A 101,429-nucleotide genomic window follows, 5' to 3' on the forward strand; every position below is an offset into this window, starting at 1 on the left:
TTCAATGATTCAAGCGTCCCAAGGTCCACTCTCCTTTATGCAATAATGGTTTTTTAATCTGTTGCTCTTATGGTGGTTCTTGAAGCTTGGCTGGATGGGATTTTTTCATGCAGGCTCAGGAGAGCAAGAGATTGCCCATTTTCCCCAAGTCACGCCCCAGGAAGTGTAGTTCATCCTGTGCCCGCTCAGCTTGCAGAAGATCGGGAGGGAGCAGCTGGATGCATATGGTGGTTTGACCCCGGCTGAATGCCAAGCACCCACTAAAGCCGCTCTATCACTCCCCCTGCAAACGGACAGAGGAGAAGAATTATAACCAAATGTTCACGAGTTGAAAGAAGGACAGGAAGAGATCACTCACCGATTACCCCCAGGAGCAATGTGAAATGGGGGAAGATGAGAAATGTGCCAGGCAACGCTGTGCGCTTTGCCACGGAATAGGGAACGACGAGGAATTTGCACCTCAGCGTTGTGCGCTTTGCCACGGGCGGGCTCCCCGCTCGGCCACGCGGGGCGGGCTCGCTCCGTCCCCGCCCACGGCCGTGACTGGCCGCGGGACGGGCGGGGGCTGCCCGAGCCGTGGGTGCCCGCGGCGGTAGCGGCGCAGAGCTGGACTGCGCTCCGCTCGGCGGGATGGGCCGGGCGCGGCGGGGCGGCTGCGGGATGCTCCCGGTCCTGCTGCTGCTGCCGCTGCTCGGCGGGGCGGCGGGACAGGGCTGCGCTGGCTCCCCCCGCCTGCTGCGCTTCTCCGGGCAGGTGCCCGAGAACAGCCCGGCGGGGACGCGGGTGCGGGGCTTGCGGGTGCCGCTGCGGAGGCTGCTGGGCCCCGGGGAGCCGGCCGGGGAGTGGGCGCTGGAGGGCGACGGCGCATCCCGCTTCTCCCTCCAGCGGCGGCCGGGTGGCGGCCGGGGGCTGCTGCTGCTCCGCACGGCCGAACGCCTGGACCGGGAGGCGCAGCCCGAGTACGGGCTCCGGCTGCGGCGGCGGGCGGGACGCTCTCCCCGGGAGGCGCTGCTGCGGGTCCGGGTCCTGGACCGCAACGACCACCGGCCGCGGCTGCCGCCGGCGCGGCCGCTGGAGGTGGACGAGCTGGTCCCGCTGGGCACGGAGGTGGCTCGGCTCCGCGCCTCGGACGGCGACGAGGGCGCTAACGCGCGCCTCACCTACCGCCCGTGGCCGCCGAGCGCCGGCAGCCGCCTGCTCTTCGTGGTGCCCCGCAGCGGGCAGGTGCTGACCGTGGGCTCGCTGCTGGGGCTGCGCCGGCTCCGCCTCTGCGTGGCGGCTCTGGACCACGGGCGGCCGCGGCCGCTGCGCAGCCCCGCGCGGTGCCTGCGCCTGGCCGTGCGCGGACGGGGGGCGGCGGGCGGCCCGGGGCGGCGGCGGGGGCCGCGATCGCTGCAGCCGCCGCCCGAGCGGCCGCCGGGGCCCAGCGCCCGGCGCTACACGGCCCGCCTGCCCCCCGGGGCGCGGGTGGGCGACACCGTCTTCACCGTCCCGAGGAGCCGAGACCGGGCGGCGGGCCACTGGTTCGAGCTGGCCTCTCCCGGCGCCGCCCCCGTGGGGGTCGACAGGACGTCGGGGCGGCTCTACCTGCGGCGGGAGCTGCGAGCGGGCGGCCGGGCGGAGGTGCTGGTCAAGGTGCACCGCGGCGGTGGAGGAGGTAGCGGTCCGGGACTTGACGGGACGGGGAGGGTGGCGGGGATGGGATCGGTTCTCCCCCCGGCGCTGCCCCGGGTGGATCGGGATGGGCGCAGAAAGGACGGGTGGGCATGGAGAGTGTCCCCGAGGGAGGGAGATGCTAAGCATGCACGGCCGTGCCGAGGAGATGCGGCTCTCCGTGAGGTGCGGAGAGCAGGCGGCTGTGGGAGCTGGGTGGCTGGCGTGGGAATGTGCCGGCTCTTCCCCGGTACCTCCCGCAGAGCTTCTGCCTCGTCTTTGAAGGAGCAGCTGGAAACGCAGGGAATAATATTTTGGTTATGTTGTCTTGTAAGGAATTCTTGTCACAGTGGATTCACTTTTGTTAAACTAGAGGTGTCTGCTCAGAGGTTAACAAGCAGGTAGGGCTCGTTAAAGAAGGGGCCACACCACAATAGACAGCTTCTCTCATAGTGGGGGCAGTTAGCGGGAAGTCTCTTCTGTCGCTTAGGTGCTGCTGGAAGGGCTCGGGAAGGAAGACGTGGCGCTGGCCGGGCTGTGGGCGCTTACAGAGCTGCAGCTGCAGCCCGCTGCGCCCGGAGAGCCCACTGAGCCCTGTCCCTGAACAGCTCCCAATGATGCTGGGAGTCAGCTACACACCCGGCAGAGCAGCACACGGGAAGGGGAAGGAGTCATCGCAAAATAGATGTCAACGAACTTAGGACATGCAAAAAAAAAAAAAAAAAATCTGAATCAGGTGTCCCAGGAGTTGCTGTAGAGAACTAAACGGAGGTATTGTAGTTATACCACTGTGCAAGTCCTCTGTACATCAAGAGCTCGTATAATGTTGTGTATGGTTTTGCTAGTAACACAGCAAAGAGAATGGCTAGGCTTGATAAGCTTCCTAAACTGCATTAAGCTGGAGATGTGTTATGGCTGCGTGAGCCATCCTTTCCATGTGTTGCTTTCATCTTAGTCAGAGAAAGTTTTAGAGTGTGTTTGTAAGTGTAGCTCCAGTCTCTGATAACATAACTGGTTATCGTTTGCCTGGGTTTATTTTGTATTGTTTGCTTGTCTTTTTTTCTTAGATGTTTGCAACTTCACTATAGAAGGAATATTTGCCAATTTCTATAAATGAATTTTACAGCCTAGTGCTCAGGAAATGTGAAACATAGAGCTGGGAGGAAAACAAACATGTTGAAGCATGCTTGGGGTCATGATCTTCACAATGTGTGCAGTCTGAGAATCCAGAGCTGCCTGCCTGAGAAACTTATTCGTGCAGGAATGGGATGTGTTGCTCAAGTGACAAACATTTAGCTTTAGAAAAACTCTGCACAGTATTTCTAGGTGCTAACTTTAAACAAATCGCCTGATGTTTAAAGTAGAGCTTCTCATTAAAGCTAAAGATGGAGTTGTAAAGGGGACACACAGCTTGACCGTCTTGCTTGTTTATAGCGAAAGCAAATAACCTTGTGAACAGCATTCACCATATGATTAATTGTGTTGTCCTCTCCAGTCTGGTGGTGTACAGCATATTTTTACCACTGTCTGTGCACTGATAATGTATTGATGAGAGATGAGCCTCAGGGAGAAAGGAATTCAATGATCAAATGGGACAAGGTCATTTAGACACTCCTTTAAGCTACTTTGAATATAAAAATTCTCTCCTAACTTTGTACAGCAACAAACTTTGGATCTTTTTCTGGCTGCTTATTTTATAAAAATATAGTGAAATCGTGAGAGGATTTGAGCATCCATTTTTTCATCTGAAGAAACCTGGTGAACAGTCAAAAGTCAAACAGAATTAACTTTGGTCTGCTCCTCATTTCTCCTCACATCTCATACTAAATGTAATTAACAGTGACTCACAAAGTAATCAATATTATGGAATATGTGCCAAACTTTTAATCACATCTTTAATTGAAAAACAAAGCTATTGGACCCTTATTAATTGCCATCTCTTATGTAAAAGTCATGAATGGACTTAGGCATTTCACAGGTGCTGTTTCTCCACGGAAGCATGTGTCTTGGGGTTTTGGATGCATTTGCCTTTTTTTTTTCCCAAGAAAAGCAAAGCTTTTTAAAAAAATAACCTTTAAAAAAATAAAACAGGAGGTCAGATAGTAACTTAGAGTACTCTTTCTTGCAACAGTAGTCCTAGGAAGACAAGGTATTCATGTGTGCAGTTGAAATACTGAAATAAACGGAGCGCAGAGTACAATAACATTCTTAACCTTCCCAGTTGCTCAGTAGCACATGTTGCTGTGATAGGGAGGGGGCTGCCATCTGTTTTGTGGGATGCTGTAGCAGGCACTGTGAAAACACAGCTCTTCTCCCATTGCATACACACTTGGTACATGGACTGTGCATCGTAAAGATGTTTGCACAGCTTCTGTGCTTTGTCTTATTTACCTACACAGAGCAGTTTGCATCTTCTTTAGGAATCTGGCAACCTCTGCCTTTCCATCAAAGCCTTGCTGTTCTGGGCTCTGTGCATGGATAGTTATAGATTGGACCTGGAGTTTAGACAAGACTCTTATACAAAGGTATGGGCTGCAGACCCAACTTTTCTCATCCAGATTTTCTTTTGGGACATTTCACATCCTGAAAACATTGACTGCACCATCAGAACAGTCTGTAGCCTGAGCATGGAAAGGCTGGGGCTGGTGAGGAAGGGTTGCAAGAGTTGAAACTCCCTTTTCTTCCAAGCCTGCCTCTGTTCATGCACATTTGTGAGTACCCACACAGGTTCTCATATTTGTTACCAACATACACAGGGTCAGAGTTGCTGTTTCCTCTTCTGGCCCTGCAGCTGTCCTCTCTGATGCTGGCAATGGGTACTGGTGCACACTGCATAGAAATTTGACATTTAGCACTTTGTCTGTCATGCTTCAAAAAGCAATTTCTCACCCCTGTTCTTTGACTCTAGAAGACTTTTAGCTCTCTTGGGGGTTTTTGTTTAATTTGTTTTCTTTTTTTGTTTCTTTTTAACTGAAGAGGCTGCCACAAAAGGCTTATAGATTACACAGTGCCTTGGCTTCGACGAGTGAGACTCAGTGGGTTATGTCCATGTTCTTTTGCACACTCACACTGCAGATACACTCCACATACTCTCTAACTGAAACCAACTGTGTGAGAAGTCACTCCATAATCTACAAAGGTTAATTTTGTTTGACAACAGTAGGGACGCAAAAAAAGACTGGCAAGACAAATCTCTTCCCCTCCCATTCTTCAGTGCTCTGATTCTGTAGTGCTCTGCAGAATCTTCTTCCCCTCACAGTCTGCAGTGCTCTGACGGGTTAAAGGGTTGAGGCTAGCAACCCTTTAACTCTGGGATGCCTCAAGACATCAAAGGGGAGTAAACACCAGCAGGTAGTTTAAGACTGAAGTGAATAAAACAGTTGTAAGGCTGTTCAGTATTTTCTTGGTGTTGGAAGTAGATGTATATCTCATTTCCTGTTCACTTTCAGGTGGGATAACAAGTATTTACTACTGTAAGTGAATTCCAAGGAGATCTTAAATCTGACTGAGAAGGCTGTAGTCTAATGCAGTTCCTTCAGTGCAGTGTCCTATGGTAGAATATGATCAGTATTGAACCCTTATGACTCACTGGAAGCAAAAACTGTCTTTTAAAAAAAATATCAGATTCCTGAAAACCTAGGCAACCTAGACTGCACGTGGAAAGAAAATGTAGTTTGAGTCCCTTGCACTTTCTTAACAAACCTCCATCAGGATGCCTGTTGGGAAGGGAAACCTCTCAATCCACATAATACAGCTTCTATAAAAACTAACAAGTAATTCATGTATGTTGCTGGCTGTGATTTCAAATCAAGATATCGCTTAGGTTTTGGGGGGTTTTCCTTTTTTTTTTTTTTACCAGAGCCAGAAATGGCCCACTTCTTCCTGGCACCCCCTGACATTTTTAGAAAATAAATCTGACTCCAGAAACAGAAATTTGACCTGATCAGGTATAGAGATCATATTATATGCTTCTTTTTTTTATTTCTGGGTATGTGTGTGGGGGGGGGGTGTTTCCTCTTGGTGTCAGACTGATTAAAACCATCTGTGGATGCCATTAGTGTGCCTCCAAAATCGGTTACCAGCAGAAAAACCTTGCATCACTTTACCCGTGAAACTACTGTAATGGCCAGGAATCACTGGATGAAAGTGCAGGCTCCAGGATGAAGGTTATTACATTACTCTGCTGTACCTACCTTTGGAAAAACCTTGCTTAAAAAAAATTAATATAAACATATATAATGATCCAGAGGCAATAAATAAGTTGTAAGAATGTCTAATAAACTCAGACATTTTGAGAAGACAACAAAAAGCTTAAAACTGAAGAGGAAAATGTAAAGCTTATGCTACAGGTATTCTTAGTAAGGTACACAAGCTATTTAAACTATGAAAAAACCTCTATTGTAATAAATTTGAGAGAAAAGCAATGGGAGACCTTAAAAGTAGAACATTTGGCCCTTTATTCTTAAGATTAGCATCTTGAATCCTTTTATACAGACTATGATTTAGTATTTCTGAATTTTCATTACATTTCAACAGCAGGAACGCATTTAAAAATCTGGGTTTAGACCCAGATCAAAGCTGCACCATGCCAGAAGCACCCCTGCATGCTCCTGGTGTTGTCTCCCACTCCAGGGGCAATGTGCAGTGCGCAGCAGTGTTTGATTTTCGTGTGCTGGCAGGAGCCAGCTGCCCTGGGGCTGTCTTTACACACCTGCATTACACATGGGAGGCCCAAAATTCACACACACCATGTTTGCACAGGCAGTCTGCTCATAGGAGCTCCCCATGGCAGGTGTGCATGTAGCCTCCTCCTTTGGGACTGTGTCTGAATTGGAATTGAGCTCCTGATTGTGCATCTCCCATGGACTTGGACAGCTGTGTTCCCCCCAGAGAGCAGTGGCTTCACAGCCAGGGGTTTTGGGCAGGCATTCGTGTTTCCTTTCTAAAGCAGTCAGACCTTGGCTAGTGCAATACTCAGCAGTACTGGAGTTTGAGCAGTGAGGTTGGCTGCTAGTGGAAACTGCCCAAAATTTAAGAAAAAATAAAGCAGGAAGTTTAAGAAAAGGCTTTAAAAATCTGAAAACCCACAAAAATAGCTGCACTTCCTACCTTCTCTGAGGTGCTGTGTTTCTAATTCTGCTGGTTGTGTGGTGACAAGCAGCTGTTGGCAGATACAATAGATTTAAGGGTTGAGGCAGAGATGCTACTTCTGTAATCACAGATCTGAGAGTGCTTCAGAGCTTTCCTGTGGAAACAGACAACAAAATTAAAACAGATTTTAAAGACTAGAGCAAGACAAGAGCAAACCACAGGCAAGATGGTGTGATGACAGTAAAAATTTTGAAGGATGGATTTTGAAGTCCTGTTGCTATAACTGCCTGAAGGTTTTCCTCTGGTGTACAGACATCTGCCTGTAGAGATGTCTTTGCTGCCTAACAGATGCCATGGTTGTGTCAGACACCCCGTGAGATGGAAGTACCCCCTGTAGCTGTGCATCCACACAAAAAGGGAAAAACTGGCTGAAGATTTTTCTTTGCTATCCATGTCTGCAGAGGCACCTACAATTGCATTTTAGCTCAATGGTCCCACTGGATGGGCCTACAGGTAGTGTTGAGAAAAGCGAGACCTTGCCTCCTAAATTGGACGAGGGTGTGTATACATAGAAAATGTGTCCACGTGCTGGTGTGTATTAAGAAATATGTAATGAAAATAATCCAGAGTGATCTCTGTAGGCTGCTCTTTCAAGCATGCTGGTTGTGGTTAACTGAGGAGGGAAAATTGAACTTGGCCTAGCTTTAGATGAGGCAGTTGGTACAGTCACAGTGCCTGGGGTTACTGTGGCTGTGGGCTCTTCATCCACAGGCTGGGCTAGTGGCTGTGGACTGCCAAGGGAATGAACAGCCTATTGCCATAGCTGTGATGGTAGGGGTATTACCTTGCCTTCTAGACACTGCACTCACTAATTGCTCCAACTGGAGCCCAGTCAGTGCCCTAGTGTGTTGTTCAGGAATATGGTACTCCTGGGCATTGTATCCAAGCCTTAGGAGTATTTGTGAGACACCAAATCTGTTAATTAATAAAAACATCATGATCAGGAATATCACATCAGTGTTTGAGGTGGAGCTGACCCATCACATTCATGACAGCAGACTAGCTGGACTAAAGGTGCTCCTATACAACTTTTCTTTTGGGAGTTGGAGGAAAAAAAATCCTAAAATTAAGCCTTCAGTTTTGAATGAGGAGATCTGTGTTGTGAAGGCTTTCCCTGTTCTAATAACTTCTTCATGGCCCTGCACTTCTCCCAGTGGGGGTGGCAGCACGTGCTGTAGCTGGGACAGAGGCATGAGCATCATAGGTGTTGCTGACTGGACTAGTCCTCAAGACCAGGTTAAAGCTGATTTTTCTTCTCCTTTCCCTCAGTGGACATCTTTATTTTGGATGCTCATCTTCTGGCCAGCTGCTGATATTCAAGCTTGTAGGAATAATTTACCACCAGATTCAAAAGCCACTTGGGCAGGAGACAGTGGCACAGTGGACAGCATGACTGTGTAAATATCACTAATAGTATCATTCAAATGCAAAAAAAGCATTTCTAAAAGTGATTACGAACTCTCATTAAAGATCAATTACTGCCACAAGAAATTTTGGTGTAAGTTTAGATATCCCTAAGTAGATTATGCCTGTCGTCCTGAAGATGACAAGGAGGTTTTAGCATGATAGTAACCATTTCTCAGGTGTAGATTTCCTGGCTGTGGTTCAACAACGAGCCAAAGCTCCTGATGTCTTGCCCTGCCACTGAGGAGTAGTGATGTGGCCTGACAGCACAATGAGGGGCTTTGTAGGCATTTCACCTTTGTAGGCATTTCACCTAGGTGTCCTGTTTCAAGCTGGGTACTTCAGAAACTTCTTCACATACCACACTGTCTCTTTTCAATTCAAATTATTATTTTTTCCTGAGGGGATAGAAGCAAAGCATAAACTACCATTTTTAATTCACATTTTTTACTTCGCAATTTTCCAGCATTAGTCTCCTCAAACCCACATCAGTCAGTGCAGCTCTAATCCTAATCACAGGGAGAGAGATTCTGTTCTCTCATGTTCCTTCTTCTGGTAAGGAAGGAAATGAAATGATTAAAGGAACATGCAATTGACACAGGCTTGCAAGAATAGCCACTTGCAGTTTCAAAACCCTTTCCAGTTTTTTCTTTGCTCTCATATTCTTGTCCAAGGATGGTGCAGGTGTATCTGCCCTGATCTGCTGAAGTGTGTTTAGCCCTTGAAGACACAAATTTAGCATCTCTTCATTTCCCCGCTTCATCATAACCTTTTTACTTAGGATGCTTTTAGCTGATGATTGACTGACATCCCTTTTGTTTACATGCCTTTCTTAGATGTAAGCAACAGGTAAAGCTGAAGCCTTGGGATACACCAGTATCTCCAGGAAAATCAGTACTCCTTAGTATTCTCCTCCAGACTGATCATACCAAGACTCTTTGCAATGTGTGATGCTGAGGCCAGACTATCCTGTTGGTAGTCTGGTTTCACAGGGTGTAGAGCCTTGTTTCCTGATTATTTCCTTCCTTGCAGTGGATGATTCATATTGACAGAGTGGGTGAACTGCAACATCACTGGGTGATGTTGCATTTTGATTTAATAGGATGCTGTGGTTGTGTCAGGAACAAAATAAAAGATTATTGATTTCAGAGGCTTGATCTGTTAATGCCTTGGCAGCTATGACAGTTGAAAACACAATGCATTTCTGGGGAAAAACTCTATCAAGACTGGCTTTGTTTCCCTGACTTGTTTCAAGTCAATGTGATAATTTTACACAGTATTTGACTGCCACGTGTCTGTAACACCTTAAAATCCTTGAGCTTCTCACACCTGGTGTGTATGTAAAAGGAAGTTACCAGAACAGACATGGCCATACCCATAGTGCTGCTGAAGTCCAGCTCTTCCTGCATGATAAGGGAAATTAGTGCTGTTTGACTCACCTCCTGTTAGTCTCCAGACTATGTTCAGAGCTACTTTTTTAGGGTTTTGATTGGACTTGATTGACTAAAACCTGCTCTTTGTAGCTATCTTTTCTTCTATTTATGCCCTGCTATAATTAGAGCTCTGATCTGTATATGTATAACCTGGACTGTTTTGTCAGCATGCTTGCAGGTTGCTTCAATTTAAATGTTGTTTACTTGCATGGAGAAAACAGCTTGAAGTCTGAAAATCTGAGAAAAATGCTGAGGGCCTAAAGGAGTACGCCAGGTCTCAGCTGCAGAAAGATTTTCCACCCTACAGATGAAGTTTATTACCCCCTGCTGCTGTACCACAGCCCTCCAGGTTTGGCCTCATCCCACGTTTTGCCTTTCATATGTGGTGCTGGATGTTTATAGAGTGCCATTCACTCCTTTTTTCCACTTCTTACCCTTAAGCAAACAGCAAAGATAAAACACAAAGTCTGAAAGAATGTTTATGCTAGAAGTTCCCCCAAGCTGCAGGGGAATGAGTGACATGTGGACATGTATGCCTTGAAAATCAATGAGATGCAAAAGCTGACAGGCAGGGAGATTAATGATGGAAAGGATTTAACAGTCTTGCTGGTTCCATGCCCCGCCTAGAGGCAGGTTTTGCCACAACAAAGTGATTGCCGGCAGATATTTGTCTAGTCAGGTCTTAAAGATCTCAGTGATGGATGCTCTCTAACCTCTCTAGCTACTATCAAGGGTTGCATTATCCTTATGATTAAAAACATGCTGAAGCATCCCTCCCCAAACATCTAATGCCAGTCTTTTCCTTGAGAATGAGACTTAGTTGCTGTTTGGGTTGCAGGTTAGGGAACAGCTGCCTGACTTCATACATTGGTCCTTCAGCCTCTTATATCACTGTTTGCATGTCTCTTGCAGTCTCCTGGAAATTTCCAGGTCTTTCCACCTCTCTTGAACGGCATGCTTTCTGGTTATGCTCTTGGCTTTTCTCTGGACGCTTGCCAGCTGGTCCACATCTTTCTTGAAATCCAGCCCCCAGAACTTTAGTTCACTGGATTGCCCAGGGAGATTTTGGAGTTTCCCTCCTTGGAGATATTCAAAAACCATGTGGACATGGTTCTGAGCAGCCAGCTCTAGGCAGCCTGGCTTGAGCAGAACGGTTGGACCAGGTGATGTCCAGAGGTCCTGCCAACCTCACCCATCCCATAAGTCTGTGGTCTCAGGCTTTGCTAAGTGTCACAATTCTACCAAGGTTCAGTGATGGCTGAACATGAGCCGGTGTGTGCCCAGGTGGCCAAGAAGGCCAATGGCATCCTGGCCTGGATCAGCAGCAGTGTGGTCAGCAGGACCAGGGCTGTGATTTTCACCCTGTACTCAGCACTGGTGAGGCTGCACCTCGAGTGTTGTGTTCACTTCTGGGCCCCTCAGTTCAGAAAGGCTTTGAGGTGCTGGAGTGAGTCCAGAGAAGGGCAGTGGAGCTGGTGAAGAGTCTGGAGCACAAGTCCTATGAGGAGCAGCTGAGGGAGCTGAGAGTGTTTTTCCTGGAGCAAAGGAGGCTCGGGAGTGACTTTATCGCTCTCTACAGCTCCCTGAAAGGAGGTTGTAGCCAGGAGGGGTCTCCTCTCCCAAGTAACAAGTGATAGGAAAAGAGGAAATGGCCCCAAGTTGTGCCAGGGGACGTTTAGATTAGATATTAGGGGGAAAATTCTTCACAGAAAAGGTTACCAAGCATTAGAACAGGCTGTCCAGGGAAGCAATTGAGTCACTGTCTCTGGAGGCATGTAAAAGATGTGTGGATGTGGCATTTAGGGACATGGTTGCATGGAATCACAGAATTGTAAAGGTTGGAAAAGATCTTTAAGATCATTAAGTCCAACCATCAGCCTAATACCAGCTTGATGTTCACCATTAAACCATGTCCTCCAGTGCCATATCCACATGCATTTTGAACACTTCTAGAGATGGTGAATCTCAGATTTAGTTGTGGAGTTGGCGGTACCAAGTTCATGGTTGGACTCTGAGCTCACAGAGTCTTTTTCAACATAAACTCTTCTATGTTTCTATTTAAATACACATTTCAGAGTGGGGGAAGGGAAATTTTTGTAAAATTCCAGAAAATTATGGTTAATTTGAGCAACACAAATATTTTTCCTGATGTGCTGTCTTGAACTCAGTGACATTTGTTCCCTTGTCTGTCTTTTTTAAAACATAAATCTCTGCTGTAGTGCTGACTTTTGGTGGGTTTTACAATACCTACAGGAGGGTTAGAACCTTGTCACTGATTCGTATTTTACATTTGGATCACTTAGATGGAGCAATATTAAGGAATAGTCTGTAGAATTATGATTTTTGAAATAATTCTCTAGGTTTCACTAAATGGGAAAAATACTTGACTAGATATTCAATGTCTGCCCAAATTAGAACTGCCTGAATTTGACCAATAAATGAACAAAAATATCTTGAAATGCTCATGCCTACAAGTTTTTATCCTGTTGCTTGACCCTAGCAAAATGACACTGTCTGTAGCTGGCTGAATTAAGACATGTGTTTCTCAGCCCTCCCTCTCGGCTATAGATAAAATACTAACTGCTCCAGCTGCTCTCATGAGCCACTAGCTCATGCTGTGGGATGTGCCTTATCCTACACAGCAATAGGGAGGAAAAAAGTTAACCAGTGTTCCTGTGTATGCAGTGTTGGTACATGAGCAAACCAGAAACCATCTAAGAATTTCCTCTGGCTAAAAAAACCATGTCTTAAATGATCTTAAATACTTTAAAAGCCCACAAAACCTCAGTTAAGTTTTTTTTCCCCTCCTGGGAATGATTATCTCTGGGAAATTTGCCCAGCATGTATTTTTACTGTGGGGCAAGGACGCTCATAAGTACAGGTCTTGCATGTCAGCAAATGTTTATCCATGGGTAGTCTTTTATTTTTATTACTATCACATCCCTGAGATATACACTTAAAATGGTTTGGAATTTCTGGCTTAATTCTTGCCTTTGGTGCTGGTTTTGTCCACGTGCTCCTGTCTTCTTCCATCCTGTGTGACATGTGGCTTTTCTGAAGGAAGAGATGAAAGGTTTCCTGTAGGAGACACATGTACACCTGAGTGGGTGTTTCATTTGGCAGTGGTGTAGCCCTGAACAGACCTGCAACCTCAGTGCTGTTTGTTCAATTATGTGATCATATTCTAACAGGCAGAAAACGTGCACTTCTCATATGTACCTTTCTACACCTCCCCTTTCTACATTTAGTTTCTCTTTTTATTCAAATTTATTTTCTATATTCAATAATATATTCATTTTGATTTGAAGTCAAATCGCAAGGCTATTTCTGGAACACAAATGTGCTTAGGAAAATTTCTTCAAGAAGCTCAGATTTACCTTTAGCATCTGTTAGTGACTTGCTGTGAGTTAAAAAGGCTTGAATATAAGTCTCCCTAGAGGTAAAAATACTGTGATTAAAACTCTACATGTCCTTTGCAGTGGAAGATTCCTTCTCAGTTTGTTTACAGATACTAATGGATAAGATCATAACATTCCTGACTAAAGTTTGTGACCAAGCTGTCTAGAAATCCACCTATCTTTTGCAGATGATGACTGGTACCTCTGCCACGTGACACTGGTTGCCCCAGAGGAGGAGCTCCTGTCCTGGGCCATGTACCCATACCCCTACCTGGCACGAGTCGATCCCGATGCTCGCAAAGGCACCCTCATCTACCAGCTGGTTGCACATTACAGCAGCCATGAAAATGCCACTGCTGGGATAACTTACACACTCATTGCAGGTAGGTCTAGTCTGAAATAAAGGTAAAATTCTGTGGAGTTGCAGATGTTTCTTAGCAAGTTCCCATTTTCTAATTTCATTGGTAGATTTTTCCCTTGGGAAATCCTTAAAGATACAAGTACAGCAAATAGAACCTGGAAGTGCTGCAAGTTATGTGGATGGGAAACTTTCTTGTTGCCATTTTCTTTGCTTTACTCCTATTCTGAGATTGATGGCAGCTTTACTGTTAGCTTAAGGCTCCATTTCTTACTTGTCTCTTTTACACTGCACTGGTCAATGAAACAGTGTGAGTGAAAGATAAGGTGAACAACTGGAGAGGTGAAAAGAAGTGCATACAAGGACACAGGTGGATGACTTGAGGATAGCTTACCTTGAAATGGTGAAGGTGCAGATGTTCTTGCTGTGGGGCATGTCTCAGACCAGCTTTGTGCACGTGTTGCTAGGTGGTGAGGAGCGGTTCCGAGTGGATAAGGACACTGGCATTATCGTGACAACCGGCTTGCCCCTGACGTGGAACAAGGAGTATGTGGTTACTGTGGCAGCCTCTGATGAGTACGGCAACAAAAGCCCCTATGCCTCCATTTCCATCCTGGCAGGCTCCCGACCTCCACAGTTCACTAACATGTCCTACAGTGTGTTTGTCCCTGAAAATACTCCAGCAGGAGAAAAGTAAGTCGCACTTTGTTAGATGACTCCTTCCCTGCAGTGTGAGAGGAGCTTCACAGAGCATAACAGAGTCAAAACTTTTGTGGATTTGCTTCTCAGGGCTATGCATATGCATTTGCCTATTGCACTTTTAAAATAATATGTTTTCTAAAAGAAATTATGCCTGTTCTGACATTTCAGAGTCTCCAGTGTGGCACATGAGATACAGTCTGGGACACTGGAATTATTTAATGCTTTTGGGGCCTTAGTGCATTGCATCATGAATTAGAACAGCCACACTACTGGCTGTGCATCTCCTGGAGATTTAAACAAATGCTTGAAAAATAATCTTTTAATTAACCAGATTTGGAGTTGTTGGTGTCCCATTTGACTTGTATTTAAATTTTTAGGAAGACAAGTCATTGCCATACTCTTGAGATAACAACACCAGTGTGAAGTGCAAACAGATAAAGCTCAGTCTCCAAGTGGCTCTGCTGTTGCATGAAGAGTAGCTAAGCCAAGCCTCAGTAGGGAGATGCTCCCGAGCTGGCTCTGGGTTTATTGTCACTGTTCAGCTGCTTGAGAGCAGAATGGACTTTAAGGCACCAAGTGGCAGGTGGAACAGTGCCATGAGGCCTCTAAGGAGCAGGAAACCTTGGAATAAACTGATGACCTGCAAAAAATTGCTGGAGATGTGCCACTAATCCTTATGAGAGACTGAATGAGAAGGAGGGAAATTTTTCTCTTTCCCTGGAGCTTCCAATGAGATAAGCTAAAAGTGTGTTGTCATGCTGGTCAAACACTGGTGTGAGAGGTGGAGCTTCAAAACATTAGTCACAGTAGGGAGGCAAACATTCCTTTGATGTCTTGCCAAGATGGACAGCAGGATTTGGAAAACCATGTGCTTCATGGGTTTCCCATCCATGTCTGAACCCGTTTCTTTTCTGAATATACAACTTCAGAGAAACTCAGAAGTATAGTAGGTCATTTACTTCTGAATAACTGAGAAGCTGAGGGTAAACCAGTAACTGCTGTCAAGTATTTAGAAGGGTACAATAGGAAAGAAAAAATGTTTTAGTGTTGGTGTTGGTTGAAATGGCTTGTTATTCTAGCCCTGCTATGTCAGTAGATAAGTTTGGTGAGAGAAGAGAGGGTAGATGGGCTCCCTGTAGCAGAGGGTTTCCAGTCTGAATACAAAGCTGAGCCAAGCATTGACAGAGTGAGCAACACACCTTTCCTCATCCTTATCTTCCTCCTCTAGGTGCTCAGGAGACAGCTTTTGTTGTTACCGTTTTGAAGCAAAGGGTTGTTCTCTCGTTCTTTGCAGAGTAGCAGTTGTTGAGGCTGTTTCTTTCCAGAGCCAGCCTCTTTCATACACCCTGCTGACAAACCCCTCTGGGCTCTTCCGCGTGAGGCAAGAGAGTGGAGAGCTCAGCCTGACCCACCCTGTGGACTACGAGAGTGAGCACCACCTCTATCATCTCCTGCTGAAAGCCATGGAAGTCGAGAGCACTCTCAGCAGCGTGACTGAGGTACATGAGTCACTTCATGTCCTACCCATGGTCTGCAATCTTGTGACCTTCCTAGTGGGACCAGTTACACAGATAGACAGCCCAAGGCACTTGTGAGGATGGTGGGCAAGGAGGAGGCTTTGTAGTACAGACAGAAAGCTGGAGTCTGACCTGGATTCAGATACAGGCTCTGAAAATATCTCTTGTTACTTTTTGGCTTTGTCTCCCATCTCCTTGGAAGTGGAGAGGAAGATACTCCTCTGTGTTACAGGAGTAGTGTGAGAAAAATAGCATCAGAGGTGTAAGTAAGGATGGGGCAGCAGCAGAAGCACTGACTGCCACGGCAGTGTCCAGAAAGAAGTGCTCTTTTTGCAGAGTGTAGAAGCTAAAATCCTCTCTCAGCGTGTCCTTTTGTCTCAGGTCATGGTCCATATCACCGATGAAAATGACTGTTCTCCTGAATTCCAGCACTCCATTTACAGCAGAGACAACGTTCCCGAAACCATTCCTGTTGGCACCTCTCTGCTGCAAGGTGAGGACCATCCCTTCACTTTTTTGTCCCAGTCTTGCCACAGACCTGCTGGTTTGTTACCTGTTCATGTTCTGGCCATGAAGTGCTCTCTTCCACAGGCCCTGCCTTTGTAAGATGTGGAAGGCAGCTTTTCTGGCAGTCTGTGGATGGCTTTTAGGTATCCTGGAAGTTGTGAGTGTCCTCAGGTGAGGATCACTGTGCCCAAGGAGACATCTTGTGGTACCCAAGGGCAGTTAAAGCAGCTGATAATAAGTGGCTTAGTGGATTGCCACAGCTTGTTTCCTTTAAATGTCATACCTGTCTTTTAACTCATCTTGGTAATCTTTCTATGTCCCAGAAGCAGCTGCAACTAGTTTTTCTTTTCTTAATGTGTTAAAAAAGAACAGAGCTTTTTTAAATGGGCAACTAGTTCTATCAAATAGGTATTAATGCTGTATAACTGATTTGCAAAGTGTTAAAGGAAAAAATTTGGAAAGCTGTGAACTTATATTTATCTTTGTGGCTTGCCAGTCATCATTCCATGTTTGCTGTGTTTAACATGGCCACGTATCACTTGCATACAAACCCTGAGTGCACAGATGACATTTTTAGAGGCTAGAATAGTATGCTGTTAAAAGACTTTAGGGGTAATGAACCCTGAGAAATGAGTATGTGCCAAGGCAATACTTAGCAAAAAGATAACAATGTGAATTTCTCAAAGTTGGAGCTGAACTCTGCAGGTTGCAGAGGTGATAAGAAGCTTAGCTTCCCTTGTGTAAGGGGGCTGCAGGGCCTGCTTTCCCTACACACTTACTAAGAGAGTTCAGAGCTTGTCATACTTCAGTTTTACATTTAATGGCTCTTGGGAAGAAATGAGTTGGTCAGAATAATCAACTCCTAAAATTCCTAAGCATGTGATTTTCCTTAAAGTGATGAATGTTCTTCTCTCCAGAAGACTTGTAAAGCTCATAAAAACTCCAGTTGTGGGGAAAAAAAATGTATGTCCCATGTCCAAAGCAAGCAGAATGTCAAAGCTGTGCAATTGCATCACATGTTATTGTCTTGCCACATGGAGTATATTTCAAGAGAAATAGCCATTTTAGAAAAGAAAATGTGAGGTTGAAGTGTCAATCAGTGGAAATGGGTGTGTGGACACTCTCTTGCTGCTGAAGGACTGAGAAGGTTGTAAGTGTCTGCAAGGAAGCTTTACCCTGTGCAGGATGAGACCTGTGCCACTAACTCTGACTGCCAAAGCAAATATCATCTCAGGACAAAAAAGGCAAACAGCTCTTACCCTGGCTGCAATTCCTTGAGGGATGGGGTATTGCAGCCTCGGAATGTCCCGCAAACAAAATAAATGCAAATATGAGACAGTCTTTGCCATTCTGGGCATGCCTCATAGTGGAAAAGGCAGCATAATATATGCCTTTTTTAAAACTGTGAATGGTGTGAAAGTGGGTTTTGGTTATCAACCACTTTTATTTTAGCCCACTCAGTCTGAAGCACAGAGGGTGCTCTCAGCAGGGCCCTCAGCCTTCAGAACATGTGCAGAGCCAACACAGACCTGCTTGTGGCTGCTGTATGATTCTTAAAATATTCTTTGCAATGCACACCAGTTTCCAGGATGGAATGGAATAGAATTCCCAGTTTCTCTTGGGAAGTAAGGCATGTTTCTGTCATGTGTGAGTAAGCACCACATTCCCTATTCGCCAGAAAACATCTGGGGGGGAAAAAGCATATCGTTAAGCACATAGAATGTATTTTTGTGGATGATTACAGGGGCCCACTAATGACTGTAGATTAAATCAGAATTTTTCAAATCAAATATGTTTTTCACTTTCTCCATGCCTTTCTAAAAACAATACTTAACCACTATATTTGACAAATTTAAATCACTGTCATTTTAGTCTTTCTTGAGTTTCTAATATATTTTGTCTCTCAGTATAGCAAGAGTGTGATTAATTCTAAAGCCCTTGATTTTGTAGACTTTAACACACACAAACATTTATTCGCAGCGGGATTTGGAGAGATTTTAAACAAAATATTACAACCAGTTCTTGTAAACAAAGATGAGTAACTTTCCACAGGCAGATGTAGTTGAAATTTTTTGCAGCTAAGTAGAACAGTTTCTCAGTGCACTTTTGAAATTGCTCTCTGCCACTTTCATATTTTGAGTTCATATTCTGATAGAGATGTGTTCTTTCTGTCACTCATATACGGATGATGCTGCAGCTGCTTGCCAGGGTGTCCATGCACTGCAATCACTGCTCCACTTCCAGAAGGCTGTGTGCTACCACAGTGGCTGCATCTGTATCCTATTGGTAGAATAAGGAGTTTGTTTAGTACCACTGTGTGTGTATGTGAAGCCTCATTGTTTGGCTAGAAAAATTGCAGGGTAATTGGAGAAGTGAGCTTCCGCTCTTAAAAATCACTTTTGATGCCACACTGTGAGCTCCAGGTCTTTGTTGTGCTGGTTTGCTACTCCTGAGCAGATGGGACACTCAACATACTGAATAAACATTTACTGGGGAGGAATGTTTAATCACTCTTTGTACCTTGAAGCACCAGGTAATTAAAAAGTATATAACTAGCTGGGAGCTAATTAAATTTGAACACGGCATTCCTGGAAAGAGTGAGGAATCAGTTTCTGACTGATAATGTTCATTCAACTTGCATACTGATTATGTGCTAATTACCAGTGTTGACTGCTATTTGTACAAAGCATTTTGTGCAGTATTGGGATCACAGTTCTCCAGCAAATTCTCCTGTCTGCTATCACTCAGGCTGGGTTGGAGCAGAGGGAAGAGTTGTTTTGATTTTTCACTCCCAGTCTCCTGCTGAGTTCCCAGACTCTAACCACAAAAAAAAACAGTTTCATGGATGAAAGAGATTTAGATGATGCCTGTTCTCAAAAACTAACAAAAAACCAGAGTTGGCTTGGTAGGAAACAACAGCACCAAACCTCCCTTGCAGTATGACTGTTCTGTTAAATGTGTTCTCTGATAGTGCTTGCAACAGACTGCGACTCTGGCTCCAACTCCGAGATCTCTTACTTCATCCAGAGCACTGATTTTTCCATCACACGTCACGGGGTCATCAATTCTAACCAGAGGCTGAACTTTGAGCGAGCAAACCATATGTACGAGTTTGTGGTGATAGCTGTCGATAAAGGACATCCCCCTCGGACAGGGACGGCGTCTGTGCGCATCCGAATGGCCAACGTGAATGACGAGGCTCCTGTCTTCTCCCAGCCCGTGTAAGGCACCTTCAACACCTGCTTCGGGTTTAAAAGATGTTGTTCATAGGTGTGACCTTAATAGCAGTTGGCTAAATGGTCACTTGTTGTTTTGTGCAACTCTAAGTACCAGGGAAATTGAAGGGTAACTTCTATATAGAAATGCTTTAGGAATTGGACTTTCATCTCTAGACTGAATATTTAAAAAAAACCAAAACATCAGTGATACCAGTATATTGACTTTATAGAGAGAGAATAGAATGGATCAGAGACCTGACTAGACAGGGAATTATTTTGACTGTGTTTACTCCTAGGTCTCAAAGTGATTATCCATGTATCAATAGATGACAGATAAACCTGGTTGTTAGCAAACACTAAAACTTAATTTTAGCATCAACAGATTGTATTGTAAGCTAATTTCATGAGCCCATAATTGTTTAAGATGTCTTTTTCTTTCCTGTCCCTAATCAATGCAATTTCTGGTTTTTGCACAACTTTGAAGTATGAACATGTTTTAAATACAAAACATACATATATTCATTTACAAAATTAAATATTTTTTTACATTCATGTCTGTAGTATCTGATGCTTCCCATAAATATATAGGGGCATAAGAAACACTGCATGGCACATACTAGTCCCTTTTCTTGACTTTAGGACATATGTGATCCTTGTTTGCAATACAATGTAGTATGGTGCATATTGTTATCCTCCAAAAGATCCTTCAAAATTATGTATACCAAAAGTACAGGATTACAATCCTAAAATAAGTACCCCACACTGAATGAAGAAGACCAAAGTCATATCTTAACCAAATAAAGATCCCATGGTTTTTGCATGCCCAAAGCTTAAAAAAAACCCCATTCACAATGAATTCATAATCTTGCCTGATATAGTGTATGCTGCCATTGCTCCCTTTTGTTCATCAGTTACAGGACTTTCCTTTCGGAAGATGCTGGTCCCAGCACCTTGGTGGCTACTGTTAGGGCAGAGGACCCTGATGGAGATGGGATACTTTATTTGATTACAGGAGGCAATGAGGAGGGCAACTTTGAACTGGATAGCCAGAAAGGTAAGGAAAGAGGTTTCAGAACACAGTTGTTTACTGTCTTATCTTTACTGACTCTGGTCCACCTGTATGTCAAGAACCATAACAAAATACCATATTTATATAACCTGCAAATGGGGATGCTTTGTATCAGTGAGGATTTGTTCTTTGATATGATGGTTGTTCTTCAACTACCAAGCAAAACTTGGGGCCCTGGTCCAGGGCTGTGTAGATTAAGGTGACAGGTTCCTATGCTTTGGAACCAAAATATAAACTGAGCCAGCAAAACAATGACAGATAAATGTGAGGCTCAATTGATTTTGTGTGTTTACACAATAAATTAAAATGACACTTTATGCTTCCAAATTCAGGTATCATTAAACTCCGCAGAAACCCACCGCCCAGCCTGAAAGGGCCACAGTACACCCTAAATGTCACTGCGATAGATGACAATGCCTCAGGGGGACCCACTCCTCTCAGCAGCTTTACTGAGGTTATTGTAGGAGTTAACGACATTAATAACAACAAGCCTGTCTTTAGAGAGGTAAGATGTCTTTCTACAGATATTCTTTCCCCATCTAAGCTCTAACTGGGGTTATAGACTCCTTAGCTACTGGTGATTGCTGGTGGGCTGAAGGGTTTGTGTGTGCAGAGCAGAATGAACTTGTAAGGGAACAGCAGTCAGCTTTCTTCACACATGAAGAAGTCTTCATTCTCCTTTTTCCCTTCCTCTCCCTTAGAGATTGATTACTTTGTGTGCATAAGTAACAGTAGTGATTTTCTTCCGAGTTTTTCTCAGACCTGCTGGAAAAAATATTGACACTGTGCATCAAATTCATGTGACTCTGTGTAATATTTAGGGTCGGATGTTTGGGTGTGTTTTTAGTGCGCTTACTACAGTGACAGCACCTGGGTTCTGGAGAATCAGCCTCCAGGCACGCATGTGCTACAGGTAGAAGCCTATGATGCAGACCTGGGCATCAATGGAGAGGTGAAGTATGGGCTCATGCACCGAGACGGAGCTTCGCTAGGCTTCAGCATTGACCCAGACACAGGTCAGTAGCTTCAGGTTACTGAGAAAAAATGAAAATGACATTGTATTGAAATTAAAATGCTGCTGTGTTAGCGTGTCCAGGTGGGCTCACACTTTAACATTGTAACTGCAGGGTTAGCTGTGACAGTTTATAGAATAAACACTGGAAAATGCTCAGGGTGTGTAGATAGCCATACACATAGATTAGATTAAATTCAGGTTGCAGTGATTCAAATTATAGAAGCATAGAATGGTTTGGATTGGAAGAGACCTGAAAGATCATCCAGTTCCAGCCCTCCTGCTGTGGGCAGGGACACCTTTCACTGGAACAGGTTGCTCAGTGCCCCATCAAACCTGGCATTGAACCCCTACAGGGATGGGGCATCCACATCTTCTCTGGACAACCCGTGTTGAGCAGTGTCCCCCCACCCTAACAGTAACGAATCTTTTCCTAATCTAAACCAGTTTTCCCTCAGTTTAAAGCTATTACCCCTCGTCCTATCATCACTACATGCCCACAGAGCCCCTCCAGCTCTTGTGTAGGACACCTTTAGGTACTGGAAGGTGCTGCAAGGTCTCTCTGGAACCTTCTCTTCTCCAGGATGAAAAATCCCAACTCAGTTGATCTTTGTAGGAGAGGTGTTCCAACCCTCTGATCATCATCATGTCCCTGCCCTGGATTCACTCCAACAGATCCACATTCTTCTTATGTTGGGGGCCCCAAATACAAATTAAGTTGGGAAACAAAACCCAGTTCAATAAGGAGATCAAAATGTGTTCTGTATCACTTACCTTCCTATTGGATCAAGGGTAGCAGAAACAATTTTAACATGTAAAGTTCTTCCCTACAATGTAGCCAAAGTTTATTTCCCATCTCATGCACAAAGAGGAGATCCAATGCATGGCAAGCAAAACCCTCATACCAGAACTGGACAATGATATCTTTATATATGATTTATTTCAAATGAAGATGTTATATAGTTGTTGATGTTTCTGTAGTCAAAACAGGAAAATGGGATATTGCTGTATCCAGGACTGCTCAGGAGACTGGAAGGGCCCACAACAGAGCTGAAGAACTCTGAGCATAGTAGAGAAATAGGTTCAGAAGGGGCCTCAAGAAGGCCAGTTTGAAATCTGCTAACCAAAAGAAAATAGCTGAGGCAGGGAGACTTGATTAATAGGGAGGAAAACCTGAAGATCTGGAGAAGTTTGTTTGATTTATCCACTATACGATTTTACCCAATTTTAATCTGCTCAATGAGGCAGCCTCCAGCTCCTGTAGTAGAGATTACTTTGGTCACATCACTTATGTCTTCTGTGGTGTGACTCTTCCTCAAAGTAATAATGAGCTGATTCAGTTACGTGGACTACCACTGGAGTAAACCGAGAGAGGTCCTTCACTGAGAAGTAGAGAGTCCTTCTGTGCCCCATGAGCCATCAGATAACAGGGTAGTCAGACTGAGCTTCTTATCAGGGCAGCAGGAGAAAAGCAGCATGTGACATGTGAGAGGGAGAGGAGAGGAGAGGAGAGGAGAGGAGAGGAGAGGAGAGGAGAGGAGAGGAGAGGAGAGGAGAGGAGAGGAGAGGAGAGGAGAGGAGAGGAGAGGAGGAGAGGAGAGTTGGTCTAGTCCAAGGCATGCGTTGCAGGGCCAGTGAGGATCAGGCTTGATAGTTGTGTTGCATGCGGTCAGAGCTTCCTTTTGCACAGGACACGTGCAAATCCCTCTCTGCAAATTCAGTCCTGAGGCTGTGACACGCAGTGTCTGTGTTTCCAGGAGTCATCACCACCACACAGAGTTTTGACCGGGAGAAGCAGAGGGAGTACACTCTGTCTGTGACGGCGACTGACCAAGCGCAGGAGCCGCTGATCGGCGTGTGCCAGGTCACCGTGCTCATCGCTGACCTCAACGACAACGATCCCAAGTTCGAGAACAGTCGCTATCAGTGTGAGTGTTACTTAGCTATTTGTCCCAGTACTGCCACATGAACCTGGTTAGAAGATTATTCTTTATTACAGTGGTCAGTTTTTTAGGTGACCAATATTCCTTTGTTGCACACCTAATTCAGGTACTGTTTAACCCATCATCAGTGCGAATGGACAGAATTAATGAGTCCTCTTTAGACATTGCAGTTCTCTTAAAAACATTGACATCTTTCACTCCTTCAAAGGAGGCACATCTGATCCCTTCTCTTTGTTGCTTTCCTCTGCCCAGCTTTTCTTCACACTGAATTTTTATTTGATGTCCCAAAACAAAACATGACATCCTAGCTGGGAATTCATCAACCCTGACTTAGAAGTACAATTGTCATCTGTGGCTCTGTTGCACAGCACCTCTATTTGAATAGACTGAATTGGCATTTATGTCTTGTCAAACAGCACAAAATCCTTGGTTTCTAGGCTACCTTTGGCTGGGAGCCAATGCCTGCTGTATCTGTCCTGCTGAGCTAGCTTTTCACATTTGCCCTGGTGACATTCCCTTTTTCATCCCCACATGGTGCGTTACATCAGTCTTTCGTTTAATTTTACTTGATGCTTCTCCAGTAGAATCTTGCATTGCATTACACTTGGACTCTATACATTTATTGTCATCCACAAGTCATGAGCATAATCTCTAGTTGTTGGACTGGAACAGGTCCTTCCTTGCATAATTGCCTGAAAATGGAAAAAAACATGTTGTTGATGCATCTGCCTACAACTTCATTTTGGAGTTTTTTTGCTATTTGTGTGGAAATGTCATGGAGGGCAAAGCAGGGACCAATATCTTATTAAAATGAAGATGGCTTATAAGTAAATTATCTTTACCATCATAGAGGCCAGCATTTTAGAAGAATTCAAAAACAGGTGGGATGTTTATATTTTAGGACTTTAAGATAAGAAGTAACCTCCTGGGAAATAAGCTAAATATACATCCATGCTTCAGAATTATGCACAAGGACAGAAAGAAAATTGTGTTGCACCTTTTAAAGTATCTCTTAGTGACTAACTCTGAGTGCCAAATTGGTTAAAATGTGTAGATTTGGAATAGCCATTTCTACATTCCTACCAGTGTCTTCTGCAAATCTGGCCAAAGCAGCACTGAGAAATTGAATAGGAATATTCTCTCTGGAGAGAAATATTTTTGAGCAGAGCAGACAAGTCCCTGAGGTAATGTTTGTGCAAAGATGAACCTTTTTATTCTACCATCACACATGTCATTCAGGTGAAACTGCCCAGGATTTTTCTTTTTCAAAAGTTGTGAAGCTGAGAGGTTGCATTTGATAATTATGGTGGCTTCGGCACTTCTGAGGAACGGGCAGATTTTTTTCCTTTTTCATGAAGACAGGGTACCAGCAAATGTTCTGACGCAAAGGCAGCCTTTTGAGGTGGCAAAACTGCAGATAACGAGGTCACTTTAGGCCTAGCACTTTCCCAGCATCTCTACATAAGTAATCAATGCTTGTACGTCACAGAATTAAAAATAGCTTCTTTCCTAACAAGATCAAATGCCATTAGTCATAGGTTTCTATTCATCCTGGAGACTGCTGGTTCTTTATTCTCTGCACTAGGATGTTGGTCAAATCCCTGATTTAGCCATGCATTTTATCATCTGCCTGCAAAACAGACATTTAAGAAATGCTTAACTCTCTGTAACAGGGATGGAACAGTACATGTTAGAGTTTTGTCAACAGCAAGCAAAGTACATGAAATGAGAGAGTACAGCCCTTTCAAGTAATTTTGTATTTTTTCTTACAATGCAATTTAACGGAATTTGATTGTTAAAGAGAGCATAAATACACAGACAGACACAAAGCATAAACACAAACAAGGGGTATTTTACAGTGTTTCTTAGCAATTAATTCAATTTTCATTAATCTATCTTAGTGCTGGTAAATCTCTTCAGAGATTAGCTTTGTTTGTAACTGACATACCAAAGACAAGAATTCCAGGACAATTAAATGACATAGGGATGAGTGAAGCCAATTAAATATCAAATTATTGTTCATGGAGCAAATGGTTGTGGTTTAGAGTTGTACTGCTTCACTGCTGCAGACTGTAGGCATTAAGGGAGAAGGCCAAAACAGAAAACATGACCACTCCATAATAGTGTGCTGTTCTGATTACACCACCTGAATAATGCTGAAAGAGACACATACAAGGGAGATCAAATATATGAAATAGTTTCTGAACAAGACATGAATTAATAGTCTGACTGGGTTGTCAAAAAACAACTGCAACAGCCTTCCCACTGTCAGGGCCATTTTAATACACTGAGCTGATGGAGTCTTAGTGCAAGGAAACAGCTCAACACCACAATCAGGCAAGCACACATAGATACTTGGAGGAGGAATTGAGACTGGATAGATGAGGATAGAGGGAAGAGCAGGACCAAAAATCAGTGCAATGTAAAGATGAATGTGGAAGAAAGACAGCTGGCAGGGATGTGATAGCTTCATATAAAATTGTGCCTTGCAGAGTGGAGGGGAGCAGGAAATGACTGTTCATGATTTCCCATAATTTGGTTGGTGTCCCTTCCAGAAATCAGGCTTTAGGAAGACAAAATTAATTACTCTTCTGTGCAGGGGGCTCTTCACTGTGTGACTCTGCCACCAGATTTTCAGATGACAATTGTCCGACAGGTTCAAAGGAGGATTGGTCTGTTCTAGAACTATGGGCAGAAAGACACAACCTCCGTCACAGGTGGGCTGCTGGGAACAGGGAGTGAAATCTAAGGAAAGGAACATACATAAAATGATCACTACCCTCGCCCTGGGCAGCTTCTCCATAACCCTGGAGTGTTGGAGGCATCTTCACTGCGACCTGAGTCTTTAATGCTTTGCAATAACCTGGTGCCTCCCACTGGCAGAGCTGCTGGCAGCACTCATAATCAAGATTAATTAAATTCACACAGAATTCCCTTTGATGCCAACCTGCTTTTACCATCAGCTAAGCCCAGCAGGCTGGGCTGTGATCTGAAGCAGCAGGCATGCGAGCAGCTGTGGGATTTGCCAGCACCACCGTGGAGAGGCACAAGTGCTGGCAGCAACAGTGTGAGTAAATCTGCATCACCAGCAGCTCACTGAACAGCCCAGCATGGCAGGGGAGAGGGAAGGGGAAGCTAAAAGAGGAATGTAGATGCTGTTGGTGGCAATACTTCATAACCTGCCTCATTACAGAAACATTTAATCTCCCATGAAGGGAACTGGGATGTTTTACAGGGGTGTTTCTTTACACATACAGCCTGATAAACCAGAGCAGACCTGCTGACAATACCTTTGTTTTTTCAAAGACTTCCTAAGTGAAGACACTCCAGTGGGGATGAGTTTTCTCCGAGTTGCAGCTCACGACAATGACCAGGGAGTGAATGCTGCTGTCACATACTCAATGTTAGAACATCAACTGGAGTACTTCCAGATCAACCCCAGCACAGGCTGGGTGTATGTGAATTGCCCGCTGCCTCAGGTAATGTGAGACTCTGCTTGGAAAAGAGCAACCTCCAACCCCTCAAATCCATTGCACAGGGTTTGTTGCAATCTCTTGGTTTCCACAAAATGGTTTTCAGGTATCCTCTATCTTTGTTTGGTAGACAATGCGCATTAGCCGCTATATTGTAGCGACAGACGGTGGGAACAGGAGCAGCACTGTGGAGCTGACGGTGACTGTCACCAGTGCACTGAGCCAGCCACCCCAGTGGGAGCAGAGCACATACTGGGTAACCATCCCTGAAAACACCATTCGTGACACCAAGATTGTGGTATGTTAACAGTGTGATTACTTCCCTCCCTCTTCATTTCCACTTTTTCCTCTGTTGTGCTGTGTCTCTATGTCAAAAGTACGCTGATGCCAGCTCTGCAGCAGTGTTCCCTTATGAGCTTTCACTGCTGTGTACCCCTTAGAGTTTGTCAGGAGTACCTGTTGCAGAATAGGCTGGCATTTCAGCTGGCAGCAGTTTTCCCAGTGACTTCTTACACAAGTGGCTGTCAAGGTGTGCTTTCACAGGAGCAAGACCTCTGCACTGCCAGAGTGGGAAATCCTTTGAGTGCTCCCACCAAGAGCTAGCTCCTCACTCCTCCATCCTCAGTGGGCTGTGCTACCTGCTTGTATCTTTCTTACAGCTTTTCTCAGTTTAGCACTAGAGCATGGAGTGACTATAGTTTGCTTTGGGCTCTTCTAACTCAAACCAATTCCTTTTAAACCCATACAGACTTACTCTTTAAGGACAGTGCCGTACATAAATTGCCAGATAATTCATGCCTTCATCCTCCTCTGTGTAATATTCAAGCACTTGTACACAATTTAGACTGGGTTTTTTCTTTAACTTTCTGGGTGAAATGCACAACTCAGTGGAGAAATGGTTTCCATACGGATGGCTTTTGCTTTGGAAGGAGGAAAGAGGAGGGATTTTCCTTTAACTGTGCTGCAGTTCTGGCTTGGCACATTTACAGGCAGGTAAATTTCCTGTTGGTTAAAGACCTGCATCAAACCTAGATATTGTAAAATACAACTCAGCTCTGTGAACTGTTTCTATTTTGTCTGTTACCCAAGTCATACAGGCATGTGTGTTCTAGGAGAACATACATGTATGTATGTTTTTGCCCTCAAACTCAACATGTAATAGTTGCAACCCCATGCTTCATGAATATATGTGGTGGCTCTTTTCTTCTTCAGACCATCAAAGCCACATCCCCTCTTGGTGATCCCAGGGTTACATATAATCTGGAGGAGGGTCAAGTTCCAGAGACTAACATGCCAGTTCGTTTCTATCTGAAGCCAAACAGAGCTGATGGATCTGCTTCTCTTCTAGTCGCTGAACCACTTGACTTTGAGACAACTAAGTTTTTCACCCTGACAGTCCGGGCACAAAATGTAGCAAAGACTCCTTTAGCTTCCTTTGCCACTGTTTGTGTGAATGTAACAGGTAAGCTTTGCTGCTGTTCAGAACAATATTCTTGTTATTTTTAGTGTCATGCCATGAATTAAGGTAACATCCATGAAATGCCAAGCCACCTCGGAATGCTTTGTACATTTCTATGCTGTAAAAAGTTGTGCAGTCATTAAAAAGGTCTGTCTGAGACAATTCCTAAGTACAACTGTCAAATGTGGAAATGTGATAGTGCAAAAATGGGCTGTCTGAAATTTAGGCAACACTAGTGCCTGGTTCTATATAGGTAATTATAAAAATTGTCTTTCAAAAGGAGGAGAAATCTAGTAATTTTTCCCAAGATATTGAAAGGAGATGAGTATTACTGGAAATAGTCTGTGCTATAGAAAGAGAAATAGCCCACATAGACTGGGTTTGTGTTGGGTATCTGTTTAGGTTTTTTTTTTTTAATATTCAGAATTTTCCATTTCATGCTGAGATTAAAACTATAGAAATGAAATTGCAAAGGTCCTTACGATAGATGCAATTTTCAAAAATTTGATGCAACTCTCCTTATAGTTGAATCTTTTCATAATGCTCTGTTCCTGTAGATCCACATAAAACTATAAATCTGATATTAATCCCTGATTTTTGCAGCATTAGTGGAGTTAAATTTGTTAGGCAGACATTCAGATGAAAATAGGAACAAGTGAAGTCTCTAGCAAAAACATTGGTCTTGCCCACCATCATGGAAATGAGAATGGAGTAGTAATTTTAATGGGAACCCAACTTTCCTGCTTCACTTCATCAAGGCATTTTCTTGTCTTCCACAATCCACCAATGCAAAACCCCTTCAGGCTGTAGAGCAGTGTCTGAGCCTCACTGTAGATTATGGACCCTGTCACAGAAGGTTTTTCCTATAGTGCACTTATTGGTACTAGAATTTGTCAGAAATTTCATTCTGCTCACACAAAAATATCTTTTTTCAGTAACTTAGCTGTGGATGAAAGCCCTCCTGGTCCTGGCAGTCATGGACTTAGTATATCTCTGGTCGTATCATTAGCCAGTATCTCAGCTGAGATTAGGCCACTCTCTCCCAGAAACTGCCCAATGTCTATAAAATGCCTCCTTACTTCTACCATGAGAATGGGAAGACCCAAAGCAGGATTGCTTATTACTATGAACAGTGTAAGTTCTTTCTCCAAGCCAAATGCAACTGTGGGGGGAAGAAAGAAAAACACAATAAAGTCTTCAAATATTTTCTTAACATGACCCTCATCCCTGCCTTTTGCAGATGTCAATGATAATGTTCCATTCTTCATGTCTACTAACTATGAAGTGTCTGTGCCAGAAGGAGCTGATGTTGGCACATCGGTGGTTCAGGTGTTAGCTATGGACTTGGATTCTGGCCTACATGGAGAGGTTTGACCATACATCCAATTCTTTTCCTCCCAATAAAATTCCTCAAATTTTAGTATTGTGATTAGTGAGAATGTGCAGTTGGCAGATGGCAGGATAATGAGCCACCAGCACTTCTTACAGCACTTGCCAAGCATTTGTCTATCCTATGCCTGATGTGCAAAACATGGGATGCAGGCAGAGAAGATGTTGTTCATGATCTCAGGATGCTGCATCAGGGCAGCTCATCCTGATCCAGCAACCATGACAAAGCACTGCTGCGTGATTCTCAGGCTTGCTCCCGTTACAAGAAAAGTGGGTGTGGCTGCAGAACATGGTTCCAAACTCTTGCCTCTTCAGCTCATTTTTTTAATTGAGCACCAGTGGTTATTGTCAGTTATTCACAGCCATTTAAACATTGTCAATTAAATACCATCATAGTAATTATGGCCCAATTCTAGGAAAAAGCAGACTTCTGAAGGAAATTGCTCATTTTTGTGCATTTTCCTGAGCCATTTCTGAAAATCCTACTAGTTCTTCTGTGAAGAAACTCTGGCTGGTGGAGATCTGCTGTTCTGGCTGTCATTTTGCAGCTTCTGAAGAGCAACTTGTGCAGTAGAACTGCCTGGTGGTGCTCTGGGCATGACTTGGGGGTGGGGATGGAAACTTTTTTTTTTAGGAGAACAATCTTTTTTAATGGGAAAAATGTGAATAGCTTTCATTAGTGGAGGTTTTCATTTATTAGCTTTTTTTTTTTTTCCTTTGAGATCAGAAGCACAGTGTATTGCTAGAAGCTGAGGAGACACCAGGGAAGATGCCACCCTATACATTCTCTGTCCTTCTGTTATTCATGACCTTTCTTAACTGCTCCTACTGCAACTGTTGGAAACTAGCTATTGGGCTTGATGGGCCTTGATATCACTGGTACAGATGTTCTTCTGTTTGAGAATTCTGCACTTTTTATATCAAAATGGACAAAAGATTTAGAAAAATCATGTTCAGATGATCTGTCTTTCCTCAGAGTGTTGCTACTTTGCAGACAGAACTGGGAAGGGGGAGGACATAGCACTTGGACATACAAATGAAAATTGAAAATATAACCTCTTTTAACTATTTCCTTTTTAGGTTCGCTACTTAATATTAAAAGATGTTAATGAGGATTACCAGTTCTTCACCATTGAACCTGAGACAGGAATTATTTCCACCCAGGCATCTTTTGACAGAGAGAAAAGAGCCTCTTACTTGATTGAAGTTCAGTCTCAGGACTCATCAGAATCTGCTAGACCTGGTGTTCAAGGGCAGCCCAACACAGGTAAAATGAAGAAGGAATTCTATATTGGGCTTTTGAACTGTTATAGGCTTGGTGGGTATGTGAGCTGTTTGGAATAATACAAGGTATTCCACCTCTGCCATTTCTGGTCTACATGTTCCTCTTGCTTCTCCTCCTTAGACACAGCCTATGTAAGGATTTTTGTCAGCGATGTGAATGACAATGCTCCAGCATTTCCTCGGTCAGTGTATGAGGTCAGCATAGATGAGGACAGGGATGTTGGAAGTCCTGTTGTGACAGCAACAGCAGATGATGAAGACGAGGGTAAGTGGACTCTGCATGTCTTTTTAAGTCCTTCAAGTGTTAATGTGTGTTGAGTGTAGGGCTACTTCCTTCACGGACAAACAAAACTCTGCACTCAGGAGACAATTAACACATTTCAAGCATTTATAAAAATGAAGAGAGAAGTTTTGTGCATGTGAGAATTTTCTTTAATTAGGTGCTCAGGTTTGCAGTGCAGTGGTTAAGCTAGCTGGCAATCTCCTTGGGGCAGAATAAAATCACCTGAAATCACAACACTGCTGTAACTTCACACTCACTCTTCCCTGAGCACATGCTTGCTTTCTGCTGACTGCTGTGCTTTGTAGATCTCCTTAGGATTCAGTTTAATTTACCACTATAGTAAGAAAACGAAACATGCTTTTTGGTGAGTTAGTGGGTTGAATATGCTTGTGAAAGACAAAGAGTGACAAAGAGTGGAAAATATGGGATGGCATGGCCATAAATGAAGTCAAGAAGAAAGGGAAACTCAGACTTTCCCTCTGGGCTCATACTGACACCAGCTCTGATGGTGAGAGGCTGCTCCTAGGGTGTGGTGAGACCAGATGGGCTAAGCCAGTCCAACAGCATGTACCACTGTCAGTCCCTGTCTTTGCTTTTTTTGTCACTTTTGTGAGTGGGTCCAGCTCAACTTGCTCAAGGGAAACAAACCTCTTGAATAAAAGAAGGCAAGCTGGTGACAGAGCCGAAATGAGAACCAGAGGGACATGTTGCTGGGAGCAGTTGAGAGCTGGCCATTCCTTTCAGTGGCAGTGCTGCAATGCCTGTGCCTCGTAGTGCCCATGAGGGAGGTGTAAAGAGGCCATTTGAACCCAGCTGCTGCACTTGCAAGAATGTGACAAAAGTTACTGGCAAGTGATGCTCAAACTCCTGCTGCAAAGCCAAGTTCTTCCAAGCAACAATGTTGAGCACAGCCTTTTCACTTTCTAGCCATCCATCTAGCTCTAATCTTCCCATCCACAGCTGACTCATAACTTAAAAAGCTGAATGTTCCTTTTGCTCCTAGAAGTTTACCTATTTAATTTGGGAAATGACTGTATGCTGAAATGCAATGCCGTGTATTTTTTACCTTTCCAAATAAGTAAAAAGGAAGCACTAAACTATTTGTTGTTGTTCCTGAAAGTTTTGCAGCAAACTACTGTTGTATAGGTGGAATGTTCTGAATTCTTGCTAAAAATAAGGGAGTTCTGTTGTATTTTAGCACCACCCAGTGGTTTAAAAAAAGTTAAGGATCATTGGCATTTGAAATGAGAGGCTTGGGAAACATAGAGTAAAAATAACTTCTAGTATTTTCATATTATATTACTTTTTTATTATTGACAAATGAATGCACAATAATTTAGAGGCACACGATTCCTCCGTTATCAGTCAACATGTGCTTGTCTGTGTCTGTAAATTATACTTGCAAGTATAAATGCAGACTTATTCTCCCGTCTACCATACACAAACCCTTCAAATTACATACCCAGATCATTCTGTGCATGTTTCTGTTCTTTCACATACACACACTGTAACAGTCTGGGCAAATAAGGTTTCTCTTGGATACATGTCCATTGTGCATAGCTGGATTAAACATTCAGAGAGTGAACAGGCAGCAATTGTTTCTTTCTCTTATAGGTGCAAATGCCAAGCTAAGGTATCAGATCACATCAGGAAATGTGAAAGGGGTTTTTGATGTGGAACCTGAGATTGGAACTGTCTTCATTGCTCAGCCTCTGGATTATGAACAAGAACAACATTATGAGCTCCGGCTTGTAGCTTCTGATGGAAAATGGGAAAACCACACTCTTATCATCATCAATATTGTCAATAAGAATGATGAAGCTCCAGTCTTCACTCAGAGTGAATACCAGGGCAGTGTCTTGGAGGAGCTCACAGATCTGCCTGTACTTGTGCTAAAGGTAAAGCAGTTTCCACAAAGCAGGGCAAAACCTGTCTTTTTGTTCAGATCAGTCCCATGAATTCACAAAAATCCAAAAAGATGATAGTTTATTTAGGGTGGATGAGGCCTGGTATTAGGACTTAGCTAGCAACTTTCTGTGAAGAATAGAATAGAACAAGCCTGGTGATTTTGCTTGGTGGACTTGCTCTCTTGACCAACATAAATAATGGTTGAATTTTATGATCTTAAGGATCTTTTCCAAACTGATTCTAAAATTATGTGATTCTAAATATTGAAAAATGTGATGACTTTCCTTTATAAAGAAGCTTTGGCATTTTTTGAGTAGCTGTGTAGATACAGAATGGTTGGCATGTGTACCTCATGCAGGTAGTGGTTAAATTTATACTACCAAATAAATATTACCAGGGATTGTTCTTTGACTCTAGATAAATCATCTTCATTGCTTTGTAGTTAGAGCAGTCCCTGGTAGGCCCAACTAGCAATCTCCCAAACAATCCCTGGATGCAAATGAAGAGCTGGGAGTTCTCTCTGGCCTGTGCTGACCATCAGCTTGGATGTATGGCCTGTTTTCACAGCATTCTGTTCACTCAGAGAGAATCAGCCTCTGGTTGCCTTTGTATTCCAGCTCCAAAGAATTTCAATTTCACAAGAAATATTTGCTCAGCAGAACCTTTATTATTTTCACTTGATTCTTCCTACAGTTTTTTCCTCTTTACAAAATATACTGGGAAGTAGAATGTATTAGTCTGTCAAAATGTCGAAATGTTTTGTTTCTCTGCTGTGCATGATGTTTGTTGAAAGAGTACTTGAATGATGGAAACCAATAGATGCTTGCTGTTAAAATGCCTGCTGTTCATTTAGGCTGCACCGTACCAGCTGCCATCAAAAAGAGAACAGTGATTTCCCCTTCTCTTTAGCATAAACGTTTGCCTGCTGTGTCTTGTTCCAGGTTTCTGCAACAGATCCTGACCAAGCGGCAGATCAAAATGCCATTAACTATTCCCTGCACGGCCAGGGGGCCAGCAGCGAGTTCAGCATCAATGAGAACACTGGTGAGATCAGCGCAAATAAAAGGTTGGACCGTGAGAAGCGATCAACGTGGCGCTTTCTCGTTCTCGCCACGGATGAGGGCGGAGAGGGACTGACTGGCTTTGCAGATGTGATCATAGAAGTGAGGGATGTGAATGACAATGCACCCCTTTTCCTCTGTGTGTTGGATGGCTGTTTCACGGGCCACATCCCCGAGGACTCTCCAGCTGACACTCCTATCATGGAAATGGCAGCAGTGGATCTCGATGACCCAAAGGCTGGTATAAATGCTGTGCTAACATACAGTATCATTCAGAACGTCAAAAATGAAATTAATTTGAACTTGTTCTCAATTGATTCAGCTAGTGGCACCATCTCTACAGTGCTTGGATCCCTGGACCGGGAGAAGGAAGACAAGTACCTAGTGGTGGTTGAGGCCAGAGATGGAGGGGGGCTCACTGGGACAGGCACTGCCACTATTTTGGTGACTGACGTGAATGATCATGCTCCAGTCTTCCTGCAGAGGATTTACACAGCATTTGTCTCTGAGAATGCAAGTATTAACACTGAGGTGGTGGTGGTGTCTGCTGTGGACAGAGATGAGGGAGAAAATGCCATGGTGACGTTCAGCATCCTTGATGGGGACAATGACCGCAAGTTCTCCATAGAGACGGATGAAGTCAACAACTGTGGGTTTATCCGGCTGCGCAAACGGATTGACTTTGAGAAGCCTCATGAGAGGGTATTCAATTTGACTGTGAAAGCAGAGGACATGGATTTCTTCAGCATTGCTCACTGTGTGATCTATGTGGAGGATTCGAATGATCATGCTCCTGTCTTCTACCCCCAGTTCTATGAAGTGGCTGCACTGGGGGAAGATGTACCAGTTGGCACTAAAATTATTCAGGTTTCTGCTGTTGACTTGGATTCTGGCCTGAATGGAAGGTTTTCTTTCCACCTGCTAAATAAGTCTGACCCAGATGGCCAGTTCTCTCTGGCTAGTGATGGGTGGTTGATGGTTGCAGGATTGCTGGATCATGAGAGAGTGACACAGTACCAGCTCATTGTCATTGCCACTGATATGGGGCAGCCCCCTCTGACTGGCAGTGCCACTGTGTTAGTGACTTTGCAGGATGTAAATGACAATGGGCCAGAGTTTGAGGCGCATTATAACCCAGTGGTCTGGGAAAACACAGCTTCTCCACAGGTTGTGCAAATGAACGAGACCTCCACTCTGCTGTATGCCAAGGACCGAGACAGCGCTGTGAACGGAGCCCCTTTCTCCTTTCACCTGCTCAGTGATTCTGATAACTTGGCCAGCTTCAGCTTGCAGGACTTGCACAACGGAAGTGCCATGCTCACTGCACTGCGTACCTTTGACAGGGAGGTGCACAAGGTGTTTTACCTGCCCATCCTGATCACAGACAGCGGGATCCCACCCATGAGCTCCACCAACACACTGACCGTGAACATCGGGGACCAAAATGACCACCCACATTCTGCTGGCTACATGGAATGTCTCATTTACAGCTATGATGGTAAATCACTCCCTGGCGTTTGCTTCCAAGTGTGACATGAGGTCAAAAGAGGCAGCTGTGAGTTCCACAGGAGGTCTCTGTCCTGTTTCACATAAGCTGTTAGTAGAGGTGCTACTGAAGTTTGCTTAAACCCCATCAGAGAGCAGTAGGTATATGGGGCACAGGACTCTGGGACACTTGATTTGTAGAAGAAAGTGAGCCAGCCTTGAAGAAAGAGCTGCTTTTCTTTGCACCTTTCTATCAAACTTGAGTAATGATCTCTTGGTTTCAGATACAGTTTTTCAGTAGCATTAACATTTTAGGGGGAAAAAAATTACCAAAGTTCATAATGTTGGTGAGAAGTCATGAGTCTGAATGATGAGAACCTTCTTTCTCCTCCTTAAACTTTTTTCATTCTCCAGAATGAATTGAGTTTTAGTGAATACATTTAAGCTAAACTCATGTATAAACTGCCGAAACATTTATCTAAGTCTTCAGCTGACAAATGCTGTTATGGGGAATTTTCTGTGAACGCTGGCTGCAGGCAGTGTGAGAGCAGCCATCTTTCCCTTCTTGCTTTGGCAATTAGGCAGCAATTTTCTTCTGATTTGATGTCCCCACATAATAAGGCCAACAGCAAAATAAACCACACAGGTAAAAACATTTTGGGATGCTTGCATTCCTGTTGGTTCAGGGCATTCCTTCCTCTTCTACTCTGCTGTGTGTCCTGTAGTTTGATAGTACATTAAATAGATTGTTGTGGGCACACTAGAAATTACTTCTGAGTAGGTGGTGCTCACATTTATTTGTACTGAAACGTTCTGCCTGTTGTGTGATTACTCTGGTTCAGCTTATTGTTAAGTTGAAGCAAAGTCTGTTTCTATTTGCTGATAAACCCTGCCTGTAGCTTAAATACCAAACATTTTCATGAATCCTGAATTCTGTTTTAGTTGTTTCTTTAAAATCATTGGTACATTGGTTAATTTCTGGGAGGGACTATTCAAGACCTCAGATTTTTGATTAATTAAAATATAAAGGAGAGACAATCAGAAGGCTACTGTAACATTGTATGTTGCATTCATATACTCTGGGAATCAAACACCAGGGCATTCTGTATACTGTCTCCTGCAATATATCCAGTGAATGTCACCATGGTTGCCAGAGAGGCACAGTTTTCTCTCCTTGCATTCATTTCCTCAGTTGTCAGGTATTGTGCTGTTCCTTGTCACAAGATGAAGTCCCACATTTATCCTCTTTTTGTATCCTTGATTCTTTACTCAGTAGATTTATGAATTCAGATACCAATGGGCCTTTCCTTCAGAAGTAAGTTTTGTAAATCCAGAAAATACTAATTTGTGAGTTTTGCTGAGAGGATGCAAAACCAGCAGAATACATGCTGCTTTCCATCTCACCCCAAAGTCTCGCCATTTCCTCAAAATAAGTCTGGTTATTGTATTTTGGACATCTTCTCAATCTTGCTGTAATTTCTATATTGATGTAATTGCTTTTTTCCCCCCCCTTTCTAACCCAGTCTGCATTTTGGTTGTTTATCCTGCCAAACACCAATCCCCGTCTAAACCACTTTGTAAGTTAGTTGGATAATGCAGATAAAACAGCGAAAATTCTCAGAGGTGGCTTTTATTTTTTCCTTCCCATTGCTTTTCATTGCAGCCATCTGTGGAATTAAATCTGTGTAGCCTGTACAGCAAACATCTGATGGGCAGGGCACCATGTGGCATTTGCAAACTGGTGCACATCTCTTGAGAACTACCACAATTATTTTTGTAGAGGTGTTAGGCTTTGACACATGTGCTTCGACTAGTACAGGTTTGTGTACATGTGAGAGGTCTTGACTGTGCCACTTGTATGCTGTGTTGTTCTAGGTATTCTCCCCACAACTGTACTGGGCCATGTCAGTGCCCCTGATGCTGATGACTGGGATCGCAAAATCTACCAGTTTGAAGGGAAAACATCAAGGTATCTGGAGAGAAAAATGGGAGCTGTGTAAATATTATGGGAAAATTGACCACACGCATAATCATAGCAAGTGTTTATACTGACTGTTTTTTTGAAAACAAGAGTGCAAAAGCATTTAACTGGTTAGACACTTCTGTGTGTCAATTGCCAAAACTCCTGAGTGTGAGGCTGCAGTAAATAACACTGCATGCCAAACCAGTCTGCTTCCCATTGCCTCATGGGCCAGAATTCTGAATTCCTGTTCACAGTCATACCCAAAATCTTTATCAGTGAGCCACCACAGAAAAAATACCTACTAACTTCCAGATTCCTTCATCCAAGAACCTGGTGTTCCCATATCACCACTGGTTTTAAGACCTTATTTATACTGGATGTACAGACTTGGGACTGTCTGGATTGTGACTGGGGCTGAGACCTACATGTGTCACTCAGAGGTTTGGACAGAAGTGTCACTCTCAGCTAATGTATCTACACTAGGAGTTTGCACTGTTTCCAAAGTTATGGCTGTTGCAGCCTTAATCTTCCTGCACAGTTAATACAGCATAGCAGCAGGAAGAAACCTTCATTATATACTCATGAAGAGTCATTAGGAGCCAACGGGAGACAATGTAAGAAAGTTCTGTTCTGCTCTGTCCCTTCATGAGGGAACATATCTGTTTTCTTTGGTAAATAGAAAATGGTTCAGAAAAACCATCTGTGATGATGATTTGTACTTAGCTTTTGAACTTCTCATAGCTTGTTCCTTGGCTTAACTCTTATTACAGGTACTTTATCCTTAATGATAACTCAGGTTTGCTGACTATTAAGGAAGGAACCCCACCGGGAACATACAACATAAGAGTTAGAGTCATTGATGGAGTCTGGCCGGATGTTGTCTCTACTGTAAAGGTTATAGTGAAGGAAATCAAAGATGATGCCCTCCATAATGCTGGTTCTGTACGAATAAAAGGTAAGCAATGTGCTCAAATATGATCTACATCTTTAATGTTACTGCTGTGATGCTTAGAATTCTGCTTAGAATGCTCTTAGACACAGGATGAGAATGAATAGTTTTCTAGGTAAGGGTTTGAAAATGCACCTTTGCATGGTCATCTGATGCTGCATGTGAAAGAACACCTGTGGAGGAAAAAAGACAGCAAGGAAAAGCTTGTCTGATTTCTACACCAACTTTTAAAAACCCCAGCAACTTACATTTCAGAGGAAAAACTTTATTCAAGCAAGTGTCTACCTGAAATTCACCAAATTCTTTCAACCTTTGTGGAAAAGTAAAATCTTCTTAAACATGTTTCTGATTTTAAAAAATAATTCTAAAAATTTAGAAATTAATAAAAGGAAAGTTTCAGAACACCCATGCTTAGCAGAAGCACAGAATATTTCAGAGCCTAAAAATGAAAATACTCCTGAGTTTGCAGTTGAGTCCATTTTTTGCAACCTTATTTATTATATTTATTCTGTGATGCTCCTCTCTTCTATTGCTACAACAGTTGCAAGAAACATGTTTGTCAAGTTTTCAACTTCTATTACAGGTATCACACCAGAGGAGTTCATATCCCAATCTCCTGAAAAACAAAGTAAATACTACCAGATGAAGAAGCTGCTTTCAGAAATGATCTCAGTTCAACTGGAAAATGTTCACATTTTCAGTGTACTAAATAGCCCAAGTCCAACCCGGGGGATTGATGTTTGGTTTGCAGTTTATGGTCCACCTTACTATAAAGCAGAAAAACTTAATGGCAATGTAGCAGCTTCCAGAGCATGGGTATGTATCTGTCCTGTGTATGAAACCACAGCATCTTCTCATTGTGTCTATTCAGGTAATGCCCATTGCCTAGTGAATGTGAACAATTAGAATGATTGAGGGAGTAACGTGTGAGAAAAATTAATAGTTTTAATCAGTAAAATCAAACAATCCTTTTGCATTTATATTAAAAGTTTCAAATTTGAATGCTTTAAAAGCCAGCCTCTAAATGCATATTAAGTCACTTAAACACAATACATTTTTAGGACTATCAACAAGTTCTTCCTATTGAAAAGACTGTAAAACTGCATAAAGGATGTGTTTAGCCGTTGCCTTTCTACATGGTGCCTAAATGTTTCAATTTTACATTCACTAATTGAAACTCACAAACCAGTCAAACATTTCAAGTCTCTAAACTTAAGGTGTTTAAAATTAGTAAAGTTCTTGCCCCTCTTGCAAAAAAAAAAAAAAAAAAAAAAAAAGTTAAATTATTTGCTTTGTTAGAAACATGATGATGCAGAACCAACTCATTCTTGCCAGAAAATGTATTTCTTCACTATCAAATGCCTGTCCACATTCCTAGTATTTTTAAGCCAAAAGTTCAAATTAAAAATATAGTTCAGATACTGTGTAAATAATGCATCAGAACCATTAGTGATTACAGTTTATCAACCCAATCTCTAATGAATATCGAAATGCTTATTCATGCTGTAATTGACTAACACCAAGGCTTTGGCCTTAACAGATGTCAGACTGAGCTGCCCTTGGCTGAATAGGGTGAGGTAGACATTAGAAGAAATTGGCACAGCAACCAGTTTTGAAACAAAATAAAACTTGGGCTTTTCATTGCTGTCATGAACTTTGTGGAAAAGGCAGATTAATGCAACTAATTGTTCTTCACAGCTGGAAAGCATTCTGGACATAAATATCACCCAGATTGGCATTGATGAATGTGTGACTGCAGACTGCACTCACAGCAGCGGATGCATCAGTAAGCATGAGCAGAACCATGTACCAACCATAACCACAGCTGGAAGTGTTTCACTGGTGTCTGTGACAGTCCTGACCCATGCTGTGTGTGGCTGTGCCGCTCGGGAGAATCCTCATCTTTCCTGCTCCTCATACCAGACAAACCCTTGTCTCAATGGTGGCACATGTGTGGATACTGATTTGGGCTACAGGTTGGTAAAACTTTGTCTGGTGTGCAAACAAAATGCATCTAGTGCAGTTCGTAAGGAGGATGAGTCAAAGCTTCAGGAACCATCATTGCTTGTGTTCTCACAGTGGCAGATCTAAGTTTTGTTATACGTCACACACAGGTCTTGGAAAAGAACCTTTATTGTCAGGTTCATATATTTTAGGTTCAGCATAGTCTCATGGACATATTATAGTTTAGATTAAATTTAAATTGTGTTTGTACAAACAAGTCAAAACATTTTTTAACAGAAGTTTTGCTAGTGCTTTACCTGTACTATGGTCTAGGGAACATTGGGTCCTGTGTTTAAAGTGGAGAGTCCTGTAGTCAGAACAGTCCTTTGCATCTTCTGTTTGGATGGTGAAATTTGCTTTTTTTTTACATTTAATAGATGCAAATGTGCTGCAAATTTTGATGGACCAGACTGCCAGCAGACAAAACACAGCTTCAGAGGCCATGGTTATGCCTGGTTCCCTCCTCTTCAGCCTTGCTTTGAGAGCCGCATCTCCTTAGAGTTTATCACCGAAGTTGTTGATGGCCTTCTCTTGTACTATGGACCAGTGGCACAAGGGCAGCCTGGAGAACAGGAAAATTTCCTTGCTTTAGGTTAGCACCTTATCAAGTATACATTGGTGTTTATGTAAAAGTGACATTCTACTTAATTCACTGGTTTCGGTGGGTTTTTTTTAAAGGCTCAGAAAGTTACTTTTGGAGAAAAGGAGAGTGGACAATAGTTTGCTAGTATGCCTAGTTCATATCCTTGTGCCGCTGTTAGAAGTTGGATTTTTTTTAAGCTGTCTAAAGACCTTCTTCAACTAAAATCTAACTGCAGCAGTCGTTTCAACTTCATTTGCGTGGCAACATGGTTACTGCATATCCAATAAGAGTCTTTCCTTTGCAGAACTCTCTGGTGGTGTTCCATCGCTGACCGTGAGCCACAGCTCTGGTGAGCTTTTCCTGCAGCTGTCACAAAAAGTTAATGTTGCAGATCGCCGCTGGCACAATATTAAAATTATAAATGATGGAAAGGCAAGTGTAAATATGGGCAGTCCTGCGTAAGCATTAATTCATGTACCTAGTTATTCCTTCCAAATCCTTCCTTCCTTCTGTAAAACTCTATCAATCAATCAATCAATTTTCCACATCTCTGAAACAGCAGGGATAGGAGTTCATCAGTTCAGATGTCCTCTTAGTCTTGAAGCAGCAGAGCAGCAAATTAGAACAAGGCCTGGAGAAGTCTGATTCAATTATTAAACTGGCCGTGCTATTTCCTTTGTTTAGTCATCCCACCTGCAGCTTAGACAACAGAGCTGTGATAATCCAGAGGCTAAAAGCTTCCTGATCTGATTGAGAGAAATATTCATACTTTATCTGAGTGTGAAGCTCTGCCCCACCAAGAGACTTTAGATGTGTGGCACAAAGAAGAGAGATGTGCTTTTGTGTACAGGGCATATCCTGCTGATATAACACGCTGAAGGCATGTGCTAGGCTCCACCTTTCTCTCCCACATAAAACAAGCTCAAGGGCATGTCAGGGTCTGGGATGGGAGCCTGACAGACCTTACTCTGCTAGGTTATCTCTCTGTGTTCTGATTTGGCAGAAAGCTCCTAGAAATCCTATACTCCCTCTGCTATGCCAGTGACTTGGCATGGTCATGGCAGAGTCAGGTCTTTCTTTTGTGTTGCTCCTTAGTTATACACCCCATACAATAACCTTCTGGATTAGTATGCGGAATATTTTATTATTTTAACAATGTTTCCTGCACTGTAATTGCTAGTTACTATTCTACCTTCTGCTAAGTGAAAGAAAATAAGTAATTAAAATATTTGCACATCTCTGGACATAATTGTTCTAAATAATGCCTTTTTGTAGGAAGTGAAGCTGATTCTTGACCACTGCGTAAATGTCTCAGTTAGAGACAATGGCAGTGTCACTAAGAAGATCTCCCAAATGGATCTGTCTGCCTGTGAAGCCTCCGGAGAGATTGTGGGATCTCAAAGGTAAAAAAAAATAAAAACAAAACTACAAAAAAAACCAAAAAACAAAACAAACAACCAAAAAAAAAAAAAGAAACACAACTATTCAAAAGAGCTAGGGAAAAAGATGGGGGTGGGGTGGTGAAAATAGCCAAGCTGCTGTATTTTGCATGCCACTAATTATTTCTTTTGTCCCCTCCTCTTCAGCATGGGTAAGCTCTTCAGTGGCCATCAGCCCCTGCAGCTGGGTGGAGTTAAGCAGACTTTGCCTTACCGCAGGTCACAAAGGCACTTCCGAGGGTTTGTGGGCTGCATACGGAATGTCATTGCTGATAGTAAGGTAAGGCAAGTAAGTTTCGGGTTTACTGCTGATAACTGTAGGCACCTGATGTGATGGTTTTCTTTGACCTTTTCCAGGTCTATGATTTAGAGCACCCCGCAGAGTCCCTGAACAGTGTTCCTGGCTGTGTCCTTACGGATGAAATGTGTCAGAGTGGTGGGATGGCCTCCTGTGGCACCCATGGCAAGTGTATTGGTGGCTGGGATTTCTATCACTGTGACTGCTCCCCAGGATATGCTGGATCAGCGTGTGAAAAAGGTACTGCAAGTTTTAGAGAACTTGAGAAATTTGTGGTGAGGATCTGTGGGAGCAGCATCAGATAATACTGTTCTAATGCTCAAAGATATACTGCCATGACTTTGAAATTAGTAGAATAAGACCATGCTGTACTCTGGGAATGATTTAGATCCACAAAGATGTAAAGATCCTTCTAACTCTTGTTGAATAAAGTCGCAGATGAGGGTTGTGTTGAAAGCTGCTTTATTTTGCAGGGGTGCAAGCAGTCAGACAGGTTGTTTTGTCCTTTTTATCACCATCTTATTTCTCAGCGGTGAAAGGTGAAATATTCTGCATTGTGCATTTTTCCTCTGCTCATGCTGATCACAAAATGAAGTTTAATGAACATGTCAAACCCATGGGCGTAACCCTCTTGTTATCTTCACACCTCATTTTACATTTATAAAATGGTGATAATTGCATTTGCATTTGTCATTAGAAGGAATTGCAAGTTAAGCAATGCCCTCAGACCACAGCAGTGGGTGTATGTGGGGGCATAACATCAGGCTGGCTGCAACAAATGTATTATCCTACACAAAATCAGCATGAAATATGTATCAGAGAACAAAAGCTTCCCATGGTGGATAATGAAAACCTCAGAGATGTTGTAAGAAAGTGGAAAATTTTAGCACAATTCAAAAAGTTAGGAAGTAAATCATTTAACTCCTAGTAGCCCACATCCATGTTCAGGGTACAGGGGATATACACTTGAAGCTGGCTCTGTCCCCTCTATCTTAAAACCTTCATCAGCCAAGCAGAAATCAGAAGTGAGTGACAGGTGTTTATTGGGAATTTAAATCCCTGTAGGTACAAGGTACAAATGATGGGGCTGGTCATAACAGTCTGTAAAGTGCACTGGTGCCCCATAACTCTGGGGGCTTTTGTTGGAAGAAAACTGTTCCCCTCAGTACTGCAGTTTGGGTGAGCTACAGGCGAGGATGAGCAGCAGTGAGCAGCTGGTAAGGAGTGTTTGCAAACTAGTGTTGGATCAATGTGTTAGAATTAATGAACAGGACAGTGGGGCATTACACATATCCTTTTGTATTAGTCTGAAAACAAACCAGTGGGAGATCACAAGTCAGGATTATAAATTTAATAGGAAAATTAAAAGTAAGTATAATAATACAAGAAAAAACACTGACAGTCAGATACAACCTGACACCCTGTTAGTCAGGCTGGTGGTAGCAGTCCAAGTGAAGTAGTTAGGTTGAAGCAGTGATCCTGTGGAAGGTTTGGTCTCCACCTGAAGGTTCCAGTAGTAGCTCTTGTCCTCTGGGAATCGAGTAGACAGGGCTACCTGTGCCACTCAAGAGCCCAGGTTATATCCAGGTGGGAATGCTTGGCTCCTCCCTCCTGGGCGGAGCATCTCACAATAGGGTGAGATAAGTCCATGGTCTAGATCTGGAGCATTCACTGTTTAAGGTGTTTCTAATGACCACAGGATTGGTTAATATAGTTCAGCTATTTGTATTATGTTTTACAGGCAGACAATAGTGTTTTAGAAACATCTGTCTGGATTCAAATCTTATTTTGTTTTGCATTGTTTTGAGATGCTGGTTCACTAGCCCAACTGCTGTATTGGTTCTACCCCTCATTACTGTGGGGCAAAGAAAGGGCTCAGAAAGTAAGTGTTCAAAATCCCTAAGTCGTATCCTGATGTAACAGAAAGACTTTGATTGGCACCAGCTTCTTCCAATGTATTGGGCTGCAAAATGCTGGTGTGCAGCTGGTGTTTTATGAATGACTCCAACGTGCTCACAGCAAGGAGCAGACAGCTGGTGACAGGAGTCACTGCAGCATCCCAGGAAAACCCATACCTGCTCATCAGCTAGAGCCTGCAGCTGCAGAGATAGTGGACAAGAGAGAACTGGGTTAGGAAGAGTAATGTGAGGCGAAAAAGCTAGAAGAGAAAAGAAAACATGCTTCAAGAAAGGAAAGAGTGAAGACAAACAGAGAGAGAAAAAGAGAGTGAAGAAAGTTTATCTTAATCATTTGGTATTTCGTGTCTTAGGCAAATTAAATGCCCAGGATGAGTGGGGTACTCTTTGGATTTTTAGTTGCATGACACTGACCTCAGATGATCTGTAGGTGACCCAGTATCCTTGTGGTCTACTAACTAATGTGAACTATCTCTTTATTTGGTGAAAAGAAGCTTCTTTTTTTTCAATAAGGTTTGGCCCAAAACAGATCTAGGATTGCTGTCAGCTAATGATACTGAAAAAGGTGACTACTCTGCAAGAGCGTCAGGGTCTGGATAGTTTAGTGGTGTTTGATTTCCACAGAAGTGTGCAGTGCACCTTGATCAAACTCTATGCTGGACCCTGGATTCCTCAGAGTGATAAGGAAACAATAAATTTCAGCGCATTGTCCCTAGTTAAAATTGTAAACACTGACCTAATCTCCCTTTGTAATTAAAAACCCCTCTGCCTTCCCTGTGGCTTTCTCTTGTGCCAACTTAAACGGGAGGTAAAGCATATATTTTCTAACAGTGGAGGTTTTAACTGCTGAAGGAAACACTTGATTCTGGTGAGGTTATTTTGTTTGGTTGTTCTTTGGGGGGATCGTATGGTTTTTCTTTCTGTTTTTCAGATCAACACAAGCTACTTTGCTGGAAAATATGTCTCAGATATTTAAAAAAAGGTTATTTGAGCACAGTGTAGGAGTGATTTGGTATAGAGCATATAACACGCAGACTGCTAGAGACATCTAATTGTCCCTATCCTGCCTAAATTCTGAATCCTTGATTTGTTGGTTTTCAATTAATGCCCTTCAAAGCGGGGCAGAGGTTGCTTTCCATGATGCTTCATTATATTGCCAAAATTCCTTAAGAACTAAAAGTCTGACATTCAGAGCTAGTAAATTCTCAGAGATCAGAAATCTGAGGGAGCAGCCATTTCTGAGATTTTCACTTTGATTTTGTGTGCTGTGCTTAGTTCTTCCAGAATGGGCTTTTGGAAGGGACAGCTGGATCCATTATGAGCCAAGAAGCATCCTCAGCACTCGCAGCACTCGGATCCAACTGATGGTGCGCACCCGGATCTTCCACAGCACCCTTCTCAGCTTGGCCTCTGCAGATGGGAACGGATTTATCCGACTGGAGGTGAGCACAGCTGCTCTGTTTGAGTGCTGCTTATTTCTTGTGGAGTACCATAGTAAGAGAAAAAGATACAGTTCTGATTAAGGATGCTTGTTCTGTAATGTAATAAGAGCAGGAATTTTCCATGTAAGTGTAACTACTCTGATTTGTGTTCTCACTATTGCTCTTTCATGGTATAAATTCTAGTTCTTTCACTGCCTGCAAAAGGTTCATGTGACACATGTCAAACAGGAAGATTGTTGTGTCCTGTTTGCTTTTTCCCTTTGCTTCTATCTGTCCCTGTCTGTAAAACTTGTCTCCACATTTTTGTTGCTCTTTAAAAAAGCTGTCTGGATTATAATAGCTAGAGAGAGGCTGCTTCTTCTAACTGAAACAGGAGAGTCAGCTGGGAAGCCTTAGAGGTAGATATCAGTAGGGAGAAGACTGATTAAAGAGTTCATGTGCGTTAGAAGAGTGGCCTGGGAAAAAAAGGAGTTGATAATTCCTGCACCTGCAGTTTTCTTGTGGTAACTTTTATCTGGGAATAAAGCACTTAAAAACAAGAGTACCACTTCCATTTTAAAAACTCACGTCCATTTCTTGAGGGAGGACTGTACAATAACATTTAGAAGTGCATTTCTGTTATTGAAGATCTTTATCACTTTCCTCTAGGTGGTTGAGGGCTTCTTTAGTGTTAACTTCAGTTTGGGGGACAAAAATCACTCTTTGAGAATGAGGACATTACGCATAAACAATGGCCAGTGGGTTCTTCTGACCATGGAGCGCTACAACAATGAATTTACCCTGCGTGTCAACAGTGGTGGAGGCGATCAAGAAGTCACCTCTGTCTTGGGCATGAATAGGTGGTTTGAAATGGATTGGGCAAGCATTGTGCTAGGAAACCATCTTCCCAGTCATTCAGAGAGTGATTTCCAAGGTAAGTGGTATGATGGATTCCTAAAAAGGGGGAATTAAAGCTTGAAAGTGGCATCTTTGAGTGTATTGGAGAGTCTAAATAGGTAACAATTCCCATACAGACTACTATGCCCCTCCTTTACTAGGGAATTCAATGTTCAATTATTGTCTAGTGAAGATGGGAGACTTCCTGTAAAAATTTAAAAATAGCACTTCAGTTTTTTGTTTCATAGAAACAGATAATGGGTTGGAACAGATCTTACAGATCATCTAGTTCAAAACCCTCTGTCATGGGCAGGGGCACTTCCACTAGATCAGGGTTTCTCATGCCAAAGGCCTCAAGCAGTGTGCTCACGGTGTGATCTTCACTCCTGTTTTTGCCTCGGAAGGGTTTAAGGAACAGACAAAACAGCTCCTGGCAGGAGGAGAAAGAAGTGCAAGGCAACTTGTGGTGCTCTCACAATTTCCTGGGATGGAGTGCTGAGACTTTAAGATTGTAGCTTAACAAGAAGACAGCTTTTTCCATTCTGTTGCTACTTATTCAGTCCCACTTTTAAGATTATATCTTAAATCTAGATTAATTTACTGGAGATGTCCTGGTTCATAGTACAGTTGTGCTGAACTGTGGTATTGGTACAATGCAGCTCTCCTGGAGAAGTATTGTCAATCTGTAGACTGACCAGAGCACACGAGACACATGTTCTGTAGCTCTCCTTCTAAAATAAAACTTATAAGGACTATAAGGATATTTTAAAACAATGTGTTATGTTTTCTACAATGCTCTAAGTTCTGGATATGTGCTGGGGGCAGGGCTTGAGGTGGGGAAGTAGCTAACTTAATGTACTTCTCTGCATACTCCTCTGCTTTGATGCAGGTTGTATGCGTGATGTCCAGCTGGACGGTCAGCCGCTCCTCGTGGAAGGCAGAAGCACAGAATTTGGATTAATTTTGAAGCGGCAAGGAGTCACCATGGGATGCCATTCCAGTGCCTGCAGCAGCCAGCCCTGTTACAGCCCCTTCCTTTGTGTAGACCTGTGGAGAAAATATGAATGCCGGTACATGAAGCTTTTGTTTCCATCTGGGGATGGCTGGGAAGCTCTTACTTTCCACCTTTGACCAGGCAACTGGCTTCAATCAGTGAAATTCCCTGTGGCTGCTGATCAGAGAGGGTCATTGCAAAGACAAATCCTTCTCTCCATCTCATCTCCTATCATGGACTAGACTTGCCTTTTTCTGCAAGTCTGATGTGGAATCAAATTACTCTGCCATTTTTTCCATAGTGAGAAGATCACAGGCCAGTGAGAAAGTGAAATGTCCTTTGATAAAAGGTGGATTGCAAAAGCTTTGGTCTATCCTCTGTACGAAAATACTAATATATTCTTATAGTGTATATATACAGTGTGTACATGTATATATGCACATAGATATACACATATATGTATACAAAAGATATATATATGTATACATATATATATATGAATATTGCAAACATAATATATATTTACATATATTTCCTGTAAAGAAGTTGAAATTAATCACAATTTGTACGAAACAATGAGACTTTCAAAATTAGATTGGCACAAAACTGGATTCTAAAATTGGCTTCCCAGGGTCAGAGCCAAAGCCAACAGCTGTTATCCTACACAGTTAGCTTCTTGAAGAAGATCCACTTTTTAAAGAAAATTTTCAAAAATATTTATTAAAATATGCAAATCAAAACCCAGGCATTTCTGTTAAAAAAAACCCAAACATAAATACATGCAGTACTGGGAGGAGAAGCCACTTGAATTCTTGGAATTCAGACAAAATTTGGCACTTCTAAAGTCTGATGATTCTTTCCTACAAGAGGCTGTGAGATGGTTTTAAGTGTGTCTTGGGACACTTCTTTCTTCAGACTACTTGCAACAGAGCAATATGAAGTCTCTTCCAGTTTTTTCAGTAGAATTTCTTCTTTGGATTGCAGAAAGAAAGTCTGTGATTTCATACTATACCTCCAGGGCCTCTCCAATTACATGTGAGGGGAAATCAATCCTAAAAGACAAGATGGGTCATTGTGAGGAGGTGAATGACATTTCTCCCCAGGGTCCAAAGGAGCATTACAAAGCTTATACCAAGTGCTTGCTAGCCCTTTTCCCAATGATCTTAGCTATCCATTTTCTTTTAGGGGTTTTGATTAGAACATGGACATAGAAAAAGGGTTAATCAGAAAGTGATGGCTCCTTTTTTTAAGGAAGGAGTGAGGTTCTCCTGCAAATCCTCTGGATCAGGAAACCAGAAAATGTGTTTGTGTTTTCATGAGTCTACTAGCTCACTAAGTTAGAATTTCCATGTATTTCAAACTTTCAATTTGGATTTGTGATTTGCTTGAAAATAATTAAAATTTGCTTTAAAGAAATGGCAACAAACTGCACAAAACAACATACAGGTCCAGATGCTTTGCTTGCCTATAAGATATCATGTGCTTTGGTTGTTCAGGTGCCCAGCTGGGAAAGTAGAAGTGACTGACACCCTTACAGGGCTCAGACACTGTACCTCATCCTCTTGTGGACACTGGACCTGTAGGAATGGGGGGACCTGTGTGGCTCAATCCCAAGACAAGACTATCTGCCAGTGCCCCGAAGGTTACAAGGGAAGATGGTGTGAAATTAGCCAGGTGAAGGCTGGAAGACCTGTTGGACTCAGCTCTGGCTCTATTCTGGCAATCAGCATGTGCCTCCTTGTCTTCCTAGGTAGGAGATCACGTACCTTTTTTTTCCTTCTTTTTAATCATGTACCTTGTTCCACTGAATTAAGCCTGCTTTACCCTTGAGTGTTGTGATCAGTGTTTCACCTTTTCTGGAGATCATTATTTGAGGATGCTAAGAGACGAACAACAGCACATAGTTACAGTTTACTTGCTTTGAAGCCAGTTCAAGCAAGTTTAGGACTTTTCTCTTCCAGAGTAATTTACTTTCAATCCTCCTTAAGTAAGAGCTTTCCATCTTTGTGTGCAACTCTGTGTGCAGCCACATCCATTTGAAATTCCTACCTGCCCTGAGCCCTTACATATGTAATAGGTAGGACCTACAGCTACATATGCTCTTCACATATTAGGAAGGAAGAGATCTTCTAGAAAGTTCATTATCTTAACAGGGAAGCCTCATTAAGAGTGTGGGGCAGAGAGAGATGTTCACAGTGTGTCCATTTTCAGGTGCACTTTGGTTGAAAAGTTAATAACACCATAAAACTCTGTTAATGTTGATAAACCACACACACATCTCAGAATAGCAAAGATTCCATTATTATATTACACTTGTAACCTTCATTAAAACAGTGGTTTACTTACTTTGGGTATCTTATTTACTCAGGATTGGTGAAAGGCCAGAGATTGGCCAAAATGCCTTCTATTTAAATGGATTCTTTAGGTAAGTAAAATACTCTTTTAATGAAGCTTATGATGTAATATACATAGATTATTCTTTACATTCATGAATTTAAGTTGTTTATATATTAACAATACTCATTTCTTACCTGCAAATTTAGTTGTCAAATTACGAGTTGATTTAATATCTCAGGAATCATACAGCTACTTGTTTATCATGCATCGTACTTCATCATATGTCATATAACAAATATGTTCTTTATTTCTTCCAGCACTCTTGGTTTCCTACACAGTGTGGAGTCAGTGGGGAAGTTCTGGGTTTCGGAAAGGAGGAATTTACCACATTCCTGAAGAGCATGAAAGCTGGGAGGATGTTAGAGAAAATGTCTTCAATTATAATGAAGAAGGAGGTGGAGAACGTGACCAGGTATGATGCAGCTTCAATCCTGTATTTGCAAATCCAACCTCTCCTTACTTTCCTTTCCCAGACCTTTAACTTATTATCAAATTGGTTTTTTTTCTTTTTTCTTTTTTAACCTGAAGTCCTCTTAAGTGGGAGGCTTCTATTTCAACCCAGTCTGCACCTTTTGTGATGCTGGTCATGTGTGGCCACTTTCAAGGGGGCTGCTCTGGACACATCATTGTTGCTTTAGCTGAAAACTATCATTATACAAAAGGACTTGGTATGATCTGAACTAGGCACTCTCTTTTCTTCAGCTTGTAGAAAGCTCACAGAATTCTGTATTACCTTGCCTTATGTTGTAAAACATTTTTTAAATCTGTTTCCTTTTGAGTTGTTTCTCTCTGATATTTGCATTCTTTTCATTTCCAGAATGCTTACAATATAGATGAGCTGAAGAAACCTCTCCGTAAAATTCCCCACTCCTCCTTGCGAGCAGCTGCTCCACACTCCAGGACACCAACTGACCCAAAAAGAGACTCACCCCCAAAACATGCACATCAAAACCAATCAATATCAGCTGTTTCCAGCATCCCAGACTTCAAGGAATATGTTTCTCGAATCATACGGGATGCAGACAATGATCTAAAGAGTCTTCCAGCTGACACTATTCATTTTTACTGCTTGGAAGGGCAATGCTCTCTAGCAGGGAGCCTTAGTTCGTTAGATTCCATCAGTGGGGATGAAGATCTAAATTTTGATTGCCTCCAGGAGTGGGGGTCAAAGTTTGAGAAGCTTAAAGAACTCTATGGGGTCTCAAATGAAAATTTGTAACCTGAGTTACAGGAACTTGACATATTGTCATGACATATGGACACTACTTTTAGAAATGCCCTTTTTTCTATGCAAGTTACATCAAGTAACTTACGTGATGCAATTTTTTAGTTACAATAGCATGATATACTCACTTTTCCCAAGAGTGACAATCTTTTTATATGCACTGTACAAAGTTATTTCATTATATAAGTGCAAAGACTTTTAAAGCATGAATTTTCTTGAAAACTTTGGAATGTAGGATATCTGTAGAATAGTATTATAATATCCTTTTTTATTTATGTAGACCACAATGACTTACTAGAATTATCCTGGATGCAAGAACTTGAATTGTTTTCTCCCTAGTATTAACATAAAACCTGTCGGGTGGGTAACAATGTGTTGGGCATTCTTTTTTTTTAAAGTGAATTAATTTTAGACTGTGAAATAATTATTACCAATGTGAAATATAAAACATTTAAAATTTCTAGCTTGTTGTCAGTTTTTGTTTTATCCTCCTAAACTCTGCTCTTCCATGACATGACACACACCACCTCACTCGCTATTACAGGCTGCCCAACTCTCTGGGACTTTTTTGTCTGACCCCTTTCCTAACTACCTGTAATGAGGGGAAAAGAGTAGAAAGATCCCATGCGTGAACATGACTTTGCGACAATTTTACACTCTTATAGACAGTTGTAAGACCTGGAAAAAGTTTCTTTTCAGTACACTTTTATATCCAGCTTTGCTTTTCACATGGAACCCTTCTTCTGAGTGTGAAGCTGGAAAATAGAAGAGCTGATAGCAGGTGTGAAGACAAGCTAGAAAAGCATCCAGGCAAAAGTTGGAATTGAATTCTTTCAATCAGGACAGTCATTGTAAAAACTGGGATCCTCAAAACAGAAAGCATGGGAAACCTAGCCTCTACTCCTTTGCCTCCTCCTACTCCCGGTCTCCAAAAAAATGACTGATTTTAGCACGGAAAAAGAGAATCAGAAATCTGAAATCTGACATTGACTTGAACTCTCATCTCTATGACCATGGGTAAATCACCTTGTTCTTTCTCTCTTAACCTCTTTGAAGTGGGGCAGCTCCCAATGCATGGGGTGATGTGAGAATGTTAATACATGCTTACAGAATGCTTGTAAGCTCTGAAGTTCCAAGGTTTTTTTAACTGTTTTCAACTCAGCGGAGTTTTTTAACTACCACTATACTCAACATTTGTTTTTTATTGAAGTGTTGACACTTGCTTTGATTTATAAAAAATGTTTTAAAATTAGATCTTTCATCACTCTTCATCATTTTACTTGGCAAAAAGAATGCAAGTGTAAATTAGTTTTGTACTTAGAAGGAAGATTTTGATACTGTTAGAACAAATAGTTTACATTGAAAACTGATTGAACAAAAATACCATGTGAACTGAATAAAACAATCTACATTCACTTAATAATTTTTTTTGTATCAGTGATACTAAATTAGCAATATTTATTAGAAAGATTTGGAGAACAAGTCAGCATGAGCCACTCCTTCATGCCAAAGCCTCACATGGCTAGGGACTGATTGTTCTTACAAAGTAATTAAAAATAAATATGGTCGATATATTAACATATAGCTACATCTTGTTTAATGTAAATTTTTCCTCTTTTCTAAAGATATATGTGTAGTGTGGTAAGAAACGACATTTCTCACACCAGGGGATATTACGTATGTTGTTGCTGCAAATGAAAACTGCTGAGCCACAGAATTTCAGTAAGGTGACTCTTCCAAGTGTTGAATTCTTACAACATTTTCAAGTTGTGCATATACAAAAAGTGCATATACATTTTTTTTGCTCTTTATTAAGTTGCCTCTCCTGAACTTGGTATCAAGCAAAGCTTAGCACAAGTATTGGTAAACTGTCTCTTCCAAAAGAAACTAATTTGAACAATTTGCTACAAATCATCCTAGCAGACTGTGATATCCCTGAGGACTCTTTTGTAATTCATATTCCGAAATGGAACATTTTACATATGGATGTATTAAACAATAACTCAGGAAAGCCAAAGCAGTATTTAATTTTTTTCCTCAAGTAACTGAACACATGAAATAACATGCACAACAGAAGATAAATTGCATTGAACTCAGGATATGTAATGGACCTTTGTCCTCATGGAAGATGAGAAAGAAGAATTTTCCTCTACCTCCTTGAGTCACTTATAACAAAATGCAGAATGCTTATAGCTGACAGCTGCACATGACAACCCTGGGAGTCACACCATTTGCCTGAGAGCATTGTCCAAACACTTCTTGAACTGTGAGGCTTGGTGCTGTGATCACTTCCCTGGGGAGCCTGTTCCACTGCCTAACCACCCTAGTTAGTACTGTAGTATAAGTGTATGTAATTGTATATCTACATGCAAACCTCCTGTGTAGCCTTTGTGAACTCTTCTCTTGGTAAAATATTTGAGAAATTCAGCCAAATTACTGAACTAGATAAAAGCTTCTCCTAGTCATCATGCTTCTCCCCAGGACATTAATGTTCTAAGAACAGGGATACCTGAAAATCTTGAGAACTGCTCCAGTTGCAGTTGAGAAGTGGCATGGTCAGACATGGACTATGCAAATACTGACACCCTGACACCTTAATAACAGTGGAAGTTGTTACTGATGAGAAAGCAGTGCTTCTGCCACTTCATTCATAAGAAGGACATGGAGCTGTTGGATCAAGTCCAGAGGATGGCCATGAAGTTCATAAGAGGACTGGAGCATCTCCACTACAAAGACAGGCTGAGAAAGTTGGAGCTGTTAGCCTGGAAAAGAGAAGGTTGTGTGGAGATTCCATAGCAGCCTTTCAGTCTCTGAAGGGAGCCTACAGGGAAGCTGGAGAGAGATTCTTTGTCAGGAATTGTAGTGATAGCACAAGGAGGAGTGCAAACAAATGGGAAGAGGGGAAATTTTGGTTAAATATTAGGGAAAAAATCTTTACTGTGTGCAGAAAAGTCATGCTGTGAAACACCAGTGTCCATAAAAGAGAGAGAGGAGTCCTGCAGCTTTATGTGAATAAAGGGAGAGACTCCACTAAGCCATTCCCCTGTGGGGTCTGTCTCGAAGTTTTGGAGGACACAGCCTCCTTTTACCCAAACTCCTGACCGCAGTGTTCCCCATTGGCTGAGGTACTAGGAATTACAACCTTCCCAAACCGTCTACCACACACTCCCCCTCGAACATGGATTGTCATTTTTCCCCAAAGTTCAGAAGTTCAGGCTGTCTGTGTTCTGCAATAGACTTTGGAGGGATCTATTTCTCCTATTACCCCGAAGTTTAGGAGTTCAAACTGTCTGGTCAAACCGCTTGGGTTCTATATCAACCTCATGTTCCTAGAGACCCATTTCAAAGAGAGAACACCCACTTCTCCTAAACACTATCCAATATTTTGTGAACCTCACCCATCCAATAATTTGTAAATACATTAGCACCCATCATTCCTGAGAGTTGTGAGGGTGGTGAGGCACTGGAGCAGGTTGCCCAGGAGGCCGTGGATGCCCCAACCCTGGAAATGTTCAAGGCCAGGCTGGATGGGGCTCTGAGCAGCCTGCTCTGACAGGAGGTGTCTGCTCACGGCAGGAGTGGTTGGAACTGGATGATCCTTAAGGTCCGTTCCAACCCCTTAACATTTTATGATTCCCTGATCCAAATCTGCCTCCATGGACCAAGGCCCTGATTTCTTTATCCTTTCATGAGGCATTAGAGCAGGAGCACGGAGGGTGAGCTATTTATCGGCCTGAGTGCTCACAGGAGACACCCTGCGGGGCCAGGGCCGCGATGGACGCGCAGACCGAGTGACGGCTCTGGGGATATGCATCGAACTAGTGATTTCGGAAAGAAAAACGCCGATGCCGTAAGAGAGCCAGGCTGCTCCACCAGCAGATCCGCCCGGCCGCGTACCCGCGGCAGCTCCTGCAGCGCCTCCCCGGCAGCGCCACGCTCCCCGCGCCGCGGCGGGCGGGGCCTGCACGGGCCGCCTCCGAGGGGGCGGTGGCCGGCGGCCATCTTGTGCTGCCGCGGGTGGCCGCGGGAGCCGGGGGCTGCTGGCTGGGTCCCTGCCGAGCGGCCGGCATGAGCGCCGAGGCGGCGGACCGGGAAGCCGCCACCTCCAGCCGGCCATGCACGCCGCCGCAGACCTCGTGGTTCGAGTTCGTGCTGGAGGAGGCGCTGCTGGAGCAGCACCTGCAGAAGCCCTCTCCCGGTGCGTGCCCTGCTGGCCGCCGCCTTCCCGCGGCCTCGGGCTCGGCCCGGCCCCGCTGCCCTGCCTCGCTCCCCGCTGCTCTCGGGCAGGATCGTCCGGGGGCTGGGAGGCGTCGGTGCGGTGCGAGGGCTCTGCTGGGAGTCGGGGGCTGAGGGAGCCGGGCACTGCCCGGGGATGTGCGGCGGCATTTACCGCCGGCTATTACGCGGGTTTTCTCGCTTCACATTATCTTCTCCATTTAATAGCTTCATTTCTCTGTTTTTCTTGTTTGCTGTATCGCTTTTCCTTTCGCGTGTGTGAAGTTGTGTGCGGAAGCGTTGCTGTTTGTTGGTTTGTGCTGTGGGAAGCGCTGCTGGTGAATATCATTGCGGTTCACAGCTGCTTTTCTCCCACTGGAGTCTTGTTAGTGCCAGGAGCTGAAGTCGTCCGAAAGGATCAGTGCTGAAATTGCTCTCTGGACCTGGAATGCATCGAAATCGGGTCTGATGTATTGTAAGAAAGTGACCGTATTTAAAAGTAGCTGATCTCCTGTCGGTCATAAGTGGTAGTCATCTTTTTCAGTGCCCGAATTCTGTGAGGAGGTGGAGGAAACAGGAAAACCCGTTGCCTCTATAAAGAGTAAATTTAAGCGTAATCTATCCTAGATCTTAGATTTTATACTCTATTTTGCAATTAGTTAGGTAAATTCGTAATACTTGTTTTATGTTTCACAAAGTTCAGTGAGAGTATAATACTTATGATGTGGCACTCACAGGTATTGACAATCTTAATGTAAGGGAGAGATTTGGGTACTTTTTATTGTTTTTTAATCGATCTGAAAGTATTTTTTAAACGCATTCAGAAATACCATCAATTGCTTGTGAATATACTTTAAATGCCGAGGAGAATTGCAAGTGGATGTATAGTTTTTACAACAGCTCACTTGTGATTTCATTCGGCAGCATTTATTTTCAGTAGATGCAAGTATTGAAACAATTAATACAAAATAGTGCGAATAAGTAAAAGTGTGAGAGTGTGGTTACCATGGTCAAGTGAACTTTAAGGTTAAGCAAAGATATGTTAATAGTCTGATTTGAGTCAGCATATGCAGGATGTCATTTGGGACTGGAATCTACCAGGTAACAATGTCAGCATTATAAACACCAAGGACATAAGAACCCTGTTCTTACAGCTGAAAAAAAAATCAATTTCTTGGCTGACAAAGAATTTGAGGAGTGGCTGTGGGTTTTTTTGCAGATCCGCCACCTGTGCAGCTGATTGTTCAGTTCTTGGAACAAGCTTCAAAACCATCAGTGAATGAACAGAACCAAGTCCAGCCACCACCTGATAACAAAAGAAACCGCATTTTAAAACTTCTTGCTCTCAAAGTTGCTGCTCATCTGAAGTGGGATTTGGATGTATTAGAAAAAAGGTATAGTGTGTACACCTTCATGCTGAGTTTATTAAATAGAAGTGGCTTGAGATACTTATTTAAAAAAAGGGAAATCTTGTCATGCTCCCTTTTCTGACAGTATCTTCCTTGCATTAAGAACAGTCTTAGGTGTGACAAAATGAAACCAAGTTTTATTTCAGCTGTAAGTTAGGAAAGGATTTTGATAAAGGCAGTGTGTCTGAACAAATCAACACTGTTTAGAGAGGAAAAATAGCATGGCTTAGACATTAAGGTATGTACATGTAAATTCATCAAAAGATGAATTGGAGGTTGTGTTTTCTTCAGTGACAAAACTAGCATAAGTTTCCTCATTCTGACATGCTTGAAATTGGAGGTCTTGCTCCAGTTTTGTTGATGTTAAGACTCCATATATCTGTGAGCTAGGTCACTGAAATTAGTGTGGTTGAAATAGACAAACCTCACCTTTGCATCTTTCCTCTGGAAATTTCAGCTGAAGAATGGTCTGATGAGCTAGAACAGTCAGGAGCTACTTCAGTTTGGCAGGCTATGTACATTAGGGAGCTGCACTTCACAGAATCACAGAATGGGGCAGGTTGGAAGGGAGCACAGTGGGTTGTCTGATCCAACCTCCCTGTTCAAGCAGGGTCATCCCAGAGCACATGGCACAGGATTGTGTGCAGATGGTTCTTGTTTACACCTGGTTTCCTGTTTACACTTAGGTAATGGCAGGAGTTCTTTGTTCATTCACTCAGGTCTTTTATCCCATTTACCTGTAATTTAATGTAAAGTCTTAGAGGGGGCAATGGTTCTAACTTGAATGGAATTATAGAATCATTTAGGCTGGAGAGGACCTTTAAGATCATCAAGGCAAGTGTTATCCTGACATTGCCCAGACCACCACTAAACCATGTCCCTAAGTGCCATGTCCCTAAGCCATGTGCCACATCTACATGTAGTTTAAATACCTTCAGGGTATAATGGTGACTCAACCACTTCCCTGGGCAGCCTGTTCCAATGTCTGACCACCCATTTGGTGAAAACTTTTTCCTAAAATTCATTCTAAACCTCCCCTGACACAACTTGAGGCCATTTCCTTTTGTCCTGTCACTTTTTGCCTGGAAGAGACTGACCAACCCCTTGCTACAGCCTCCCTTCAAGGGGTTGTAGAGAGTGGTAAGATCCCCTCTGAGCCTTCTTTTCTTGTGGCTAAACACCCTCAGGTCCTTTGGCTGCTCCTCACAGAACACTCCTGATAAAACACAAGACCTAAAATTTGTTAAACAGAAACCCTGGCTTTAGCTGCAAAAAGTGTAGTTTCACAATTGTTTTCAATACTGGTTGCAAAGAATGCAGATTTTTCACAACATCAAAGGTCCTTTGGCAGTAGCTGATTCAAATAATGCCTATATTAGACATTATACATTAGACATTGTTCAAATAATGTCTAGATTAATAATAGTCTTTTAGTTGTGTTAAATTGTACCACAGAAGCTTGTAGTAGTGCAGTCCAGTCTGCATATCTTCTCATTTTATTAAAGAGAGTTCCATCCCAGTTGATGTGTATTTTACTTACTCTCTATTCATAAAGTCCCTAGTCTTAACTTCATTGTTCACTATATGTGAGTGAAGTTTCATTTGTGATGGAAATGGGATTGTCAACCTTCGGGGAGTATGGACTGGGGCTGCTTTGAAAGAATTTCTTATTAGCTGGGTCGTGCTGTTATAGGTGACTGGATTATTCTGGTATGGTGCCTGTGTGGGCTAATGCAATGGTGCAGACTAGTAGTTCAGCTGTCAGGGCAACCATCCACTTGGGCTTAATTTATGCAGCTGGTACTGTTAACTGCTTTACCTACCTGATCTCAAATGCTGAATAAATATACTGCCTTTGCATCCATGGGATGTTAAATAATAATCCAGTACTTAATAGTAGTGTGTATTGTTTGACATTCCATAAGTAGATTTACTCCAATAAGTATATGATTCTCTGTCTTTTGTTTTTTAATAGCTTGTCTGTTCCTGTATTGAACATGTTACTGAATGAACTTCTGTGTATCAGCAAAGTCCCCCCAGGAACTAAACATGTGGATGTAGACCTGTCCAGCTTACCCCCAACCACTGCGATGGCAATACTACTCTACAACAGATGGTAAACTACTACAAGGCAATAATGTAACATCATTATAGAACAAAGCAATGTTTTCTTCTATGTGTATAATTGTACATAGAAGGAGAAGGAATCTCAAAGTACTAATAATACTGTGATCTGTTGCTAGGTTATAGTGAAGGAGCTGAGTCTGAAAAGCTATTCTAGATCTGGTTTTCTTCCCTAAAAAAAATAGTCAAGGTAGTGGTTTGAACTCTTGCCTTAAATATAAAAATCTTCATGTCTTTCAGCTTTTTATGGACATCAGAGCACTTCTTAGCTACTAGATGTGCACTTGAGTAAAGGATGTATTCTAATGATGTAATGTATCTGAAATGCTAAACTGCTATTACCAAGAGGCCTGTAATCTGTTTATTACACTTCTGAGGCTAATACCATTCTTGGCTTAATTTTTTCCCGTGTAGGGCCATAAGGACCATCGTTCAAAGTAGTTTTCCTGTAAAGCAAGCGAAACCTGGTCCACCTCAGTTAAATGTGTAAGTTACAGATATAATTCATTTGGATGTCATGAATATTTTGTAATCAGGAATGTAATTTCTAAGTGGATTAAATAATATTAATGTACAGTTGCTTAAAATGTCTAGATGTAACATGGTAAACTTGGATTTGTTTCAAGTATATTCTTACTTTCCTGTCAGACATGCTTGAAACATATGCTTGTTCTGTTGTTCCTCTCTGTCAATGTTATAATCTCTGTGACTTTGTAGTGGCATGAAAACTAATGGGAGGAAGAGAGATGACAATTTGCCTTGGCAGAATGCTTATGCTCTAGTTTAGATGGGGTATTTCTTGCATCCGTTAGCATCCCTAACTTACAGTAGCTTGCTTAATGTGGTTGTTTTGTTATACCAGTTTGAAGCTTTGTGTATGACAGCCTAAGAAATAATTAAGTCTTTTCATTTGCTTCATTAGGCAACAATTTGTAATTTAAAATCAATTTTGCGTTTTGCATTCTAGAAGCTGTGAGGCTTTAGTAACAACTTGTCCTTGGAATTGACCTTTAGGTTATAAATTTCTCCAAAAGTTGGAAGTATCTAAGTGATACTTTTCATATGTTTTATGTTCATTTTATGCTAAAGCATTAGACCATACTTGTTTGAGAGAGTCTGTTTTATATGTTGGTTAAATTTGCTGCTGCTACTCCTCATTTTGCTATAAATCTTGTATTGTCCAGTGTGTATCAGAGTCTGATCCTGAATTAAAAAAAAATTCAGTGGGAAAATAATTTAAAAGTACTTCTAATTTTTTACATAAACGTGTGAACACACTTTTGCCCCTGACACGTTTGAGAAGATTTACATGTTGAAGCTTTAAGAGACTTGAGGCTGTGAAAACTGATTTCGTCATGATTGTTTTGCTATTGAATTGCTATTAGCAATCTGATCTTAAAAAAGCCAATGATAGCTTTGCAACTTTTTGTTCTATTGAAGCACATTCTCATACAAAACTGTATTTTCATTATATAGTTCTGTATTTCAGATATAAATAGTCAGTGGTCCTGCGCAATGATGTGTAAAATGTAGTTAAGCAAAACTTAGTATGAATGAATTATTGTGACTTAAAACATGAAAAACAAATAACATGCAGGTCTGCTTTATAACTGAAATCGTGACCTCTTCTCTCTAACTTGCAGAATGAACCAGATTCAGCAAGAAAAGGAACTAACTGAAAATATTTTGAAAGTGGTGAGACTCTTTTCCTTTCCTATTTTTGCTTAAGTTTACACATTAATACGAATGTCTTTGTTGTACAACAAATACTGAAGCCATTTCTACATGGCAATAGAGCAATTTTTTAAAAGTCCTTTTTTTAAGGAATTTTTTTTGTATAAGTCCTTAATTGTAGAAGGACTTTTTTTAAAACCTATCCTTTTATTGAGCTATTAAAATTCTATTGTTAACTTAAACCCAGAGTTAAACTCAAGACCAGGAGGTTAATTCTTTTAATGAATTTGAACTGTTACAGTTAAAGGAGCAGGCTGCTGATTCCATCCTGGTCCTAGAAGGAGCACTTAAATTAAACAAAGATCTTTATGTCCATACGATAAGAACTCTGGATTTATTAGCCATGGAACCTGGTATGGTGAATGGAGAAACAGAGAGTTCCACAGCTGGACTGAAAATCAGTGCAGAGGAGATACAGTGTCAGGTAGCTTCCATTTTGTATTAAAGCTTTCAATTTATATCTGTGTCTTTAAACAAAGTGTTAAGTAATAATTTTGAGGTAAATTGCAGTATTTTTAAATTTATGTTCCCTCTGGTTCTTTGATTTTTGGCGTGGGTTTTTTTTTTTTGAGGGGGGGTTGGCTTTTTGGGGGTGTTTGCTTTAGTTGGTTTTTGTTTGGTTGTTTTTTGGGGTTTTTTGTTTGTTTGTTTTTGTTGGTTTTTGGTTTCGTTGGGCATTTTTGTTTGGGGTTTTTTTTGTTTGCTTGTTTTTTGGGATTTTTTTGTATTGCAATGACATGCTACTGACTTCATTTTTACATTATTAGAACTTTTTTTATCGCTGTAAATATTGTTGCTTCTCACTTTTGCCCCTTCATTCCCCTGAAATAACCCATTATATGACAAGGACAGCTTATTGCATTGTTTTCAATGACTATTGGAAAACCATTCTTTAATTTTGTAATGCTTGTGCAGAATTAGACTGAGATTGCAGTTAAAGAGGAAGCAATTGAAGTATGTGGGGAAAGGTGTGCAGTGTATGTTGGTATGTTAGATAAAAGTAGGAATAGTTTAATGTGCAACATTTGAGCTGAAATACTTAATCTTGACTTGAAACATTACGTAAAGGCCCAAGACCATGTGTTTGATATCAGTGCTGTTTGCAGGTTTGCTATGATTTGGGTGCAATCTATTTCCAACAAGGATCTACAAATGCAGCTGTTCATGAAAAGGCTAAAGAGAAGTTTTTCAAAACAAAAGAGTTGATTGCAAAGGTAACAAGTGTTCTTCTAGCATGTATATTCAACTCTTCCGTAATAAAACCCTTGTCTAAACTATTGCTTCCTTCTTCAGCAGTTTAATAACTTTTAATGGTACACAGAGTTTTTAAAAAAATTTCCTGAAGTTTTGACAGTAATTTTTTTGCACATTGTGCCTGGTTGGAGATTGTATAAGTGGTTGCAGAATATTGCTGATTTGTTCTACATTTTGTGATTAATATTCTTTCACGCAAATTGTATTGATGCAAAAAATGCAGAAATAACATCTCCAGGGCTAACAGTCACTCGACTGAACAGTCAATGGTGGTGATGTGTTTTTGAGGAAGGTAACCATACAGTACTTCCTATTTGTTCCTACTCTTCTATTTTTTCTTAATCTAACTTTCCCTTGGAAATCAGATTCCTTATGTTCTAACATTTTTTAAAAGTACATTTTAATTTATAAGTAAGGTATGCTTCCTTTTTTATTTTACTTCATATTTCCAAAACTGCAGAACCCCAATTTTTATTTAAATAAAGCATGTACAGGCACATTCTTTTCTTTTGCTATTCCTTGGGGAAGTTGAGTCTCTGTTTCTTAAGCATGTGTTTCATAACACTTCGGCTGCTAAGATCTGATTTAACTCTTGCTTTTCAGAATGGCTCATCATCACTTCATTTTACCATAGATGAAGAACGGTTAGCTGGGTATTGTCAAGCTTGTGAAGTTCTTACCTCATCTTCTGATGATGCATCTCAACAGGCAACTCCATATAGTCAAATCCACAGCTGTTTGAAATCTGGCAAATATCAGGTAGGATGCCTAAATAAGCCCACATATATTTGAGGGGGGTTTTTACCATTCTGTTTGGATGATTCCATCTGAGCAGGTACAGATTTTAAGAAATTTTAAATTGTAATTTAACCATTAACATACTGTTTTAAATCGTGTGTGTTTAGGAATATAACATAATCTGGTATATATTAGATTAAAGTACCTTGGATTCCATACAATGGTAAATAATTCCTGCCAGCTGAGATAAGGGATTTTCAGGTAGACTCTAATTCTTTGGGTTTCAGGGAATGTTGCTACCTCGTTGTGCAGGTTTATTTTGGTTTTTTTTTTTCTTTGATTTTTCTGATGATAGAGAACTTTTTTTGTTACTTGATTCCGTTTTGGTTGTTCAGTGAATTTAAGTATTAAATATGGATGCAAGCTGCTTCTCTTAGTTTGATCATTTTTACCAGATAAAACAAATTTCTTGTCTGTTTCTTTTGCATTATGCATTGACTATTCCAACTGTGGTTTTGTTACAGGACTTAGTGAAGATATTCCTGGAAGATAACCTAACCCTCAGTTTACCTGAACAGTTCAGACAGTCAGTGCTGAGAGAACTCTTCCAGAAAGCACAGCAAGGGTGAGATATTAAATAATGATCAATGTTCAGTGATGCTGCAGACCAATTTTCATTAGTTGTGCTTTTTTGTGGAAAGTATGTAAAACCTTTTAATAACAAATTACTTATATCCAGGAAACTTCAGCCTGCATTTCTGTTAGCAGTAGTCTAAACTGCATCTTACATCACACCACAGCTCCTCGGTTGGATCTCACTGTGCCCATATATAGAAAAATGCAATGAACATTAACACTTAATTTTATCACTTTACTGATTCTCTTGATTTTTTTTTTTTTTCACCAGCTGTGATACCACTCTTTGTCAGAGATATCCTGTGATCATGAGTTTTGTTTCCATGCAGGAATGATGCTCTGGATGAAGTCTGTTTCAAAGTCTGTGTGTGCAACACAGTCTGTGATGTATTGCAAGGTCGAATAATTGATATTCAGTTTTGTCAACTGTTCCTGAAACCCAGCAAAGAGAAAATAGACTTCCTTCTTGAGGTAAAAAATTAAAATTAGAAGTGAAAATGGTATTTAGTGAGAGATATTTTTTTCCCCATGTAACTATTATTGTTGCAAGTGATGCTCAAATTTCTGAAGCAGAGAAAGATAACTTCTCAAACATTATTCAACTTGTTTGCAGTTAATACAATTACACTCAGTGATCACTGCTGCATTTGTGTTCCTAGCTGTGTTTCCATCTGTTGGAGAGGAACCAGTTTGTGAGCTGTTGCTTCAGGTTGTATTTGAAATTGCTGCTATTCCTGACATCGTTAAATTATATGGAGATATTGCTGCATATTTGTTTTCAAGGAACAAAGAATCAAATTCTCCGAGACAGAGAGAATGAATAGAAGAAGTATCTGTGGAAAAGGACCACTGTTCCCTTACCAGCTTTGTTGTAGAAGTTAGCATGTCATGAAGTGATCCTGTCAGGTTTAGATTAAATGTTAGGAAGCAATTCTTTACAGTGACGTTGGTGAGGCACTGGAACAGGTTGCCCAGCGTGGTTTGTGGATGTCCCATCCCTGGAAGTGTTCAAGGCCATGCTGATAGGGCTTTGAGCAGTATGGTATAATGGAAGGTGTCCCTGCCCATGGCAGGGAGGGAATGGTCTTTAAGGTATCTTCCAACCCGAACCATTCCATGATTCTATAACTTCATTGCCTCACTTGAGATAGAGGTTTACTGGCTGTTAATACTTGTGAGACAGAAAGCTGGTCAGTAACACTGTCTGTAACTAAGTATTATGGGTGTACAAGGGGACTGCTTAGTTCTTTCTGCTTTCTTTTCCAGGTTTGTTCAGGGTCAATAAACTTGGAAAATGCTTCTGAAGAACTGAAGAGAAGAATGGCAGCATTTCTCAAGTATGTACCCATATTAAGATAGCATGAATTTGCACTTTGTAAGCAATGTAATACAGCACAATAAATATTTCAAGAACTTACAACTTGAAAAATAAGCATTTTCTTCCTGCTTCTGTACTAACATTTTTATTTGTTTAGAAACTTGTGTTTGGGCATGGAAGATCTTCAGTTTGTCTTCATGATTTCATCTCATGAGCTTTTCATAAAACTGCTGAAAGATGATGAACGGAAGCTGCTCATTGACCAAATGCGGAAGAGATCTCCTCGAATCAACCTGTGCACAAAACCTGTGACTTCTTTTTATGATATCCCAGGTAATTTTCACAGCATTCTCATTAATTTATAAGCAGACAGTGGCTTGTTTACATGAGGAAAACCTTGAGATTACTAAGTGCAGGTCTGTTCTGAAAAAAGTTTAGAGAGAATGTTTTTAGAGTGAATACTTCCTGTTAGTTGGTGCATGTCCTGCTTCTTCAAGAAGGTGGCTGTTGCTTGTGTCTCCAGTGAGTGTAATAGATAAGCTCAAATGAATGTGTCCTAGGTGACCAAGTGTGAGGGTGTGAGGTTGTTTTGAACCAAATGTGTCTGTGGCAGCTGTTCCCAGACAGGGAACGCTGCCTCTGGTCTTACATAAACAAATGATGTGTGACTGTGTGGTAGGCTGGACCAGGAGTGTCATCTGAATAAAGTTTTAAACCTGCCAAAGTAAAACACAGATCTTTTCAAACCAGTTAATTTCCCCAATACAACTGGCTGGCTGTGCAGCTGCACAAGTCAAACCTAACAAGTGGTGCCAGATGGTGACTGGAGCTGGAAGGACCTTACTTTTTCAGCTCTGATGCAATCTTGCAGTAGCTTAAGCCAGTTAAGAAAATGTATATTTTCACTAAAGCAGTGTAGGAACGCATTTTAGCGCAGATGTTGAACCTAATGTGTTACTATAGCAAGAGTACTCAAGAGTTGCTGGAGTAAGGAAGGAGGGTTGCAAGCAGCCCTTTAGGTTGGGGTGCTGGGAAGGTAGCACAAGGTGTTCGTGGAAGGGCACAAAAGGATGGCTATACCTGTGGAAGCATGATATATCTGCTGTTCTTACTATGTTATGATTGCAATGTTATGTACTAAAGAATTATAAGTACCTACATTGAGAAGAAATATGCTGGAGACCTGGTTGCTTTCCTTCTAGCTTCAGCAAGTGTCAATATTGGCCAGCTTGAACATCAGCTTATACTGTCAGTGGATCCGTGGAGGATTCGCCAGATTTTAATCGAGTTGCATGGTATGACCTCAGAACGTCAATTCTGGACGATTTCTAATAAGGTAATTTCATGTGGTCACGAGATGCTATAATTCAAGGACTGGTTAGGTTACACTGCAATGAACAATAAACTGGTTACACTGCAATGAACAATGAATATTTTCTTATAGATCCTTAGGGTGACTTATCTGTTCCCTCTGCATACTGTTGTTTTAATAAGAATGATGATGCATGTCTAAACTCATGTTTTGTGTGAAGAGTATTACAACAAAACCTATAACCTTTGTTTTAAGGAATTACTGGCTGTGTCACAAGCTTTCCTTATGAGAAAAGATGTTTTCATAGCTTTTGCTTTTAGTTTTCTGACTAGATAGCAATGTTGTTCTAGCTGAAATTTCTGTTATTAGAGGGTGGGAGCAGGAGAGAGGAAGATCTTTTTAAGTAAACATATCTTGTGTTTTATTTTGGTTCCTCCCCTTAATTATTGCATATTCAGAACATGAACAAAAGGTGATCAGATGTTTTCATTGTACTTCTAAATGAGCCATATATTACGTGTGATTAGATGTAAAGACAAAAGAGTTGGCAGTAATTTTCAATATTAGGGGTTTGTTTATGGTGTTTTAAGCAGTGATGTGAATTCTAAAACTTGTTTCTGTGCAAATGTCCTATGCGTTTCTCTCCCAGTGGGAAGTACCAAATGTTTACGGCAATGTTATTTTAGGAATCAAAGACAGCCTCACTAGGGATTTGGTCTACATCCTGATGGCAAAGGGATTACACTGCTGTGCCATTAAGGTGAGTGAGCTGTCTGAGTTTACTGCTGGGTTTGGACAATTGAACCTTAAAAAAATGAAAAATTTGGAAAGCCCTTTTTTAAAAAAAGAACTGAAAAACTGGGAGGTGAGGGAGGTGGTGTAGCTCCATGTGTTGTATAATAAAGTATTTCTGTCAAAGTTCCATCTTTGAGCAGAGCAGAGATAATGGCTTTCCAGTGAGTTGGGCCTGGAGATAATTTCATTCATTTAAATTTTTATTATGATGGTCTAAATCACATGGCATCTAAATCCAGTGGTGATTTGACTTACAGATATGAAGTGGTGTTCTTTTGGATAAGTGTTTTACATTAGGAATTTATTGGAATGCTGTTTTATTTTCCTTGTAATTGACAAATTTGCTGAACTGCAGCTGAAACAAAGTTGTACGAAACATGCCAGTAGCTTAGATTTCTTGTTTTGTTTTCAAAAACTCTGAAACTCTTAAGCTTAATAGCAAGTCCAAAGCGTTCGTAAGTAGACGCTGTGAGATGCTTGAGCAATGCTAATGGATGCTGAGGCTGGTTCAGCCAGGATTGAGCTGAACAGCACTTAAGCTCATAGTATTTTCCCTTATGAATTCATTAAGAATGATTAATGCATATAATTTTTATTGCAGGATTTTGTCCATGCAAAACAGCTTTTTGCTGCTTGCTTGGAGCTTGTGACAGAGTTTTCTCCAAAGCTCCGTCAAGTCATGCTGAATGAAATGCTGCTTTTGGACATTTACACTCATGAAGCTGGAGCAGGTGTTTCTGGAGAACGTCCTCCTTCTGATCTTATAAGCAGAGTCCGAGGATATTTGGAAATGAGAGTACCTGGTAAGTATATTGCTGTCTTTCCTAGGATGCAGTAAAGCACAAACCTTGAGAGAAGCGGGGCAAAACCACAACAAAATAAAACAACTTTGTATTGCAGATTTACTATTTAGGTGGATCAGTGGAAAAACAACAGTGACACTGGTTTTAGTAAGTCTTTAGAAGCTTCATTAGTTTTTAGAAGCTGGACATGATCATGATGCCTGCCTGTTGCTAAGCATTGACAGTTTCTGTTCAGTGACACTTAAAGGACTTGAACAGGATAAATATGTCTGCACTTCTACCTGAAAAGCTTTGCTAATTGTTAAAGCTTTCTCCTGGTTTCACAATGAGGGCGTGACATGGTACTGTTATGATTAGAGGAAACTCTTGTTGCTCCTGATTTCCAGAGTTGAGGTCTCTTGTAGGGTTAAGCATCTTATTTTCCTGTGATAGCTGTAGAACAAAAGCAGCAGATTAGAGAGAATAGGATTTGATTGTTTTCATACAACACTGTTTCACAACACTGTTTCCTCCAAAAAAAAAGTTAAGCAAATAATCCCTTTTCTTTTAGATATTCCTCTTCGACAAGTTATAGCTGAAGAATGTGTTGCATTTTTGTTAAACTGGTGTGAGAATGAGTATTTGACCATGCAAGTTCCGTTACCTCTGGTTCAAACTAATCCTTATGTGAAGGTAATGAATGCTCAGTCTCAAAGCTTTCTCAGACTGTGATTGAATATTTTCTGTTGAAGTCTTTTGTATTTTTCAAAGCAAGTACTCTTCTGCTCAAGGGTGTGGGGCTTTGTGGCTGTAATGAATTAAGTGTGGAGTAGAAGATAGGGCTAAGCAACAATCTGTTTAGCAGTTGACAAAAAACACGGAGGCTGTGCTGGAGGAATACATGAAACAAACTGTATCTTGGCCCTTGTTGGCTGCCAGCTGAGGTTGGTTCTATCAGGTGTGTGTGGTTGTGATCTATGAGCTGACTGAAATTCTGTAACACTTCCCTAAAGAACTCAGCTGGAACTCAGCCTGGATTTATGTAGGAAGTATGAGAAGTGTGCAGCTGTCAGGTTTCATGTCTGGCTTCTTTTCTCTTCCTAAGATGTTTGTGTTCCAAATACATTGTAGTGGTTCCATTCTTTAACCCAATATTAGTATTGAATTTTTGGAGACATTCAAGCACTGCCTTCTCTGAAACTTTGTTTTCAAAATTGTTCTACAGCAGTGTTTCTGTTTCAGAGTTAGGCTATGGAGCAGAAGGCAGGTCATATTACAGGACAGGTTCATTTTTACTCTGCTCTGTTTACCTGTGATATTTCCTAATTTCCATTTTGAAGTTCAGCTTTTTTGTATAACGTTATGCCAGTTTCACTTAAAATTAATCACTATATGGAAGTTTAGTGAGTTCTAAAGAGTCAGGCTTTGTAAAACTGTATTTTATGGGGTGTAGGTTTTATGCAAGATTGTTTTGTGGAGCCTGTAGTAACGAAGTATGACCAGGAAAGCTAATAAATTGAAAAGTACTCTTTAATTTCTCTTTTCCAGCTTCTTCATCAGTGTTCTCTGCTGCAAAATTTAGTCATGTTGCTTTGTCATTTGTAATTCAAAATCACCTGCTTAGCCATTTTAAATGCCAGTGATTCGTTTGCTGTAGATGATATGCAGAGAAGCCTTATGAACTGTATTTTTTCTGTTGCATTGCATAGCTGGGCCAGTTGCTGGCTGCTACATGCAAGGAACTTCCAGGTCCCAAAGAAAGTAGACGGACAGCTAAAGATCTCTGGGAAGTTGTTGTACAAATCTGCAGTGTATCCAACCAGCACAAACGTGGGAATGATGGAAGAGTGAGTTTGATAAAACACAGGGAGTCTACACTGGGTATTATGTACAGGTATGTTTTCTAAAATTATTTTTGAAAATGGCTTGACTGATTTGTGTGATCCCATGTTCCCTTCAAAAATTGCCTGGATTCCACTATCAGAGTGGTGGCAGCAGCTAAAGATCTGAGTAAAAACCCTGTCCACTGTGGGAGTTAGGTATTAGCATGGATGTGTTGACCTTCTTTTGAGGGGCAGAAAAGGAGTGTGTGGGAGTCAACTCACCATGCAGAACCTGAAGCACATATGCCTGTGCTCCCGTTATAACCAGTGCGGATCTTCCCGTAAAGTCAATGGCATCTAGAAGGCAGTTTAGCTGATATTCTGGAGGTGTCTGCTTTGCATCAAACAGAATTGCTCTGTATCAGTTACATACTTTCATGGCTGTATCAAGCACATAGGGTATCTATACTTAGCTGTGTTTCTGAGTTTAAAGCTAGATGTTACTCAGTCTTGAAATTAAATTCTAGTTCAGCTGAGCTCTGCAAAGAGAAAACGAAATTACTCTAGTCAAGAATTTTCTGTCAGTCTCCTAACCACTGGCAGCCTTAGCCTCAGGTGGCTGATTCAGGACTCTGACTTGTCTACTCAGTGTTCTTGGCCTGTTCTGAAGTCCAAGCCTCAATATAAGTTACCTAACATGGTAAAGTTTGGCATGTATGATTATATTGAACAGCTTTTCACATTAAACCCTTGGGAAAGGTGCCTCTGTCAATCTTTTGTCTGTGTCTTTGCCTTCCTTGAGCTAATCAGGTTAACGTGTGCTAAAGGCCAGCTGTGTTTGCTTACACTGCTGTGGGGCATGCCTAAGAGGGTACAGACGTGCTTTAGCTTCCAGTTGTGTACTCTGGCAAGGAAAAGGAGTACAGATGTACTCCAGCTTACTGAACCTTTTCTGACCCCCCTGATTCAAACATTAAAGGTCAGTGACCATGTTGTTATTACGGAAAAAAAGCAGTGAAACCTTTTCTAAAGGCTGTCCTTGTCTGGGTTGTCTCACGGTGACAATTTCTGATGTTCGTGACAAGGAAATCAAAGTACATTTTAAAAGATCACTGTGTACCCTCTTCTGTAAGTCTGTAGGTTATTGTTGCAAACCTAACTTGGGGAATTGCAGTACAGTTCAATTGCTTACCCTTTTAGAGTCAGCAGTTGACTGACTTCTGCGATTTTCATGCCTTTTAAAACTTGATGAAAGAACATGTCTCTTATTTAACCTGTTTTAAGTGTAAAAGTAAAATTTGCTTGTAAGTGCATTAAAAGTGGATGGAATGCTTGAGCATTTTCATTTACATGCCCCACATTTGTAAACTTAGAGGTGAAAGGGTCTTGTGGCAGGTGAAGAATTTGCACTACGGACTCTTGTTTTAAGTGTGCATATATTCTTTGTTGTGAATGATTATTTACATAGGTATTTGTGTCCCTAATTTAGGAGTGAACTGTTGTCCTTCATCAAAAAGCTTCGGGTAAGTCACAGTGGTGTTGAGAATGTGTTTGCAACCTCCTTTTGTTGTAGTATTTTTCTGGACTTCTCATGTTAAACTCCAGAAAATCTTAACAGTTGCGTAGGTGTTTTGTGTGGCTGAAAACCTTCTGAATTTGCTATACCTGGCATACACCAGTGTGGAATAGCTTGTAAAAGAATTATCCTGAATTCTGATGGAGATCTGTTTACATTGGGAGTGTATTTTATTGCAGCTGTCACGAAGCAAAGCATTCCTTTTGGAGGGAGAAGGAAGCTGCTACATGCATCATACTAAGCAGCAGAAGTAAGAAGGAGGGAAATTTTTATAGCTTCTGGGTTTGTAAATGCATAGAAAGTTGTAGTATACTTGTCTTAAGTTTAAGGTTAGGTAGTAATCACAGAAACAACATAAAGATGTGTGAAACAAAAGTAAAGTTTATATCCAAGGAGTTATTTGGAAAAATCTGAAGTAATTAAGAACTTTCTACAGAAACATTCTTGCAGTACCCTTGTGTTGCAGGTTTCTTCACAAAATATTGTCCTATTTTAATAGGAAATTATAATGGTGACAGAACTTTTTACATAGTTTTCAAGCTTAGGGAAGACAGTGGAGTTTGGTTAGCTCATGGGAATACTTTATTTTTTTTTTCCTTTACAGGAACCATTGGTTCTAACCACAATATTGTCCCTGTTTGTCAAACTTCATAATGTTCGGGTTAGTATATATCATAAAAATCTTTCTTGGTTTTCTTGGAACGTTCCTTGTTGTGATTTCTCATACCATCTTTTTCTTCTTAGGAAGACATTGTGAATGATATTGCAGCAGAGCACATTTCTATCTGGCCCTCATCCATCCCCAAGTAAGATGTTGATGAAAAACATTATTTTTGAAATGCGCATGTATGTTGTGGGTTTGGTCCCAGTTACTGTGTTAGTGTGATTTCTCCATGTAAAGTCATCATTGCTCCCATTCTGTCTGTGGGAAGGTTGGTCTAATGGCACTGAGAGTTTTGCTCTTAATTTGATAGTCCTGATGGAGATACAGGAAAGAAGAAAGAGGTGAAGAAACTGGGGGAACTATATAATACTTTAATGTGGAATCACAAATATTTTTAATGTGTGTTTGAATAATAGCCAAAATATAAAGTGGTTAATGGTATGTATTGATTTCTTCTGGCTGGATTGGACTGTATTTCTCCACTGAAATGTAGAGGCTGTGTGGGGTGGGATCTCAGAATCTGGTTTAGATTCCATGTAAGCATTGGAAGAAATGACTCTTGTGAGAGAGTGTGTAATGTGTAGTGGGGTTAATCTGCCTGTAGTTGATCTAAATGGACAGTCTCGTTACTGATGTAAGCTTCAATGTATATTATAAGGTCAAGCAGAAGAAAGTTGTTTCATTATTACCAGAATTTAGTAGTAGGGTAAGAAAAATCCATGTTTTTAAAAACTAAAATTCCACAGAAACCTTGGGAAAGGCTACCCAAACTGTGCCAAAGCATTCCCAACCATCCTTTCTAAGCTAGTTCCAGAATTTTCCAGAGATTGCTGTCTGGTCATTCACACAAATGATGGGATAAATTTATAGTGGTTTCATATGTGGACTTCAAACTTCTTGAAGCCAACAATGTACATTCCTGCACAGAACCTTTTCATGGTGTCAGTCACATACAAAGTTCTGACTTTTTTTTCAAGTCTGTGAAGATGTATATGTTCTGTCAGATCTACCATATTGTAACAACTGTCTTAGTCACCAGGAAATCTTTTGTGGAGTTACTTGTGGTTCACACTTAATGCAAGGTGCTTTAGGCTTGAACTAGATGAGAAATCAGATTAGTGGTTAAAAAACCAAAGCAATAATTTAGGAATTATTTTTTTCTTTTTTCCTTTAGTCTTCAATCAGTGGACTTCGAAGCTGTAGCTATTACAGTAAAAGAGCTGGTCAGCTACGCCTTGACTATCAATGCAAACAACCACTTCTGGTTAATTATTCAAGCAGATATTTATTTTGGTAAGTGAAACCGATGTCTGTTTTTAACGTGTGTAGGAGTACCTTGCTGCTTTGAGATTTGTTTGACACAATCCTTGTATTTCCTTTTATGAAAAGAAGTTTAAGTGGTACATGAGGTTAAAATCTTCAGATGCAGTGGCCAAACTCAAATGTACATTTCATTCACTTAAATTGTCTGAGACCACTTCACTGAAATTTAGCTTTCAGGCCAGATTGTTCTTTTCTGGCAATAAAATGGTATGTTCTGTGCCTCTGGTATCTTCTTGCTGGTGCTTTGGGCTATCACAGAGGCAAAGTCAATATTTCCAAGTAATTTTTTTGGACTGGAAGGAAGGATATCTGTGGTGTGCAGTAAGATGTAGTGCAGAAATGTGAGTCTGTTGCTTCTAAAGGAGACACATTTGTGTAGAAGACGCTTTATAACCCTTGGGGTGAGATAAGGGGTCTTAATCCAGTGTTCAGTGCTGTCAAATGACATGTGGGAGGGTGATTCAGGGTTATAAATGGGCAGTGTTTATTGCCTGTGCAAAGTGCAGCAGCATCCCAGAAGGAAGACAGTTAAGTAGGGAGCCTCAAAGGTGGTACTTGCAAGAACAGTGGCTGGAACAGTGGCAGTGGTCTATGTTTCAGCAGCCATGTGGCCAAGCAGGCTGCTCCCTTCTTGGCAGCTCAGAAAGGGCTTACTGGGAATAGCAGTAGTGCTGAACTGTGAGAGTGCTGTGGTGGCATCAGCTGTTCCTCTCCCTCACACCAGTGTGCTAAGCTCACTGGAGACAAACTTCTTTTCCACTCTAAGGTTGATGGATTCACGATCAACTACGTGAAAAAAAAAAATCTCAAAAGGCAGACCTTTGCCTGTGGTGCTAGTTTTCTTGATTGTGTAGTTTTTCCATCCACCACTATGTAACCATCTTGTGTGTGTCCATGCTTTTTAAACAATGATTATCAAGTCACTTTCCCCGTAGAATTCAGTTGTGAGATAAGCATCTGAATAATTCTATAAACAGTTTATCTGAGTATTAAATAATTGCTTTATTTACTTTTGAGACCTTATTTTACTTTTTCCCTTGGCAGCAACTAATCAGTATTCAGCAGCCCTTCACTATTACCTGCAGGCAGGAGCTGTATGCTCAGACTTCTTCAATAAGATGGTGCCACCAGATGTTTACACAGACCAGGTGAGCTAAAGTGGGATTTACAAAAATCTCTCCTTGGATTCAGTCAGCTGACTCATTCTATTTGATTCTGTGCAGAGACAAAATTGTCCAGCACACATTCCTGTAGCATGTGAGGTTTTATATCTTAATGCATTTAGGAATACATGTTCTCATAGGTCCTTTTTCCTTTCTGGCTTGTTGCTTGAAAGCTTAGAAAATCTGAAACTTCTCCTTTGCTGAATCACAGAAGGCTTTTCTGTTAGAGCCTGGACATGCAGAGCTGTGTGCTGGCAAAGCACTGTGGGATGCCAGTGGAGTAGAGAGCAAATGGAAAAGCCCAGAGCACAATCACTGTGTGGAGTGGCAATCTCCTAACTCAGCCCTGCTTCACCAGCAGGGCTGGAGAGCTCACCTGAGCTCCAGCTGGTGGAAGTATCTGGCTCCCACTGTGCTGGAAATCTCCAAAGTGAAGGCTCAGTTCATCAGTGGATGTGCTAAAGCCTGGCAATTCTTAGCAGGCAGAAGAAGGTAGATAGCTGTTCTAGCTGATCCTTTGAATTAAAAATCAATAAAAATTGCAGTTTGTGTTCCAAAACAAGCATTTCAGAACACGTGTTTTGTTTTTTTAACCTTTCTGTAGGTGATAAAAAGAATGATCAAGTGTTGCTCTTTACTCAATTGTCACACCCAGGTAAGAGGTGAAACATGGCATTAACTAAAACATTCGTTTATAAATATTTTGGTGATAAAAGGTGGGGAGATAACTTTCTAGAAAAGACTGAATTGAACTTCCTTTGGAAATGCAGTCTGCAGTGGAGTAGGTTTTGTTCTTACCTTTGCTTCTAGGACAGTCATAGGACTAAAATTAATGAGTAATTACATGGAAATGTAAAAAGTGGGGGTGTTTTGTCCTACTTTTCTCTGATAATGCAGATGTTATTCTTTTCAGAGACAGTATCTGTGGGGTGGTGTTGGGAATCTGGCTGTTCTTCATAACTGCACATGCTATTGCTGTTTCATGGGATCAGTCATTCTCCAAGAAATAACAAAGCTTGTGTTAGGCTCTGCTTTAAAAGCTCTTAGGAAGCCAAGGCAGTCCCTCCTGATATGAGTAAATCCCTTTTTCATTCAGCTATTGCTGCTGTTGATATGGCAGGATGATCTGTGTTCAGGTGCTCAGAACTTGCTTGCCCTGGAAGCAAATCTAGATTATGTCTAGAAAAGGAGTGGAATGAGCAAGGCTGGGGTAGGGAAGGTTTGTTTGTGGGGAATTAAGGCTGTCAGAATCACAGCAAGTCTTTCCTTACAGGTAGCTATTTTGTGCCAGTTCCTCAGAGAAGTAGACTATAAAACTGCTTTTAAGGCACTGCAGGAACAGAACAGGTAAATGTTACAGCAAAGCTTAAAGATATTTAAACACAGTATATGACTGTGTCAGTTAACCTGCCTTGTCTTTCAGTCATGATGCCATGGATTCTTACTATGAATACATCTGGGATGTCACCATCTTGGAGTATTTGACATGTATCCTTTTGCTGGAATACAATTCATACTGGATGTTCACAGCTAGGAAAAGTCCCATTTCTTACCTAAGTGACTTTTCTTGACTCACCCTCAGATCTCCACCACAAAAGAGGCGAGACAGACAAGCGGCAGATAGCAGTAAGTTAACCCAGGGTGCTTGGGGGTGGTGGGATTTCTTTAGTCTTTCCTTGCCTGCAAGCACCTATGAAAGGATGGCTCCAGTTTTAATTTTGTCCCACAATTCTTTTTAGAATCTGGGTGCTTATGTAAAGTTCTTGCCATAGGGGTGGGGTGGTGTGGGGCATGTTACAGAAATAAATCATTCATGGGACTAGTGCTGAAAATGCCTTGAAATGAAACAGCATTACTGTAAGGCCTCTTGCTTGTTGTCTCGTCTTTTGTTTCAAGATAAAAGCCATTGGCCAGACAGAGCTGAATGCCAGCAATCCTGAGGAAGTCCTACAGCTTGCTGCACAGAGAAGGAAAAAGAAGTTTCTTCAAGCAATGGCAAAACTTTACTTCTAGGCTAATGCTGGAAGACTATTACAAAATGTGTAAAAGTGAAAAAAATCTTTCAAGACTTTATTATTTTTAAAAATTCATTTAAATTTTTGTACAACATTTACAGTCTAGTATCTTTCTTCTTAGAAATAGATGAAATCTTATAATAAACCCCTTATTTTTACAAACTGTACAGAAGGCTGGAAGCAACTTCAGCTAGTTCTGCAATGGCTTGTTTGAAGACATGAATTCAAGTTTGCTAAGTTGAATGAATTCAAGTTGGTGTGAGTGTAATGTGGATGTGGGTGACACTTGATGCTCTAGTGCAGCTTTGTGGGCTGCTCAGCGTCATGTAGCACTTGTCCCTGGATGTGGAGCACAGATAGGAGCATCGTGAAGGAGGGAGGAAGACTGATACCCTTCTTTCCCAGTACTGCCCTTCATCACAGAAGTGACTCAGAGGTAGTGAATATTCCAAGTAAAACACAGTAGTTAATGCTGTTTATAAACACTGATACTGTTCACAGCTCCACAGTCTGTTTAAAATACTGTTCCTATGACATGAGTGGTTGTAGAGTACCTGCAACTCCCTTTATTCCATACCTTCTCCAGTTCTCATGCTGCTCTTTCTTGTTTCAAGTGGGTGGCTGGGGACTGAACTTCATCCAGTTATGGATACTGCAGCAGCTGGTTCTGTGCTGGTACTCCTACCTGAGGTCAGTGAGGCACTAAAACTGAAGTTTATGGCAGGCCTGAAGGGCCACCTTAAATTCATCAGCCTCCCCTGGAGCTGCGATTTGATACAAGGCTGGCTGCACCGTCCTGCCTGCACCGAGTGGTTTCAGAGATATGAACGGCTTACCCACGGGCCTCTGTAATACTGCACCTGAGCTGAGGGCACTTACTGACAGGAGTGAGCTCTGACCTTACCAAGAAAAGAGAAAGAACAAGAAGAGGTAATACGTACAAGCTGTCAATATTCTGCTCATCTAACCCAAATTAAAGCAAGTCTGACATGTAAACTGGGTGGACAAATCCTGTCACTCAGCCCTATTAAAAATGTTCTTGAAATTCATAAGTTAAGAAAGGTGAGAATTGAATTAAGTCACATCAGAATGAACCAAAGTGGTCCAGGCTCTTGTGATAGCAGGGTGCAATGCTCAGTTGAGCTTTTCTGTCAAGTCTGTAGGATGCTGGTCTCAGTTTCCATCTGCAAGTCTTGAAGAGCAGTAAAGAACATGAGTCACCGTTAGTGTGGTCTTGTTCTGAAGCACCAAGTCCTGTTTCTGAATCTGTTCATGACATTTGACTGTATTTCATTTCTTCTCTGTGCTTTTGGGAGGGGTTATTATTCCTGTTGACACAGGTGATAACTGCCCTGGGGCAGTAGACACTACTCCACTGTTGACTTCTTCCTGTGTATTGGGGGAAGAAGACAAGAGTTAATAGCTGTGACAAAGTAGACTTGTTTGTGGCAGTGGGAAACAGCAGTGCTTCCTCACACCACTCACACAAGTCAAGCACTCCAGAGTTAATTTACTGAGAAAACCAAGGTGACATTACATAACCAAGTGATTATTCTCATAATAAACACCTCTCCAATACTGCTAATGCAAGTGTTTGCTTATGGTCTGGGAGTGTTTGGGTAAATCATGTGTTGTTTATAACATCACTGGTGGTTGAGCATCACTGCCCACACTGGCTGAGGTGAGCCAGGCCAGGTGTGAGCAGGGAGGTGCTTGGGCCACTCACAGCTGCCTCAGGACAAAGGGATGTGTAATGTGGTCTCAGCTGCCTGAACTGCACATCCACAAACCACCTACCAGCATGTCCAGATAATTTGTGTGTGTCTGGATATTATGTCGATCTTCTGCTGCAACCTTCTTAAAGTTCTTCAGCTTCACAGGGACTTTTTTTGCCACCTTCACAAAAGGAGCCATCCATTGTACACACTCTGAAATGCTGTCCCAATCTAAGCCTAAAGGGTAGAACACAGGAATTTATTTAGAAATCATGAGGGAGTTGCACAGTGTTCCAATATGGCCACGAGTTAAAAAAAACCAATAAATAATAATACTGCAAATAAAAAATCAGAAACATCCTCCCAGAAATAGCCATTTCCTTATGCTTGTTACTTAAAAGGGTGGTGGCTGAGGAGGGTGAATAGAAGTCACAAGGGTTGTTGCTTTCCAGAGGAGGCTAAAGTGACTTGTGGCTTGAACACAAGATTGTGGGTCATGCTATTAAAACATACACTGGGTGCTGCTGACAGACATAAATGACTGCTTGACAACTACATTTCAGGAGAAAAAGTAGCCAAATATATAGCTAATGATCCCCAAGCAACTGGAAGTCACAGAGCAAATACTAGCCCAAAAGCAAGAACAATAAATCTGCTTCAGTTCCTCAGCAAGGGCTGCACTGCTGTAGGTGGTTCCTCCTTTTGAGTCTTTGTAACATCTGAAATAGTGTAGGAAGTGAAATTAGAAGGAAAAGAACAAATAGTAGTGTCCATGTGGCTTTTGGTCTTTGGCAGCCTGGTAAACCAATACTCTCTGAAACAGATTTGGGCCTGTGACAGCTGTAGAATTCCTTGCCTAACAAGGCCAAGCTTTACCGAGGCATCTTACCTGAAGCTTTCTTAACTATTTCGATTGAGGTATAGTGGCAGAGCGCTGCAGCAGCTAGTGTTCTGTACTGGAAGTCCAAAGAATTCACATCCAGAATACACAGGTCTAAAAGCTGACGACATGAAGAGTAACAAATGTTAACAAGCTGATAGTTTAGCATGATCCTGTCTCAGAGAGGGCTATGCACACAGCAGTCAAACAGCCTCTGCCTCAAAACAGGGCTGAGCTCCAGGAAGTTACTTTCTTAAATTTAAATACTACCTCATGCAGTATTTACACCACTGACCTACCCAGCTTCAGTAAGCATCTCTGAGGTTGGGCACAACACATGCCCATACAAACTGAACCACAGCACTTCCAGAACAGTCAAAATACTCCCCGGGCTGCCTTCTTAGCAATTACACAGAAACACTGTTAGGGGCAACTCAGGTAAAAATCGCCTAGGGTCCGAAATCATCCACTTTCCTCTCAGAGCTGTCACTGCTGTTTACAGAATGCTGGCATGCACAGTGATTAAAGAAATAAGATGCATTTTTTTATTTTTCCAGCATACAGAAAAGTCTTAAAAGTATGTGAAAGCAGGGAGACAAGAAACACGGGGTACTTGTCCACAAAACTGAATTTCTTTGGTGGAAATTTCTTTGCACATTCCTTAACAAAGTAACAAGTGAGGGGAAACATGGGAACACTTAGAACAAAGTGGCTTTCAGAGTGTAATGCTCAGTTGTGCTTGTCACTGCCCCAAGAGCAATTTTTCAACAGTTTACTACGTACCTGGGCTATTTGAATGAATTTTTCCTGAGAATACTGAGGTAGCAGCACTTTTGGAACGTCCTTCAGAGCATCCACTTGAAGATAGAGGTTCAGCCAAGAGACAATTGTCACTGGACAGAGTTCCCATTTTAAAGCCTGCAAACATTTAACAAACAGTTAAGTGCCTTAAACCACTCAAGGATGCTTTTGTGCTCTTATTTTTATTTCCATATCTCTCCTGAAATTATTGCACAGATCCTTAAAATACACTAAAGACTATTTACAATTTCAAATACAAATTTTCTTTTTTAAGTTGCATTCTCACTGCATTTTGAAAAGTCTCAGCACAAATATGTATCCCTTTACCCATGCAGTTGGATTTTAGGTATCTTCTCCATTCAGTAGCTGGGAAATTAATCTTATTTCCTCAAGCCTTTGGGCTAGCTGCCTGTACCAGCAACTTTTATCTGTTAAGGAAGAATAAATGTATAGAGTCCTGTGCTGGTAAAGATGAATCTTTTCCAACATGAGGAGCACCGAGTAGTCAGGTCTTTGCCTGTCTCTCCAGAAGCCCCTGTTCCTGGACAGCAAGGGACATTGGCAAGTGCAGTACTTTAATGACAACCTTCCAGCCTGCCTGTGGCTGGCTGCACTGTTAAATGGCTTTACCTTCACACAAGCATGAAAATCCTGTCCTTTTCTAACAGTCAGGGACTGCACCCTAGCCAGGGGCATCAGAGGTCCACCGCACACACAACAAAGGCTTCACTATTGTGCAGAAACAGGGACTGGTCCCTTTTTCTAAGCAAATAAGTGACATTAAAACACAAGGCTCAGCTGGAGAGTCTTTCAACCAGCACTTATAAACACAGCAAAGTTATTACCTTTAGCATTATAAGTTCCATTCTTACAATATCATCTTCACTGCAAGCACCATCAGTGACATAAGCGAATTCCTGTATTTTAGGAGCGTAGATTTCCTTGAAACGGAGGGAAAATGAAGATTAGTGTGTGTTATAGTTCTAAGAAAGGTTGAGAAGAAACTGGGAAATAGTTTTCTGTCCATATTGACATGTTAACATTTTTTTTGCTGCAAGAGTGTTTTTTTTCATTATATGAAGTGACTTGAAACATACAGGATGAGGAGATAACATATAACCTACTTGGGTTTTAGTATCTGTTGAATAATGCAATGGCCTTATTGCAACTCTTTTAGCTTCTGGGGAAATAAATGCTGACCAAGCAATCAGAACACCCTTTCATTTATAGCTCCTTCTACTCGGCCATTCCAATTGCTGTAAAAACATACAGGACACTGCTGTCCCTAGAAATGGCTGGCTGGTACAGGTTACCTGCAATATCAGTGCTGGTGTAATCATATAGATTAAAAAAAATCTTAAAAAAAAATAGAGAAAATCCCACAACCAGCCACTGTAATTATCAAAATCTATGGTGCAGAGATGGTTAAGGAAATTTGCCTATGCCAGCCGGGGCCAAGCATAGTTGGGTGTGTAAGTAAAAGAGAATTTGCCAGGAAACCACGGCTGGCTCTGTGACCACTATGGTCCCACACACTTCCTTAGGACAGGTAGCTGCTCATAGTGCACAACCTTGCTTTGGGAACAACAGTAAGATCTGGGGGATCCAAGATAATAACTTAATCCTAAATCTTCCTGTCAGTCTAGCCTACTGTGCATTATCCAAAAGGAAGCTCTTGGCCCATAGATATAGCACACAATGTAAGGTATCACCATCACTGCACTTAAGACTCACACTCCACTGTGAAGACGATACCAAAAGGATATCAGCCTGATGTACAGAAAGTTTGAGACTTAGACTTGGTTTTGTTCAAGTCCCACACCCATTCCTGAGATTGTTTGCCAACTGCTGTATATTTGGAAAAAGACAAAACAAAACAAAACTACTTCTAGCACATTTGCATGCTTTTTAAGTTTATGTGGTCTCCCCTGCTGCTGGAGAAAGGGAGGACAAAGACTACACTCTAAGAGACTGACATATGCACAACTGAAGGAAGAGAAAAAAATTCCCCTTCTGACCTTCCGTGTTGTACATACACCAACAAGTCCAAAAGATTCAAAGAAATAAATGTTATCACTGTCTTTTTAGTTACTCCAAATTCAATATCCTCCTCTCTGTAAGAGAGCTTCTTACCTCAAGTTTGGAGGCAATGAATAATGAAGTAATTCCTATGAGCTGAAGCATGCTCTTGTTAATGTTCTTTTGTGTCAACATGAATCTATCAAAGAAGTCTTGAGCTAGGTAGAAGGTTTCCCGGTGGAGTGCATACACCTCACACACCTACAACAGGGGAAAGACACAATCCAGCTTTCTGTTATAAAACTCTGTGTACACACGTTGGAGTATTCAAGCTTTAACAGCAAACTGTAGTTTCATCTGTTGCACACACAAAGCTTCACATACCTAGGTGTGGTAGGATGCAGTGGTTAGCATGGGATTAGAAAAGTTATTACCCATGCACCCACCTAAATGTGAATTGCCTATGGTGTACTAACAAACTTTCAAAAAAACTCTTTCCAATTTAAATAGCATCCATGTTTCCTAAAACTAGGTACAGCTTTCCACTGAAAGAAGAAAGGCTGTTGAGGAAAAAAAACCCAACAAACCAGCAACACCTACACATGCACACATTAATTACCTTGATTAAGAATACTCTCAAAGCTTAAGTTGAAGTCAAATGCTCACTAAATTCCCACAGGTCTGTCCCAGGGCAGAACCACTAAAAAATCAAAGTCTTTGGCTGTACAGCAAATAAGCCTGGAAGCTCCTGGTGGAGGGTGCTCTGCTGGCAGGCCAGGAGCACTGCCTGCAGCCCCTCAGGCACACCGACAGCCTCACTAAGCAGGAACAAAACTGCAGCAGCAGCCATCTGCTCCCTCCCATTGCTGGTTTCCCCGGCAGGGAGAACTTTTAATACTCGCATTGTATCAAAGTGTTTCAAATACCAGTTCAACAAAAAAAGAAAGGAGTCTGCCCAGACCTGGAAATCTTGGGGAGGGACCTGCTTTTTCATCTAAGCTCTAAATGAGTGGGGAGGGGCTACCACATCTCCAGCTCATCTGCAACTCTGTATCCCTTTCACAACTAGAAAGCAGTTAGATATCTATAAATTACTTAGTTAGATATCTATTAATTACTTTCAACCTACATGCAGTAAAGAACAGGAACAGAAAAGAATATCCAAGAAATAGATCCCAGCCACTTCATTATTTTACTTGGATACAAAGTCAGAATAAAATCTCACAACTACAAGCTATTTCCCAAGATATGGTTGGAAGCTCATTTGCAAATTAAAGCCCATCCTGACCACCAAAAGTGTAACTGATTGGCAGATATAGCACAAACCATTCTTTTAGACCTGACATATATTCCTGATAATTGATGTGTTACTCTGATATTACCAACTGCTCCAGAGAAGATTCAGAACTAAAACTGTACAGACTGGGCCCACATAGAAATAAATGGCAGTTTCTATAGAAGTTTATTTCCCAAACATAATAACACTTGGTCAGGTTAAGCAGTATCTCAGTTACAATGTTACAGAAGAGAGTTAGGAGCTACTGGAGAGGTCTCTCAAAGTTGCTGGAATTTCAATCCACTGTGGCAGATAGAACCACTGAGCTGGACAACAGCAAGGCCCTTGTTGACATTTTTATTTGGAAATTGGATGATTTCCTAATTCAAGATTTAAAAAAAAAAAGCAACAAACCAATTTAATGGTGATAAGTAAGCTAGACATTAGAAGAACTAGTGAGGCACACAACTGCAATAGTTTTTATATTCAGAGTGTATAAAAAAATCATTTTCCTTGAAATTCCTTGCTGATATGGCTTATTTGTAATCTTTTCACACAAAAATGTGTCTATTTCAAGAACCTTCACCTGACAGTCACTGATATATTACTTTATTCTTCTCTCTTCATAGGATAGAATTGAAAATTCACTATGAAATCAGAAAACAGCATCACGGGCTGACGCTCAAGAGCTCTTGACAGGCTCAGGGTATTAAGTCCTCAATACAGATGCCATTGCCTCATGGCTGATACAGTCTATCCTGTAAAGTTCCAGATCCACTACTAGTCTGTATGTAGCAATTTCAATACAAGTGTCTCAAAACTAGATTTCTCTCCCTTGCAGAAGTAGTGTGTCAAGAGCAAAAGTTAAATACTATTGCTCACTGTCCTAAGTGGAAAGTTTAGTGCCTCCTGCTAGGGAAGGCCTGGATGTAGCACACCAAGAGGATCAAAAGCAGTCACTTGTTCTGTCACAAAATATTTTTTCTATTTTTTATAACTGTATGTGTTGCTATTAGATCTTTATGTAAAAGCTGTGCTTTTACCTGCCTACTTCACAGGCACAACACATGGCAAAGTAACTAAAAGTACCCACCTCTAAGAGCCAGTCTAGCAGTATTGATCTCATGTGAGGTTGCAAACTAGAATGTAGTGATGTGAAGTGTTTGCAGTGAGCATATCTGTTCTCCTTCGTCAAGATGTTAAGCCAGACATCTTTGGAATTTCCCCAGCTACAGAATAAAGTTACACAAAGCATTATTAAGTATATATACAATTCACAAAAAGAAATAAAAACATTATTTATTATTTACAGACATTCAGAAACAAAAAGTAGAATTTCACATACTAGAAGATCCTTATGGTAATTCAAAAACTGCAGGAATACTTGTAACATTTTACATCACCACAACAGCAGCTTGCCAAGATCATCAGCAAGCCCAGTTCTACAGAACAGACAGTAAAACTGAACATATGCCTCCCAAAGCTGCATGTGCAACCAGAGTTTCCCATTTTGCCTAGTTCAGTGGCTGTTCAGAGAGCAAGATAAAACCAAACCCTCCCCAGAAAAAATGACAATACACTCCTCCCCAAAAAACACAAAATATACATTAAATTGTCCAGTTTAGCTTGAGAAAAACATTTAGAGACAGTGTTTAAAAGTCACTTATCCATAATTTCCTAGCTTACTTTAGGGCTCAGAAGCAGGCTATCTAGAGGAAAATTGAGATCTTGTTTATTGCTAACTTATAATTTATTATCACTCCAGTCTATTTGGGAAGATGATGCCTATATCATCCATATGGCTTTATTTGTAATTGTTATTATTAATTGATATAGGCTTTTTCTTAGACACACTTCTCATCCTGCAGGTCCTAAGAGGAACAGGACATTAACCAACGAAATTACTACTTCCTACTGAAATTTTTGGAGTTACGTGTTTACCGTTCCCCAAGAAGAAGCAGAGAGACAGAGCTGATCACTGGTATCACCTACAAATTCTAATCCAGGTCAGTTTCATCCTGCTGCCATCGTAAGTTAAAAGTTGGGGAGATATTTGCTTAATGCCCAAGTGTCCCCATTTAAGCAGAGAGGCATTGAGAAATCAATTATGATCTTCCTACAGCAGTTAGGGAAGTATGGAGAAGGCAGGAAAAGTAAATTATCCTCTTATTCAGCTCATCAGAAAGGATGGAGTTCAGCTTTACCAGATGCCTGCCAACAACAGGATCAAACACCTCACATGGAACTCTGTATCTGAAGAGGTTTTTGAGGCAAAGCATCACCAGGTGGCATCTCCCACTTCTGATCGAGTTTGGGCCAGGAAAAAAAAAAACAACAAAAACCAAGGTATATCTAGAAAGGTTCTCCTAAAGTAATTCTCATGTTCTGCTTCTCATTCACTTTGGCAGAAGTTTTCCCTAATGCATTGCAGTAAATTTACCACCTCTTTAATTAAACCCCAGGCTGATATAAACAACAGCTGGGTACTTATCTAACACACCTGAATGTCTAAGAAATTCTGAAATTGAAACCTATAATTTAGTCAGCTAAGCTATCTCTCTGCAGAAGGGCAAGTTTCCAGAACTATGACTGCACCAAATATATTGCATTGCTGGCACAAAGCTGGCAGAATATTAGCTTATTTTGTAGAGTCAAATTAGCAAGCTACCTGCACAGCAGTATTGCCACAAGTTCTTGTACATCAAATTTTTTGTGGGATGAAGAGACAAGTAGAGGTGTGTATTATATAAGCACAATACAACAGATTTTAGTAGTAGTTCAGCACATTTCATAAGACATTAACAATTGTTGCATCTGGTAAACTTACTTGAGTTCTGGCAAAGGTGATGGATTTATGAAGAGGTTTCTGAACCTGTATTTTTTGAATCTTGAGAAGTCAGTGGTTACTGATTCTTTGTGAGGTGTTTCAATAATGATGCAAGGTGAGATACCTCCTGTTATCGTAGGTGGCCAACAGCTCTGCAAAATAAACAAGGTATCTTTTAAATGCTGAGTTTACTATGAGAGCAAGAAAGGCAAGATGCAGATTACAGTAACAGCAACAATATATGTAATGTACATTAGTCCTTCCGGATCTCAGCATAGATTCAAGTATTGTAACCTGGGAAGATGAAAATTAAATGCCAATGAAACCTCCTGTAGTCAAGATGAAACATGTATAAACAGATTGATTGCATTTGGAGAACTCAGCTTTGAGGAAACTGACCATCTTTAGTTTATGAACCCTCAATAGCCTATCCATTGGCTTGAATAGCTCAGTTACAGTACAAAAGGCAAAAACATTGCTACTAGAATACAAAACATTAGGCTGCTAGCCTTATCTACTTATCTATTGAGAGGGAAAATAAAGGAGAGGGTGGGGGTTCTACTGTCTCTCAGTGGAAATTCAGCAACTCGTTATCTTCCAATTTAGTGTTCCAGAGAGGAGCCACCCATCTCAGCTCCAGAGCTAGATATCCACTGAGCAAGCAGCAGCTGTGAACTCTCTCTCAGCTTGCCAATGACAAATACAGGATGCAATGACTCAAAAGGAGGAGATCAAAAAAATTCACGCAGAAAGCCTCAAGAAGGAATTCTAGATTACTGTAGTTTACTATAAGTCGTTTCAGTAATGCTAATTTGATTGTAACCAATACAAGTAAGGAGGTATCAAATCCCTCGAGCACATGCAATGCTGTAATGGCTGACAGCCTTCAACATGGTGACACAGAACTTTAATTATTCTCAGTGGAGTTGAGGATGAATCCCATTCACAAAGAATTGCAACACCTGCCCCTGAACACAGAAGCTTTTCCTATGTAGCTGACTTGCAAGGTAAGCTACACAGGATTCCTTTAGTATATCTAAACCTATTTATTGGCATCCTGAAGTATCCCAAGAGTAAAGTTACATATTCCAGCACAATTGACCTTAATGCATGCAGCCAAGAGGAAAGGGAGATCCCACTCCTCCTTCCCTCCTGTGGTCCTTACCGCCCAAGTTCCACCCCAATTTTTGTCAGACCCTCTGCTGGGTTGATTTGACTCACAAAGCTGGCAGAATATTAGCTTATTTTGTAGAGTCAAATTAGCAAGATGAACCTGTACACTGATTCGTTTGAAGAGTGGAGCAAAGCAGAGGATAGAGTGCATGGCCAGCTATCAAGGAAGAAGAGACAGGAAAGCAGGATTTCCCACTTTCAGCAAAGATAAGTTGTAACACAAAGTTTCACCCTGGTACAGCTGATGCAGCATTTTTTCATACTCAAGATCTACAAAGGCAACTTCACAACCAGAAGAGTTTTGCTTCACCATAGCTGTCAGTCTCATTTACTTTACAGACAGAATAACTGCAAACAATGTTGTTTGCAAGAGAAAGCTGTAATATTTTACTGATCAGCTTTAAAGTTAAAACTGTAAGGCCCGTCACTTTTAGCAGTTTCCTGTGTTAGTGAAAACAGATTCCTAAATTGATTTAAATAAACAAAGGAACTGTTAAATGAAAGTAAAGATGGCCTGCATGGTTATGAATCTTAACTAAATGGCCGTAAAACCACACTTAAAGTTAAAGCAAGTGCAGTGATCTTGTTTAGACTTGCCTCTAGGCTTTACCTGCTCTGCATATAGAATTGTTCTGAAATATCTGGATTTATGCTGTTTTTTACACCTAATCTTACTCTGGAGTGGGTTTTACATAAAAGCATCTTTTATCTGCAACAAACTCATGTAAAAAGCAAAAATATATAAAAAGATGCTAAGCTCTCATAGTTTTTAATATCTGAAAATACAAACTTCCCCTCTTCAATACTTTCTAGTGTGGAATGCATGACTTCACACCCACCAACATCAACCAGATGGACTCCCTTACCTGGTTTGAAATAGTACTCAGGATTGAATTACCTTAATTTCGTATTGATGTTTTTTAGCAATTTTCCCATCTTCTCTTTTCTTAATCTCCTGCTGAAAAGAGACAAACATCAATACATTGACAGTGGCCAGTATACCTACCTAAAGCTCAGGCAAACTCTTGCTACCCCTGCCCCACTTTATAACTTGGCAGACTAAAGACTGTCCCATCCAAATGTACTGGAGAGCTTTCAGTATCATTAAACTTTCCAAGTTGCCCAAATTGCACACCTCTGCTGTTCTCCTTTTTCTGGTCTGGAGATATTCGAGTGCTTGCAGTTCTTGTGGAGCCTCTTCTTGACAGGACAGTGGCTGCTGCTGTTTGGCTTGCAAACGGCTACTGCAAAGAGCAAAGAGTAAAAAGACATTAGACATTAAGAGAGCAGCAGTTGCTAGATTAGTACAGATAATCTTAGTACAATGCTAACATCTTACCTGCGCCTTGACATCTTCTTTGGGGTATAAGATCTTTACCTGGATCAAAGTAATAGCATAAGGGCAGTTAGTGCATCCTCACAAAATTAGAACCAAGTTCCCCCTGCTTTGTGTCATGAACTCATCACAAAGAGCAATTTACACGGCTCAAACAGAAGGGCACAAGTATTCCACTGGCCTGAGGAATGCCCAAGCAGAGCATATCTGTGGTATATAAGCACACACCGCTTCATGAACTGCTGCAGGGTGCCCAGGTATGCCAGCAGTTTACCTCAGGCTGCCTAGGGGTGGGGGGAGGGAAGTTATAAAGGGACATTTCCTGCACAAGAGGATGTGGGGAGTCCCTGGAGCAGTGACCTCTCTACTCTCCCCACACTCTCCATTCCAGGCACCCACACAGACACACGTTTTGCCACTGCTGCCGCTCCCTCCGGGGCGATGCCCCCCACACCTGCCGGGATGGCCGGGCCGCCATGGGCCGGGCCGGGCGCCGTCGCCTGCTCTCCCGCCGCGCCGGTTCCGCGCCAATTTCCAGCGAGCGGGGAGGTGGCGGCGGCCTGTGCCGGGGTCAGGCTGGGCTGGGGGCACCGCCGCCGCCCGCCCTCCCGCCTCTCCCTCCCGAAGGGCCGATCCGACACCCACCCGCTCCCGAGGGTGCTGAGGGGACGCGGGAGAGGCAGGACCGCCGCCCCGCCCCCCCGCGCTCCCGCCTGGCTGAGAGCGCGGCTCCCTCCAAAACCTGAGGGGGAAGGAAGGGGCTGCCGGGACGGCGCCTCACACGCGGGGACACCCACCCCCCGCCGGGACAGCCCTCGGCGGGACCCCCCAGCGCAGGGACCGGGACTGTGAGGGGGCGTCCCCACAGGCACCCCGCTCCGAAGGCCAGCCAGGGCGGGGGAGCCGGGGACCCGCCGGGGTGCGGCGCAGGCGGGCGGTCGGGGTCAGCCCGCCAAGCCGCTCGGCCGGCATCCCCGCCCCCAGCGCGCCGGGCTCCCTCCAAAACCGGGCAGCCCTCCCCCCGCGGGTCTCTCCGCGGTGGGGCGGAGGGCAGCCGATGGCGGGATCCCGCCGGCACCCCGGCCCGCCGCGCTGCTCCCTCCGGGGGTGTCCGCCCGGGCCATCGCCACTCTCCGCTCCCTGCCGATGGGGCCGCCCGCGGGGACATCTGCCACTCTCCTCAGCCACTCTCCCTCCAAAACGCTGCCCGGGCGGGCGGGCGAGCAGCCCGCCTCACCGCTCCCGCCTCACCGCTCCCGGTCACCACTCCCGCCTTACCGCTCCCGCCTCACCGCTCCCAGTCACGGCTCCCAGTCACCGCCGCCAGTCCACCCCTCACGCCCCCATCAGCAGCACCGGGTCTGCCGGTACCGCCACCACCACTACTACCATCATCACCGCCATCCTCAACACCGCCACCGCTACCATCACCATCGCTACCATCATCGCTGCCCTTATCATTAGTATCGTTATTATTATTATCATAATCGCCCAGACAGCCCCCATCCTCACCGGCGGGACCCCCGCGCACCTTCGCCGCTGCCGCCCGGGCCGCGCTGCTCAGCTGGCGCCGGCGCCAACCCGCTATATAGCGCGGCCGGGCCCGCGCTGCGCATGTGCGAGGGCGGCAGGCGGCTCCCCCGCCCGTCCGCCGCCCGCGCCCCGCTCGCCCCAGCGCCGCCTCTGGGCCGCGGGGCCTCGCCGACCCCCGCGCACCCCGGGACGCCCCGCGTCCCGCCCCGGCTGCCCCGGCTCCGCCGGCAGAGGCATCCAGGAGAGCGGCAGGCAGCGCCGGCAGGAGCGCTGCCGTCGCTGCCGCCGCCCGCTGCCCCGGCACCTCGCCGCCTCCCGGTCCCGCTGGTGGGGGGCATCCCCTGCACCGGCACCCCGCTTCGCTCCGCTCCATCGGGCCCCGGGCCCCGGGCCCCGCCGAGACAGCGGCGGCTCCGGCGGCGGTCCCGCGCGCCCCGCGGAGCTCAGCCCGCCCGCCCCGGGGCGGGGCCGCCGGCCGAGCCGCCAATGGGAGCGCGCGGAGCGGCGGCAGCGTGCGGCGGCCCGGGATGTAAACACGGCCCCGGCCCGCCCCGCCGCCAGCCGCGCCTGTCAGCCTCGGCCCCAGACTCCTGCCCACCGCCACCGCGCTGAGGGGAGAGCGCCGGGCTGACACCGCACCGACACCCCGCGCCATGCACGGGGGTGGCCGCCAGCTGCCGCGGGCTGCCACATGCCCTGCACAAGAGGGGAGTGGGCAGTGTGAAGAGGAGGCTCAGGGGTGGCCTTATCGCTCTCTACAAGCACCTGAAAGGAGGTTGTAGCCAAGTGGGGGTCAGCCTCTTGTCCCGGGTTACAGGTGACAGGACAAGAGGACAGAGTCTTAAGCTGCACCAGGGGAGGTTGAGGTTGGACGTTACAAAAAATTTCTTAATAGAATGGGTGATTAGACGTTAGAATAGGCTGTCCAGGGAGGCAGTGGTGTCACCAGTCCTGGATGTGTTTAAGGAAATAGTGGATGTAACACTTCGGTCTAGTTGACATGATGGTTTTCAGTAATCTCAGAGCTCTTTTCCAACCTAATTGATTTTGTGATCCTGTACCAGCTGAAGACAGGCCTCCCCCAAGCACAGCCTCCATGATATCCTGTGGACAAGCCCTATCCCCTACACAGCAGCTTTCCACAGCTGCCAGCCAGGCCCACCACTGCCCCTCAGGGTCCCACCGTGTCCAAGGTCATCAGGCCCACTGCAGGAGCACCCGCCCTGCAATCCCCTTCTCCAGCAGATCATGCTGAAGCTTACTCTCAGCGCCAGCACACCCCCTGGTAACATCACTCAGGTTTCATGGAGTTTTCTTAATACATATTGGAAAAACCCCAAAAACAGAATCCACTCTACCCCAAAGGCAACCAAACCCCACAGCACCACATCCTTAGCAATGCTTTAAGCACACACTTTTTTAAAAAACACCCAGTGTAGGGCACCTGTAGCCATTTTGCTGATGAGGAACAACTGACATTTTCTTGCTGTGCTGAGCACATGTACTGCAAAACAGCACAAAGATTTACTTGAAGGGTGCTGCCTTCAAGTAAATCCACATCTTCATCTTTTTTTTCACTAATTTTTCTTTTCCCAAGTGTAACATTATTAAAGAGTAAGCATAGTTTTTTCCTCCAAATATGTATTATAGTAATTAAACACAATAGCCAGGTGCTTACCTACTGGTAGATTTGCCATTTTAAAGGACAAGAGAAAAGGCAGTGCAGCCCACCAAGGCAGAGATGTCACAGTAGGGTCACTGACAGCAGTCTAACAGGTCACAAGTTTTGGCACCAAGGGCCATCTCTCAGCTGTGTATCATTACAGCACCCAGTGAAGTAGGGACAACAATTCCTGCAAACTTCAAGTAAAGCACTGATATGTGCAAGACAGACCTTGCAGCCAGCCAGCATCCTCCGCTCTGCAAAATGCCTATTTCACACCTTGTCATGAAGAAAATCTGCTTGTCATGGTTCAAAAGGAATGCAAAAAAAGCCCAAATCCCACTGTCATTTAAACAATCTTTTGTCAACTGACTACATTGCATCAGCTCATTGCAAGAAATCTAACTCTTTTAGTTGACTTCCACTGAAATCCACCAGCAGGATTCATCCTGCTCTCTGAAAGTTCACCTCTGACTCCACTGACTACAGAGAGAAGGCTGTCCCCTCAGTTTGGGCAAACTTGATCCAATTCTGACCTCTAGCTTTTAACTGACTTGCTGAAATTGAACTACCATAGCTAACTTGTTAAAAAAACCCGGAAACTTCAGCTAGCAAGAGAAGAGAGACCAATTACCTGTTTTCTCTAAAAAACCTCCACCCTTCACAGTTGCCTAATTAGGGCTTGTTGGCAGCCAGGCTCCAAGCAGCAGAGTGGGTTTGGTACCTCAGGAATAAGTACCATGGCACATTATGAAAGAGGAATACTGCAGAGGATGGTAGCTTTGCAGTAGCTAAAAATTGAATGGGTCAGGTTGGCCATGAATAGGTCTCAGCACAAAACCTGTAATGACCATGCTGCTCATTTTCCAAATCCTTTTGATGTGAATTGCTGCAGGTCACCTGCCACATTTTTGTGGTTTTGACTCAGTAGTGGAAAATGCACCAGGTCCCATGAGCATTCCCCATCCTTCCAGCAACTTTTCCCATAAATTTTTGGGAGTAAAAAACCTCACAAAACAACCAACCAAACCAAAACCCCAGAAGCTAATGTCTAATCAAATCCTGCAGCAGACAATGAAATTATGATTTTAATGCAAGCTCACACTGACCTTTTGATGTGGCAATAAAACTGAAATGAGTTAGTCCATGCTGGGACATTTCCAAGTGAATTGACACACAGTACATCCTCTTTTGCTGTGTGGATGCCTCCTTAGGGAGGATGAGTGCAAAAGAGAGAAGATTTTTTTAAGCCTCTAGAAATATACTACTGCTGAGCAGTATTTGTGTGGGGATCTGGCAAGTCCTTTTAGATTAGTCTAAAGGTTTTCTTTTTTTTTTTTCCCCCAATTACCACTTGTAGGTATGTTCCAGAGAAGGTGTGAACGCCTTCCTTACAAGTTTACACACCTGAGGTTGTTTTTCTTGGTTATCCTTTTATGGATCTATTTCAAGGGGCTGGGAATCTACCAAGGATCTGTAAAGCTCAGATCTAAAGTCATGAGGATCAATCCAGTTACTGTGTGCCCAATACTGGTCTTCTCCCAGTGAGTTTCTGAATTCATTTGGTTCTTCCCAAGGAAAGAAGCAGGATTTCATTATAACATTTGCACACAGCTCCACTGTGATCTGAGCACAAAAATAATATGGAATATTACCCCCCATATTCCTCCTACCTTGTGGTAAATGTATTATTATGGTCATCTACTTGTGCTGTCAGGCTTTGTCCTTTTCAGTCACAGCCATTTTGTCAAAGCTGTTGTATAACTTAGTTAAGGCAAAGGCCTGCTCCAGGCCTCTTGTGTGGATGAACTTCACTGTTTTTAAGAGGAGTTTGAAGGTTATTTATGGCTCCAGCTACATAGCTTAAGCAAAGCACCATAAAAGCTTTATACCTCCTAAAGAAGAATACTTCAGCAGGAAATTTCACCCTTCCATAACGGTATTTTTTTTTTCTGTTGAACAGCATGAGATAGCTTGAAAACCTGAGGTTTAAAAAAGCCTTGTTTTCTATTAGAACCTATAATATTCTACTTTCCTGCTTGTTTCATTCAGAGACCTTTTCACAGAATCACAGAAAGGGCAAGGTTGGAACAGACCACAGTGGATCATCTGGTCCAACCTCCCTGCTCAAGCAGGGTAATCCCAGAGCATATGGCACAGGATTGCATCCAGACATTTCTTGAATATCCACATCATCTTTATTTTTAAATAGAGCATGATGAAGTTTAATATGCATTAAGAAGTATTTTTAAGACCTTACAATATTGACTTATTTTGTGGTTTGTTTGGGGTTTTTTTCTGATTGGGAGGGGAGAGAGCTCATATTACTGTTATTAAAAACCTGTTGGCTACAATATAACAGAGTAAACCCAGTTATGAAGAACCTGTTAGCTAAAATATAATAGAGTAAACCTTTATTCATAAGCAAATGAATATATCTTTCTAAGGCCAATACCAGCAACAGAGAGCATAGGCAAAGACCAACTATAGATAAGCAGCTTGTATGACAATCAGATCACCTAAGACATCCAAACTAAGAGTTTTAACTGAAGTATAACTAAGTTATTTTAATAATAGAGGAAGAAAACTCAAGTTGAGATCAAGAGTAAGTTTCTAGTTGCCTTACAATTTACAGTATCAAACCTTGAACAGTATAGCATAATACAAGGATTTCTTCTTTGAACTGAGTTTTTGAAGGCATCATTTAAAAGGAAGTGGGGAGCAGAGAGCCAGAGTTGCCAGCCTTTTAAACTCACATTCAGAAGCAGATGCCATCACTTCACAGCAGTCATAAAGCAAAGCAATGGACTACGTCCTTCTGGGTTTTGTTAGTAGCCTCTTTCTTTCTTTTTGAGATCATGAACCTTTCTTATCAGAAAGAAGCTTGGAAAAAAACATTCTCTTGTCCTGAAAGTCCTTTTATGCAGAAGGCACTTTATACATATCCATGAATATTCATATTCATGTCAGAGACCCCTAGCCTTTCCTGTACATAAAGATTTAAACTCCTGTGAAAACATGAAAGGTGAAATGCCTTTAAAGAACAATTTTTACAGCTGATCTCCTGAGCAAAGCCCACAGTCACACCCCAGTAAGGACAGTGTCTCTCCAGTGGGAAGCAGCACCTGTAACCAACAGCCAAGCATTGAGTTATCTTCACCTACCTCTGGGTTGAATCTCTTATCTGCAGCACAAATAAATAACAAGACACACTTCCCTCATATTTTCCAGTATCTCTTCACCACTGGTCTGCAAATGTGATACCTTTTGAACCAGGAAGTAAGTGTACATTAAGGAAAAGAAGGAATATCGGGTCACAGAAAAGAGCCACATAGAAGTAGGACAATAATACAGTATTTTTTAAAACCAAAACAGTTTAATTTATCCTAGGGCCATCTCCCAGGCATGTGAGGAGACACCTCTTCATCCTGCTGCCAGGAGAGGCAGGCAGTTGGCTACAGGGGAAGGCCCTCTTTCCCTTGGCAGCACCTCTGACCTGGGAGTGTATGTGGTTCCTCATCCAGACCACTCTCACCACCTCATCAAACCTACAGCTGCTGGGCCCTTGGCTCAGGACTTTCCCTTGCAACCCTGCAAGGTGAAGGGTCTTTACTGCTGATGCTCCAGCTTCCAAGCACTGTAGCAAACACACTTTCAACACTTGGTGACTAAGACTTATGATTCCCCATAGCCTCAGACTTAGCCATGTTTAGGGCACATCATGGATCTCTCCAGAGGCAAAGGTGATAGGCAGGAGATAATTGCATCCCAAATTGCCCACCATTATTAAGGATGTATGTACTTATTCAGCTGCTTGGCAGCTTGTCCCAGAAGCCATATTGTCCTCCCCATTTAATACAAGACACATTCATAGAGTTATTGAATCATTAAGGTGGGAAAATATCTCCAAGATCATTAAGTCCAACCTGTGACTGAACACCACTTTGTCAACCAAACCATGGCACTAAGTGCCACATTCAGTTGTTTTCTTGAACATGTCCTGGAATGGTGACTCAACCAGCTCCCTGGGAAGTCCATTCCAGTGATTAACAACCCTTACAGTGACAAAATTCTTTCTGATGTCCAACCTCAACTTCCCTCTGCACAGCCTGAGGCAATGTCCTCTCATCCTGTCACTCGTTCCCTGAGAGAAGAAACCAATCCCCACCTGGATTGGTTTCTTCAGCCTCCTCTCAGATAGTTGTAAAGAGCAATAATGTCCCCCCTAAGCTTCATCTTCTCCAGACTAAACACTCTCAGATCCCTCAGCCACTCCTCATAGGACTTGTGCTCCAGACCCTTCTCCAGCTCCACTGCCCTTCTCTGGACTTGCTCTAGCACCTCAAAGCCTTTCTTGAATTGTGGGGCCCAGAAGTGAACACAACACTCAAGGTGCAGCCTCACCAGTGCCAAGTACAGGGGGACAATCACTGCCCTGGTCCTGCTGACCACACCATTGCTGATACAGGCAAGGATGCCATTGGCCTTCTTGGCCACCTGGACACACACTGGCTCATGTTCAGCTGCTGTAATAGAATCATGGAACATGCTGAGTAGAAAACATCAGGATCATCACGTCCAACTCCTGGCCCTGCCCAGGACACCCCAAGAATCACCAAGTGCCTGAGAACATTATCTGAACAATTCTTGAACTCGTGTAGGCTTGATGCTGTGACTACTTCCCTGAGGAGCCTGTTTCAATGTTCAACCACCCTTTAGGTGAAGAACCTTTTTATCCAACCTTGATTTCCAACCTAAACCTCCCAACTCCGCTTCATGCTGTTCACTCGGGTCCTGCCACTGGTCATGAGAGTGAAGGGATCAGTGACTGCTCCTCTGCCTTCTCTTATGATGATGTTGAGGTCTCCCTTCAGTCTCCTCTTCTCCAGGCTGAACAAACCAACCTCAGCTGCTCCTAATAAGGGTTCTCCTCCAGAGCCTTCACCATCCCTGTGGCCCTCCTTTGGACACTCTCTAATAATTTAATGTCTTTTTTATGTTGTGGTACCCAAAACTGCACACAATACTCGAAGAGAGGCCACCCCAGTGCAGAGGAGAGCAGGACAATGCCTCCCTGGCTCCTGGGTGGTGATGCTGTGTCTGATACACCCTAGGACACAGTTGGCCCTCCTGGCTGCCAGGGCACTGCTGACTCATATTCCGCTTTCCATCGACCAGGACCCCCAGCTCCCTTTCTGTGGTGCTGCTCTCCAGCCTCTTGTTCCCCAGGCTGTCTGTACATCCAGGATTTCCCCATCCCAGGTGCAGAATCTGGCACTTGTCCTTGTTAAAGTTCACACAGTTGGTGACTGCCCATCTCTCTAGTTGAGGTCTCTTTGCAGGGCCTCCCTGACTTCAAGGGAGTCAACAGCTTCTCCCAGTTTGTTGTCCTCAGTAAACTTACTTAGTATTTCTTTGAGTCCTGCATCCAAGTTATTAATGAAGTTTTTGAAGAGAACCGGGCTGAGGATGGGGCCCTGCAGAACCCCACTAGTGACAGGTGCCCAACCCATGAGACAGCTGCTCATCCATCACATGATGTGTTTACCCAGCTGTGTGATGGACATTTTGTCCAGAAGCATCCTGAGAAAGAGAGTATCAAAAGCTTTGCTGAAGTCCAAAAAGATTGCATTAATTGGCTTTCATAGATCACCTAGGTGGGTTACCATGTTATAGAAGGAAATCAAGTTTGACAAGCAGAACTTTCTCCCCATGAAGCTGTGCTGGCTGTGATTGATGGCTGCATTGACCTCCAGGTGTTTTTCAATACCTCCCAGAATAATCTTTTCACTGAAGTGAGACTGACAGGTCTTTATTTTCCAGGGTTCTCCTTTTTGCCCTTCTTGAAAATCAGGACAACATTCACCAGCTTCCAGTCAGCTGGGAGGTCTCTGGAATCCCACAACTGCTCAAAAAACATCAACAGAGATTTTGCAATGACATCAGCTAGTTCTTTGAGGATTCTTGGATTAATCCCATCAGTCCTTCTAGATTTGTAAGGATCCAGCTGAAGCAGCAGATCCTGCACAAGTTTAGGGTCAGCTGGGATCTGATCATTCTTGCAGCCATGATCCTCCAGCTCAGGGCACCGCGACCCCCTTGGTCCATCATCTGCATTGAAGACAGAGAAAAAATGCATTAAACACCTCTGCCTTGTCCATGTCCCTGTTGGTGAGGTGCCCATCCTCATCCTGTAACAGGCTGGTGTTATTTCTATGCTGCCTTTCACTATTAATGTCTCTGAAAAATCTTTTTATTGTCCCCCAAGTTTCTGGCCAGTTTTAACTACAGTTGATGTTTGCTGCATGAATTTTTTCCCTACAGCAGCAAACTGCATCTCTGTGTTCTTCCCAGGTCACTGACCTTGCTTCCCCTGGGCATACACCTTCCCTTTTGTCTTAGATCCAAAAGAAGGTCCCTGCTCAGCCAAGCCTTCTGCCTCATCTGCTGGACTTCTGACACTGGGGAATCACTGCTCCTGTGCCCTTAGGAGGTGATCCTTAAAAGGTGACCAGCACTGAGAGACTCCAGCACTGCAAAAACATTTCCATGAGGACTTTTCTTACTAGCTCCCTGAGCAGCCTGAAGTCTACTCTCCTCATGTCCAGAGCTGAGGTTCTGCTGCACTTTTCCTCCTGTCAACAAAGATTTTAAACTCGATCACTTGGTGGTTGCTGTGGCCAAGACAGTGTCAGTCATCATGTCACTCACGAGATCCATTCTGTTGGCAAGCAGCAGATCAAGGAGGGAATCTTTCTGAGTCAGGTCCCTTAGTACCTGTTCCATAAAACTGTTGTCCAGGTCTTTTAGGAATTTTCTGGCCCAGGTTGTACCAGCTGTGTGATGCTCCCAGTTAATTTCTGTCAAGTTGAAGTTCCCCATAAGGACAAGAACAGGTGATTTGGAAGTGTCCTTTAGTTCTTCAAAGAATAATTTGTCAGTGCCATTGTCCTGCCTTGGAGGCCTATAGCAGACTCCGGTGATGACATCCACATTGTATGTTTGCCCCTTGATTCTTATCCAGAATCTCTCAACTGTGCCATTGCCAGCTGTAAGCTACATATATTCCAGCCCTTCCATTACATACAATGTCAACCCCTACCTCTCCTGCCATGTCTAACCCTCCTAAAGAGCCTGTAACTATTCAACCACATCAGCCAGCCCCCTCCAGGTCCTCTTCTGATGGGCCACTTTCCAGCCACTCTTCCCTAAGCCTGTAACACTGCATGGGGCTGTTGTGACCCAAGTGACGGACCCAGCACTAGGTGTTACTGAATCTCATATCACTGGCTTTGGCCAATAAATCATTCCTCAGTCTTAAACCATAGATAGAAGAGCTAGAGCTGAAATTCACTGCTGGGAGTAGACAAGGGAATACTTCTGCCCATGTTTGTCCTCCCTTTCTTAATCAAGATCTCATGTCTTTTGTTTACCTTGCAAAAATTGACAGCCCTTTGCCAATACCCATATATCACAAAAGCCTGAGGCCTCCCTTCTTTTTCCTCACCTCTCTCTCCTGCTAATTCTCTGTAGAGCCCCATTTCAAAGAATCGATAATTCTTTTAGCACTCTGATAGCATTATTTTTGGCATAACGATGTTTTTTTATTATATTGCCTAACTAGATCACTGCCTAACAATTTGAAGTCTATGCAGGAGTAAGTATAGACCTATGGCACAGCCCATGTCCGCAAGATGAGATCTGAAGCCTGCTCCTGGGCACTAGCCTAGTTTTGTTACTCTTATCTGTTTGGTTTTTGTTTATTTGGGTTTTTTGGGGGTTTTTTTGTTATTATTCCTTTTCCTTAGCTTACTCATGAAATTAGAATAGTTACTTGCCTTATTAATGTATTTGAGTGTTCAGCAATCTGCCCACAAAACTTTCGAACATGTCAAGAGACTAACTTCTAAAGTATAAGTTATACAGCAGTAGCTCCAGAACAGTATTTTCATGGAGAAAAAGCTGGCTGCAAAATAGAAATGTTACACATATTCTGCTAAGTCCCAGTTCAGTCTCATTTACTCTAACTATCATGACCACACCATAGGAACAACAGTGTCACAGCAGCATCAGCATGATCTTTGGATGAGTCATTCCTATGTGTTCCAAAAAACCCAAACCTTCCTTGCAAGTATCACTCAATAACAGAGTCACAACACTTTGTGGTTATAAACATGTACCAAAAGTCAATGGGACAAACAAAGCAGATACTGAATGAGTTGATGTGGAAACAGTATAGTAATTATGGTTCTCTTTGACATTTAACACTGATGAAGGCACTCTATCAGAGACATACAAAGATTTACGCAAACAGAAAAACTATAACGTAAAGTGAGAACTTAAGCCAATAGTTACATCGATTCAACCCTTCATACGAACATTTTTGCTTCAGCACAGAAAAGTTTCAAAAAAACCACTAGTTTGTGGTGTTTTGGAAGCTGTCCAAGCTAAATTTAAAAAGTTGCATTAGGTCTGAAATAAGCACCCCCAAGAGGAACACTATCATTATTACTCTGTTAGGTTATCTGTATGGATACAATTATACAAGCATAATTGATCAAACATTTTTCTGAAGAATCCTGTACAGCTCTCAGCAGAGACTTGCTTCTTTGATAAATGTACAGGACTAAAGCTACATTTGAAAAGGAAAGATTTTACTCAGTTCTTGCTCTGGGAAGATGGATGATGTGTTGCACAAGTATCTTTTCACTGCTGTCAGTTAAATATTTTGTCACCCTGCTCTTTTGGTGGGTGAGAATTAAGTCAGGAACAGCTCAGCCCATACAAATCCATGGAAGCCTGTATCCAATGTGCTGAGAGAGCTGGCTGATGTCATTTCAAGGCCATTCTCCAGGATCTTTTGGGAGCCACAGAGATCAAGGATCCCCAACAACTGAAGGGAAAAAAACCCCCACTTATTCATAGTTTCAGAAAAAGCCAAAATAACAACTTGGAAAAGATCACTGAGCCCATTTCTTGCATTCAAGAATTTCCTGTATTTCAGCTTGCACCCATGGCCTTTTGTCCTTTCACTAGGCACCATCAGAGAAGAGTCTGGCTCCGTTGTCTTTATTGCCTCCTTCAGCTATTTATATAGCTTGACAAGATTCCCCGTGCCTTTTCTTCCCCAGCCTAAACAATCTCAGCTCTCATCCTCTCCCATTCTTTCAGTCTTCAATCCTATTATTCCCTGGCCTCTTGCTGGATATCTTCTAGCACATCCATGCCCTCTTGTACAGGGAACTTAGCTCTGGACACACCATTCAGATGTGTCCCACCAGCCCAAGGTGTAGGGGCAGGACCACATCCCTCCACATTGCTGGCAAGACCTTGCCTGATGCAGCCCAGGAAGCTCTGAGTTTTTGAGGCCATGAGCCAGCACTGCTGGCTCGTGCTTAACTTAGTTCCTTATCACCAGGAACCCAGGGCCTTTTCTGCCAAGATGCTTTCCAGTCAGTTGGCCTGGTGCCTGGGGTTTTTATTCCTCCAGGTACAAGACTCTGTATTTCCCCTCACCAAACTCCATGAGTTC

At 42.5% G+C, this 101,429-nt stretch overlaps 3 protein-coding genes across 6 annotated transcripts; 2 read left to right on the plus strand and 1 right to left on the minus strand.

Moving 5' to 3' along the window:
* Nucleotides 1-622: 622 nt before the first annotated feature.
* On the plus strand, nucleotides 623-52,256 carry LOC146442246 (neural-cadherin-like). The gene is made up of 33 exons (XM_085053240.1): nucleotides 623-1,657; nucleotides 13,228-13,422; nucleotides 13,865-14,090; nucleotides 15,394-15,598; nucleotides 15,998-16,109; nucleotides 19,095-19,344; nucleotides 20,253-20,395; nucleotides 20,743-20,915; nucleotides 21,258-21,426; nucleotides 23,180-23,350; nucleotides 26,672-26,844; nucleotides 26,969-27,136; nucleotides 28,051-28,300; nucleotides 29,538-29,665; nucleotides 30,767-30,953; nucleotides 31,092-31,235; nucleotides 32,868-33,151; nucleotides 34,103-35,720; nucleotides 37,583-37,676; nucleotides 38,441-38,625; nucleotides 39,203-39,435; nucleotides 40,318-40,595; nucleotides 41,001-41,215; nucleotides 41,511-41,642; nucleotides 42,486-42,609; nucleotides 42,793-42,925; nucleotides 43,003-43,183; nucleotides 46,135-46,301; nucleotides 46,950-47,214; nucleotides 48,067-48,247; nucleotides 49,668-49,921; nucleotides 50,826-50,980; nucleotides 51,386-52,256. Exons 1-33 carry the CDS (start codon nucleotides 631-633, stop codon nucleotides 51,785-51,787), a joined length of 8,622 nt encoding a protein of 2,873 aa, XP_084909366.1. The 5' UTR covers nucleotides 623-630; the 3' UTR covers nucleotides 51,788-52,256.
* A 3,529-nt stretch (nucleotides 52,257-55,785) lies between these two features.
* Nucleotides 55,786-76,768, plus strand: INTS8 (integrator complex subunit 8). The gene is made up of 27 exons (XM_085053241.1): nucleotides 55,786-55,991; nucleotides 57,228-57,402; nucleotides 59,393-59,533; nucleotides 59,956-60,027; nucleotides 61,185-61,236; nucleotides 61,517-61,699; nucleotides 62,382-62,489; nucleotides 63,133-63,288; nucleotides 63,792-63,892; nucleotides 64,233-64,374; nucleotides 65,170-65,240; nucleotides 65,379-65,554; nucleotides 66,424-66,557; nucleotides 67,183-67,293; nucleotides 67,930-68,131; nucleotides 68,682-68,803; nucleotides 69,820-70,004; nucleotides 71,423-71,456; nucleotides 72,114-72,170; nucleotides 72,254-72,315; nucleotides 73,348-73,466; nucleotides 74,541-74,644; nucleotides 75,264-75,314; nucleotides 75,933-76,006; nucleotides 76,083-76,147; nucleotides 76,242-76,285; nucleotides 76,556-76,768. Exons 1-27 carry the CDS (start codon nucleotides 55,862-55,864, stop codon nucleotides 76,670-76,672), a joined length of 2,988 nt encoding a protein of 995 aa, XP_084909367.1. The 5' UTR covers nucleotides 55,786-55,861; the 3' UTR covers nucleotides 76,673-76,768.
* Nucleotides 74,540-90,668, minus strand: CCNE2 (cyclin E2). 4 transcript variants are annotated; one of them, XM_085053244.1, is made up of 12 exons: nucleotides 90,539-90,668; nucleotides 88,705-88,743; nucleotides 88,501-88,609; nucleotides 88,264-88,323; nucleotides 86,193-86,344; nucleotides 84,459-84,594; nucleotides 82,204-82,350; nucleotides 80,916-81,011; nucleotides 80,053-80,187; nucleotides 79,279-79,390; nucleotides 78,472-78,626; nucleotides 74,540-78,063 (listed from the first exon to the last, which is right to left on the minus strand). In XM_085053244.1, exons 2-12 carry the CDS (start codon nucleotides 88,716-88,718, stop codon nucleotides 77,965-77,967), a joined length of 1,215 nt encoding a protein of 404 aa, XP_084909370.1. In that variant the 5' UTR covers nucleotides 88,719-88,743; nucleotides 90,539-90,668; the 3' UTR covers nucleotides 74,540-77,964. The 4 variants fall into 4 exon arrangements, with proteins under 4 accessions (XP_084909370.1, XP_084909369.1, XP_084909371.1 ...); XM_085053243.1 differs by lacking the exon at nucleotides 90,539-90,668 and adding an exon at nucleotides 90,233-90,526; XM_085053245.1 differs by lacking the exon at nucleotides 90,539-90,668 and adding an exon at nucleotides 90,214-90,526 and having other exon boundaries at nucleotides 88,264-88,320.
* Nucleotides 90,669-101,429: the final 10,761 nt, after the last annotated feature.

Source organism: Lichenostomus cassidix, chromosome 2 (assembly GCF_008360975.1).
Source record: "Lichenostomus cassidix isolate B80296 chromosome 2, HeHo_3.0, whole genome shotgun sequence".
NCBI classification, from domain to species: domain Eukaryota; kingdom Metazoa; phylum Chordata; class Aves; order Passeriformes; family Meliphagidae; genus Lichenostomus; species Lichenostomus cassidix.

What these genes read in the sequence shown, in the direction of transcription:
- LOC146442246 (XM_085053240.1), top strand. Translation starts at nt 631, where the DNA reads ATGGGCCGGGCGCGGCGGGGCGGCTGCGGGATGCTCCCGGTCCTGCTG. An exon ending in TTTGAAGGGAAAACATCAAG is followed by an intron (nt 37,677 to 38,440) that starts GTATCTGGAGAG and finishes CTCTTATTACAG; the next exon opens with GTACTTTATCCTTAATGATA. An exon ending in TATAAATGATGGAAAGGCAA is followed by an intron (nt 41,643 to 42,485) that starts GTGTAAATATGG and finishes TTTTGTAGGAAG; the next exon opens with TGAAGCTGATTCTTGACCAC.
- INTS8 (XM_085053241.1), top strand. Translation starts at nt 55,862, where the DNA reads ATGAGCGCCGAGGCGGCGGACCGGGAAGCCGCCACCTCCAGCCGGCCA. An exon ending in GGTCCACCTCAGTTAAATGT is followed by an intron (nt 60,028 to 61,184) that starts GTAAGTTACAGA and finishes TCTAACTTGCAG; the next exon opens with AATGAACCAGATTCAGCAAG. An exon ending in TCAAACTTCATAATGTTCGG is followed by an intron (nt 72,171 to 72,253) that starts GTTAGTATATAT and finishes TTTTCTTCTTAG; the next exon opens with GAAGACATTGTGAATGATAT.
- CCNE2 (XM_085053244.1), bottom strand. An exon ending in TCACCTTTGCCAGAACTCAA is followed by an intron (nt 84,595 to 86,192) that starts GTAAGTTTACCA and finishes TTTATTCTGTAG; the next exon opens with CTGGGGAAATTCCAAAGATG. An exon ending in AATAGTTAAGAAAGCTTCAG is followed by an intron (nt 78,627 to 79,278) that starts GTAAGATGCCTC and finishes TCTACCCTTTAG; the next exon opens with GCTTAGATTGGGACAGCATT.